Source organism: Neomonachus schauinslandi, chromosome 6 (genome assembly GCF_002201575.2).
Source record: "Neomonachus schauinslandi chromosome 6, ASM220157v2, whole genome shotgun sequence".
Taxonomy (NCBI): Eukaryota; Metazoa; Chordata; class Mammalia; order Carnivora; family Phocidae; genus Neomonachus; species Neomonachus schauinslandi.
In genome coordinates this window covers 3379592-3511825 of record NC_058408.1, presented here as the reverse complement: position 1 = coordinate 3511825, position 132234 = coordinate 3379592, and the positions used below count along the sequence as shown (strand labels likewise).

The 132234-nt window shown below is 41.3% G+C and overlaps 4 protein-coding genes and 1 pseudogene across 4 annotated transcripts; 4 read left to right on the top strand and 1 right to left on the bottom strand.

Annotated features, from left to right (window-relative positions):
* Positions 1 to 4725: 4725 nt before the first annotated feature.
* Positions 4726 to 5693, top strand: LOC110573350 (annotated as a pseudogene).
* A 4598-nt stretch (positions 5694 to 10291) lies between these two features.
* Positions 10292 to 11276, top strand: LOC110573440 (olfactory receptor 6K3). The gene is given in 3 exon segments (XM_021681936.1): positions 10292 to 10382; positions 10385 to 10702; positions 10705 to 11276. Coding segments are annotated over 3 exon segments (942 nt in total). The 5' UTR covers positions 10292 to 10330.
* A 16486-nt stretch (positions 11277 to 27762) lies between these two features.
* On the top strand, positions 27763 to 28726 carry LOC110573441 (olfactory receptor 6K2). The gene is given in 4 exon segments (XM_021681937.2): positions 27763 to 27841; positions 27844 to 28025; positions 28027 to 28295; positions 28297 to 28726. Coding segments are annotated over 4 exon segments (960 nt in total).
* Positions 28727 to 39818: 11092 nt separating this feature from the next.
* On the top strand, positions 39819 to 116086 carry SPTA1 (spectrin alpha, erythrocytic 1). Its single transcript, XM_021681938.1, has 51 exons — positions 39819 to 40055; positions 41084 to 41209; positions 42879 to 43019; positions 43745 to 43891; positions 45778 to 45911; positions 46463 to 46607; positions 48112 to 48266; positions 49224 to 49359; positions 49467 to 49568; positions 51054 to 51191; positions 51826 to 51936; positions 53495 to 53572; positions 53719 to 53874; positions 56115 to 56319; positions 57720 to 57901; positions 59286 to 59529; positions 60767 to 60889; positions 75748 to 75965; positions 76810 to 76902; positions 78818 to 78955; positions 79903 to 80054; positions 80648 to 80834; positions 82185 to 82286; positions 83246 to 83337; positions 84077 to 84221; positions 85013 to 85194; positions 88913 to 89012; positions 89125 to 89322; positions 90095 to 90238; positions 91177 to 91280; positions 91771 to 91933; positions 92191 to 92322; positions 92823 to 92960; positions 93140 to 93244; positions 94310 to 94518; positions 96082 to 96202; positions 96752 to 96873; positions 97685 to 97817; positions 101746 to 101843; positions 102530 to 102702; positions 103254 to 103330; positions 106649 to 106858; positions 108993 to 109289; positions 110220 to 110332; positions 111461 to 111478; positions 111795 to 111846; positions 112901 to 113088; positions 113992 to 114045; positions 114422 to 114568; positions 115235 to 115379; positions 115921 to 116086. The coding sequence occupies exons 1-51, from the start codon at positions 39819 to 39821 to the stop codon at positions 116044 to 116046; spliced, it is 7236 nt and encodes a 2411-aa protein (XP_021537613.1). The 3' UTR covers positions 116047 to 116086.
* Positions 116087 to 120264: 4178 nt separating this feature from the next.
* On the bottom strand, positions 120265 to 122212 carry LOC110573351 (olfactory receptor 10Z1). Its single transcript, XM_021681844.1, has 2 exons — positions 121241 to 122212; positions 120265 to 120306 (listed from the first exon to the last, which is right to left on the bottom strand). The coding sequence occupies exons 1-2, from the start codon at positions 122210 to 122212 to the stop codon at positions 120265 to 120267; spliced, it is 1014 nt and encodes a 337-aa protein (XP_021537519.1).
* Positions 122213 to 132234: the final 10022 nt, after the last annotated feature.

Here is a 132234-nt window from a genome sequence, read left to right as displayed (position 1 = left end):
AGTATTCTTGGCTGCATATTTTTCTCATTTAGTGCTCTGAATATATCCTGCCAGTCCTTTCTGGCCTGCCAGGTCTCTGTGGATAGGTCTGTTGCCAATCTAATGTTTCTACCCTTGTAGGTTACTTATCTCTTCTCCCGAGCTGCTTTCAGGATTTTCTCTTTGTCTCTGAGACTCGTAAGTTTTACTATTAGATGTCGGGGTGTTGACCTATTTTTATTGATTTTGAGAGGGGTTCTTTGTGCTTCCTGGATTTTCATGCCTGTTTCCTTTCCCAAATTAGGGAAGTTCTCTGCTATAATTTGCTCCATTATACCTTCTGCCCCTCTCTCTCTTTCTTCTTCTTCTGGGATCCCAATTATTCTAATGTTGTTTCGTCTTATGGTATCGCTTATCTCTCGAATTCTGCCCTCGTGATCCAGTAGTTGTTTATCTCTCTTTTTCTCAGCTTCTTTATTTTCCATCATTTCATCTTCTATATTACTGATTCTCTCTTCTGCCTCATTTATTCTAGCAGTTAGCGCCCCCATTTTTGATTGCACCTCATTAATAGCCTTTTTGATTTCTACTTGGTTGGATTTTAGTTCTTTTACTTCTCCAGAAAGGGTTTCTCTAATAACTTCCATATTTTTTTTCAAGCCCAGCTAGTATCTTTAAAATGATGATTCTGAACTCTAGATCTGACATCGTACTAATGTCCGTATTGAGTAGGTCCCTGGCAGTCAGTACTACCTCTTGTTCTTTTTGTTGAGGCGATTTTTTCCGTCTTGTCATTTTGTGCAGAGGAGAATAGATTAATGACAGAACAAAATGCTAGCAGAGTAACAACGTCCCCAGAAAATATACTCTAAACAAATCAGAAAAAACCTTCCAGAAAGTGGTCGCTTTTCTGATGAGAGAGTTGTTGCTCTTCTTTTCTTCGATCTCCTGTTGAGTTTGTAGGTGTTCAGAATGGTTTGATCCCTATCCAGCTGAATTCCTGAGACCAGACGAAATCCAGGTCTCCTACTCCTCCGCCATCTTGCTCCCGGATACATTTATTACTTTACTGTGGTGATTATATATGGTGTTTGTGTATGTTCACACTCATCACATTGTATACATTACATATGTTCTTTGTATACAAATTATATCTCAATAAATTTGTTAAAAATGAAATAGACTGGTTCACACTATGCTAAATCATCAGAAATACAATTTTACCAATTAAAATTTTTTCAGGTCCCTCATGTGATGTTTTTCTTTAACTTGAGTATAGTTGACACACAACATTACATTAGTTTCAGGTGTACAATATAGTGATTCAACTTCTCTATATGTCATGCTGTGCTCCCCACAAATGTAGACACCATCTGTCACCACACAACACTATTACAACATCACTGACTATATTCCCTATGCTGTAACTTTTATTCCCATGGCTTATTATTATTTTTGAATTTCAAGGGAAAGTATTATAAGAAGTTAGACAAGGAAAATAGGCCACCAAGTCACAAGAATAAATGTTAGACAAAACTCAAGAGAGAAAGAAAGCATGTTTTCCCATCCAAAATCTGATACTTATTTTCAAGAAGATTCTATAACAAAAGCAACTAGATTATAGAGAAGAAGGGAGAGGAGGAGGAGGAGGAAAATGAGGAGGAGGAGAAGGAGGAGGAAGATGAGGAGGAGGAGGAGGAGGAGGAGAACTTTGGGTTTTCCACAGAGAACAGAGCAGTGGATTGAGCACATAGAGTACAGAATAATCCTGTGAAAAAAGGTGAGATATTGACTGTCAATAGAGAGGTGAGCAGGACCAATGTGAATTGTTCAGGGTAAGAGAGATCCACATGCATTTGTGGCATGAGAAAAAAATGACATTGTCCCCTCACTTCAATATTGGCACAAAACCCCAATGACATGTCTGTTATGAAATGATCTTATTTTCTATTAAATATTTTTTCAAGTTTTTTTTTCTGGTGTCAGTATATTCCTTCAAGACTTTCCACATGTGTGTCTTCATGTGAGAAGAGCAGGACCAACACAAAAGTGCTCTTTGCATGACTCCCTGATAGACACTCATACCTGGGGCAATAGCCATCATGCTGGAGAAAGTAGTTTGCCATGTTCAGAGTGATAAGTACAATCAGGAAAAAATACTTGATGACAACTCTGATCCTAAAATCTAATGGGAGAAGAATATGGTGGGGATCTTTCTGCTAATTAACCCCACGAGTGAAAGTGATGCTCTCCACTGTGGTGCAGGTCAGGAATCCCCTATGACACCCACTTCCCCTTCCTGCTATTCGCTGGGATGCCTGTGAAAATAGTTCTAAGTCCCATTTTGGAGGGTTGGAGGAATATCAAGGATGCAGAGACCCAGACAGGGGAGCCCCTGTGGTTTTTGGTAGAAGTGAGTTCAGAAGGCTGTCTTGAGAAAGAATTCACTCACCATGCAAATAAGAACGTCATAACCTGGGGACTCAGAGGCTTCAAATGTTGGTGGGGTGCAACAGCAAGTGTAGGGGGAGACTATGCCAGGCACAGGTATATATGAAACAGAATACTCCATTATGATGCCATCTTTTGAGAGGTGACTTTTTCCAGACTTGATTAGGACTGTCACTCAAAGTAAATTGTCATACTTCCCTTTCCAAACAGTCCCTAATTTTCTTTGTTCACTTGTCCAAGGCTGTCTCGTGGGCTAAATTATAATTTCACCCAGTAGCTTGGCTCCAAGTTAATTTATTTGACACCAACCATTTTTTACATGCCAACCCTGTTCTAGCTTACTGCCCTGAAGGAAGAGCCTGGCCTAGAGAACGAAAAACAGGTAGTTGATAATTATTTTGAAACATGATACATACACTACAGAAACCCCAGTGTAATAGTGCCCAATATTCTGGAGTGTTTACTACATTCCTGGCACTACTTTAAAGCACTGAAATTATGTTTACACATATTGGTAGGGGCGGTCAAGTGTCTGGGTTGGAGCGTGTCACTAGAGATACAGTGCACGGATTTATATTCTGAGTTCAGCTGAGAATCCCTGGGCAGTGTTTCATCTGCCTGTGCCCAAGTCTTCTCATCTGTAAAATGGGGATAATCTTACCTCATTAGAGCATTAGTAAGAAATATAGCTTGTGCTTGGGGCAGTGCTTGCCTCAGTAAGTGACTCAATACCCCAGCATACTATACAGTGCTGTTATTGTTATTAAAAGTGTCTAGCTATTCTTGAAGCCTTACGTGCCAGTGTTAATATTTTCTTCATCTTACAAAAGAGGAATTAAAGACATAGAAAGGTGAAATAACTTGAGCTAGGCCAGGGGGTTTATAAACAGTGGAGAGGATCTGTTTCTGACATGCAGACTTTTGACCAGGATTACATATTGCTTTTGTGTCAGGAGAGGGGGCAGAGTAAGGAGTGGTGGCTACACCACAGTCAGAAGACATGGTAGACTCAGGAGCCTATGGTGATCCCACAAAGCAGTGTGCACGAGGAGACTCTAGGGGAAGAGCATTGATGCTAGAAGGGGAAGCTGGAGTGAGTTCTGGTCAGATATGTGGGTTTGGAGCTCATGAACCCACTGGGGAAAAACATCTGTAAGTTGTAATAGTTGAGATCTTGTAAGTGGATGAGATCAGCACAGGAGCAAATAGAATTATCGAGAGCAGAGTGGATGAGCAAATAGAGCTATTGAGAGCAGAGAGCCTGAGGGAAATGAGCACCTGGGGAAGAATTTAAGAAAAGCAGCCATGTTAATAAGAGAGAGACGAGGAGAAGTAAGAGTAAGGATGGTAGAATGAATACAACTAAGTGGAACAAAAGAAAAGGCCCAAGCCAGAACCACCTCTGAGAGCCACTGGGAATATATACTGTAACTCCTATTATGTTTATTTTTATTCATGCCTCTTACTCTTAGGGATGGAATCCCAGAAGTGGAGGAGGAAAGCCTCAGGTAACAGTGATGAACTGTGTCCAGTGCCAGAGGACAGCAGAGTCTCCATTAGCATGGGCAGACAGGGCTTCGCGAAGCTTGGTGGGAAGAGCTTCAGTGCAGAAGTGGGGGAGAGAGTAAACACCAGTGTTGTAGGAACATGAGAGGCGCAGGGAGCTGGGTTTTACCACCCTTTCAAGAAGTTGCCTGTTGGGCAATGATTAAGTCCTGTGCAGATATTTACTTAATCTTCAGATTCCCTATTAGATAGGCACTATTTTTAATCTCATTTTTGCAAACAAGTACTTGAGCCTAAAAGATTAAGTAATTTGCCCAAAGACACGTAGATAGTAAGAGGCTCAATTGGGGTTTCAGGGTAGACTCCAGGCCTACTTTCTAATCCCCTAGAACAGAAATCTCCAAAGAGGAATGTGCAAGATGGTCCAATGGGATGGAAAGAAAAAAATAATACAACTTCTAGTGTGTTTCTTTTTATTCGTGCCCCTTACTTCTAAAATTTAATATTATAATATATGCATATATTTTGAATTATTAAATCATAATACAGTAAGTGTGTGCAACTTACAAATGCAAATAGTTGTTATATTACAGGTTAATTGCACCATTAAAAACATTTAGACACCTGTTTCTGTGATTGTGATTGTGAAGGAGTGAGAAAGCATGTCAAATACTAGTCAATATGCACAAGAGTGTGACATTAGGAAAAAATAAAACCTTCAAATTATTTTGTTATTCATTTGAGTTATTTAGCTGTACACCATCCTTTCTTCTCCACCTTCTTGTGAGCTGGTGTGTGCCCTCTCCTTCATTCACAGGGAGCTCTGCTGAGCGTATGGAGAGTGCAAACGTGTCAGCAGTGATGGAATTTATCTTCACTGGCTTCCCCCAGCTCCAGGATGGTCGCCTCCTGTTCTTCTTTCCCTTACTCTTCATCTACACCTTTATTGTCATTGGGAATATATTGATTTTATTTGCTGTGAGGCTGGATGCATGTCTCCACAATCCCGTGTACAATTTCATCAGCATCTTCTCCTTCTACACCACAGCCAGCATTCCCAAGATGCTCTCCAACCTCATCAGTGAGAAGACCATCTCCATTACAGGCTGCCTCTTGCAGATGTACTTCTTCCATTCACTTGGGGATTTGGAGGGGATCTTGTTGATCACCATGGCCATTGACAGGTACGTTGCCATCAGCAACCCTCTCTACTACCAAATGATCATGACCCCGTGGCTGTGTGCTCAGCTCTCTGTGTCTTCAGCTTCTTCATCTTGCTTCTTGAGATTGTAATGATTTCCACATTGCCCTTCTGTGGGCCCAACCAAATCCATCAGAACTTCTGTGAACTGGTCCTCATGCTGAGGCTGGCCTGTATTGACATGTTCATGATTCTGGTTGAAGATGTGATCCATGCTGTGGCCATCATCACTACCGTCCTAATCATTGCCCTGTTCTATATCAGAATTGTCACTGTGATCTTGAGGGTACCCTCTGCTGAGGGTTGGCAAAAGACCTTTCTACCTGTGTCGGCCATCTCACTGTCTTCCTGATTTTCTTTGGCACTGTGTCCCTCATGTACTTGCATTTCAATGCCATCTATCCCCCAGTTTTGGACACAGCTATTGCACTGATGTTTACTATCCTTGCCCCCATTCTTCAATCCCATCATTTATAGTCTGAGAAACAAGGACATGAAAAATGCAATTAGAAAACTCTTCCATCTTTGGAAAGAGTTGAACACATCTAGAGGTTAATTTTGAGCTGCATGTCCCCTTCGACTGTTTTAATGTTTCTCCAACAGATTAAAAAATGAAACTACTCTATACCTATTTCTTGTCACACTGAACTTTCTGTCTGTTCTCCTGATTACTTTCCCTTATATCTAGGAAAACACATTTGTACTCTCTGTCATAGCTATAACACCTGATGTATATACGGTCAAGAATTTTATCATGGGGTTGAAGGCTTTGCTTGCTTTCTTCTGAAGAGCTATAATTAAAAGAAAACTCACTTACCCCTTCAGAAGCTGGCCATGTGCTTCAGGTGATAGATCTCGGGAAAGTTTTCTATTTCATGACAGATCATGGATTACCTGATAAGGTTTGTCGGAAAGCAGATATCATATAAAAAGCAAAAATAATACTTAAGGAAGTAAATTATACTTTTATTTTTAGTTATGTAATTCACTCTCCATTAGAATAATAAGCATATACATTTAGTAAGACTAAATTATTACTACCGTAATAATGGCATGCCAAGTAAAGTTGGGACATGTTTGCTTCGAAAGTCTGAATGCCACCAGGATGCCACCATCAACAGAGAAAAAGTGCACATTAGTGACTACCTCTAATAGACTTGGCCTACACCCATATTTGCCATAAGAATTCTGAGTCCTATCACAGAAACAATGAAAATTAAAGGGCTGCTGATACAGGAGAGGAGGCTTCGGATACAATGAACAAACTTCAGTCCTACACGGCATCCCACGCTGTACCCAGTGATTTTGAACATGAGTCATAGTCATCAAAAATAAAGAAAGCAAACAAAAGTAGATAAGGAAACAAAAAACTATCCAACAAAATCTATACTTGACTAAGGCGTGCACCTCATGGCTTCATGGTACCCTTGCCAGAAAATGTGTTTTCCTGCTCTGTGGGCAACCAGAATTCACATGGTTGTGTCAGCATTCCTAAGTCTGCAGCAGCAGGTGTTGGAAAGACAAATGCACCAGGGGAGCAGGAGAATCCACAGAAAGACCGTGGAGTACGTGTAATGCATTTGAGATATGCTCCCACATGCCAACACTCGTTATTGTCAGTTAAGTATTATATAACTTCCCATACCGAAGGTAAACAAACCAAAAAATTTAGAAATGATTCTGTTAATCTAAAAGTGTACTGATTTCTCCAAGTGTCACAAAGGGTTTGATATAGTTCAACTGTTTATACTTTTCTTGTGGTGCATTTAAAACAAGAGTGGGGAGAAGAAATTTTTTCTTGCTTCTGAAAGCAACAAACTTGTTGGAATTAGAGAATAAAGAGACTGTGCAAATATGTCCTTCTATATTGCTGCCATTGGTGCCCATCTGCCAACAAGAAACTCACTTCAGTTCCACTGGGGCAACTCTTAAGATTCACGCTGACAGAGGAGGCAGGTCTGCTAACAAGGGCACATTATTAAGAAGGGGGCACTATTGTCATTCAACCCTTTCACTCTCTAGACTTCCTAACACCTGGATGAGGACAAATTCAGACTAATGAAGCATTTCTTTTTCCTAAAGCAAATTAAGTCACTCTCATTTCTTGTTAATTTATGCATTTTGTCATAGAAATAATTTTATTTCTGGAAACAGTGAACAGAGGAACCACAGATTATATCTGAAAAGTAAAGTTGCCAAATGTTGCTGATACTAAAAACAGATTAGTTTCTATGGGGGGAAAATAGATAATCTAGATGAAATTGTATATTCAAGGGAGCATATAAAATATTTTTTAGCAATAAATTTCTGTAGTAGTACTACACTTGAGAGAGAAACACAAAGGAAAAAGATCTTCCCTGATTATTTTCAGTGGTTAAAAATAAATGTATTTTATGCAATGGTAATTAATATGAATTTGTTTTTGTAATGTATTCTAAGATGTCACCAACTTCCTTCTTCCTAACACTGCATACCTTTGAGCCACGTTCACTAATCACATTCACAACGAAGGACATGACCCCATTGTTATACTACTGTATCAAGAACCTTCTAAGATATTTTCTATAAGAATGATGAATAGAAAAAAAGTTAATATATATTTGTTGTATTTTACAACATTTGCAACAAACTGTAAATAAGATGGTATACAAGAACTATACACCAATCTTTCATATATTTTGTTGAGAAAAATAGGAAATTTAAAGAGTTCATCAGAATCAATGGGAATAATTTGAAGGAGAGCCCCATGTATGTTGTTGGAAGGAAAAAGTGGACATTCTTCCACTGTCTTCTTTAGTACTGGCTCATTTTTCCAAATGACATGTTTTCACAGAAATTGTTCTATTTTTTCTTCACTAATTTATTCACAATACTTAACATGCCAACAAATCACCTTCAACACTGTCCTATTTCTTGTGTGTTTTTTAAGGATGGGGTCCTACCAAAGTTGTTCTTTGTATGGAACCCTCCCATTCCATACCAAGATGGAGACTGGTTAAATCATAATGAGAATAAGGAAAAGGTGGTAACAATGGTCACCAGGATCTGTGAGTCTTCCTTGGAGCATTGACTCCCCTTTGACCTGGGGATCTAATGAGAAGAAAGTGCAGAAGTATTCTGATAATTGACCCCATGAGAGAAAAGATTGCTTTCTACTTATTAGCAGGAGATAAAGCCTCAGTGGAGCTCATTTCCCCTCTAGTGTGTTCTGTAGGATGTCTATAACAACACTTCCAGAGAGGGTGAAAGGACATTTGGAAATGCAGAGACCCAGGGAAAGACCCATTTGGCAGAGGTGAGTTTAGGGTCACTGGAGTCTGGGGAGAAAGCATCCATTTCCTATACTTGGGATGAAACACAACCTGAAGACTCAGTGAAGATTTGGGGAGGCTTGAATTTGGGCACTGTCCTAAGGCTTCTGAGAAAGTTCTATCTTTGGAGCTCTGGGTTCTGCATATTTTCAATCAGAAATTATACCCAGTTATTTAGACCATATGATGGTCTAAGATATGAATGCTTATACTTTCCTTCCCACCTGCCTTGTTTCTGGATTTTTCTGGTTTTAATGATGTTTGTAGTCTGCTTCAAACCTATTCATTATAAAAGAAGCTACTTTCAAGTGCTTAAGACATGCTAGGAGGTATGAAAGACAAAAAGCTGATCCCACCCTGATCGAAGCTCACCATGTAGTGAAATTAAACAGAAAGAATTACAATGAAAAATGGTAAGGTTTATGGTAGAGGCCCTGTGGAGGACACATAGATGAGAAAGCTCAGATGTGTGTGTATGTGTGTGTGTGTGCATGTGTGCACACGTGTGCATATGTGTGAGCACATGTACACATGTGTGAATGTCAGAAAGGAGATGAGAGAACAGCAACAGTCGTGAGGCTTCTGACAGGACGCAGTGGCTGAGCTGAAACCTGAAGGAAGCCCAGGAATATCCCAGTGAAGAAGAGTGAGTCCAAAGGCCTTCCAAGACAAGGGTTGATATTCACAAAGCCATCCCAGGGAAATGGCGGTGAGCTCTGAAAACTGCCATAGCAGAGCAGGAGAGAGGGGCAGGTGGGGATACAGGATCTGTGGGTCTAAAGTCCAGGAAACACACCTGTGCTGGAGACAGAGGTTTGATAACTATGCGTTGCTTATCAACAGACAGTGCAAAAGGACATGATTTTAGGGGCCACTGCAGGAACTTGCAATATATAGCCATGTACCAAATGGGTAGAGAAGATGGGTCCATAACACATAAAATAAGGAAACAATGACATAACACACACCTGGGAGGAAGCTTCCATATAAAACAGGGCAAACCTGGAGTGGAGTTTCATGAGAGCCATGGGAGAAAATCTTCAAGTAGCAGTGATCAGGAATTTCTTTTTTTTTTTTTTTTAAAGATTTCATTTATTTATTTGACAGAGAGAGAGAGCGAGAGAGGGAACACAAGCAGGGGGACTGGGAGAGGGAGAAGCAGGCTTCCTGCTGAGCAGGGAGCCCAATGTGGGGCTCGATCCCAGGACTTGGGATCATGACCTGAGCCGAAGGCAGACGCTTAACGACTGAGCCACCCAGGCACCCCAGTGATCAGGAATTTCTGGTGCAAAAGTATGGTCATAATATAATAATGGAAACTTTATATTGTTTTTCAGTTATTATGTCACTGACACATAGGACAGAATGGCTTTTGTAAGTGGCAGTAAAGAAAGATTTCACACAGCAAATGGTTGAAGAGAGAACAAATCTGAACAAGATGTTGTTAATATTACTCTTTCAGAAACCTGATCTAGGAAGGAAATGATAACAGATATTGAGCATTAATGCCAGGGACTTTGAGACATTAATTCATTTAATACTCACAACTCTGATCGGACTAATATGTTTTCAACTATAGAAGAAGATGCTGAGTCTCAGAGAGATTACATAACTGGTCCATTATCATCCAAATAACAGGTAGCAGGATGAGAATTCAGGCTTAGTATGTTTGATTGGATCTTATGCTATTAATCATTAATACTGTCTCCCAAATAAAAAGATTACAGATACAGGCAAGTCACTGGCTATTTTGAACCTGGGAAATGTCAAAACATAAAACACCAGGTAACCAAAATAATATTTATGTTTACACTGCATTGATTTCCTTCTCTGTTAGTTGGGTATAACCTCTCCCTCATTCACAGGTAGCTCTTCTGGGGATATGGAGAGTGCAAATCTATCTGCAGTGACTGAATTTCTCTTTACTGGCTTCCCAAACTCCAGGATGGTGGCTTCCTATACTTTTTTCCTTTACTTTTCATCTACAACTTTATTGTGATTAAGAACCTGTTGATCTTCTTTGCTGTGAGACTGGACACCCATCTCCACAATCTCATGCACAATTTCATCAGCATCTTCTCCTTCCTGGAGATCTGGTACACCACAGCCACCATCCCTAAGATGCTCTCCAACCTCATCAGTGAGAAGAAGACCATCTCTTTTATTGGCTGCCTCTTGCAGATGTACTTCTTCCATTCACTTGGAAACACTGAAGGAGGCTTGCTGACTCTCATGGCCATTGACAGGTACCTCACCACTGTAACCCACTCCGCTACCCAACCATCATGACCCCCCAACTATGCGCTCAGCTCTCTGCAGGCTCTTGTGTCTTTGGTTTTCTCATCCTTCTACCTGAGATTATGTGGATTTCTACCTTGCCTTTCTGTGGCCCCAACCAAATCCACCAGATCTTCTGTGATTTCACACCATTATTACATTTACCCTGTAGGGATGCCTCTGTGATCTTAGTGCAAGATATGATTCATGCTCTGGCCATTCTGATAACAGGTCTGATTATTTCTCTTTCTTACATCAGAATTGTCATTGTGATCCTGGGCTTTCCTTCAGTGGAGGGTCGTAAAAAGGCCTTCTCCACCTGTGCTGCCCACATTGCTGTTTTCCTGCTATTTTTTGGCAGTGTGGTCCTCATGTATCTCAGATTCTTTGCCACGTATACCCCATTTTGGGATGCTGCCATCGCTCTAACCTTCTCTGTCCTTGCTCCCTTTTTCAATCCCATAATATACAGCCTGGGAAATAAGGATATGAAAGATGCTATTAAGAAGATCCTTTGCCCTCAAAAGGTATTTAATGTATCTGGTAGGTGATTTAGACAGGAGTCCTCTATACAAATGGAGCTTCTTCACAAAATATTGACCCCACAAACTCTAGAACTTAAAATAATTACACAATTAGTCCAAATTTCTTCTCCAGGAGCTGGTAAGTAGACTGACGATGTTCTCTGAGGACTTACAGAGATGACCAACAGACAAATTCCACTCCTTGTTTTTTAGGATCAGTGGACTGTTTTCTTTCTTGTATCTCCCATTTTGTTTGATTTTAAATATGTTAATATTTATTTATTTATTTATTTATAGAAAGACAGAGAGAGTGGGGGAGGAGCAGAGTGGGGAGAGAGGGAGAGAAGCAGACTTCCTGCTGAACGCAGAGCCCCACGCCGGACTTGATCTCACCACCCCAAGATCATGACCCTAGCTGAAACCAAGAATCAGAGGCTTAACTGACTGAGCCACTCAGGACACCTCATGTTTGTTTGATTTTAATTTATTCTTTTATTTTAAAATGATTAATTGTATAAATATAAATAATACTCACAGGTATTGCCTTTTTTGATACAATCTCTTTACAAAGCTCCCAGTTACCTGATGGAACCCGTCACTCCCCATGACACTAAGGTGACTTGTCCAAGTTCTTTTAGGGAGTTATTGGACATTAAGCAGAAGCAAAGTTCCTGGCACCCAGACCATAGACTTGATCCCCTATCTTTGTTTCCTTTCTAGTCAGCCTTGTTGGTATTTTGAGATCTATGTACTGGTGTGCTTTGCATGTGATGCTGTCATGAACCCAGGCATCACAGACTGTATTTAGTATTATGTTAATTACTATAAAGAGAAGTTGAGTAGATCAGATCCCTACCCATGAGAACTTACCATCTTATGTAGGATCAGTGTGAGAGTATTAAAACATAATAAATGCATATATTTACATTTATAGTCAATGACATTTACTGATGATTTAATTAATCTAATAACTTGTCTGTTTTTCCTACCATATCAGTGCTAAGATATATAATTTGTGTAGTAGTTTTAATATAAAACTATGTGACTTGGTAATAAATATTTTAGAACTCAAAATTCTATGCTAAAATTTATTCATGTTTCTACAAAGTACTTATACCAATTCAGTTTAAATATGGCAAAATATTTCACTGATTGGATATACAAATTATTTCTCTCTTTTGAACCTCTATACTGTTTCCTATAACCATTCTTATAAATATGGCAATTATCATTTTTTGCATAAACTTCTTGCCATTTTCAAAAACTTGTTTCAAGATGAATTTCAAGGAACTGACTTATTAAAGTAAGATGTGCAAATACGTTTATAGCTATTGGTAAAGGTATTGTTTTTGCAAAGGTTGCACTAGTAATGCGTGAATGTGGCACTTTCAACATAACTTTAATAGCAACTGATATGATTAAATAAGAAGTCTTGTTATTCTGTGGAGCTGTCAGTTCTATCACTGACAAGTTGAAACTGCAGTAGGACTATAATAGAGTGATAAATTTCAGTAGTAAATTGAGTTATTAGTCCTGGTTCTTCACATCCCTATAACAGAATTATAACTCCACAAATTTGCAATGAATGGATTCATGGTGGGTAGTGTATACTTCCCTGCCCCACAACTTTGGATCAGCATTTTTCATTATTTGACAATCGGGATGTCAATGGACGTTCCTGAGATCAAATCTGTGCCCTTGTAGTTGGGTTTCCTCCCAGTAGCTGCTTCCCTTGCAGCATTGGACCCATGAGGCCATGTGCCTGAGAGTCCCTGGTTCAGAGAATGAGAGACATGTGGAGCTGACCTGAACCCAACCTGCCTGAAACCTGGCATCTGGAGTCCAGAACCAGAGCACTGAGTCAGGAGTCCAGCGTAACTCATCTTGTTGTAGCTGATGAACAGACCCATGAGTATGAGGCTAAATGATTATTGTTTTAATATCTGCTGTGTATGGGCTTTGTCTGACATTGTACCAGCCTGGGATGGCAGAAATTTAATAACTGTGCTTATTATCTGAATCTTGCTTTTTTTAAAATTTTTTTATTGTTATGTTAATCACCATACATTACATCATTAGTTTTTGATGTAGTGTTCTATGATTCATTGTTTGTGCATATCACCCAGTGCTCCATGCAGAACGTGCCCTCCTCAATACCCATCACCAGGCTAACCCATCCTCTCACCCCCCTCCCCTCTAGAACCCTCAGTTTGTTTTTCAGAGTCCATCGTCTCTCATGGTTTATCTCTCCCTCCGATTCCCCCCCTTCACTCTTCCCCTCCTGCTATCTTCTTCTTCTTCTTTTTTTTTTTAATTTTTCTTAACATACATTGCATTATTTGTTTCAGAGGTACAGATCTGTGATTCAACAGTCTTGCACAATTCACAGTGCTCACCATAGCACATACCCTCCCCAATGTCTATCACCCAGCCACCCCATCTCTCCCACCCCACCCCAGATTCCAGCAACCCTCAGTTTGTTTCCTGAGATTAAGAATTCCTCATATCAGTGAGGTCATATGATACATGTCTTTCTCTGATTGACTTATTTCGCTCAGCATAACACCCTCCAGTTCCATCCACGTCGTTGCAAATGGCAAGATCTCATTCCTTTTGATGGCTGCATAATATTCCACTGTATATATATCCCACATCTTCTTTATCAATTCATCTGTCGATGGACATCTGGGCTCTATCCACAGTTTGGCTATTGTGGACATTACTGCTATAAACATCGGGGTGCACGTACCCCTTCGGATCCCTACATGTGTATCTTTGGGGTAAATGCCCAGTAATGCAACTGCTGGATTGTATGGTAGCTCTATTTTCAACTTTTTGAGGAACCTCCATACTGTTTTCCAGAGTGGTTGCACCAGCTTGCATTCCCACCAACAGTGTAGGAGGGTTCCCCTTTCTCCGCATCCCCGCCAACATCTGTCGTTTCCTGACTTGTTAATTTTAGCCATTCTGACTGGTGTGAGGTGCTATCTCATTGAGGTTTTGATTTGGATTTCCCTGATGCCGAGCGATATTGAGCACTTTTTCATGTGTCTGTTGGCCATTTGGATGTCTTCTTTGGAAAAATGTCTGTTCATGTCCTCTGCCCATTTCTTGATTGGATTCTTTGTTCTTTGGGTGTTGAGTTTGATAAGTTCTTTATAAATTTTGGATACTAGCCCTTTATCTGTTATGTCACTTGCAAATATCTTCTCCCATTCTGTCAGTTGTCTTTTGGTTTTGTTGACTGTTTCTTTTGCTGTGCAGAAGCTTTTTATCTTGATGAAGTCCCAATAGTTCATTTTTGCCCTTGCTTCCCTTGCCTTTGGCAATGTTTCTAGGAAGAAGTTGCTACAGCTGAGGTCGAAGAGGTTGCTGCCTGCATTCTCCTTTAGGATTTTGATGGACTCCTGTCTCACATTGAGGTCTTTCAACCATTTGGAGTCTATTTTTGTGTGTGGTGTAAGGACATGGTCCAGTTTCATTCTTCTGCATGTGGCTGTCCAATTTTCACAACACCATTTGTTGAAGAGACTGTCTTTTTTTTCACTGGACATTTTTTTCCTGATTTGTCAAAGATTAGTTGACCATAGAGTTGAGGGTCCATTTCTGGGCTCTCTATTCTGTTCCATTGATCTATGTGTCTGTTTTTGTGCCAGTACCATACTGTCTTGATGATGACAGCTTTGTAATAGAGCTGGAAGTCCGGAATTGTGATGCCGCCAGCTTTGCTTTTCTTTTTCAACATTCCTCTGGCTATTCGGGGTCTTTTCTGGTTCCATACAAATTTTACGATTGTTTGTTCCAGCTCTGTGAAAAAGTTGATGGTATTTTGATGGGGATTGCGTTGAATGTGTAGATTGCTCTAGGTTGCATTGACATCTTCCCAATATTTGTTCTTCCAATCCATGAGCATGGAACGTTTTTCCATTTCTTTGTGTCTTCCTCAATTTCTTTCATGAGTATTCTATAGTTTTCTGAGTACAGATCCTTTGTCTCTTTGGTTAGATTTATTCCTAGGTATCTTATGGTTTTGGGTGCAATTGTAAATGGGATCGACTCCTTAATTTCTCTTTCTTCTGTCTTGTTGTTGGTGTATAGGAATGCCACTAATTTCTGTGCATTGATTTTATATCCTGCCACTTGACTGAATTCCTGTATGAGTTCTAGCAGTTTTGGGGTGGAGTCTTTTGGGTTTTCCACATAAAGTATCATAACATCTGCAAAGAGTGAGAGTTTGACTTCTTCTTTGCCAATTTGAATGCCTTTGATTTCTTTTTGTTGTCTGATTGCTGTGGTTAGGACTTCTAATACTATGTTGAATAGCAGTGGTGATAGTGGACATCCCTGCCATGTTCCTGACCTTAAGGGGATAGCTTTCAGTTTTTCCCCATTGAGAATGATATTTGCTCTAGGTTTTTCATAGATGGCTTTTATGATATTGAGGTAGGTACCCTCTCTCCCTATACTCTGAAGAGTTTTGATCAAGAAAGGATGCTGTACTTTGTCAAATGCTTTTTCTGCATCTATTGAGAGGATCATATGATTCTTGTTCTTTCTTTTGATAATGTATTGTATCACGTTGATTGATTTGCAGATGTTGAACCAACCTTGCAGCCAAGGGATAAATCCCAGTTGGTCATGGTGAATAATCCTTTTAATATACTGTTGGATCCTATTGGCTAGTAGTTTGGTGAGAATTTTTGCATCCATGTTCATCAAAGATATTGGTCTGTAAGTCTCGTTTTTGATGGGGTCTTTGTTTGGTTTTGGGGATCAAGGTAATGGTGGCCTGATAAAATGAGTTTGGAAGTTTTCCTTCCATTTCTATTTTTTGGAACAGTTTCTGAAGAATAGGTATTAATTCTTCTTGAAATGTTTGGTAGAATTCCCCTGGGAAGCCATCTGGCTCTGGGCTTTTGTTTGTTGGGAGATTTTTGATGACTGCTTCAATTTCCTTAGTGGTTATAGGTCTGTTCAGGTTTTCTATTTCTTCCTGGTTCAGTTTTGGTAGTTGATACATCTCTAGGAATGCCTCCATTTCTTCCAGGTTATCGAATTTGCTGGCATAGAGTTGCTCATAATATGTTCTTATAATTGTTTGTATTTCTTTGGTGTTGGTTGTGATCTCTCCTCTTTCATTCATGATTTTGTTGATTTGGGTCATTTCTCTTTTCTTTTGGATAAGTCTGGCCAGGGGCTTATCAATCTTGTTAATTCTTTCAAAGAACCAGCTCTTAGTTTCATTGATCTGTTCTACTGTTGTGTTTTCATTTTCATTGGTTTCCATGAATTTTTTAAATTCTTCTTTAATTTCCTGGCTGACCCATTCATTCTTTAGTACGATGCTCTTTAGCCTCCATGTATTTGAGTTCTTTCTGACTTTCCTCTTGTGATTGAGTTCTAGTTTCAAAGCATTGTGGTCTGAAAATATGCAGGGAATGATCCCAATCTTTTGGTACCAGTTGAGACCTGATTTGTGACCTAGGATGTGATCTATTCTGGAGAATGTTCCATGGGCACTAGAGAAGAATGTGTATTCCGTTGCTTTGGGATGGAATGTTCTGAATATGTCTGTGGAGTCCATTTGGTCCAGTGTGTCATTTAAAGTCTTTATTTCCTTGTTGATCTTTTGCTTAGACGATCTGTCCATTTCAGTGAGGGGGGTGTTAAAGTCCCCCACTATTATTGTATTGTTGTCAATGTGTTTCTTTGCTTTTGTTATTAATTGCCTTATATAATTGGCCGCTCCCATGTTAGGGGCATAGATATTTACAATTGTTAGATCTTCTTGTTGGATAGACCCTTTAAGTAAGATATAGTGTCCTTCCTCATCTCTTATTACAGTCTTTGGTTTAAAATCTAATTTGTCTGATATAAGGATTGCCACCTCAGCTCTCTTTTGATGTCCATTAGCATGGTAGATGGTTTTCTTCCCCCTCACTTTCAATCTGGGGGTGTCTTTGGGTCTAAAATGAGTCTCTTGCAGACAGCATATCGATGGGTCTTGTTTTTTTATCCAATCTGATAGCCTGTGTCTTTTGATTGGGGCTTTCAGCCCATTTACATTCAAGGTAACTATTGAAAGATAGGAATTTAGTGCCATTATATTGCCTGTAAGGTGACTGTTACTGTATACTGTCTGTGTTCCTTTCTGGTCTATGTTGTTTTTAGGCTCTCTCTTTGCTTAGAGGACCCCTTTCAATATTTCTTGTAGGGCTGGTTTCATGTTTGCAAATTCCTTTAGTTTTTGTTTGTCCTGGAAGATTTTTATCTCCCCTTCTATTTTCAATGACAGCCTAGATGGATATAGTATTCTTGGCTGCATATTTTTCTCGTTTAGTGTGCTGAATACATCATGCCAGTCCTTTCTGGCCTGCCAGGTCTCTGTGGATAGGTCTGTTGCCAATCTAATGTTTCTACCATTGTAGGTTACTTATCTCTTCTCCTGAGCTGCTTTCAGGATTTTCTCTTTGTCTCTGAGACTTGTAAGTTTTACTATTAGATGTTGGGGTGTTGACCTATTTTTTTTTATTTTGAGAGGGATTCTCAGTGCCTCCTGGAGTTTGATGCCTGTTTTCTTCCCCAAATTAGGGAAATTCTCTGCTATAATTTGTTTCAATATACCTTCTGCCCCTCTCTCTCTTTCTTCTTCTTCTGGGATCCCAATTATTCTAATGTTGTTTCATCTTATGGTATTGCTTATCTCTTGAATTCTGCCCTCGTGATCCAGTAGTTGTTTATCTCTCCTCTTCTCAGCTTCTTTATTTTTCATCATTTGGTCTTCTATATCACTGATTCCCTCTTCTGCCTCATTTATCCTAGCAGTTAGTGCCCCCATTTTTGACTGCACCTCATTACTAGCCTTTTTGATTTCAACTTGGTTAGATTTTAGTTATTTTTTTTCTGCAGAAAGGGTTTCTCTAATAACTTCCATGCTTTTTTCAAGCCCAGCTAGTATCTTTAAAGTCATGATTCTGAACTCTAGATCTGGCATCGTACTAATGTCCGTATTGAGTAAGTCCCCGGCAGTCGGTACTACCTCTTGTTTTTTTTGTTGAGGTGATTTTTTCCATCTTGTCATTTTGTCCAGAGGAGAATAGGTGAATGAGAGAACAAAATGGTAACAGGGTAACAACATCCCCAGAAAATATACTCTAAACAAATCAGAAAAGACCTGAAGCTGGGGGAAAGAAAGGGAAAGAAAGGAAAAAGAAAAAGAAGAAAAAGAAAAAGAGAAAGATAAAAACAAACAAAAACAGAATAAAGAAAAAAAAACAGAATATGATCAAATATGATCAGGCTTGTGCATAGATCAGTGCCACACACTAGATTTTGGGTGTATTTTGGTCTGTTAGAAGAAAGTGCCTCCCAAAATTTTAAAGGAAGAAAAACATATATGTACAAAAATAAGGGTTGATATGATGAAGGGATGGAATATGACTGTAAAGATGAAAATTATAAAAAATGTTATAAAAGGAATTGAGAAGAAGTTGTTTGAGAAAAGAAAGAAGAGGATTTAAAAAAAAAGAAAAAAAAAGGGAGAGAATGTGATCAGGCAGGAGACTAGAACAAACCCATACACTAGAGATTTAGGGTATATTTTAATCTGTTAGAAGAAACTGTATCTCAAAATTTTAAAGAGAGAACAACATATATATATGTCAAAAATCAGGGTAACTACTATGAAGGGATAGAATATGACTCTAAAAATGAAAAACAAAAATGTTTTTTAAAAAAGGATTGATAAGATGTTGGCTGAAAAAGGGAAAAAGAAAAATTAAAAGAACAAAAGTTAAAAAAAAATTAACTTTGAAAGACTGAGGAATCATAGTAAAAAAGCCATGGATTCTATGTGCAGTATTCCCCTAGCACTGGAGTTCTGCCATTTTCATTGATCGGTAAACTTGGTCTTGGCTGGCTGTTCTTGCTGATCTTCTGGGGGAGGGGCCTGTTGCCGTGGTTTCCAAAAGTCTTTGCCGGAGGCGGAATTGCCCCGCCCTTGCCCCCTCCGGGCTAAGTAATCTGCTCGGGTTTGCTCTCCCGGGCTTTTGTTCCCTGCAAGCGTTCCCTACAGCTTTGGAGGCGGAGAGTGAAAATGGCGGCCTCCCAATCTCTGTCCCGGAGGAGCCGAGAACTCGGGGCCCGCTTCTCAGTGAGCCCCCAGAGAAAAGCCGCCAGTCACTCCCGTCTCCCCGGTCTCCAGCCGCACTCCGTGCTCACCTGGCCTGTGACCGCGCGTTTCTATCTCTGGCACCCGACCCCGGGTGGAGTCTCCAAACCCAGCAGATCCCTGTGGTGCACTCCTGCGCGGCTCCTCCCGGGGGAGGAAGGTGAGTCTCCCCGGATCTGCCGCTCGTTGGGTCCCTGCTGGAGGAGCAGTGGCCCAACTGTGCCGCGGATCATGGTTTATGGCAACCCTGAGCTGAGAGCCTGCGCCTCGGCTCCATCTCTGCAGCCGGCTTCCCTGCTCCGATACCTGGGAGCTCTGCCACACTCAGGCACCCCCAGTCTTTCTGTGACCCTGAGGGTTCTGAGACCACACTGTCCCACGAGGGTTCTACCCCCCGCTTAGGCACCAGAGTGAAGTCCCTCAGCGGAGCAGACTTTCAAAAGTTCCGATTTTGTGCCCCGCGGCTCTATCACTTGCCAGAAGCGGCCGATGGAGGCCCCTCCCCCACCATCTATCCTCCCGAATATCGACTCGGATTCACTTCTCCGCACGTCCTACCTTCCAGAAAGTGGTTGCCTTTCTGTTCGGAGAGTTGTTGCTATTCTTTTCTTCAATCTCCTGTTGAGTTTGTAAGTATTCAGAATGGTTTGATCCCTATCCAGTTGAATTCCTGAGACCAGACGAAATCTAGGTCTCCTACTCCTCCGTCATCTTGCTCCGCCCCCTCATTATCTGAATCTTAAGATCTTCTTTTGGTTTTAAGTATTTTAGATTGTATTGCTAATTAGTTTTTTAAATAATTCTATCATTTTCAGAAAGATTTCTTGCATCAGATGTGTAGTTACTTAACCATGCTGCCTGGCTGTGTGTGTGTGTGAATGCGTGTGTGTGTGTGTGTGTGTGTGTACGAAAGAAATTTTACACCTGAAAGGGATTTTTGATCATTTAGAAACAGAGCAAGTGCTAAAGACCTGAACCTGTGAAGACAGGGTGTGGGGTAAAGAGATTTAAGAGAGTCATTCTTTGGAAGTTACATTCTCTTTTCTATACATTGTCTTCATCATTTTTGTGGCTTATAGTCATCTTGCACTTGATCAGTGCTTGAAAACAAAGTCATAGCATTAAAAATCTTTTAAGGTTTTTCAATACAGTTTCAAAAAATTTCAATACAAATAAAATTTCAATACAAAAGCTCTTCAAACCATGTGAAAATAAGAAATAATGCACAACATATTGAAGCATTGTAGAGAATCTCCTTTTTTATTCTTATTGCTTGCTGTATGTACATAAGCAATATGCTTTGTGTTAGTCCAAACACAGCACAAAATTCGTAAGAATTCTCTATGATAGTCTCTAACTAGAAACCTCTCTGTTAGGTAAATTGGTGTGTCTTTGTCTGAAGCCATAATGTCATTCCTTATTGCATATTTATTTCATTTATTCTGGGTGAGAAAAATCATTATACTTAAAGAAAAAGAGTTCCCCCCCAAAAAAAAGAAAATAGAAAAAAAGCTTAGAAGAAAATCAACAACTGTTCTAGAGAAGTAATTTAAAAGAAGATAAGGCTCATATTGTAAGGCTCCATAATTACATAAAGAGATGCTTAAACTCTTTATTAAGGCTCAGTGTTGGAGGGGGTGTAGAGACAAAGAAACATACATACCGAGCTGTGAATGTAAACTGGTGTAGCCATTCTTCAGAAAAAAAATTGGTAGAACTTAAACTGAAGTGTATCCTCTCTAGTAATCCTGCTCCTAGGAATATGTCCCAAAGACATTCCACACATGTTAATAAATCCACATGTGTGAAGATGTTGTTTGGGTGTTGGGAAGTTGGAAGCAATCTGTGACCTATTATGGGAAAAAGAGATACTTAAAATATGATGAATGAATACTTTGGAGGATCATATAGGTGTTAGGTACTATAAACTTAATGAACACAGAGAAACATAAGTAACTAAAAAATAATGCTGACTGAAAAAAAACAGCAATGCAATGAAATCAATTCAATACAATTGGTGTAAACAGGAAGTACATGTAGATAAAATACAAATGCATGTTTTCCAAGAAAACATACATACAGAAGATATCTTAGAATTAAAGTTAAATAAATCAAAATAGATGTATATGGAAAAAATAGGAGGAAGAATGAATATAAAGGAAAATAAATAAAAATAAATCCACATTTAGGTGTATTTCTTTCTTTCTTTTTTTTTCAACAAAACAGATCACAGCCATTAGTGTTACATTTTCCAATTTAACAATACATTTGTTTATGTCTCTCCAAGTCACAGCACAGAGATCTATGATTTCCACATAAAATAACTGCAGCATAATATTTTGTATTATGGTCATCCCTTCTGTTACTCATTTAATCCCTACTGCTGCAAATTTGAGTTTATTTCAATCACGTTTAATCATAGACAGGGTCACAGTATAAAACCACATATAAGTTTGCACATTGCAATATTGTTGTAAGATTACTTCCTGGAAATATAGCTGCAATATTCAATAGTATTCAGGATTTAAAAATGAAATAGATAATGCCAAATCACCATTCTAAATATTGTAAAAATTTATACAGCCAGCAACACTGAGGGCTTATATTTCAACACATTACTGCATGCAATGTATATTACTCATTGTATTCTTTGCCAGCCTAAGCAGACAAAACAAAGCAAAATAAATGCAGAAATACATTTATTTGAGAATCACTGGAATAATTTATTTAATAATTTATTAATATTTAATAACCAGAGCAGCTCTTTTCTGTTGCTCTCTTTAACTCTTAATTATTATGTGTTGACAGTTTTTCCATTGAGCCCTTTGTTTTATAAAATTTCATATACTTTCATATTACAATTTCACATAATTTATGAAATAGTGGTTTTTTCAACAAATCTAAAATGACTGGAACTATATAAGTTTCTTAGACATGATGTCATATACTACTTGAAGGCAACCATTATCTGAGTTTGGAATTGATGATACAGAATTAAATGTCATTGTGGGTTTCCAAGTAAATGTGTTTCTATGTAATAATCAATATCTTTCATGGAGTCTCATAAGTACAATGCTTAAAATTATGTAGGGTTTCAAATTCCAGATTAATTTTCAGAGTAATATTTTAAAGTGAGAAGGGATATAGCCAAAACTGTTGGCTCAGTTGTCTAACCCAAGACCCATCGCTAAACCTATTATTCTTTGCCCACCTTGTTAAGGGGGTCTCACCATCGAGATATGGGCAACAATTTGCTAGGATTTCTGGGAGAGCTTTTGTTGATGGACTCTCAGTCACACAGTTTTCTGCCCTGAGTATGCAAATGATACCTGGTACTTAGAGATTTACTTTGCAACCATAAGGAAAAGTCCAAGAGAATGACTTGTCAATTTGGGATCAAATAAGCAAAGAACATTCCTAACTGATACAAGTATGAATTATCGTTTAATTATAAAGTAAGAATCAATAAGCAGTCATCTTCTGAAGTACAATGTTAGCATCAATGTTAGCATTGAACTTTCTAATATGAACATGCAATTTTTAGGAAAATATGTTTTTAGCTGCCAATTCCCATGTAAAATATACTAAAAGGGAAAAAAAAGTAATTTCCTAAAATTCAGATTTGGGTTTCTAATTGTTGTTTTCAGTAACAAAACTAGAACTTTTTAAAGAAGAGCTTATTCCACAACACGGGGAAGGAGAAATTCACAGAGAGAATGGAATATCTTATGGCTTAAAGGCAAGGTTACATTTTCCTAAATTTGGCTTACTGACCTGGAAATAAGTAATCAGGATGTAAGTTCAGATCTCACTTTTCATTGTTCCACCAATTTCCCCCCTCTGTTGTATCAGCTTCCTTCAAATCTGAGTCTTGGATTTTCAGCATTTTTATTCAATTAAAAGCCAATCGAACCAGAAGTACCACAGAAAAAGGAAGCTTATAAAAATACATTTATTCCAATGCCTCAGGCTCCCAGACTATCTCATTTATCTGGGATTGAAGTTCCCCAGAACTGGGGTTCTCCTAACTGCCAGGCTGAACTGTTTTTCCTAATTGAAGCCATTACGGGAATGATTGTTTTCTTATCTTAATTAGTCTATGTAAAATTCCCAAGAGAGTCTATCTTCCCATTCTAGTTACACTCAGAAAAAGCTACACACATACATGCATATGGGAGGGAGGGAGAGAGCTCTACAGGGAGCGTCATATCTACAAATCACTGCCTGGTAAAGGAGATACAGTACAGATGGAGGACTCAGGGTAGGAACATAGCAGAAGAGTGAAGGAAGTTGATGGTTGGCCACATCAGGGCAGGAAAAGAGAGAGTCTTCATCTATGTTTGTCCAACTTTGGAAGCCAATAGCCAATTCACAGCAATAGCAGTGAATTAACTAATTTTGGGGAATTGGAGATATCTAGAGAAGGAACAATCCACCTGCATAAGAACAGATAACCCTAGGGTGCATGCAGATACTGTGAATAACTAACTGTTGAGAAGATTTTGAGCAAGGAGGAATTAGGAAAAAAATTTTATAGGGCAAGTTAGTACAAAGCATAAAAATTTTAAATATTAAAATTTCCCAGGAAATGGGTCCAAGGCTTAAGTGATTACTTTAAAACCACAAATGAACATTGTGATTGATTTCTTAAATGTTTCATAAATCAATGTTTCAGGAATCAAGAGAGATTTCTGGTTAGCTGTTTGACATAAACATCATTAACATTTGCACTAGATCTAAGATTACTAGGTTTTGGATGAAGCTAGAGGAGGGTTCAGTGGGGAAAGTCTAATGGTTTTTCTTTCAGGTTTAGATCTTCCTTATCCTTTTTTTGACTTGACCACATCTCTTCAGGAGATTAGGGAATTAGGTCCAGGTCTGCTCAGAAGCACCTTCTTGAACTAGTAGCTTGGTTCAATTTGTAGAACCCTGCCCTGAGGGCCATAGTTAGAAGATGTGGTGACTACCACTGGGGACATCAAGACTTATGGGAAAGATCAGATATGTAAAAGGAAAAAAATATTTTTAAAGGAATAGATAGATGATAGATAGATGAGATGATAGATGATCGATAAGTATATATATACAGAGAGAGAGATAATAGGTAAATAGACATAGATTGATATAGATGATTGATAGATGGTAGATGATAGGTAGATAGATGGATATAGATGATAGAGAGAGAGATAATAGATACAGATAGATCACAAGGAATAGAAAGAGCGATTCGAGACATGTGGGATTAGCTTGCTGAAACTAGAAAAGACATATGTACAATTCAGCGAGGTTAAAAAAAAAGGCAGAGTTTTGAAGGAAGATGAGGATATTTCAGGTAAGAGAGATTTCCTTTAAGGATGTTTGGAGACCAGAAAATGAAACTGACATGTTTGGAATAATTACATGTTTATTAAACTGGATTGGTGATTAAAAATTTGCCATAGCAACAGGAGATAAGGTGGGTTTTTTTGTATAAATAACAACAAAAAAAATTTCTGTACAGTCTTAAAGGAAGATGATGTAGCAGATGGTGTAGGAATTTGATGGGGCTTAATTACATAATCAGTGAACACATACAACCATAGCTAATATAAGTAAGAAACTATAATAAAGTGCCCTTTCTAATAAATACACAAAGCAAGACACTAATGAATGACAGACAAAAGGAGTTTATGACTTTCTATTCCAGTGATTAGGAAAGTGTCATCCTAGAGGACTTGAATTTGTTACCTTTTTAAAGCAGAGACATCTCAGAAGAAGAGAATGGTGAGAATGCGAAACTCAAGTAGAGCATGGAAGGAGGTCACATACATAAACTGATGTTCTAGCAAGACAAACTTTGAGGGAATGGAAGCTTATATGGAGAAGTAAGACCTCTGGAAACCTGTTATAATAGTGTAAGTGTTATGAGTAGGCATCAAGTTCAGGTAAAGGCAATGGGAATAAAAGATATTGATGATAGAACAAGAAAAAAATAAGTTAAGCAGAACTTGATGTTTAATTGGGTTTGAGAAATGAGGGCACAATGGATATAAAATGAGTAATGTTGGTACCTAGATGAACAAAATTAAGAAATTTAGCAAGGGACTCTGGTGGTGTGGCTGTGGGTGAGGATGGTATGATAGCCTGCTGGGGCTGCAGTGACCAAGTATCACAGACTGAGTGCCTTAAACATCAGGAATTTATTTTCTTATAATTCTGGAAGCTAGAAGTCTGAGTTCCACATTTGGGCAGAGTTGCTTTTTTCTGAGGCTTTTCTCTATGGTTAGTATGACTGCCTTCTCCCTGAGTCTTCCTATGGTCCTCCCTCTGAAACTGTCTGTGTCCACATTTCCTCTCCTTAGATGTTCACTAGTCATATCAGATTAGGGTCCACCCTCGTGTCCTCATTTTGATTTAATTATCTCCTTAAAGACCCTTTCTCCAAATAAGAGTCACATTCTGAGGTACCAGAGGTTAGAACTTCAACATGTGAACTTTGGGAGGACAGAATTCAGCCTGTAACAGGTGGAGATGGCACGTTTGGGTCAAGGTGAGACCTCTAAGTGGGAGGGTTCTGAAGAAAATGTGGGGCTCAGGAGAGAGATCCAAAATAAAGAATTCTGGAGTCACATTAGTTAATGAGAGTAGGAGGTCAATAGGAGTTGATGAGTATTCAAGGAGTCTTGAATAAATAAGATTCTGTGTAAAAAAATATGGAGTTAGAAACAAAGGACAAAGATAGGAATTTGGGAGGTGGAAGACAGAATAGCCAATGAGGGAAACCAGGAAGGTGTGGTGTCAAAAAGACAAAAAAAAAAAAAAAAGACTTTCAAGGATCAGGTGATTGACCTTTGGAGGTTAGTGGCAATGAGGACAGAGGGAGGCCATTGAATTTTTAATCAGAAAGCCACTGATATACTTTAAGAAAAGAGATATGGAGGGCGCCTGGGTGGCTCAGATGGTTAAGCGTCTGCCTTCGGCTCAGGTCATGATCTCAGGGTCCTGGGATCGAGTCCCGCATCGGGCTCCCTGCTCCTTGGGAGCCTGCTTCTCACTCTGCCTCTCTCTCTCTCTCATGAATAAATAAATAAAATCTTTAAAAAAAAAGAGAGAGATATGGAGCATTGAGAGAAGATCATTGATTCAAAGGGATTGAGGAGGGAATGAAGACAATAAATATATATTCATGTATTAGGGGAAAATGATGTTGGTACAAAGGAGAGAAATCGTCTGTGTAGATTCAGTACTTTTCTCAAGACAAGATTTATGCACATTTGATAGCAGAAAAAAGAGAATCAATGAAGAAAATAAAACAAATTATTCTGAAAAGGGAATAAATTAACAGTACCATATCCTGCAGTGTGTTGTTTATATTATGTTCCACAGAGCCTGCAGCCTCTCTCTCCATCCCAGTGCCCCATACAATGCCAGTGGAGCAGCTCTGCATTTATGGCTTCACATAGTCACTTTCCATTAATTATGGCATTTGGCCAAAGCTTTCTGGCACAAAACACATCTGAGATCCATTTCCTAGAAGAGGGAGAAGGGCAGGAACTGGAGAAGGTAGAGTAGCCCATTTTTTTAAAGAAAAATAACATGTAAAAATTGCTATCATTTGTCTCCTCTGAATATTGTCTGAATAATTATTACATATACATATTGTATATATTATACATATATATGGAGATAGAGAAAGAGGATGTGTTAGAGACAGAAAGGGAAGGAAGAGGGTGAAATTCACCAGTGATGGTTTGTCTTTGCCATTATAGTATTCAATTAAAACATATGCCAAGAATCAGATGAGGAACTGGGAGCTTGAGGAAAGAATTTTGAAACCATTGTGGGGAGGTTGTTAGGGAATCAGTAAGACCTGAATACAGGAAAAAAATATCACCTTGCTGTTCCTTTACTGCCTTGTCTTGCTCTTTCTTTGTCTAAACACAATGGTTTTAAAATGGGGTCCCCCTAACCAGTAGGATTAGAATCGCCTAGAAGTGTGTTAGGCATGCGAATTATTTGGCCTTATCCCAGATCTACTGAATTAGAAACTCTCAGGATAGGGACTAGCAATCTGAGTTTTAACAGCCCTCCATATGGTTCTGAAGCATGCAAAAATTAGAGAATCATTGGTCTAAAATATTGACTGTGCTTTCTGACTGGAGATTTTCCCATACTATAACTTTAGTTGTAAACATCTATGGAGTATGGACTACTTCCTTCTTCCTTTGTCTTCCTCCACATCCTCAGTACAAGGATCTACACAGAGTTGGCATTTGGTAATCACATTTACTCTCTGACCAATAGTAGGCATCTCCTACAAGGTTGAGTGCACTGGGAGTTGGAAGTCCTTTTTTCAACTAGAAAATGGAGAGCCTCAATCAAAGCACCACTCAGGAGCTCATCTTCTCTGCTTTCCCTCATTCCTGGGAATGTTCTGTCACCTGTTTGTTTCACTGCTCTTCATTTACACTTTCATTGTCTTTGGAAACCTGGTCATCATCACAGTGGTCCAGCTGAATGTTCACCTCCACACTCCCATGTACTTCTTCATCAGCACCCTTTCTTTCCTGGAGATCTGGTACACCACATCGACCATACCAAAGATGTTCACCAGCCTGCTGAGTGAAAAAAAAGAGCATTTCCTTAAATGGTTGTCTCCTGCAGATGTATTTCTTCCATTCCACTGGCATCAGCGAGGTTTGTCTCTTGACAGCTATGGCATTTGACCGCTACCGGGCCATCTGTAGCCCTCCTCATTATCCCACTATCATGACCCCTAGGCTGTGTGCCCAACTGACTTTCAGTTGCTGTGTTTGTGGTTTCATCACACCCCTCCCTGAGATTGCCTGGATCTCCACACTGCCATTTTGTGGCTCAAATCACCTTGAGTATATCTTCTGACTTCCTCCCTGTGCTACTCTTGGCCTGCACAGACCCACTAGCCATCGTCATGATTCAGGTAGTGGATGTTGTCCATTCAGTGGAGATTATTACAGCCGTGATGCTCATTTTCATGTCCTATGTTAGTATTGTGGCTGTAATTCTACGTATTCGGTCAGCTGAAGGCTGACGCAAGGCATTTTCCACATGCATTTCCCACCTCACTGTTTTTCTGCTCTTCTTCGGCAGTGTGGCCCTCATGTACCTTTGCTTCTCTGCCACCTACTCCTTATTTTGGGATACAGTCATTGCTCTGGCCTTTGCAGTTTTTCCGCCCTTCTTCAACCCCATAATCTATAGTCTGAGGAATAAAGAAATAAAGGAAGCTATAAAAAAACATTGGGGTCAAGCTAAAATCTTTTTTCATAAGACCAAGTACTTCAAGTAAGATCTAATTACTGGAAGTCTACATAGTTGCTGGTGACTTTTCATTCATAACTCTCTGTGATCTGTCTTTTCCCATCAGCCTTTTACTGAAACTGGTCTTCCAGAGGTTACCAAGAAACAAAATTCACTAAATTTAATAGTTTCTTTCACTCTTTATCCAACCTGACATATGGTTGGATCTGACTTTTTTAAATAAGCTTTCTGCCACTCAGCTTAGTCAAGATAAATTCATACTGTGGAAATGATCTGGGTCAACATTTAATTTTAATGTAGTCAAAGTATTTGTTTGTAAGATGGTAATTGAAAAATCATCTTCATAAGACTAAGTTCTCTCCATGGTACCACCAATGGATATAGTTGAAAAATGAAAATCTTAATTCCTAAATTAAGTAATCATTTTTTATTTAAATTCAATTAGTCAACATACAGTACATACTTAGTTTCAGAGGTAGTGTTCAATAATTTATCAGTTGTGAATAACACCCAGTATTCATTATTGATAAATAGCTGTATAGACATATTTCAGCAGGTTCTCTTATGACTCACCTGTTCCATTTGCACATGAGTCCTATGTCTGGGTCAATAATGAGCCCAAGGCCATCCTTGTGTGCTGGTGACCAACTGTAATGTGTGAAGTGAGTGTAGGCCATTGTGCTCAAGACCAAATCAACTTCATTATTATTGGTGATTATAAGAAACTAAGACCATGGGTAGACCCCTGTAAAATTGACAGAGGAGGAAACCTGACAAAGTCATTGGCTGCAATTGTGTGGTAGTTAAAGACTATGGCAAAGAATCTTAGGCCAAGAAGATCATTGAATAATATTGTAAATGCAAAAACAAAATTTAAAACTTGGCCTTAAAAAAATAAAGCAATATAACCATCAGTGAATCAGTATTTTTTTTTCATAATAAATAGAAAAACTTAATCTGTTTTCAATGTAATTAAGGATACTGTGTGAATTAAGCAACAACATCAATAAATCCCCATCAGATGAGTAAACCAATATGGCCACACTGAATTCTGAATGTTTCAGCTGGCTGGTCAACAGTATTGAACAACTCTTCTCTTTTCCCTTGGCTTTGAGGATACTTTACTTTTCTTGTCCTATTTTGTTTGAGGGCTCTTTCTCTTGCTGACTCTTCTTATATATGCTTCATAAAGGGTGATTTTCTCCAGGGCTCACACCCCAGTTAGGACATGATAAAGCTTACTACAATGTAAATGCTAGAAGATTTTCCCCATCCCTAGCCCACCACACAAATCCTATGGTTGTCAGCCTCATTATTCCACGACTGTACCACAGCCATGCCCTCATCCTCATGCCTAAATGTTATGATACCAGATGGAAAGACAGGAGTTAGGGAAAAGGGCTGATAAGAAGAGGCTAATACTATCTAATAAAGATCTTAGAATATGACCTCACTGATATGAGGAATTCTTAATCTCAAGAAACAAACTGAGGGTTGCTGGAGTGGGGGGTGGGGTGGGAGGGATGGGGTGGCTGGGTGATAGACACTGGAGAGGGTATGTGCTATGGTGAGTGCTGTGAATTGTGCAAGACGGTTGAATCACAGACCTGTACCTCTGAAACAAATAATGCAATATATGTTAAGAAAAAAAAAAAGAAGATAGCAGGAGGGGAAGAATGAAGGGGGGGAAATCAGAGGGGGAGACGAACCATGAGAGACGATGGACTCTGAAAAACAAACTGAGGGTTCTAGAGGGGAGGGGGGCGGGAGGATGGGTCAGCCTGGTGATGGGTGTTAAAGAGGGCATGTTCTGCATGGAGCACTGGGTGTTATATGCAAACAATGAATCATGGAACACTACATCAAAAACTAATGATGTAATGTATGGTGATGAACATAACAATAAAAAAATTAAAAAAAAAAAGATCTTAGATAGAGAAGGGAAGGTAAATGAGAGAAAACCCATAGGTTGTGGGTGGAAACATCCTGAGAAGGAAAGTCTTCAACATATACTTGATAGAAGAAAATGAGGGAAAATGAGGGAATAGAGGAAAAGGGAGACCAGTAGTGTTGCTGGGTTTAAGTAGTGCATCTATTTCTCATGTTCTTCCAGAGAAATGAGAAACAGAATTACTTCACTGATTGACTGACTAGTTATTTTAACTGTACCTTCCCAAGTGCAATATTGTTAGAGAACTGATACACATGAATCTCCAGCAGGGGAAAGGGTTACACACTTTTCTTAACTGTTCTCTCCACTTTTTGTATTATATAATCCTTTCCTAGATATTATCAATGTCCCTACAACTTCATATAGCTAAAACTATCTCTCTTACATCCATACTTTTCTACCTTCAAGCTGCTCTCCCAACTGAGGCTGAGTTATTTACTGAAACTTAGATCTGATCACTTTATTACTCTGCTTAAAAACCTATGATTAAACCCACCCTACTTCAGATTGTGAATGGAATTTTACTAGGTAGCCTGTGTGTGTGTGTGTGTGTGTGTGTGTGTGTGTTGACCACAGACAATTCCAGGCTGAGAGAAAAAACAAAAGCAAAGGAAACAGAAAAAAAAATTCACGGTGTGTCGATATTCATACATTACTTTCTAACCATGCCCTTAGTAAATGCATAGGATTAAGGAAATGTGTGGCTTCTGACTTGGTGGGCACAGGAACAGCTAACTCACTCTTCTTAATTTTAGATATATTTCTTTTGTCAACAACTATGATGCATTTATTAATCACAGTTTTGCTTCTAATAATAAAATAACATTTTTATATTCACAGCTGCAATTATATTTATTGATAATAACAATAATACAATTTTCTCCTTATTGGGCATGGACTGTATGTAAGACATTGTAATAAATGTCTCCTGTGTATATGTTACTCGATAACAATCTCAAGCAATAGGTATTATTATCATTCTTATTATATAGTGAGAAAACTGTGACTTACAAGAGTTAAGTGATTTGTCTAAGGACATACATTTAGGAAGAGGCTGGGCTGTGATTTGAACCCCATTCTATTTTACTTCAGAAGCCATGCTCTTAACCACCATGCTATATTCCTAATATTGTGCTGATATTCTTGAGAAAAGAGAGAGGGGAGGAGGACTTGCTGCTCAGCAGCTACAGCAGAGGCCATCCCTGAGGTTCTTGTTAGTGCTATTGAAATAGTTCATCTCTTCCTTCAAGAAGCTTTTAAACTGTATCACTATATGCAGAGGCAAGTGTAAGTGTTGGAAGATACTGGTATAAGGCCCATTCTCTGATGTGCAGAAGCTCACAATCTGAGACCAGAGTTGACATCAGTTGATCCAAGAGCTGGATCCGGGTGGTGGGAGGTCCACACTCCTGCCCCTGTCTTTGCAACGTGGGTTCTGCTTGCCTTTCCCCCTTTGAGGGGCTTCTCCAAGGACACAGTCTTGACATAGTGATGTGGTGCTCACAGCATCTGGGCAGTATACACGACTGAAACCCGTTAATGCCTCTATATAAACTTTTAAGACTGGCAATTGGGTGTGAAGACCCGCCCATCCTGTGGTCACCCAAGACAAACCTTATATACAAGTTTCCTTTGCTTATTAAACCTGCCGTCTACCAATCTGGAGTGGCCTGCCTCTTTTTGGGTCTCTCATTGCCCTCCGAATATGGGGACTGGTTTCAGATTACACCTAGGAAGCTCCAGAAGAGTTTGTAAACCAACACATGGATGCTGTAGACTTTATCCTGAAAATGTACTTTTCCCCCAGTACTTGGAATCTCAGAAGAGCCCACACTGGCCATCTCCCCCATCCTGGGCAACATCCATGACTCCATAGTTCCAATCTGTGCCTGCTACTTCTGTGGATCTGTGGATTTATCATCCACAATTATGAACCAACCTACCACATTGTGGTCCGATAATTTTTACATATCAGGCAATGATAGGTTCTGGAAAAGAGCTTCCACAGGAGAACTGGGGAGAAGCCTATGCAAGTACGATACAAAAGGTAATAACGAAATTCATAAAATCATGGCAGACGTAGTAACTATTTTTGGTGAGTCAAGAAAAATTTCAAAGAGAAATTATATTTTTTCTGAGACTTGAAGAAACTTTAGTGTTTCTTTACGTTGGTTATTTACCCTTAGATCTTCACCCCCATTTAATTTAGGAAGAGTTCTTGATACAAACTAAGGACAGACTGTGGACCACTTTTTTTTTTTTAAGTTTTTATTTATTTATTTGACAGAGAGAGACATAGCAAGAGAGGGAACACAAGCAGGGGGAGTGGGAGAGGGAGAAGCAGGCTTCCCGCCCAGGAGGGAACCCAATATGGGGCTTGATCCCAGGACCCTGGGATCATGACCTGAGCCAAAGGCAGACGCTTAACAACTGAGCCACCCAGGTGCCCCAGTGGACTGCTTTTAAGGAATACCTTACTTTCTTTCATCCCCAATAATGGCAAGATAGAATTTTTGCTGGGAAGAATAATAGCTTCTTCCTATGTAGTGGAAGTACTTACTCCAAGTAAAACCAGGAGCTGATACATCCAGAAAGTAATTTGGGATGAATGAGTTTTAAAAATTGTTTGCAGTTAAACTTTTGACATTTCTAGTAATTTTTGCTCATTCATTCATTCATTCTTTACTTTAGAAAAGATTTATCAAATGTCTATTTATTTGAGAGAGAGAGAGAAAAAGCATGAGTGGGGGGAGGGGCAGAGGGAGAGGGAGAAGCAAACTCCCTGCTGAGCAGGAAGCCCCATGTGGGACTTGATCCCAGGACCCTAAGATCATGACCTGAACCAAAGTCAGATGCTTAACACACTGAGCCACCCAGGAGCCCAGTTGTCTACTAAATATTGGTTCTTGCACCTTGAAGGTAGACATTTATAGCAGGTCTTACCAGGGTGTTGTCCTCTTGATAGTAAGATGATCAGAAAATCATTTCCTTTTGTTTTGAAGACTCTGGCTGTCCTCACATTTCTCCTAATGCCCCAGGTCACTTCCTCTTGCCTACACCCACATGACATTCGCAATGAGAAGGCTCATCTCTGGGCCAGTTTTTGAAAGACCATAAAGCAGTACTAATTTTCTCCTAAGTTACCTCAAAAATAGTTCTGGAATTCTCTTCACTAAAATTCCTCTGAATCCTACAACACTAATTGATCAAAGTGTGGTCTTATCTTTTAATTTGTTTCCAAAAAGGCGAAAAGATGATATAATGGAACTTCCGTTGTAGACTTGAAAATGTCTTATCTTTCAGTGATGGATTTACAAATGTTCTGGTTCAAGTGACTTATAACAAACTATTCTTCCACCTTTTTTGTTAGAAACCATTGTTTTCATGAGAAAATCAAATGTTACATCAGTTTGCTTGTTGCATTTTGCATGCAGCCAACTGTAAACACAGGGACCATTAGCATATTCTTATTATATATGTAATGTGAAAAGTGGGCCCTCTGTTTCGTAACTCCTCGAGAATAGGCATCTTGCTTTGTTCACCTCTTTGTTCCCAGTGACTGTTGGAGTTCTTTGTCCATAGAAATGCTCAATGACAGTTTGCTCAAAGAGTAAAGTTTTAGAATAGAGGTAGTCTATGTTTCTTGACAAATTACAATGATAAAAAAATTAAGTTATAGAAAAAACTCAGCCTATTCCCACATTCACCAGAGAAGCACAGGGGAGGGGAGATAATGGGCAAAGGCAAGATATCTGGTCTATCTGCAGTTGCGTATACAGCCAATTTTAATAGTGGAATGAAGCCAGGTTACAGATAATCCACTTAAATTTCTATGACTGGCATACATGTAGATGTTAAGTAGAACTTTCATTGATATTGTGGGACCCTAGTCCCTTAAATATAAGCATAGTTTAGTCATGGCTATGAAGGAGATAATATGTTCAGTCCTGGCACTTGGCTCCTCCTTTCCTTTATTTTAATGAGAATAATATTTTTTAGTTGAGCTCTTTTTTCCCTGAGGGGCCATGGCACCAAACCTGCTGTTTTTATAAGGTTTATGAGGACTTAGACTTATATAGTTTCCTTCAGCATTGCTGCATTCAAAGAGAATTATTAGTGGATGGGAACATCAAGCAATTTTATGTGAGATTTTTAAATGATGCATTTCAAATCATTCTTTACAAGATACAGCCTTAGCTTTATGAGGAATTAGCCCATAGCAGATCCCTGCCCTTTACATTCTGATTTTCAAAATTAGTGATTCAGAATAAAATGTATGACTTGTAACTGAAATATAAAGTGAGCCATATAACAATTCTCTGAAATAGGTGGATGGGTCACTACTATCCCCATTATATACTTAACAAAATTAAAGCAAATTTCTAATGCTCATCTGGTTGTTAAGTGGAGGAATCAAGCCTTTAAATTAGATGGTTCAGTTTCAAATCCAGTGTACTTACCATTATCCCTACCTCTCCTTCCGCCTCAATCACATGGTTCATTGTATAAAGCAAATGTCATGAGTTTTGGTTTTTCTTATTCAATGCAGTGATACTAAATAAAAAAATAATAAAATAAGTAAGAGAGACTGAGAGAAGATTATAGTAGGGAGAAAAAGAGTTCTATTTTTTAATGACAGGATTGCAAACTTGAATAATATATATTCTTTTTTTCTCTTAAAATTTTTTTTATTATTATGTTATGTTAATCAGCATACATTACATCATTAGTTTTTGATGTAGTGTTCCATGATTCATTGTTTGTATATAACACCCAGTGCTCCATGCAGAACATGCCCTCTTTAATATCCATCAGCAGACTAACCCATCCTCCCACCCCCCTCCCCTCTAGAACCCTCAATTTGTTTTTCAGAGTTCATCATTTCTCATGGTTTGTCTCCCCCTCTGATTTTCCCCCTTCATTCTTCCCCTCCTGCTATCTTCTTTTTTTTTTTGAATAATATATATTCTGAATAGAGTTAAGGCACAAATAACTTTAGAGGATCTGTAGTGATAAGAATTAACATCGATATGGTTAATTGTAAAAAGATCACTTTATGTTTTTGAATTATATTACCTAATATTCTAACCCATTTAAGAGACAAAAATTGGAGACATTTTAAAACGAGAACTAATTCTGGAGAAACAAAAATTTAAAATTTTAAAATAATAAAATAATAATGACCTTTATCCCATGGGAAAGAAATTGTTTTATGTTAAATTTAACAGTTTTCCTTGTTGGTAAATGAGCTGAGAAGGTGGAACTCCAGAAAATCCACAGTAAACGTGATATGAATGTTAATGCTGCCAGTTGGGGTTACTCCAGAATTTGGGGTATAGAGCATCTCTTGGAGTTTCTGGGCCCAGGAAAAGATCTGATAACTGAGGGGAGGCCCCAGGCAAGCTGGACAGAGCTGATTAAACGGGTATGTGAAGCACAGATCTGCCTAGTGCCGATAACCTTGACCCATACAAGAACCCTGCAAATTACTCCCGCCCTTGCAAAAGGGAAGGTAAGACTCCTCTCTGATGAAGTCGGGGGTGCACTCCAGCTTCGTCTGCAGCTGCTCAGCACTCACTCACCTACAGAGCAACATATAATTTAAAAGATAGAGGGCTCTAAATCTCCACTGCATTCGAATCAGAGTCTCTATGTTGTCAGAGCCAATGAGCATTCTTGGAAAACTATAAAAGTAGCAAGAAGGTCAGGGTTCCAAGTGTTAAACCACTAGGATCTAAGATGTTCTCATCATGTCCCTCTGTCAATCCCAAGGGCACCCTGATCCTCGCCCCAACGTGGTGGTCCTCAGGGGACTACAGTGACTTGATCAGCCTAGAAGGACTCAGAAGATGGGGCAGGGCTGAGCCTCAAGGGCAGCTGCCGGACTAGCAGCTAGAGTGCAGCCAGAGAAGTTTGTCCCGTGAGTCTCTTCTGGCTGAAATGGCTGAAAACTCAAAGAACACTGGGTTATGATGCATAAAATCTCTTCCCTGACTCTTGCGCACTTCCACATCGCTCCCTGCTCTAAAGACTATTGTTCTTACCTACTTTTATTTTATTATTTCATGGTGACCAATCCTACTGATGGGGACCTGTTATTTCTTTGGTCATAAGGTTATCACAGGGTTGGCACCATTGGTGAGAAGATTCTGGAATGGGACAACCAGAGATGTTGATGAATTAAGAGAAGCTTAGCTAGAACAGATAAAGAACAGGGTGGCATGATGGTGATACTCACAGGGACCTGACTCTTTGTTTGCATACGTACAAACCAAAAGCCATGGGATGGGATGCCTCTCAGACCCTACCTCTGTTCACAAATAAAAATAGGGATGGTAATACTTGCTTCACAGAATCTTCTAAAGATTAGAAATTAATGTGAATCAATCATGTCAACATAAAAATTATATGTACATTAAGATAATTGATGGTGGTTCTCATCTCTTAAATAAAGATTCTTTTTAAAGATTTTACTTATTTATTTGAGAGAGAGAGAGAGAGAGAGAGCACGATTGGGGGTGGGGGCAGGGGCAGAGGGAGAGGGAGAAGCAAGCTCCCCACTGAGCAGAGAGCTTGACCCCCTGGGCTCTGGGATCATGACCTGAGCCAAAGGCAGATGCTTAACCGACTGAGCCACCCAGGCGCCCCTCTCTTAGATACTAAGATTTTAGAATGTCTTCTCCCCACCCCAATTCCATCAGAGGTTCCTTGGTGCATGTGATATAATTCATTCTCTAAGAGTTGTGTTCCTGCCTTTAATACTCCAGTATATTTGAATATAATGAAATAATATGGAAAAGTAAAGCAATACTAGACTTTCAAGAAAAGAATTTAAAGCTCTCTTAGTTGAAGGAGAGAGAAGAGGGGAACCAGAAATGTAAAACCCAGCTCTACTCTAGTGGAACATGAGGCTGGGGTATATAAGTTGGAATCACACTAGGATGAAGTGTGGGGAGCATATCTAGCTCGGGTAGTCCTCTGCTTTGTAGGAGGGCCCAAAGCCATCCTACTATTTTCTTTTTGTTTGTTTGTTTCATTTTGTAAAGTTGCCAAAAAGAACTATGCCTTTGGAGAAGAATTTCAGCTTCCCTTTCTCTCCATTAAAAGTAATTCATAAAACAGGATGACTTTTATCCAACATTTTAGAACTCTGTCCCATTTTCAAAAATTTTGCGATTTCATTAGTTTGTCAAACAAGGTATCCTAATTTTTGCTTCATGAAATACAAATAAACACACATATATCTTACTTCCTTCATTCCTTCCATTTGAATGATTAAGGGTACAGCTAAATCAGATTTTTAAAAACCCAATCTATAAAGCCAGGAATAAAATTTTCTTCCTATTTTGGCAAAGGCTCTACAGAGAGATTTAGGATATCTTGTTAATTTAAAGGCTGTTAAAAATCTGCAGCTGGGTTTTCATGAAGTTGTTGAGTTGTATTTCCCAGAGATAGGTTGGACAAGAACCAGTGTATGCCCTAAATTCCTGTCATTCTGCAGAGTCCAAAGATTGGGTGATCCAGAGTTCCATCCTGATTTACCATTCTCAGACATGGACTCTAAGACTAATCAAAGAAACACAACAGAATTTTAACACAGCCGGTTTATCTTACATCTATAACTGTGTTTTTCTTTCTAATTTTTCATTTAAAAACCTGACTTTTATGTTTTATGAAGTCCTATTGAGAAACTTTTGGAGCCACGGTCTCTCTGAACTGCTGAATCACCCAGCATCTGTGGAAGTTAGCAGCTCCTTCGGCTGGACCTGTCGTCTCCTGAAGATAACATGTGGACCTGTCTCCTGAAGATAACGCGGACTGTAGCTGGCGGGATTCCGGCCCCAAGGTTCTTTTTTGACTCTTCTACATATGTAATGTTTCTTTCATGTTTATCTGAAGAAGACTAGACAATTTCATGAGAATTGTCTCTCTTTGTCTTCTTCCTCTCTCTTTTGGATACATTTTATCTTGCCAGGTTCTTGACCTTTCCGAAAAGTGAAGCACTTTCCAAAGGAAACTGTGAGTACAGAATTCTTTGTAGTACAATTTGTCACTGATACAATTAGGAAAGCTCTCTCTTTTGAACTTTCTGCACTGTATTTGATAGAATCTATAAGAATTGCTTCTTGGCTTTTAAGAATTAGAGAAGCTTAATTTTAACTCTTTTTGTAATATTTCACTTTAAAGAATGACCTTGAGCTTGTGGCTACACAGCATCAAAATCTAGCAATGACCTGTTTACATGGGTTCATATAGAGAACAAATAGGTAACTTGGAGCAAAATAATACACAAGCAAGATTTGGGCTCCTTAGAATGATTTGATTCTGTAGCCAAACTAATAAAGGCCATCCACAAAGTGGCAATTATATTTGGGGAGGAAGAAGATGAAAATTTGAACTTGGTATTCAGTGTTCTGGCTGAGGTAAGCTAGGGGAAACTGTGCCCATATCCAGATGAATGAAGGTAAGCCCTATGAAGATTTCAGAGGATATTGCCCCAAAAAGGTCAGATTCCACTTATGTCGTTTAACAGTATAACGTTTTACATTGAAAAAGCCAATTATTGGGATGCTAATAATTTGAAATTTATAACAATTGGATAAAGGATGTGCTGAACTTTTTATTTGTAGTGTTTCTGAATAAAGCAAATAAAAAGGGTGAACAATATATGAGCTATATTTTATGTAAAAAAACAAACATTTCCAAATGTTTGTGTATGCCATTCATTAAGTTTATTACAAACCATGTTAGTTATTCATTAGATTAAATTCAGAATGATCAGTGCATGTCAACACTTTTTTAACTTTTGAAAAGAAAAGAAAATTACATCTCTTTTTTATCCTCTGAAATGGGTGATTTTGCTAATTCAAACTTGTCTCTTATCATTCATCCAAATTAATTCTATTTATAGAACTTAGTTAATGTAGTCACACATTTATGTGAAAAGTTGGAAAAATGTTCTGAATGATATAGAATTATTAGCCTAAAGGGTAGCTACATGTGATTGAAGTTATGTAAATGTCCTAGAGCCCTTGTGAGAACAGGCTTTTACAGGCTTCAAGACATACGAATGTAAGTTCAACACGAGTAAATGCCTTGGGACATAGAAAAGGGACATCACAGAGATTTGAGAACCAGCAAGAGATAGAAAATTTTTAACTTTCAGGCTATGGAGAGCGGTGGACCGAAGGTGCTGGAAACAGCGGAGGAGATCCAGGAAAGGCGTCAGGAGGTGTTGACTCGCTACAAGAGGTTCAAGGAGCTGGTTGCTGAGAGGGGTCAGAAGCTTGAAGATTCCTATCACTACCAGGTTTTTAGACGAGATGCAGATGACCTAGAGAAGTGGATCTTGGAGAAACTCAAGATCGCAGATGATAAGAGCTATGAAGACCCAACTAACATACAGGTACTCCGTTCCTGTGACTTCCCCAGAACAGACTCTAAGATCTCCAGGGAGGGAAACATTCTTGTAATGTAAGTGCGTATTTAGTTAAATGTCAGGACATAGTCATAGAAAGGGCAGACTACCTGTTAGGGACCATAATTCTGCCTCTAAATGGCCCGTGTCTTTAACTTCTTAAGCCCATGTCTTATGTACAGAGGAAACTCACTGTGTGACTGTATTCTTAGTCTGAAGTTAAGCTATGGGCATAACAGTGACTGAGAGTTCAAAGAAGTTATGACACACCAGGCAGCTTTAATATTCTGAGGTGAAGAAATGTCAGTGCTTTCACTCTGCTCAGGATAGTAGTTCAGTGGAATTTTTCCTGGGTTTCTTCCAAGGGGCTATCGCGCCCTTGCTCAGTCCACATGACAGGTGTAAGGAGGAGAGCTTGGGTGGAGGCTCCTCTCCTCCTTCTATTACAGCGTGTGACAGAGTCATGACCAGAAGAAAGGGTTACCTGCCTAAAAGGGGTAATTGACTTTGGAGAGGAAGCACCTGGATCAAGAACAAAGTGTTATCTATTAAAAGGATTGATACATATATGACAATAAGAGTATTATCTGATAAGCAGAAACCTCTCAATTAAAAAAAAAAAGCCATTATTGTAATGATCATCTTCATTGTGTTCAACTTGCCATAGCACTTCCTCCTCTCTTCTGAAGAGGAACAAATGTGGGACATCTTTTCATTCCCACCAATGGCAACTGAGACTTAAAAATAACAAGGTATATACCGGAAACTCCCTAAAGTCAATGGGGACAGGACAAAACATTTCTCTGTGGCCCCTGACTTTGAGCCTGGGCTGAAGTGGCCATTTCTTTTAGGATGTGACTTCTCCATCTCTGGTCATGGGTTATCAATTTATCTAGGTTGTGAAACAAGTAGTTCTGCCCCAAAGTAAGAAAAGGAACCGAAAAACCCCTTTATGGTCCAAGGACACTAGGCTTCATTAGTGATAGGCTTCATAACTTCTGATTTCTAAACTTCAGGGCAAGTATCTGAAACATGAATCCTTCGAAGCAGAAGTACAAGCAAAATCAAGGGTCATTCCTGAACTGGAAGAAATCAGGGCAACCCGATTTGCTGAGGGGCATTTTGCCCATGAGGACACCAAGGTAAACGTATGGTAGGACTCTGTAAGAGATGTTTCCGATTGTTGATTATGTTAGCAGAGTTTTAATTGATTATGCCAGGTATAAAGCTAGATGGAGCTGGGGTTCCTGCTTCTTGTCTTCCACTGGGGTTGGGCAGGAAAGATGGTGGGCATCCTCATGTCCCCTAGGGCAAGAAGAAGAGAGCTATGATACAAAACCTATCCTGGCATAGCATCACATTCCTCTCTGGCCACCGCAGGATAACTTGGCTTACGATCAAGCCCTCTTCAACCTAGTTCCATGTGTCCCAGATGAACTGGCTTTCCCAAATGACATTTCTAATGATTTCTTCTGACCTCAAAGTCCTTGTACTTCAGACTCTTCAAACAAGGGATGCTCTGCCATGTGAATCTTCTTTGAAATATCTCTCCCTTGTCTGTGATACCTCCTTCTCTTCACAGCCCACACGCTGTGACTAATATTAAAGTTCTCAAACTCCACTCTTCTTCTCATTTCGAAAAACTCCTAAAATACCTTGTCTTCAGAAAATCTTCCCTGAACACTGAGGACTGAAGACCACCACCACTTTGAAATCCATTACTAATGTATCAACTCTTTCCTGACTTAATTCACACAATTTTCCAACATGTTTGTGTTGATAGCGTCAATTCAGGATCTTTTCTGAATGAGTGGATTTGTTTATTTGTTTTTACTGTTGAAGTATTTTTGAAATTGTCACACCAAATTTTGTGACATATTTAAAAATTGGTTCTGGTCTTTTTACATTTAGCATACAAATTCTAGTCCATTTTACTGTCAACAAAATATGGTCAGAGAACACAGACTTTAACCAGAAGAAAACCTTATTGAAAAGAAGAGTCTGTAACAAGAAAACTCTCAAAATTTATGTATTGATAAAAAATAGAAATTATTTTTGTATTGTTCACAGCTTTTTTTGCCACCAATCCCCTACATTAATTAAAATCGTTGAGAAATATTTGAGACATTGTCACAACTATCAGACTCACTGTGCTCCATCAGACCACAGCCCTGGAGGATTCAGAGAGAAATGTGGTTTATGGGCTACTGTAAACAATGGAGTAGTTGAAAAATACAAGATTCTTTTGGACATGACATAGAGAGTACCTTCAATTTGACAAGCTATGTAATTCATGATCTTCTAAGCTAACCTGGCATAAAAGCCTGCAATTACATACTCTCAAAATTCTCTTATTGCTTTGGTGCCACTAATTTCCATTATAAATTAGCAACATCGTAGCTCTTACTCTTTCCAGCAAACAGTTCATGCTAAATTTCTTCTATGACTTGCCAGTACTTAGAACACCCTCTGCCTGTCATCTACCTGTCAAAATCCTATCTGTTCCTCGAGCTTCAATTCAAACCAAGCACTGTTACATAAATCCTTTCCATCCTGTCTCATTGTTTATAATCATTCATCCTCTAAAACCTCAAAGCATTTTTACATTTTTTTCTCTTATGGCAGATCACGTGTGGCTTGGTTTAACAGCTACTCCCATGCATATCGATTTCCTCCTTTAAATATCTGTTGAGCAATTACTGCACGGGAGAATGCAGTTTTTATCCAGGCCCCTCTCTGCACGCACCTCCACGTCTGTACCTGCTCCACAGCAGGTAGAGTGCCTCAGCAGTTTTGCGTCTCCTCCCAAAGGCCCATCTGGAAGAGCTGCACAAACTATGGGACCTGCTGGTGGAACTGACTCAGGAGAGGGGCGCCCTGCTGCTGCGGGCCCTGAAGCTCCAGCAGTACCTGCAGGAGTGCACTGACATCTTGGAGTGGATCGGAGACAAGGTACGGGACCCCACAGGACACAAGCGGGACTTCCCATCCCTGTCCCAGGCACCCCCCAGCAATCTAACGCAGGCTGCTCGGAAAGCAGTCAGGATGTCTGTTCCTGGACTTTGTTCTTTGAAAGAAGCAATTTTGGCAAAGATTTAGGGGTATCCTGGAGATCATTGACATTGTGTGTGGGGAAAAGTGCCCTAGGCTTGTCCCCATCTACCTTCCGTGACCCTTAGCTCCTCCTCCTAAATTTTTCCTCTTACTCTGGGTTCAGGCTGAGAGTGTTGCCCCGTCTTTTCCTAAAGGCTGCCTCTCAGTACCTGTAACTAAGGAGGTTTCTATTTTTTGAAACACTTAAAGAATAATCCTGTGGTTAAGACTGAAGATACACCCAAGTAAGTACTTAGCATGGTGCTTTTGCAGATACTCAGTGTGTTGAATTGAGTAGAATCAGGATGAATGTATTTTTCATGTTCCAGAACACAAAAGCATGCTTCCAGGAGCTTTGGCCAACAATGTTCCTGTTCTTTCTGAAGGATCACCCCAAAGAGCAATGGCCCCTGGACCAGGGAGCCCCCTCAGGAAATACATTCATGCTTCCGGCTCTTTTCTGAAGGGCTTCTCCTCTCCACCAGCCTCTCCTTCTGAGCTCTCCTGCGAGTGTGGGCAAGGGTTCTGGGCATTTGAACTACAGAAACTTTGCTGGTGACTCAACAGACTTTCCTTGCTCGCAGGAGGCTATAGTGACGTCAGTGGAGCTGGGTGAGGACTGGGAGCGCACGGAGGTTCTGCATAAGAAGTTCGAGGAGTTCCAAACAGACCTGGAAGCTCGACGGGAGAAAGTGGATGGAATAAACCAGTATGCCAATGAGTGCGCTGAGGTGAGGTGGGGAGCAAAGTGTCAGTGCAAGGCAAAGGTTCTGGTATTCAAAACCTTCCAGCCATCAGTAGGCGGGACATGAAGGACATAGGACACTGTGAGAAAACAGGGATGCATGTCCCTGTGGTAACATGCCTGGGGCGGTTTCCTCTCCTGTCTGGGTCATCTCTTGCCAGGCTATGGAAATAGAGGTGTGAGCGGGAGAGACAGTGTATGTGTGTGCACGTAGGTGTGCACATGAATGTGTGCAGAGGAACTAGACCCACAACTTAGTAACTCCCAGACAGAACACCCATCACTCGTGTTTATGCTGCACCCTTTCCTCATGAAGAAGAACCAGAATAAAGTAGCAAAGAATATAAAATAATGGTGGGCTATCGTAATGTATATGATGTCATTATACATGATTTTTTTTGTGAGTGGGGGAAGGGAGGCAGTTTTACCGTCCTTCACTTAAGACGATGTTTAAATAGATTTTCAATTTCACTAGGATATGCGGGAAAAATGCGGAGCCAGTCTGATTTTTTGTGCTGTAAGGGGATTAGAAATTCTGACCATTGGCTGTTGTGCTTTTGGTTTCATCATCACTGCAGCTCTAGTATGGGATGCCCCTCCTGTATTAACGGAACCGAGACTTCGGGATGAATGGGTACTTGATTAGGGGAAGGAAACTCTCTCTCCGCCACCTTTGTCTCATTGTGAAAGTTTCTCGGTTTTTCAGTACTATCTAACACACCATCCCCAAACTTCAAACAACCAAACATGTCATTTTTACTGGATTCAGTGATTCAGCTGCTCAGCTAGGCAATTCTCCTGATCCCACCTTAAGTGGCTGCAGTTATTTGGTGGCTCAGTTGGAGTGGAGGGTCTAAAATGGCCTTGGTCCCATGTCTGGGGTGTTGGCTCTCACTTTCCAGCACAGCATGCTTTTTTATGCGTCAGTGTTCCAAAGCTAAGAAAGCTGAAGGGCATCTTGAGGCCGAGGGGCAGGAGCTCATATCATTTCTGCCGCATTCTATGGTAAGCCAGGCATAGGCCAACCCAGATCCAAAGCCTGAGGAAATGGACTTCCCTTCTTGCAAGGAGCGCTTCATGGCAAAATAACACGGCCATTTTATCTAATCTACCATAGGAAGGATTAATCCAATACAGAGTGTGTCCTCTGCTCTTGTGGGGTGGAACCCACACAGCTACAAATACAAAGGGCCATAAATTCGGCAAAGAGAATGTAGAAAATTCTGTCTGGAGAGGCTTCAGAATGGGAGTGGAAATTCCAAGAGACAGGGACAGAAGGAGTAGAAAGACTTGGATGCATAGGAACTGCTCGAAATTGCCAAGTGTCAAAATAGGCTGATGCCATTAACTTAATCTAGTGTTCATAAATCTCAGTGCTTCAGATGGGTTGCAATGATGTATGAAATTTTCTGCAAAATTAAATGTGTGTGCATGTGTGTATAATTCTGGGAAGAGGGAAACCTCTCTTGTTAGATTCTCAAAGGTGTCAGGACCCCAAAGGAATTAAGAACCACAGTAGTAGAGTTTTGGAAAGTAAAGTCCTATTTCGTAGAGGGAATTTTTTCTTCCTGGGTTTTCAGGGGACTTGGCAGGCATCAACAAGGTGGAATTCTGAAAATAACATCATGGCTGGGCAATCTGTGTTAACAGTCTGCCCCAGTGCTGTGAGCAAAAGATAGATACAGTATCTGGTGGGTTGGCTTCTAGATTTTGGTAATGCTGAGGCACAGGGCTACGGTGAAGATTGGTATCTGGCTAAATGGTCATTCTCCATGCCTGGCAAAGTACGAACCAGTGTGAAATGAGAAGTGTTCAATGATTTTTGGGATAGGCTCACCTTTGCCTAACTCAAGCCCCAGTTTCCTCTTACAGGAGAACCATCCTGAGTTGCCCTTGATCAAGCTGAAGCAGGATGAGGTGAACACCGCCTGGAAGCGTCTCCTCAATCTGGCTCTGCAACGACAGGCAACACTGTCCAGTGCTGCAGACCTCCAGCGATTCAGAAGGTATGAATTTGGCCAACACATTATGGGAAACTCTGCAACAGCACCATGTTTGTACTTGTGCTAGCCTCTGGCTACTGTTAGCAATTAGTGGCCAGTATCTCAGACCAAAGTAAATCATGTGCTGGCACTTCTGGAAGCAAGGGAGAGTGTAGTTAAGGCAGCTGTGACTCACCCATAGCCAAGTGTGTGATGACTGGAGCCCAAAGCAATAAAACTGGCACAGGTGAATTAGTGATGGAAGTGTTGCGGAGAAAAGGAATGCATATTACGAACTGGATGGGGGTGGAAGGTTGAGTGGGAAGAAAAAAGACAGTAAGAGCTGACCCAGATACGGGAAGGATATCTAGAGGCCCAATGACCAGATAATGCCCAGGCCTCTACATCTCAATGGAAACCATTAAAGGCGAGACCGCTTTACATTACTTTTTCTAGTGAGTAGGAATTCAAGGTTATTGTTAGCTGAGTGAACCAGGGTGGTCTTTGCTCTGTACGTTGTTTGCCCTGGAATGCCTGCCATTTTCTTTGTTGGGACTCATATGGCTGTCTGGCAGGGATGTGACTGAAGCCATCCAGTGGATCAAAGAGAAGGAGCCTCAGGTCACCTCTGAGGACTATGGGAAAGACCTTGTTAGCTCTGAGGCCCTGTTTCATAGTCACAAGGGCCTTGAGAGGAGCCTTGCAGTCATGGAGGACAAGGTAAGCCACTGTTGGAAGCCTGGCTGGCCTCTTGGGCTGAAAGAGGCATTTGGTGGGTACCTTGCCTCCAGAGGACACAGTAAATTCACTATTTTGATAAAGGATAAATTCCTTATCCCTGAATATACTTCATCATTCTAGTTCATAACTTATACATGGACATTGGATGTCCTTTATTTTTATTTAAATATACATACATGTTTTATATACTCTTGTGTTTTTTGTAATGTACTTCATGATTTAAAAACAAAAAGGATAACTCCAAGAATAGTTTCCTAATCTCATTCAGTACCTGCAGTCAGAGAATCTTTCCTTTGGTCAAACTACACTTCTGTCAGTTCCAGCTGAATCCTATTTCTTTTTGTCCTTCACTCAGTAGATAAGGGAAGAAATTTCTCCTTCTTCTACTTCTTGCCCTCCTCCTCCTCCTCCTTCCTCTGCTTCTCCCTCTCCCTCTCCTCCTCCTCCTCCTCCTCCTCCTTCTCTCCTTCTTCTTCTTCCGAATAAACTCAGAAACACCTAGAGCATGTTACTACATCCACTTTTGGGTTCTCTTCTGAAAGCTGGAAGACCCTAGTCCCTATCCCTAGAGGAGAAGACATAGGCATGTTTGAACTTGGAGCAAGCCCCTACTCCTGACTGGCTCCCACCCTTGCTTCTTCCCCTTACAACATCACCCATAACCTCAACTAACTCCTCCAGAGTGTGTACAGTGGAGTCAGCCCACTGAAGGTCCCCACGTGCTGTTCCCTGACCATAAGCTTTGTCCCTGGAGCCAGTTTCTGAAAACTATCCCATTATTCTACTTCCTTCATTCTTGCTCCATTTTTGTATTTTGTATTTTTTTCACCTAATAATGAATAATAAAATCCCATAATTTGATGCATAATGATAATGAAATTTTAAATCCTAGACAACACCTGGTTATAGTTAAATATAATGAAAGCACTAATGGTAACATGTGCAAAGTCACCCATATCTACATTTTTTGCCCCAGTGGCCTTGCTCCTTAGGAATTGTTCTCAGAATGGTCTGGCATTGCTGGAATTCTTGGCAGAAATTCTCCTGGGCAAAAGTGTTTCTCTGATTCCCACAACAGTATTTATGGAAACAGTATAGAGGATGGTGAAGGACAGTCTGAGGTCTAAACCTTGCTTCTGACACTTAGTAGCTAAATGACTTTGAACAAATAAAATACTCTACCTCTCAGTTTTCACATAAAGGGGGAAATAAGAATAGTTTCTACCTCTGAGTATTATTTTAAAAAGATGATAAAACAAGTAAATGCATGTGAAGTGCTGAGCAGTAAGCACTCAATAAGAGACAAAAGTGGTCAGTAAATTATTATTGCTGATATAGTATGTTAGCATATTAATATAAAATTATCAATGTAAGTATGTTATCAGTATTAATATGGTTGTTTTGTCAGATCTCTCCCATAAAACTTTGTCAGGATGAATCAGAGTGCTTGGATTTCCCACTAGATTTCTTTTTCATCCCAAAGGTGAAGGAGTTATGTGCCAAAGCGGACAAGCTGAAGCTTTCCCATCCTCCAGAGGCATCTCAGATCCAACAGATGAAAGAGGATCTGGTCTCCAACTGGGAGCACATTCGAGCCTTGGCTACCAACAGATATGCGAAGCTGGAGGCTTCTTGTGGGTGGGGAATCCTTCCTCTCTGTTGCTCTATCTCTACAGGGTTTGGATATAACATCAAAAGCAGAAAGTAAGAGTGAAAAGATCAAATAATGAGGGACTCAGCCCTCCTGCCTACTCGGTGGTAGAGGCAAAAAAAGCTTTATTTGTTAAGGGAAGTTCTCTTCGGGCTGACATAACACCCAGCATGCTACCTCCCCCCCGCACCGCACCCCATTGGTCTTCCTCTACTTAGAAAGTTGTAGAATGCCATCAAGTGGCCCAAGGACCTGGAAAAGCAACTGAAGAAACATCAAAATCCCCGGCCCTAGCTTAGGAACTGAAATAAATTTCCAAGCTGAAGGGTGTAAAATTAAATCTAGAATTATTTCCTGAATGTGGGTTAGCTTGCCAAAAAGCTGGGTATCATTTCAGTAGTTAATGATTATAGTTAGTCATTAAAACACCAGAAAGCAGTGTTTATCTTACTTTTACAATTCCAAATTAACTGGTGAGCATTTAATTATTTGAATAGGTAACTGTTTTAGTGGTTTTGTTTTTAGCAATAGAGTTAGGGGTGACTTAGGCACACGAGGGCTCCTAACCTTAACTCTGGTCCCCTTTCCTGCCAGGTGCTCCCTGTTATTTATATGCCATGTCTTATTTACTGGCCTCGTTGGGAGTACTTTACTCCACTTCAAGTCCCTTTGGGGTGGTGTGACCTTGTGATGTTGGAGAAGCACTGCCCAGGTGCCTCATCACACAATGACACATCCATCCCAAGAGTCAGCAGCCTGGAGTCAAGGACAATCTGCCCAACCTGCCCCACTAAAGGAACCGGAAACCCATCGGGGGATGGAAGGGGTAGGATTAGGGTGAGGAGAACACTGCACATCTTACCCCAACCCAACCCTAACTCTTGGCTCAAAGTCCACTTACACCTGGCTTCTCCTTCCTGTCCTTTACCTTGCCTTCCCTGCAGGTACCAGAGGTTCTTATCTGACTATGAGGAGCTATCAGGCTGGATGAAGGAGAAGACCGCTCTGATCAGTGCTGATGAGCTGCCCACAGATGTGGCTAGTGGGGAGGCCTTGCTGGACCGGCATCGACAACACAAGGTAGACAGGAAGAGCCCCCCCCGCCCCCTGAGGGAGGAAGAGGGAGGGGCCAAGAGTGCCAGAAGTTTTCTTGCTGCATTTTAAGACATTTTTCCTTGTGGCCGTAGCACGAGATTGACTCTTATGATGAGCGATTCCAATCTGCTGATGAGACTGGTCAGGCTCTGCTGGATGCTAGTCACGAAGCCTCTGATGAAGTTCGGGAAAAGGTAATCCAGTTTAACAACGTGTGAAATTTTGATACATATTTAGCCCCACTTAATCTCATAATAATATAATAATCTCTGAATAGGACAAGAAGTCCTATGGACATCTTAATATTAACCCAATTTTCACATATTGCAACCTTCCTTCACATATTGCTTTAGCTAAGTCGAGCTGTCTGCAATTCTCAGGATGTGATGTGTGCTTGCTCACCCCTGAGCCTCTATTTCCTGAACCTATCTGATTTCATCAACCTGCCTTCTACCTAATTTGAAACCTCCATACCATTGTGCCTTATCATACATGCTCTGTTCTATCGCTCTTCCATGCTCACCTCTAGATTGAGGACTGCACCTATTTGAGGACTGCACCTATTCCTCTTTGCATTCCTTGATGCCTGGCACATGGCTGGCTTTGTTCTCTCACATACAACTTCAAATCACACTGATTTTCCTATATCGGTGTTTCTCAAATCTACATTAAATAATAGGAAAGCTTTAAACGTCAGAATCCCACTGACTGAACAATCAGGTTTGCCATCATCCTAATCTCCTGGATCAAAAGGACTCACCTCAACCCCATCACCCCTGAGAGGTTTTACTTCAGTCACAGAGTCACAGGAACTCCTTGGGATGATCATTAAAATAAGATTTGTAGGCTTTTTTGCATCTCATTAGATTCCAAGCATAGCTTCTAGAGATGGTGGATGGATGAGGCTGAGATGGCCATATTTTGAATTCATCCAGAACTCAATGGGAAAAAATATAATAAGATTTTTATTTTTAACAATTTCCTGCCCAAGGAAACCTAAATCCTTGCCCACATACCTATATTTCTGGGATTCTGAGAATCTGTGCTGCCTTTTTGAGGGCGTTAACACAGCGGTGTGCTAATTAGCTGGAATTTCTGGGGCAGACGTGTGAGCAGGAACAAAGGCTCCTACAGGTTTGAGAATGTCACCCTTCCCTTTCCTTGGTGGTTCTTATTTGCTTTCAGAAGAGAATGCGAACTTCTCAGTCTGACCATTTAAGTGCTCTATAAACGTCAATTTCATCAAGCGTCCACCTTTTTTAGACACTGCACTTTTCTCTGGAGTGCTTTGTAAAATCTAACAAGTACTTGGAGTAATTGTGCGCTCGTGGTATGTCCTCTTGGAATCCTGATCCCCCTCCCCACCCTTTAAATCTCTGTTTGGTATGATACTTTCCACACTTCTACTCTCTGTGTCTTCCGATCAGAATTCATCTTCTCTGCTTCATTTATACATATTAAGTGTGTTGTTGTATCTCTGCGATGCATTTAGCCCATTTTCTACTACAGTGTGTGAAATTTTGATACATATTTAGCCCCGCTTTATCTCATAATAATATGATACATGTTACTCACTCAGACCTTGAAGTCAGCAGAGAAACCCGCTTCTTGTTCATTTGTGCATCCTTCCGAAGGCCTTGCATTTATTAGATGCTCACGTCGTCTCTTCCTTTCCAAAGATGACAATACTTGCCAACGACTGGGCGGCCCTGCTGGGGCTGTGGGACCAGCAGCAGCTTCAGTACCTGCAGTGCTTGTACTTGTACCTCTTCTATCGTGACAGTGAGCAAGTGGACAGCTGGATGAGCAGACAAGAGGTAACAGGAGGGGCTCAGCAAGTGTCCAGAAGCCACTTCTCCCACCCCTCATTTATCACATGACTACCACTGGTACCCTTACAACTACTTCTGTGGGCTAGAGATTGTCTTAGGAAGTGGAGAGTGATCTACAAGGAGAAGATGAGATTGGCCTTTTCTGAGGCTCTTACAATTCCCTCATGAACAGATGCCTAGAAGAATATACACAAATATACAGCAGAGAAGAATTAACCTTCACTGAACATAAGGCCAGATGAATATCAATCACATTGCTAAGGGGGTCAGGAATAGAAAGTTGCGACAAGTCGGGCAAGGTTAACCAGAGATTTCCCGGAGGAGGTGAGTGGTCCTCTTGAGGCAGCACTGGGAGGTCAGAATGGAGCCTGGATTGGCCAGGATGATTCTATGTGGACAGAACCAGCGACAAAAGTGATAAAGTTGTGTGAGAGGATTGGGGAGGAGTCTGAAGTTTCTGCTCTTCGAGGTTGGTCCCTACGCACCATCCCACCATATGCTAATCCCTCCTTGCTCTCCACTGTCTCCTCTCTATCCTTAGTCCTTGTCTCAGAGATGTTCCAAAAGCAGTATTTCTCACTGACAAGGAAGAGCTGAGATGTGTCTCTGTCTTCCACAGGACTTCCTAGAGAACGAGGACTTGGGGAACTCCCTGGGCAGCGTGGAAGCCCTTCTTCAGAAGCATGATGACTTTGAGGAGGCCTTCACAGCCCAGGAAGAGAAGATCACAGTGAGCTGTGGGCTCTGGTGTGGGCACTGGCTCCATGGGTGTGTGTGTCACCTCATACAACACCCGTCCTTAGAGAGAACCACTTGTCACTCTCAGACATAACATGAGGGTTCTTTTCAAAAGAGAAAACATCCAGAAAAGTAATCATAGCCATTTTTATCATCACATTTCTTATTCCACAAAGCATACTTAGAAAGTTTTTAAAGATTTTTAGCCATTTACATTTTCCAATAAAGTGCATGATTGTCTTAGTTTCTCTGCAGTGTAAATAAATATTATTGGATCCGTATCTGATACAGAATCATTACTTGGAAGTTTGAAATGTGTTATTTACTTTTTTGGTTTTTTTCCTCTCCAGTAATGTCTCCACTTAGTTTTCTCTAGTAAAATCTAGATGTCCAAACAATATCTGTTCTTTTCCTGTATATCTTCAGCTTTATGTTTTTCATCTAATGCAACCACAGTTTTCCTGTGAACCCTACACTACAATGTCCCAGAAACTGGTCAATGTATAAGCAGGGTTCAGACAAGTGTGGAAGGATTTTATTGGTCCAATGTACTGTATATCTCTGGCTGTCCCCCAGGCTGGTGCTGGGTTTTAACTCACACATACTACCACCGGCAGCAGCAACAACTGTAACAATAGAATTCCAAGTCCTGTCTGTTAATATGGAGATTAATATGGTCCCTTATCCATCCCTATGCTTGCTCTATTGGTTTTCATTGGTAAAAGCTAACAGTATAAAATAAGTTATTGTTTATAAAATGCTATCATGTATTTTAGATTATTTTCCCATTCTCCACCACTTAATCTATCCTGAGTTCTAAAAATCTGAGTTCATGAATGAAAATGAGTAAAAATTTCTGACCCTTCTTCCTATGAGGCTAGAGATATAGATGTAGATATAAATATATATATCTATATATATGTAATAGGGCAAGAAAGGGAGGGAGGGAGAATGAGAGAGAGAAAGTGAGAGAGAGAGAGAGAGAGAGGCTGGCCACTGGACATAACTATATCCACAATGCCTCCTCTTGAAAATTTAAGAATAAGGTGACTGGGTGCCTCAGTTGGTTAAGCTTTTGACTCTTGGTTTCAGCTCAGGTCATGATCTCCTGGTCAAGAGATCAAGCCCGGAGTAGGGCTCTGCACTCAGCATGGAGTTTGCTTGGGATTCTCTCCCTCTCCCTCCCCTCTCCCCCTCCCCCCACATGAGCACATGCTCACTCTCACTCTCTCTAATAAATAAATAAATATAATCTTAAAAAAATTAAGAATAGATCAAATATCCACTTTCAAGTGACGTCAAAATTCATTTACTATAACCTAGATATTAAAAATATTATGGCATAAAAGAGGGTAATTAACTTGTCAAATATACATTTTGAAACAGAATTTGTAATAGAAATCAGAACTAGGTCCCAGATCTCTGATCCTGAAAGTTGTTCTCTTCCCACATTGCCACGCTTCCTTTTTAAACAGCTAGCCAAACAGTGGCCACTTACTCAGGAGCCATTGAGAGAAACCCCTCCAGTTTTTATTGTTTTTGTTTTTCAGACCGTAGACAATAACGCAAAGAAGCTGATTGACAGTGATCATTATGACTCCGAGAACATTGCTGCTCTTCGGGATAGCGTATGTTGGAGGTCCCAGACATGTATCTGCCTGCCCGTGCCCTGGGGTCTGGGGAGGTATTGGGGCTCAGGGACCAAGCTGGACAGCGAATCTCATGTGTCCATATTTGGCTTTGCTGACCATGAGTTTCATCTTGGTTTTTGCAGCTCTTGGCCCGGCGGGATGCCCTACGTAAGAGGGCTGCCACTCGGCGCAAACTCCTGGAGGATTCATGGCTTCTGCAGAAACTGTATGAGGACTCAGATGACCTAAAGAATTGGATCAACAAGAAGAAAAAGTTGACAGATGATGAAGATTACAAGGTAAGCAGGGTTTTCAGACCTTGGGCATACTCATCAGGACTTAATTTCATGGGACTAGAGTCTTAGAGCTGAAAAGACGCTAGTGTTCAACAGGCAAGCTCTACCCTCTGTACAGAAGGGTCATGAGTCCCTCAAGGCAAATGCTTTGTTAAAAGCCAAGAATCTGGTTTCTGGATTTCCTGTGTCCCACTGCCTCTCACTTCTTTTCTCCGGCACAACTTCTTTTCTTTTCTTTTCTTTCTTTCTTTCTTTTTTTTTTCTAAGATTTTACTTTTTATTTGAAAGAGAGAGAGAGAGAGAATGGGGGGGCAGTGGGAGAGGGAGAAGCAGACTCCCCACTGAGCAGGGAGGCCAACTAGGGGGCTCCATCCTAGGATCCTGGGATCATGACCTAAATCAAAGGCAGACTCTTAATTGACTGATCCACCCAGGCACCCCTCTCCAGCACAACTTCCATAATGGAATGGGGGAAGGGAGGGACTGCTACTTATTTAGCTGCTTCTTGTCCCTCCACCAATTCTGCTGCTCCCCTCTGCACCCTTATAATAGGAAAATATTGTGTCTGAACCCAGTGTACGTTCACATTTACTAAAAGCTACTAGGAACCTAAAGGTAACCTCAAGGTATGGCATAATGCAGAATTACACGGTTTTGTAGCCAGAAGGGAACAACCCCTTATTTTTTATTGATGAGGAAACCAAGCATTTGAATTATAAAGTGACTTGCCCAAAGTTATCCATTTATTTAGAAGGGAGTTTAACATAAGCATTTGAGGCATGAATTCTGGAGAAGGTGAACCTGGGCTTGAAGTCTCGTAGTTCTGTCTTATTTATGTGACTTTGGGAAATTTTTTTAAATTTTATTTTATTATAAAATAATAATATGTTAGTCACCATACAATACATCATTAGTTTTTGATGTAGTGATCCATGATTCATTGAAATTCTTGACTTCTCTCTAAGCCATAGATTTCTCTACCTTGGGGTTGTGTAACACATGTATTTTTCACTCACAAGTGTTATGTGAGTTGGGGTATATATTATACCCACCTATATATGCTCATACAATTTCACATTTACAGTCGAGGCTAGAATTAGTCTCTTAATTTCTAGGCCAATACTTATTCACAATATTTACTTTTTTAAACATCATTTAGTCTTAAATGTATACCTTGATCCTTTTGTTCCTATATATTTATAGAACTCTGAGCATGTTATCTGTACCTTTCATTTTGTGAAACTTGGAAATATGTTTGTGTTCTTGGGAGGAGGTGTGGTTCCAGGGTACAGAAGGTGTACAGATCTTCTCCAGATGAGGAAATCATGCATCAGGAAGGAAATGGGAAAAATTTATCATCTTTCATGATTGCTCTCTGATTTTCTTTTCCTTTCTTTTTTTATTTCATTTTTATTTAAATTCTAGTTAGTTAACATATATGGTAAAACTGGTTTCAGGAGTAGAATGCAGTGATTCATCACTTACATACAACACCAAGTGCTCATCACAACAAGTGCACTCTTTAATACCCATCACCCATCTAGCCCCTCCCCCTGTCCACCTCCCTCCATCATCCCTCAGTTTGTTCTCTATCATTAAGGGTCTCTTATGGTTTGCCTCCCTCTTTTTTCCCCCTTCTTTTATGTCCATCTGTTTTGTTTCTTAAATTCTACATATGAGTGAGATCATATGGTATTTGTCTTTCTCTGACTGACTTATTTCTCTTAGCATAATACACTCTAGATCAATCCATGTCATTGCAAATGGCACGATTTCATTCTTTTTGATGGCTGAGTAATATTCCATCATAAATATATATTTATATATGTTATATATAATATATTTATATATTTATATATTTATATATATATAATATATATGCCACATCTTTATCCATTCATCAGTCAATGGACATTTGGGCTCTCTCCATAGTTTGACTATTGCTGATAATGTCTGATTGATTGTTAATTCTTGCATGGCCACCATATTCAAAATGATCTTCAGGAGATATCTAGGCTCTTTAGAATTACATGCATGAATCAATTAGCCATGTGTGCGGTGTGCCTAGAAGGAGGGATTGGCCACATGAGTTTGCTCACATTCTATGCTTCAGTACTTAGACTAGGATAGTTCCCCTGTTTCCTCTCCTTAATGCAGTTGTATTTGTAGTGAGAAGTAATCCCTATCCTCAAAATTTCTGCTCCCCATTCTTCAGATAAGTTTCCTTTATTTTTTGGACTTAGGATATACAGAACTTGAAGAGCCGGGTTCAAAAGCAGGAAGAGTTTAAAAATGAATTGGAAGATTATCAACGCCTGCTCAATACACTAGAGAAAACTGGCCAGGAGATGATTGAGGCTGATCACTATGCCTCGGACAAGGTGGCTGATCGTGTGGGTGAGGTTGTCAGCCTCTGGAAGGAGTTGTTGGCGGCTACAGAGCAGAAAGGTGAGAAGCAGAGGTTTCGGTGAAAGGCTACCTCCTAAGTTCTGAAACCTACCATTTTAATCTCTACCACCTTGAATTTGCCTGGTGACTGCCATGAGAAGGGATGCCACTCATTTCTTCCTGTATTGAACAGAGTTTTTATAACTCAACCTAAGTTTACCACATTATATACATACAACTTTATGTTTTCTTCATGCATGTAGGTTTAAGTGAAATTACTTCTGTTTTCTTCACTTTGCTCCCACTTTTTTTTTCTTTCTCCTGAATAAATATTCCAGAGCCATGAATCCAGTATTGGCTATGTACCTGAAACTGGTGTCCTTAAATTAGGTTTTACCTACTTGGGTTCTATAGATAAGACAAGATATTATGACCCAGGTTATTAAAGTAGACATTAAAAGATTGTCAGCACCACATGTGATGTTCCTACAATATTTTATTCTTATAAATGGGACTTGATGACTTGCCTTTTTTCACCTATCTGTAAGTGTTCAGGCCCTGCTGTAAGCCCTTAAAAAAAAAATTCCCACATGTCTGCTTGAATAATTTCTACTTACAGTTAACCTCACCTCTCTAGAAAATCAGTCAGTTGTGGTAATTAACACAAATAATGAGGTTTTCCTGTCAATATTCTCCTTGTGAGACACAGACTCCATCTGTAGACACCTGCTCTGGTTATAGAAGAGATATACCATGCTGATTCTTTTAGATATCGTCCCAATTTTGGGTTTAGGAAAAAAAAAATCCGACTTTACAGTAACAGTAAGATGTTACTGCTATTCCCCACCATCAGGAGATATAACAATTGCTTTGCAGAAATAATACAAATAATTGTTGTAAGGTCAAAGAATAAAGAATTTAGCTGAGAATGGTGTGGATAACCAAGGCATTTTCTGGAAGAGAGAAGTGTGAGGCATGGCTCACGATGAAGGAAAGGTACCAGGAAGGGCTGGCAAAACTCTGAGAAAGACATTTATAAAAAGACAGTTCAAAATTTCAAAAGGAAACAAGTCCCAATTTTATACTTCTCTTGGGAAATGCAGAGTTTGGGTTTGAATCCCTTTGAAAAGGAGGTCTCAATAGAGAGTAGCACATGACATATGAAAATACCCAAGATGGTTAGGATCTAATACAACAGGACTGTACCTCCTCAGCAGGGAATAAACTGATTGTTTATCTTTGTTTTGAGAATGAAAGCTACTATATTTAAAAACAAATACCATCCAAATTCCACAAATTTAAGGTGATTTTTTTTTTTGTATAATCACATGTGAGATGGATATTTCATTCTCATTAGGATATCAAAATATTATATTTCTCCTTAAGTTTGATGGAAGGTATATTACTATGCAGTAAGAAAGAGTCATGGTATCTGTCGCATCCCTAATGCCTTATTCCAGGGAACCAGTTGTATGAAGCTAACCAGGAGCTGCAATTCAAGAACACTGCAGAAGACTTGGAGCACTGGCTGGGGGACATGGAGCAGCAGGTGGCCTCTGAGGACTACGGGAAAGGCCTGGCCGATGTACAGAACCTACTCAGGAAACACGGCTTCCTGGAGTCTGCTGTGGGCACTCATCAGGTCGGTTGCCAGTTCTCCGGTGATGGTAGACCAGAGCACCCATTCATGCCCTGAGCACACTCATAATAAGTAACTATTGAAAGAGAAAGAGAGCAAGAAACCAAAGGCAAAAATTCCAAAATTTTAGTTGGTCAACTGACCCTTCCTAATACCCTGTCTGGTATAGCCATTGTCCTGGGTGCGGTTGTTAGAACCCCATGGATGGGGTGGCTTTGTGGGCTCCCCTACATATGGCATCATGCTCTCACTCCAGAAACTTGGGCTTTGTATTCAGCTCATCACTCGCTGCGTATGGGACCTTTGGTGCATTTTTTCACCTTCTCATATCTCTCTATGCTCATCTGTACCACAAGGTTTGGACAACATTGCCTCCTCCTGTTCTGGCATTCTATGAGTCAAAGCTTGAAAATATCTTTAATCCTACTGCTTTATTTTTTATTTAATATTGAAGCCTATAGCTATGAAGTGACTTCCACGAGGTCACAGAGAAAATTGGCAACAGGGCGAGGACTAGGATGTGGATGTGTAGGCTCTGAGTGTCAGGGTTATTCCCCTGACATCCCACCAGATTGTCACTTGAATTTATCCAGTAAATTAGAGTGTGGACATTGGGTGATTTTCTGGAGAACCCAGTAGAGAACCCACTTCTAACTGACTCACTTTTGCATCCACAGGGTCCTAGCTTGTACTTAAAAATGACTCTGTTGTTCCCTAGAAAGTCCTACTGATCTGTCCTGTTAAAATACACTTTTATCATGTCTGCTCCTTGGATTAAATGGGAAAGAGAATAATCTACAGGAAACAGAAAACAGGAAATGAACCCAGTCTCTTAGATAGCTCTGGGGATGGCTTGATGGAGGTGGAAACAAGGTAACAAAACAGTGAGATTCCTTTTGGAAACACCGCATTTTATCTCCTGGGCATTGTTCCTGGGATGCCACAAACTTCAGCCTGGGAAGCTTCTGTGTTAGTTACACCTGCAGCTCATTTGCAAGGGAGGAGGGTGGGAGAGGAAGCAGACAGAAAGTCTCCCTCTGTTTTCCTCCGGGCCACGGTTTCTTAACACTCTCTGACAATTAACTACAGTTTATTAACACTCCTGACAGTTAAGACTCTGTATATGTGGTTTCCCTGATTTCCTTGGCACACTCTATATATATTCTGTCTTTCTGAAATGAGCCTTAAGAAGGACTTTCCTGTAAATAGCTCTTGGGTGATGACGTGGTCCTCAATTCAGCATCCCCTGCCACTCTATCTCACGGATGTGATTAGAAGTCGTAACACAGTACTGGGGGGAGCTGATTCTCCCCGAAGCCTTCCCATGCTGAACCCCCACTCCTTTCTACTAAATGATTTCCTGACATCTGTTCTATCTCTCCCTCAGGATCAGGTGGACACCCTCACAGACCTGGCAGCATATTTTGAAAAAATAGACCATCCTGATGCTGGGGACATAAAAGCAAGGCAGGAGTCCCTGGTGTCCCGGTTTGAAGCTCTGAAGGAACCACTGAGCACCCGGAAAAAGAAGCTCATTGACTTTCTCCACCTGCATCAGATCTGCAGGGATACAGAGGATGAGGAAGCCTGGATCCAAGAGACTGAGCCCTCAGTGGCTTCCACCTACCTTGGTTAGACCCTGAGTGTGAGCGGGCTGAGCCATAGGAGAAGACCAGGGTGTACTGACTGTCAGAGAGATCTGGGACAACCTGGGACATGGTCATGGGGGATACAGTTGGCTCTCAGCTCTTCCCCTTCACACTCAGGAACCATTTTCCCATCTTCCATAGAAGATTTTATTAAAACTCATACTGAAGAGTTTATCTCTTAAAGCAAACCATGAATAGTGCCATGAATTGAAGGCCTCTGGGAAGAGGTGGAGGGCTCAGCCTTTTGTTATTTGCTCTAACTTAAGTTACCGCCAAGGCCCTTGGCTGAGCCATCATGGTTGGTGCTTGAGGTCCTAAGTAATTTTGTCCATAGTGTCAGTGCCTCCCTTCTGTGAAGATCTGAATTGCTACAAGGAGAAAAGGGGTGGGACAGCAGAGAAAGTACATACCTTCCTTTCCTTTGGGAGCTATCCATTATTGCCAGTGTTAGGATACATGTGGAATGCAAACTTCATACCCACATACTGGGGACATCTATGAGGAGCTGATGATGGTGACAGTGGAGGGTCAAGTCTAGGAAAACTTCTAGAAGAGAAAAGACTTTTGAAGTGTGGACGGGCATGGAGAGCTTCTGGAAAGTCATAGGGAAGGGAATTTTGAAGGGAAGGGGGGAACACATGGATGGGAGATAGGGAGTTGACGTCTAGAAATGGGGGGCTTAGAAGGTGAAGGAAATTAACAATGAATAGCGTTTAGTTGGTGCTTGTTAATGTTAGCAGCAAGGGAGGCATTTTTTATAAGTTATTTCTAATCTTTACAAAGAAAACTTTAAAACATATAACACACCATTTTCATGGTGAAAAAATACCAAGTTAGAGGATTTAATAACTTTTGACATGCATAGGAAGTAGTAAGTGGAAGATTCTGCTTTTTACACTATAATATGCTGAAACAAAATTGGTTGCATGATATTGAAAGTTCTAGTTGAAGAGTTACTTGCCTTTCTACCTATACAGTGACTTATTTATTATCTCTTATAAAATAATGAATTGAATTTTTTCAATACAAAGAGAAAAAGGGAAGAACAACGCCAAGCAGAGTTAATTCAGACAAATGGTATAAATTTCAGGAAGCCCACTCAGGGATTACAGCCTCAAAGGGAAAAACTTATAGGTTCAAGAGTTATAAAAAGTAGAGTAGCCTCTTCTTATTCCATACACTAGAACAATACCAGCCTTGAAATTATTTTTCTCTGTAGGCAAGGACCTGATTGTCTCCAAGAAGCTTCTGAACAGACACCAGGTCATCCAGGATAACATTGCCAGTCATGAGCCACACATCCAAGCGATAACGGAGAAGGGAAACAAAATGGTAGAGGAAGGTATGTATGGTTCAGGTTGAATTGGTCAATCATCACTATGTTAAACTTAAGGGAAGAAGTTTGTTCAATTTTAGGGCTTCATGAGAATTTAAAGATATCCGATTCATGTTCCCTTTCAATGCAGAAATTCCCCTTCGTCATTTCTGACAGATACAATGGTGATAAAATATTGCTTATGGGGCACCTGGGTGGCTCAGTCGTTAAGCGTCTGCCTTCAGCTCAGGTCATGATCCCAGGGTCCTGGGATCGAGCCCCGCATCGGACTCCCTGCTCGGTGGGAAGCCTGCTTCTCCCTCTCCCTCTGCCTGCCGCTCCCCCTGCTTGTGCTCACTCTCTCTGTCAAATAAATAAATAAAATCTTTAAAAAAAATATTGCTTATATATTCCAATAACAGGAACCTCCCTACCTCATAAACCAGTCATTTGTATTCTTCAGTTAAGGCAAAATTATTAAATAAAATATTTTTATGCTAATAATCAATATGCTTTTCCGTAGAAGTTTTAGAATTTAGAATTGAAGTTATAAAGCCCCAGAAAACAAATCAGGGGGCGCCTGGGTGGCTCAGATGGTTAAGCGTCTGCCTTCGGTTCAGGTCATGATCCCAGGGTCCTGGGATCGAGTCCTGCATCGGGCTCTCTGCTCCTTGGGAGCCTGCTTCTCCCTCTGCCTCTCTCTCTCTCTCTGTGTCTCTCATTAATAAATAAATAAATAAAATCTTTAAAAAAAAAAAAAAAGAGAAAACAAATCAGGTCCTTTTCCCGCATGGGAATTTCCAGATCTGTGAAGACTTGCCTTAGATCATTTACATTTATTTATTTTGATCATTTACATTTAAAGCAATTATATTCTTGATAGTTAATAACACCATTTCTTTTTTTAAATTTTATTATGTTATGTTAATCACCATACATTACATCTTTAGTTTTTGATGTAGTGTTCCATGATTCATTGTTTGCGTATAACACCCAGTGCTCCATTCAATACATGCCCTCTTTAATACCCATCACCAGGCTAACCAATCCCCCCACCCCCCCCCAGAACCCTCAGTTTGTTTCTCAGAGTCCATAGTCTCTCATGGTTCGTCTCCCCCTCCAATTTCCCCCCCTTCATTTTACCCTTCCTACTATCATCTTTTTTTTAAGATTTTTTTTTATTTGTTTCAGAGGTACAGGTCTGTGATTCAACAGTCTTACACAATTCACGGTGCTCACCATAGCACATACCCTCCCCAATGTCTATCATCCAGCCACGCCAACCCTCCCACCCCCCACCATTCCAGCAACGCTCAGGTTGTTTCCTGAGATTAAGAATTCCTCGTATGAGTGAAATCATATGATTCATGTCTTTCTCTGATTGACTGATTTTGCTCAGCACAATACCCTCCAGTTCCATCCACGTCATTGCAAATGGCAAGATCTCATTCCTTTTGATGGCTGCATAATATTCCATTGTATATATATACCACCTCTTCTTTATCCATTCATCTGTTGATGGATGTCTTGGCTCTTTCCACAGTTTGGCTAATGTGGACATTGCTGCTATAAACATTGGGGTGACCGTACCCCTTCAGATCCCTACATTTGTATCTTTGGGGTAAATACCCCAAAGTAGTGCAATTGCTGGGTCTTATGGTAGCTCTATTTTCAACTTTTTGAGGAACCTCCGTACTGTTTTCCAGAGTGGCTGCACCAGCTTGCATTCCCACCAGCAGTGTAGGAGGGTTCCCCTTTCTCTGCATCCCCGCCAACATCTGTCCTTTCCTGACTTGTTAATTTTAGCCATTCTGACTGGTGTGAGGTGGTATCTCATTGAGGTTTTGATTTGGATTTCCCTGATGCCGAGCGACGTTGAGCACTTTTTCAGTGTCTGTTGGCCATTTGGATGTCTTCTTTGGAAAAATGTCTGTTCATGTCTTCTGCCCATTTCTTGATTGGATTCTTTGTTCTTTGGGTGTTGAGTTTGATGAGTTCTTTATAGATTTTGGATACTAGCCCTTTATCTGATATGTCATTTGCAAATATCTTTTCCCATTCTGTCAGTTGTCTTTTGGTTTTTTTGACTGTTTCTTTTGCTGTTCAGAAGCTTTTTATCTTGATGAAGTCCCAATAGTTCATTTTTGCCCTTGCTTCCCTTGCCTTTGGCGATGTTTCTAGGAAGAAGTTGCTTCGGCTGAGGTCGAAGAGGTTGCTGCCTGTGTTCTCCTTTAGGATTTTGATGAACTCCTGTCTCACATTGAGGTCTTTCAACAGTTTTGAGTCTATTTTTGTGTGTGGTGGAAGGAAATGGTCCAGTTTCATTGTTGTGCATGTGGCTGTCCAATTTTCCCAACACCATTTGTTGAAGAGACTGTTTTTTTTTCCATTGGACATTTTTCCTGCTTTGTCAAAGATTAGTTGACCATAGAGTTGAGGGTCCATTTCTGGGCTCTCTATTCTGTTCCATTGATCTATGTGTCTGTTTTTGTGCCAGTACCATGCTGTCTTGATGACAGCTTTGTAATAGAGCTTGAAGTCAGGCATTGTGATGCCACCAGCTTTGCTTTTCTTTTTCAACATTCCTCTGGCTATTCGGGGTCTTTTCTGGTTCCACACAAATTTTAGGATTATTTGTTCCATTTCTTTGAAAAAAGTGGATGGTATTTTGATGGGGATTGCATTGAATGTGTAGATTCCTCTAGGTAGCATTGACATCTTCCCAGTACTTGTTCTTCCAATCCATGAGCATGGAACGTTTTTCCATTTCTTTATGTCTTCCTCAATTTCTTTCATGAGTATTCTATAGTTTTCTGAGTACAGATCCTTTGCCTCTGGTTAGATTTATTCCGAGGTATCTAATGGTTTTGGGTGCAATTGTAAATGGGATCGACTCATTAATTTCTCTTTTGTCTTGTTGTTGGTGTATAGAAATTCTACTGATTTCTGTGCATTGATTTTATATCCTGCCACTTGACTGAATTCCTGTATGAGTTCTAGCAGTTATGGAGTCGAATCCTTTGGGTTTTCCACATAAAGTATCATATCATCTGCAGAGAGTGAGAGTTTGACATCTTCTTTGCCAATTCAGATGCCTTTGATTTCTTTTTGTTGTCTGATTGCTGTGGCTAGGACTTCTAGTACTATGTTGAATAGCAGTGGTGATAGTGGACATCCCTGCCGTGTTCCTGACCTTAGGGGGAAAGCTCTCAGTTTTTCCGCATTGAGAAAGATATTCGCTGTAGGTTTTTCATAGATGGCTTTTATGATATTTAGGTATGTACCATCTATCCCTATACTCTGAAGGGTTTTGATCAAGAAAGGATGCTGTACTTTGTCAAATGTTTTTTCTGCATCTATTGAGAAGTTTATATGGTTCTTGTTCTTTCTTTTATTAATGTATTGTATCACATTGATTGATTTGTTGATGTTAAACCAACCTTGCAGCCCAGGAATAAATCCCACTTGGTTGTGTGAATAATCCTTTTAATGTACTGTTGGATCCCATTGGCTAATATTTTGGTGAGAATTTTTGCATCCATGTTCATCAGGGATATTGGTCTGTAATTCTCCTTTTTGATGGGGTCTTTGTCTGGTTTTGGGATAATGGTGGTGTCATAAAACGAGTTTGGAAGTTTTCCTTCCATTTCTATTTTTTGGAACAGTTTCTGAAGAACAGGTATTAATTCTTCTTTAAATGTTTGGTAGAATTCTCCTGGGAAGCAAACTGGCCCTGGGCTTTTGCTTGTTGGGAGATTTTGATTACGGCTTCAATTTCCTTAGTGGTTATAGATCTGTTCAGGTTTTCTATTTCTTCCTGGTTCAGTTTTGGTAGTTGATATATCTCTAGGAATGCATCCATTTCTTCCAGATTGTCTGATTTGCTGGCATATAGTTGCTTGTAATGTGTTCTTATAATTGTATTTCTTTGGTGTTGGTTGTGATCTCTCCTCTTTCATTCATGATTTTATTTATTTGGGTCATTTCTCTTTTCTTTTGATAAGTCTGGCCAAGGGGTTATCAATCTTATTAATTCTTTCAAAGAACCAGCTCCTAGTTTGTTGATCTGTTCTACTGTTCTTTTGGTTTCTATTTCATTGATTTCTGCTCTGATCTTTATTATTTCCCTTCTCCTGCTGGGTTTAGGCTTTATTTGCTGTTCTCTCTCCAGCCCTTTAGGTGTAGGGTTAGGTTGTGTATTTGAGACCTTTCTTGTTTCTTGAGAAAGGCTTGTATTGCTATATATTTTCCTCTTAGGACTGCCTTTGCTGTATCCCAAAGATTTTGAACAGTTGTGTTTTCATTTTCATTGGTTTCTATGAATTTTTTTAAATTCTTCTTTAATTTGCTGGTTGACCCATTCATTCTTTAGTAGGATGCTCTTTGGCCTCCATGTATTTGAGTTCTTTCTGACTTTCCTCTTGTGATTGAGCTCTAGTTTCAAAGCATTGTGGTCTGAAAATATGCAGGGAATGATCCCAATCTTTTGGTACCAGTTGAGACCTGATTTGGGACCTAGGATGTGATCTATTCTGGAAAATGTTCCATGGGCACTAGAGAAGAATGTGTATTCTGTAATAGCACCATTTCTTTAAATTCCTTATTTATGTAGTCTCAGTATCTCTCCTCTTGGCTTCTCATCTTCAGAAACCCCTACTGCTTAAATATGATGTTCAAAACCAAACATCAAATTCCTGGTATGCTATAAGCAACATAGATTACACCAGATCATCCCTTCCTGATTCAAGAATAATATGTTGCCAAAAAAAATAAAAGAAGAAGAAGAAGAAGAAGAAATTTTTGCCCACCAGCTTCCAGCTATCAAAAGTATAGTTTAAAATTCACATTGCTGAGCAAAAATTCAGTTCTCAACTTAGGGATTCAAACCTAAAAATGTTTATTGTACTATAACTAGTTGCTATTTTACTATAGTGATTCATCTTATTTTTTTCTTGAAATCTTTAATTGTAATTGTGGATTTCATCTATTTCTTTCAATTCTATCAGTTTTTGTTTCATGTATTTTGAAACTATGTTATTGTGTGCGTATATATTTAGGTTTGTTGTGTCTTCTTAATGAATTAAAATTTTAACATTATGATGTATATTCCTCTTTATCCCTGGTCATACCCTGAAGGCTACTTGGTGCAACTTTAATACAGCCACAACAGCTGTCTTTGATTCATGTTTGCACAATATATGTTTCTCCATCTTTTTGCTTGTACTCTGTTTCTTTATGTTTAAAGCAGATTTCTTATAGAAAGCATATAGTTAGGCTTTGCTTTTATGTTAGGCAGTCGGGTAATCTCTCCCTTTTAATGGGATTGTTTAGACCATTTACATTTAAAGCAATTATCAATATGGTTAAGCTTAAATCTAGCATCTTGCTATTCATTTTTCTTTCTCTATCAGTTTCCACTTTCTTTGGATTATGTATTTATTATGATTCCATTTTATCTCCATATTTGTTAGCTATAGTTCTGTGGGGTACATGTGTGTGGGAGATGTGTGCGTATGTGTTTATTCTAGAGTAGTAATTCTCTATCGTTTTGTGGGTTTCATATTGATGCTAAGACATTATTTGCCTTTTTCATATTCATTCTTTTGTAAGTGCACAGTGAAATTTTCTGCATGATGTTTGATAATGCCTTTGCTCTAGTGGTTAATAGAATATATACTTAGATATTCTTTTGTTTTAAAATTTTGTTTTGATTTCTGATATGGTGATTATTAATAGATATCACCATATGAGCACAAGCTCTTAAGGGTCCCCAATAATTTTTAAAATTATAAGGGGATTCTTAACTATAGAAAACAAACTAAGGGTTGATGGAGAGAAGTGGGTGGGGGATGGGCTAGATGGGTGATGTGTATTAAGGAGGGCACTTGTGATGAGCACTAAGTGTTATATGTAAGTGATGAACCACTAAATTCTACACGTGAAACCAATTTTACCATGTGTGTTAACTAACTGGAATTTAAATAAAAACTTGAAATGAATAAAAAAGTTATAAGGGGATTCTGGGAGCAAAAATTTAAGAGCCACTGTTCTAGGATTTAAGTATACATCTTTAATGCATCACATTCTGACTTTATAAAATCATACTATTTCATGTGTAGAATAAGTTCCTTAAGCAGTATGTTTCCATTTCTCCTATTTTCTCCTTTGTGTATTGATGTCTCACATTTTAATTTTACATATGTTATAAACCCCACTGTGCATTGCTACTAATTTTGCCTTACCAGTCAATTAGCTTTGAGATTAAGAATGGAGGAAAAAACCCTTTTATATTTATTCACATATATTCACGTATTTCTCTTCTTTGTCCCTTTGACTACATTGATATTTTGACCTCATAATTTTTCTTCTACATGGAGAGTTTTCCCTAATAGCTCTTGTAGTGCAGGTCTGCTAACCATAAATCCTCTAAGTGTTGTTGGTCTAAAGACTTCATTTTTGAAACACATTTTTAGTAGACGTAAATTTTTGATTGATAGTTTCTCTCTTTCTGGACATTAAAAATGCTGTTACATTGTCTCTTGACTTGTGGGGTTTCTGATGTGAAGTCTGCTCTCACTCCTATCTCTGCTCCTCCATGTGTAATGTATCTCTTTCCTCTGTTACTCTTTTAAGCTTTTTTTTTTATTCTTATGTTAATCCCCATACATTACATCATTAGTTTTAGATTAAATGTTCCATGATTCATTGTTTGTGCATAACACCCAGTGCTCCATGCAGAATGTGCCCTCCTCAATACCCACCACCAGGCTAACCCATCCTCCCACCCCCCTCCCCTCTAGAATCCTGTTTGTTTTTCAGAATCCATTATCTCTCATGGTTCGTGTCCCCCTCTGATTTCCCCCCCTTCATTCTTCCCCTCCTGCTATCTTCTCCTTCTTTTTTTTTTTCCTTAACATATATTGCATTATTTGTTTCAGAGGTACAGATCTGAGATTCAACAGTCTTGCACAATTCACAGCGCTTACCAGAGCACATACCCTCCCCAGTGTCTATCACCCACTCACCCCCTCCCTCCCACCCCACCCCCCACTCCAGCAACCCTCAGTTTGTTTCCTGAGATTAAGAATTCCTCATATCAGTGAGATCATATGATACATGTCTTTCTCTGTTTGACTTATTTCACTCAACATAATACCCTCCAGTTCCATCCACGTCGTTGCAAATGGCAAGATCTCATTCCTTTTGATGGCTGCATAATATTCCATTGTATATATATACCACCTCTTCTTTATCCATTCATCTGTCGATGGACAACTTGACTCTTTCCACAGTTTGGCTATTGTGGACATTGCTGCTATAAACATCGGGGTGCACGTACCCCTTCGGATCCCTACATTTGTATCTTTGGGGTAAATACCCAGTAGTGCAATTGCTGGGTCTTATGGTAGCTCTATTTTCAACTTTTTGAGGAACCTCCATATAGTTTTCCAGAGTGGCTGCACCAGCTTGCATTCCCACCAACAGTGTAGGAGGGTTCCCCTTTCTCCGCATCCCCGCCAACATCTGTCCTTTCCTGACTTGTTAATATTAGCCATTCTGACTGGTGTGAGGTGGTATCTCATTGAGGTTTTGATTTGGATTTCCCTGATGCCGAGCGATATTGAGCACTTTTTCATGTGTCTGCTGGCCATTTGGATGTCTTCTTTGGAAAAATGTCTGTTCATGTCTTCTGCCCATTTCTTGATTGGATTCTTTGTTCTTTGGGTGTTGAGTTTGATGAGTTCTTTATAGATTTTGGATACTAGCCCTTTATCTGATATGTCATTTGCAAATATCTTCTCCCATTCTGTCAGTTGTCTTTTGGTTTTGTTGACTGTTTCCTTTGCTTTGCAAAAGCTTTTTATCTTGATGAAGTCCCAATAGTTCATTTTTGCCCTTGCTTCCCTTGCCTTTGGCGATGTTTCTAGGAAGAAGTTGCTTCGGCTGAGGTCGAAGAGGTTGCTGTCTGTGTTCTCCTTTAGGATTTTGATGGACTCCTGTCTCACATTGAGGTCTTTCAACCATTTGGAGTCTATTTTTGTGTGTGGTGGAAGGAAATGGTCCAGTTTCATTCTTCTGCATGTGGCTGTCCAATTTTCCCAACACCATTTGTTGAAGAGACTGTCTTTGTTCCATTGGACATTCTTTCCTGCTTTGTCAAAGATGAGTTGACCATAGAGTTGAGGGTCCATTTCTGGGCTCTCTATTCTGTTCCATTGATCTATGTGTCTGTTTTTGTGCCAGTACCATGCTGTCTTGATGATGACAGCTTTGTAATAGAGCTTGAAGTCAGGCATTGTGATGCCACTGGCTTTGCTTTTCTTTTTCAACATTCCTCTGGCTATGCGGGGTCTTTTCTGGTTCCATACAAATTTTAGGATTATTTGGTCCATTTCTTTGAAAAAAAGTGGATGGTATTTTGATGGGGATTGCATTGAATGTGTAGATTGCTCTAGGTAGCATTGACATCTTCACAATATTTGTTCTTCCAATCCATGAGCATGGAACGTTTTTCCATTTCTTTGTGTCTTCCTCAATTTCTTTCATGAGTATTCTATAGTTTTCTGAATAAAGATCCTTTGTCTCTTTGGTTAGATTTATTCCTAGGTATCTTATGGTTTTGGGTGCAATTGTAAATGGGATCGACTCCTTAATTTCTCTTTCTTCTGTCTTGTTGTTGGTGTATAGGAATGCCACTGACTTCTGTGCATTGATTTTCTATCCTGCCACTTTACTGAATTCCTGTATGAGTTCTAGCAGTTTTGGGGTGGAGTCTTTTGGGTTTTCCACATAAAGTATCATATCATCTGCAAAGAGTGAGAGTTTGACTTCTTCTTTGCCAATTTGAATGCCTTTGATTTCTTTTTGTTGTCTGATTGCTGTGGCTAGGACTTCTAGTACTATGTTGAATAGCAGTGGTGATAGTGGACATCCCTGCCGTGTTCCTGACCTTAGGGGGAAAGCTCTCGGTTTTTCCCCATTGAGAATGATATTCGCTGTAGGTTTTTCAGAGATGGCTTTTATGATATTGAGGTATGTACCCTCGATTCCTATACTCTGAAGAGTTTTGATCAAGAAAGGATGCTGTACTTTGTCAAAAGCTTTTTCTGCATCTATTGAGAGGATCATATGATTCTTGTTCTTTCTTTTGTTAATGTATTGTATCACATTGATTGATTTGCAGATGTTGAACCAACCTTACAGCCCAGGGATAAATCCCACTTGGTCATGGTGAATAATCCTTTTAATGTACTGTTGGATCCTATTGGCTAGTATTTTTGTGAGAATTTTTGCATCCATGTTCATCAGGGATATTGGTCTGTAATTCTCCTTTTAGATGGTGTCTTTGTCTGGTTTTGAGATCAAGGTAATGGTGGCCTCATAAAACGAGTTTGGAAGTTTTCCTTCCATTTCTATTTTTTGGAACAGTTTCAGAAGAATAGGTATTAATTCTTCTTGAAATGTTTGGTAGAATTCCCCTGGGAAGCCATCTGGCCCTGGGCTTTTGTTTTTTGGGAGATTTTTGATGACTGCTTCCATTTCCTTAGTGGTTATAGGTCTGTTCAGGTTTTCTATTTCTTCCTGGTTCAGTTTTGGTAGTTGATACATCTCTAGGAATGCCTCCATTTCTTCCAGGTTATCGAATTTGCTGGCATAGAGTTGCTCATAATATATTCTTATAATTGTTTGTATTTCTTTGGTGTTGGTTGTGATCTCTCCTCTTTCATTCATGATTTTGTTGATTTGGGTCATTTCTCTTTTCTTTTGGATAAGTCTGGCCAGGGGTTTATCAATCTTGTTAATTCTTTCAAAGAACCAGCTCCTAGTTTCGTTGATCTGTTCTACTGTTCTTTTAGTTTCTATTTCATTGATTTCTGCTCTGATCTTTATGATTTCTCTTCTCCTGCTGGGTTTAGGCTTTATTTGCTGTTCTTTCTCCAGCTCCTTTAGGTGTAGGGTTAAGTAGTGTACTTGAGACCTTTCTTGCTTCTTGAGAAAGGCTTGTATTGCTATATACTTTCCTCTTAGGACTGCCTTTGCTGCATCCCAAAGATTTTGAACAGTTGTGTTTTCATTTTCATTGGTTTCCATGTATTTTTTAAATTCTTCTTTAATTTCCTGGTTGACCCATTCATTCTTCAGTAGGATGCTCATTAGCCTCCATGTATTTGAGTTCTTTCCGACTTTCCTCTTGTGATTGAGTTCTAGTTTCAAAGCACTGTGGTCTGAAAATAGGCAGGGAATGATCCCAATCTTTTGGTACTGGTTGAGACCTGATTTGTGACCTAGGATGTGATCTATTCTGGAGAATGTTCCATGGGCACTAGAGAAGAATGTGTATTCCGTTGCTTTGGGATGGAATGTTCTGAATATGTCTGTGGAGTCCATTTGGTCCAGTGTGTCATTTAAAGTCTTTATTTCCTTGTTGATCTTTTGCTTAGATGATCTGTCCATTTCAGTGAGGGGGGTGTTAAAGTCCCCCACTATTATTGTATTGTTGTCGATGTGTTTCTTTGCTTTTGTTATTAATTGCCTTATATAATTGGCCGCTCCCATGTTAGGGGCATAGATATTTACAATTGTTAGATCTTCTTGTTGGATAGATCCTTTAAGTAGGATATAATGTCCTTCCTCATCTCTTATTACAGTCTTTCATTTAAAATCTAATTTGTCTGATATAAGGATTGCCACCCCAGCTTTCTTTTGGTGTCCATTAGCATGGTAAATGGTTTTCCACCCCCTCACTTTCAATCTGGGGCTGTCTTTGGGTCGAAAATGAGTCTCTTGCAGACAGCATATCGATGGGTCTTGTTTTTTAATCCAGTCTGATAGCCTGTGTCTTTTGATTGGGGCATTGAGCCCATTTACATTCAGGGTAACTATTGAAAGATAGGAATTTAGTGCCATTGTATTGCCTGTAAGGTGACTGTTACCGTATATTGTCTGTGTTCCTTTCTGGTCTATGTTGCTTTTAGGCTCTCTCTTTGCTTAGAGGACCCCTTTCAATATTTCTTGTAGGGCTGGTTTTGTGTTTGCAAATTCCTTTAGTTTTTGTTTGTCCTGGAAGCTTTTTATCTCTCCTTCAATTTTCAATGACAGCCTAGCTGGATATAGTATTCTTGGCTGCATATTTTTCTCATTTAGTGCTCTGAATATATCCTGCCAGTCCTTTCTGGCCTGCCAGGTCTCTGTGGATAGGTCTGTTGCCAATCTAATGTTTCTACCCTTGTAGGTTACATATCTCTTCTCCCGAGCTGCTTTCAGGATTTTCTCTTTGTCTATGAGACTCGTAAGTTCTACTATTAGATGTCGGGGTGTTGACCTATTTTTATTGATTTTGAGAGGGGTTCTCTGTGCTTCCTGGATTTTCATGCCTGTTTCCTTCCCCAAATTAGGGAAGTTCTCTGCTATAATTTGCTCCATTATACCTTCTGCCCCTCTCTCTCTTTCTTCTTCTTCTGGGATCCCAATTATTCTAATGTTGTTTCGTCTTATGGTATCGCTTATCTCTCGAATTCTGCCCTCGTGATCCAGTAGTTGTTTATCTCTCTTTTTCTTAGCTTCTTTATTTTCCATCATTTCATCTTCTATATTACTGATTCTCTCTTCTGCCTCATTTATTCTAGCAGTTAGCACCCCCATTTTTGATTGCACCTCATTAATAGCCTTTTTGATTTCTACTTGGTTGGATTTTAGTTCTTTTACTTCTCCAGAAAGGGTTTCTCTAATAACTTCCATATTTTTTTCAAGCCCAGCTAGTATCTTTAAAGTGATGATTCTGAACTCTAGATCTGACATCGTACTAATGTCCGTATTGAGTAGGTCCCTGGCAGTCAGTACTACCTCTTGTTCTTTTTGTTGAGGTGATTTTTTCCGTCTTGTCATTTTGTGCAGAGGAGAATAGATTAATGACAGAACAAAATGCTAGCAGAGTAACAACGTCCCCAGAAAATATACTTTAAACAAATCAGAAAAGCCCTGAAGCAGTGGGAAAAGAAAGGGAAAGAGAGAAAAAAGAGAAAGAAAAAAAAGAAAAAGATAAAGATAAAAACAAAAACAAACAAAACAAAACAACAACAACAACAAAAAACCAGAATGTGATCAAATATGATCAGGCTGGTATATAGATCGGTGCCACACACTAGATTTGGGGTGTATTTTGGTCTTTTAGAAGAAAGTGCCTCCCAAAATTTTAAAGAAAGAAAAACTTATATTTGTACAAAAATAAGGGTTGATATGATGAAGGGATGGAATATGACTGTAAAGATGGAAATTATAAAAAATTTTATAAAAGGAATTGATAAGAAGTTGTTTGAAAAAAGAAAGAAAAGGATTTAAAAAAAGAAAAAAAAAGGGAGAGGATGTGATCAGGCAGGGGAATAGAAAACACCACATACTAGAGATTTAGGGTATATTTTAATCTGTTAGAAGAAACTATCTCAAAATTTTAAAGAGAGAACAACTTATATATATAAGCCAAAAATACGGGTAACTACTATGAAGGGATAGAATATGACTCTAAAAATGAAAAATAAAAATTTTTTTTTAAAAAAAGGGATTGATAAGATGTTGGTTGAAAAAGGGAAAAAGAAAAATTCAAAAAAAAAGAAAAAGTTAAAAAAAATTACCTTTGAAAGACTACAGAATCATGGTAAAAAAGCCAAGAATTCTATGTGCAGTATTCCCCTAGCGCTGGAGTTCTGCCGTTCTCATTGATCAGTAAACTTGGTCTTGGCTGGCTGTTCTCGCTGATCTTCTGGGGGAGGGGCCTGTTGCCGTGGTTTCCAAATGTCTCTGCTGGAGGCGGAATTGCCCCACCCTTGCCGGTCCAGGCTAAGTAATCTGCTCGGGTTTGCTCTCGGGAGCTTTTGTTCCCTGCAAGCTTTCCGTGCAGCTTTGGAGGCCGAGTGAAAATGGCGGCCTCCCAATATCCGCCCCGGAGGAGCCGAGAACTCGGGGCCCCGCTCCTCAGTGAGCCCCCAGAGAAAAGCCCTCAGTCACTCCCGTCTCCCCGGTCTCCAGCCGCACTCCGTGCTCACCCGGCCTGTGACCGCGCGTTTCTATCTCTGGCACCGGACCCCGGGTGGAGTCTCCAAACCCAGCAGATCCCTGTGGTGCACTCCCGCGTGGCTCCTCCCAGGGGAGGAAGGTGAGTCTCCCCGGATCTGCCGCTTGTTGGGTCCCTGCTGGAGGAGCAGTGGCCCGACTGTGCCCCGGATCACGGTTTATGGCCACCCCGAGCTGAGAGCCCGCGCCTGGGCTCCGCCTCTGCAGCCGGCTTCCTTGCTCCGTTACCTGGGAGCTCTGCCGCCCTCAGGCACCCCCGGTCTTCCTGTGACCCCGAGGGTCCTGAGACCACACTGTCCCGGAGGGTTCCACCCCCCGCTTAGCCACCAGAGTGACGTCCCTCAGTGGAGCAGACTTTTTTTTTTTTTTTAAAGATTTTTTTATTTATTTATTTGAGACAGAGAGAATGAGATACAGAGAGCATGAGAGGGAGGAGGGTCAGAGGGAGAAGCAGACTCCCTGCCGAGCAGGGAGCCCGATGCGGGACTCGATCCCGGGACTCCAGGATCATGACCTGAGCCGAAGGCAGTCGCTTAACCAACTGAGCCACCCAGGCGCCCAGTGGAGCAGACTTTTAAAAGTTCCGATTTTGTGCTCCGCGGCTCTATCACTTGCCAGAAGCGGCCGACGGAGGCCCCTCCCCCGCCGTCTATCCTCCCGAATATCACCTCGGATTCACTTCTCTGCATGTCCTACCTTCCAGAAAGTGGTCGCTTTTCTGTTCAGAGAGTTGTTGCTATTCCTTTCTTCGATCTCCTGTTGGGTTTGTAGGTGTTCGAATGGTTTGATCCCTATCCAGCTGAATTCCTGAGAAGAGATGAAATCCAGGTCTCCTACTCCTCCGCCATCTTGCTCCACCCCCCTCTTTTAAGCTTTTTATCACTGGTTTTCAGAAATTTTATTACAATATTACTTGGTGCAGTTTTCTTTGTGTGTTGAGCTTGGCGAACCTCTTGGAACCTCCAGGGAACACTCTTAAGCCGGAACTGATTTAGTGATGGGTTCAATACTGAGGTGTAATTCTTCTGGTCCACTTTGGTGGGAGCTGATGTTAACTACCCACAGCCCTATGTGAGTCTTAGGATTTGGGCCTCCAGCTTTTCCATCCCCTTGTCCTCACCTCGAGGAGTCTCCTGACATGTGCGTGCAAGTCTCAAACATATGAGGGCACCCCCCACACATCTCTGAGGCTCTGTGTGTGGTGCGCTTCCTCAGCCCCCTGCTCCTCGAGCTCGGGTGTTCCTACCTGCCCTGGCTCACTCTGCCTGCTCAGCTCAGTGTGACAGCCGGTTCTGTGTGACATCACCCCCAGCCCTATAGTCCAGAGACTGCCCTGCACATGGGGGCACATCTCATTTCTTTCCCTTCTCTGAGGAGTCACAATCCTCTGCCTGTGGTCTGAACATTGTCATATGTTGCAGTCTGTCCTGTTTTCTAGGACCTGTGAGAACAGGTCCTGTGGTGATAAATCCCTTCTGGGCGGAATTGGCGATCAGCTGGATTTTCTGTTTACTCTAGAGAATACATGTTTTTGGAATCCTGGGCAGGACCCGCACCTAGGTATTCTGTTTTCAAGTCAGTTTACCACAGACTATACCACCCCCTTCACCACCACACATACACACTCATCCTCTGTGAGCACCTACCGATGTTCCATCTCATGACATTCTAACTCCCAGGAATTTAGGTAAATTGCTACACTGACAACATAAAGCAGCAGCCTCATACCTCCCTTTCTCTCTCCCAGGTCACCAGAGGATTAAAAGATAGTGATGTTAATGAGGGTAATACTCACCCTTTCTATAACTCCTCCATAGGGCACTTTGCTGCAGAAGATGTGGCCTCTAGAGTCAAGAGTTTGAATGACAATATGGAGTCTCTCCAGGCTCGGGCTGCCAGACGGCAGAATGATCTTGAAGCCAATGTCCAGTTCCAGCAGTATCTGGCTGACCTGCATGAAGCAGAAGCATGGATTCAAGAGAAGGAACCTATTGTAGACAACACTAACTATGGGGCTGATGAAGAAGCAGCTGGGGTAAGGTGGGCTTGGGGGTAAACATTGTCTAGTACTCACCAAATGGTATCAAATTAGACTGTGGGACAGCTATAGGCTTTGTGAGATTATTTGGGTGTTTCCAGAGTGATAACCTTTGGCCTTTCCTTGGTTGGGATAACCTCAGAGTTGACACAAATCCTAAAAGACACACTACATTTTCCTGATCCCACAGAGATTCATAGATTCCTTAAAGATTATCTAAACCCAAAAAAGCATGACCAGAGATCCATGCCTGTCTTGGTCCCATCCTAAATTTCCCAGAATAACCTTGGGATTTCACAGACCAACCACGGTTCTAAGATGTATACAGTTTAATTACTTTATTGACATAAAATTAGGCAGACATGTTGGAACAAGAACCTCAAAGGTCATAGTTACCCTCTATGTCCACTTCTTGTTTTGTTCATTGTGTCGTGATAAGCTGGCATAGTATTTAACAAACCTTCAGCGCTAAAAATAATTGCAGTGGGAATCTAAAGTTATGCTAGTGTTTAATACCACAAAATACATCATTAACAACATCCTCTTCTAGCTGTGGTGTGTGTCGATAAAACACTTGTGCAATTGTGACTTCATTTTAATTAAAGCAAATGTATTGAATATATTGAAATTGTTGATCATTTAACTCCTATTTTCCTGATACTTGCAAATTTAGAGTTAAACAACAACAACAACAACAAACCCTCTTTATTATAGATGGAAATTGTCTCTTACCCAGAATAAGGACAATTGATATAACCCAAAATAATAGCTGAATGACCCCCAGGAATGCTTAGTGCTCTTCCTGTATTCAATTCTAATGATCCTTCATCAACAAATCCAGGCTCTTCTGAAGAAGCATGAGGCCTTCCTGGTGGACCTGAGTGCGTTTGGGAACAGCATGCAAGCCCTGCGGGACCAGGCAGTGGCTTGCCAGGTGAGAAGGCGTAGAGATGCCAGGAGCCACACTCCTCGCCAGAAGAAATGGGATTGTCTTTACTACTGGCTTTTACTTCTAATAACCCAGGAAACAATTGCAAAGGAAATATTAAGTTCTACGGGCCTTATAAGCAGGAATGGTAGCTTCTTTTTAGCATTTACCGAGATTTAGTTCACAGGCGGTTCTTGGTGAGTGCGATCACGTGCTCATTGATATGCTCTCACTTTCCATCTTCCTTCCTTTTATATTTCCATTTCTATTTCTTTTTTTTTTTTAAAAGATTTTATTTATTTGACAGAGACACAGCGAGAGAAGGAACACAAGCAGGGGGAGTGGGAGAGTGAGAAGCAGGCTTCCCGCAGAGCCAGGAGCCCGACGTGGGGCTTGATCCCAGGACCCTGTGATAATGACCTGAGCCGAAGGCAAATGCTTAACGACTGAGCCACCCAGGCGCCCCCATTCCTATTTCTTTCTAGACCCCTCTATATACACCTCTCCTTCTTATAGTCCTTCCTGATTCCTTGTCTTCCTTCTTGGTCTTTTTTTATATACTTATTAAATGTCGACCTTACGCAACCTTGAATAAAAAATAATCCTGACTGCAGGAAAATTCCAGTCTACTAGAGATCAGAAAGTTCAGCAAATAGGTGCATATGATAGATATATGGACAGGAGAAAGGGTCTCAGGGGAAGGAGTGTTCCCCTCACCTGAAATAAGAATGTTGGAAAGTAGGAAGATTCTCACAGCTAAGGTGAACCACTTTATCTGAGTTATTTTTTTTTAAAGTGGTTTACTGTGTAGACAAGGAGAAGGGCTTTTCTAATCAATAACCTATGAGAGCAAAGGCACCAAAGCACAGAATAATCAGGTGTATTTGGGAAATGGGTAATGCAAATGCTGGAGAAGGTGAGGATGGCCGGGAGCCTGAGCCCACGCTGAGAGCTTGTCCTGAATTGGGGCAAAGCTGGGACCCCCTAAATGACGTGGGCGCCCCCTTGCGGTAGCAGAGGGAAAAAGAGAGACAGCTGGTACAGCCTTTCTAAGGAGAAGCTCTTTCACACCTGGGAGTAGACAGCAGACGTGGGCGGGATGTTGCAGGTCACCATGTGTGTGTGGAGCCTGTGTGCCGTGCCTTCCTCAGCCTGCACGGTGGAGCCTAAACAAGAACAGATGGTGTTTGCATTGTGCGTGTTGAGGAAACAGATACTCAAAGGATATAACATCAGAAGGGTCTGTAACGGGAGGCACACATCTTCCAATCTGATCCGAAACAGCGGTGGGCCACCACTTACAAAGTCGTGTTGTATTCTGTTCATTCTCTCAGAAGTATGATATTTGCAGAAAGCATAAATCAGAGAAGGCTACACCTTGGAGAGCAGGTTGCTTGTTAAAGAGAGAGTCAAGATCTTTGATCTCAGTTTACAGTGTCAGTTTTTACAATTCTGTGGCCTTTCCTGTGCTCTAGGTCACCCATCTCTAAAAAAAAAAAAAGGCCCACATTTTGTTGACGTAATAATTTAAGGGTGAAGGGGTTGGAAGGGTTGTCAGTGGAGGCCTGGGAAATACAGAAGGTGATGAGAGATAGTGGGTCTTTCACTTTCTCGAACAGTCTTCTGAAATGTTGGTGCGTATAATCCTCTATTACCTGCTTTACAAACTGGTGGCTTAGCGCACTCACTATGTTTCTGACCAACTACATCCTCCCTTGCTCATTCTGTGCTCCTGTTTCCTGGCCTGCATGTGCCCTCGAGGGTCAGGGTGGAGCGGTGTGTCTGAGAATGGCATACTGCAATCTCCCCCTTGCCGCAGCCGTGTGGGAGGGTCCAGCCCGAGGCTCTCCCCACTCTGGGGTTGAATAGAGACGTGTTTCCAGCGGGTGACTGACATGATCTGCTTCCTGCTCTTGTTCAGCAACAACAGGCTGTGCCAGTGGAGGGAGCTGCTCGAGAACAGAGGGTTGTGGCTTTATATGACTTCCAGGCCCGCAGCAATCGAGAAGTCACCATGAAGAAAGATGATGTCTTAACTCTGCTCAGTTCCATCAACAAGGTGACTTTCCCTTCTAACCTTCTTCCCATCAGTAAGACAGCTCCTCCACGGTCAACTCTCTCAGCCCTGCCAGATATCCACATTTTGGCCAAACGACATTTTTCTATCACTGTCTCTCTTAAATAACCATAATTTATTGAGTAGTATCTTTCCTTCAGGTATTGTGTAAGATCCTGTATATATCTTTGGGGTTATAATCCCAATGACAGTTAACAAAATGAAGACTCAAAGAGCCTAAGTAAGTTGCCCAAAGACATAGAAACTATGAATGACAGTTTCATGATACTAAATTATCCCTTTCTCTTCATCTCTGTTTGTCCCTGTTCCGTGCCAATGGTCCCAGTGCTGGAACAGCAATGGCTGGGGAGAGGAGGAACCTGAAAAAAGAGAAGTCTTTTATCAACTTGGTTTTCTTTAATGTGTGAGAAACAGGTCTGTGAAAGAGCCTGTGAGAATAGGGACAAGATATTGGCTCTTTTCATAAGAGCTCAAATGATGTTTTTACATTCTAATAATTTCCAAAAATTATTGGGAAGAAAAGAAGAGAGTTTGGGATATTGTTGCCCTGAGGCAAGTGGATTTTAGAGAGGCAGGATGGATGGTCTGTGATCAAATAGGCTATGTGCCAGTCCCACTTTGCTCAGGCTTCTCCTTGTTATCATGTCGTGCTCCGAGGATATTGACTCCAAAGTGTTAGTTCAGTAACACCCCCAAGTTGCTCTGTGGGGCCCAGGGTGATACTTAAACACAAAGCATCCACATAAGTGAGTTTCAGGGCCATGCACAATTTTTAGGAACTCTGGGAAAGCGATGGGGAGGACATGCCCGTGTCCCCATAGCCTGAGCCTGCGCCTACAGACTTAGTTAGTTCTGAGAGTTGAAGCCTCTCTTATTTGTGTTTTTTCAAGAACTAAGGAAGGAGTGAGGATCTCTCTCTCTCTTTTCAGGACTGGTGGAAGGTGGAATCTGGCGACCACCAAGGTTTTGTGCCTGCTGTCTATGTCAGGAAACTGGCTCAGGATGAGCTTCCTACTCCCGTGCAGCGGCAGCAAGGAGAACCAAGCAGCATTGCCCAGCGCCAGGAACAGATTGAGAACCAGTACGTTTTAGAGGCAGGAGAACTGGACAGTACTTGGCTAAACATTTCTTACTGGCAAAGACACTTCTCATGACTCTGCAGCTGTTCAATTAGAGATGCCATTGTAAATTCTCAGATTTTAAGAGCTAAAAGTAAACTTCGAGTCCTTGAAACACTTCAGTTTTTCTATGAAAATGATTAAGTCAGTTGCCTGAGGTCAGGCACTTCATAGAGCCACTCCTTCCGGTTCCCTGCCCAATGTTCTGAGGGTTATTGAACATCTGACGTCCACATGAACTTTGTTTTCTCTACCAGGCTGTTTCTCACCCAGCTGTCGGCAGGCATGTGAACATCTCATGTCTATAGAATAGGGGAGGGGTGATGCCAGTCACTATTGGAATATTGATATTTGTATTATTTTTAATGGAATCCTGTGTGTTTGTCTCTCTGCTCTCAGTGCTGTTTTCCTCCCAGTTTTATTTCCTCCCCTCCTCTGTTCTTCTTTTGATTTTCCCTCTCTCTCCTTCTGGCCCCTTTCACTCTCCCTGCTTCCACTCTTCAGTGTTTCCTCCATGTTTCACGACACCATTCCCATTCTCTGTTTTTGCACGCAGGTACCACTCCCTCCTTGATAGGGCAGAAGAGCGGAGGCGTCGTCTACTGCAACGCTACAATGAGTTTTTGCTGGCCTATGAGGCTGGCGACATGCTAGAGTGGATCCAAGAGAAGAAGGCAGAGAATACCGGGGTGGAACTAGATGATGTCTGGGAGCTGCAGAAAAAGTTTGATGAGTTCCAAACGGTGAGAATGAGCAAGCTTCTCCTCCAGATGGCTTTCAGATGGTGACCCTGTTTCTGTTTATCTCAGACCTCTTCCTAAGTGGTTCCTCAACTTCACATTTGCTAAATATCCTTCCCAGAGCTGCTGAGAGTCCCACGTTTCAGATCTCCCTCTGGGTATGAGAGATGGGAGGAAAATACAGAGGAATCAGTGGCCTTGGTTCTTCAGCCTGTGGTCCCTGCCACTCCCAGACCCTCCTGGGAGTGCTGGTCTCCCTGAGTACTTCAGCACTAGCTCCACACTGTGCTGCATTCTGGGATCCCATGTTGAGGTGGGAGGCTGTGGGACTCTTCAGAAGCTCTACCTATGGGGCAGAAGCTGGGGTGGAAGGTGGGAAGAAAAACTTGACTTTACAGCTAGTTTCTAAGATTCTACCCACCTAAAACCATCCATCCTCAGTTCTCACAGATTCATTCCATATGTTAGCTAGAAGTGAATATAAACCTCTTCCTTCCTTTCTTTTTCTTATGATGTCTTCCACATAGAATTCAAGGCAACACATAGATAGATGATACATGGGATAGATGATGATAGATAGATGATAGATAGGATAGATAGATAGATAGATGATAGCTAAATGGATAGGGAGATGATAGATGATTGTTAGATGGATAGATAGATGGATAGATGGATGGATGGATAGATAGATGATAGATACATAGATAGATGATGGATGGATAGGTAGATGATGGATAGATGATGGATGGATAGATAATGGATAGATAGATGATAGATAAATAGATAAATAGGGATTGTATATACACATATGGAATATATAAGGAAAGAGGAGAGTGAAAGGAAGGGAAGCAAGGACAAAATTATAAAAGAACACCAAGAATGACACTCCCACAAGGAAGCTCATTTAGAGGCCTTTGTACAATGTAATGGATGATATCATCCCCATAGGCATTGCGATGAGCTCCTCAGAGCTATTTCTTACAATACACCTTAACACAAGCAGATTGCAACTTAGTCCGTGAAATTCTATAGAAGGCAAAGGAGTTTGTATTGGTAGGTAAGCACAGGATGCGGCTCAGGTAATCTGGGAGAGATTTTTAAGAAATCTCGGAAATTGGTTGTGCTCCACACTCCAGAAAAATGGCGGCTCTCTTGCCAAGTTCTCGATAGCCAGTGGGGTCAGGGAGTTTAAAGCTACTCTTCTTAGTGGCAGATTGGAGCGCAGCTTCTTGTGCATTGCAAGTAAGGTTAGTGATATTAATATTTAGTCAAAGTGGAGCAGAGATGAGCAGGCAGGTGTGAAGATTCCTGAGAAGGGAATTTATACTGCTTTGGACAAATTTTCCCACCCAGGATTTGAAGGCCAATGAGCCTCGGCTGAGGGATATCAACAAGGTGGCAGATGATCTTCTATTTGAAAAGCTTCTAACACCAGAAGGAGCTCAAATACGGCAGGTAAGTAAACTTCCATGTTTCCTCACTGCCAGACCGAGCTCTGGGGGTCTTACCTTTCCCTTAAATACACTCAACGTCATATTCCACAGATCAGCTAGGACAGGCAGAAGGTATAAAGCTGGCTTCAGGAAAGGTCAAAGATGATAGTTCAAGCAGTCCAGCCACGTATATATTTAAACTGATCTGAAATCTATAAATTGCAACACATGCCTCCCTCCTACCCCCAACTTCACTTACAGACACAGAAAATTCATGCTCAGATACATGAATATGAAGAAAATGTAGGTAAAAAGCTATGACAGTGGAAAGGGGCTAGTCTGGAAAGCTGACTGGAAGAGACAGGCTCTGATAAAATCTGAGAAAAGAAGGAGAAAATCATAGGTCAGTACAGACAGGAAGTTGGGCATTCTAGACCTGATTTAGATTGGGACCCATGGTTCCATAAAAGATCGAATGAACATGAGTTCAGCTCTCTGGGTTGTCCTAAACCAGGGAAGATGAGTTCTCTGCCTCTTTTCTGGTGGTTAACGTGGGGTAGGAGGGAGAAGGGATGTGCATAGGAATAATTCACTTACTCTCTGCAGAAAGTAGAGCTCTAAGCGGCAGTTTGGTTTGGTCAATTCAGGATGCAGAAATATAATAGCTGCTAACTACCAAGGCAACATGTCCCACTCATCTTCTGGAGATTGGGATGTAGTCTCTGAAGCAGCCAAAACATCAGTTGCCCCTCTAGGGCTGGGGGTTCCATCCTGGAACATCATTTGGGGAAGGAAATTTATCCCTTTCTCAACTGCATGAATGAAGGCCAAGCACAAGTTCTCCAGAGAGGGAAGAAACCTACGTAGTTTCCAAAAGACATCCCTTGACAACCATGATTCAAACCTCATTGGGTGTTTGGACAACACTGAACTACCTGAGTTAGTTTTCTAGCTAACACCTACTGTGTCTGCCTCTTTTAGGAGTTGAATACTCGCTGGGACTCCTTGCAGAGTCTTGCGGAGGAGCAGCGGCAGCTCCTCGGCAGCGCCCATGCTGTCCAGGTGTTTCAAAGGTGAGAAGGTAACCCTGAGAGGCAATGCTGCTCTAGAACCCACTCAAAACCCCAGTCTGATTGCTGCAGGAGAGGCCCAGCTATTAGTAGAACACGCCTGAGACAGAGATTAGAGGGGGTCAGGTGATTCTGTAGCAGATTCCTTACTCAGCACATGGGGTCCTCCCAGACAACCAGCTCAAATTTTCTAGTGCCTGGGCTTGGATCCTGGCACATAATTAGCAGTTTTCATGATAGGTAATGAAGTCGGAGTAGAGACAAGAGGTTTACATAATTACATTTCTGAACTAGCCATAGACAGCATCGAGCCACAGATACCACATCGTCTCTAACTGTTGATTTCAACCATTTATTACAACTGATTCCAAATCTGTGTCTATGCACATAGCTAAGTAAGCAAGCAAACAAGCCAAATGGTAACCAAACACCTTCGCCGGGTATAATTGCATTTTTGAGTATTCGGAGAAGGGAAACAGACGTGCAGAGGGCGGCTCTGCAGTCAGGCCCCCTGGTGGTCTAACCTTGAGAAAATAGCCTCCTTACGGCTCTGTTCTGGCCTATGGAAAGTGGGAATAGTAACAGTAGCTATGCTTCAAGTAGTTGTTGGGAGGATGAAGCCAGCCTATGTTCTAGCACATCAGGAATGGGGGCGGGGGTGAGTAGAAGGGACTTCCCTGGAGCCGGCTGGGCTGCCTGTGGAATACACTGTCGATCTAAGTCCTTTACTGTCGTGAGCCAGAGAAGCAGATGAGATGAAGGAGCAGATTGAGAAGAAGTACCAGGCCCTCTGTGCTGCTGATCCCGGCTCAGACCTGTTCAGCGTTCAGGCCCTTCAGCGGCAGCATGAGATCTTTGAGAGAGACCTCGTGCCTCTGGGAGAAAAGGTGAGACATTCGCTCCCACGCTGTTCCAACACGTCCCTCTTTGCATTGACGTGTTTCCATGGCCTCTTCTTTGCTTCTATTCCCCAGTCCCTTACTCTCACATTTCTCCTTCTCTTACTCCATACTTGCTCTTGCACCTGTCCCTAAGACAAGGGCACCAAAAGGACAAGGCCAGGACCTCTAATATGGAGGGAAAACACCCTGAAATGACCTCTTCTGTCCAAGTACCTCTTCAGTGGCTTCCAAGTGCCTAGACCGTGCAGAAGGCCTGCAGTCTCAGACCAGGAGGGACTGGCCACCCCCAGGATGGCCCAGGCCAGGCGTGTTGCAGTTTCCTTCATAAGGAACTGACAATGCTTAATCCTCCTCGGCCTACAAGTAAGCACTGGAACTTGCCAGATGCACTCTGGGATAAATCAGAGGCATCATGCAGCTTGGCCTTATCATGCAGAGTGAAAAGAGCACAGAAGATGTCTATATTGAAAAGATCTTCACATTAAAACTCAGGACCCTTGGGCTCATAATTGATGCTGCCACTAATTAGCAGAGTCACTTAACCATCTGCCCGACACCCTCTTTTAAAGAAGTATGGTAATGTCAAGTTTGACTACTTCAAGGTGTTATCATGGGTACCAAAAGGGTTGGCATTATTTTATTAAGTAGCAAGATGTTCTCATACCTCCCTGACGTCTATTTGAGGAGTGCGAATTGCAGGGCTCAGAAGTGGTATTTTGCTAAGATTCAGGTATGGCTCTACTTGGCTGATTCTCAGAGCTCTTGCACCTCCCCAGGTGACCATGCTGGGGGAGACAGCAGAGCGGCTCAGTGAGTCCCACCCAGATGCCGCTGATGACCTGAGGAGGCAGGGGACGGAGCTGAAGGAGGCATGGGACAACCTGCTGAAGTCTTCAGAGGATCGCAAGGAGAACTTAAATGAGGCCCAGAAATTCTACACGTTCCTTATGCAAGCCAGGTAAAGCTCCAAAGGCAAGCTCCGCCAGGTGGGGTGGGCAATTTCCACGTCTGGCCCCTGCATAGACCTTCTAGGAGCAGCCTGAATATAGGTGCTCTTCACTGCTGGTTTGGAGGGTACGTCCACATCCAGATCGTACCTCTAGCGAGGCTCAAAAAGCTCAGGCTTGGTGGTTCAAGCCATAGAATACCCAAGTTTGAACGAATGTGACACTGTCTAGGCCAATCAAGGCAGCCTAGAGCATGCACCATACACGGGGTGCTAGGTCAGGAGTTGTAGAATATGGACTTCTCTTTGTACTGGAAAGAGAAGAGCACAGATAACCATGGTCGAACACAATGCAGCCCCAATATGCATCCTAACAAATGCATGGAACTAGCACACACAGGTCCAAGGGTAAGAAAGGTGTGGTGTGTTCAGGAAGTGGGGGCAGCAAGAGCACGTGTTTGCATGTCAGAGGGCTCAAGACAAGGATCGGGGCATGAGCTTAGACACGGAGAGAGAAAATCCTGGAGAACTTCCGCTGCCTTGCCAGAAGGTCTACACATCATCACAGTGGAGCAAGCAGACACTTTGTGAAACAATTGCCACTTTCTGCCCCATCACCTCCATGTGCTGGGAGGAGCATTTGGAATTGAGGATCCAGGAAGTAATGCCTCACAATGTAATACTTTTGGGGAAAAAAAAAAGAAAAGGACTTTTGGTAAATAATTGCAGTTGCTCGTGGCAGCCCCCTCCCCACTTCGGCGTCTCTGGAAAGCTATAGTTTTTCATACAATATAAATAAATAGCATCCACAGCCATCCCCCAAATCATATCTGCTCATAGCTCTCTGTACGTACAGATTCTGCTCTGACTTCAGATTCCAAGTCAAATGCTGCCTCCTTCCCTTTATGAAATACTTTATGAATAAGTAACACTCCCCCCTTCCGAACAAGTCTGACACAGGCTTTTACCGCTTTATGACCCTTTTACGACCCTCCTCAATACCCATCACCAGGCTAACCCATCCCCCCACCCCCCTCCCCTCTAGAACCCTCAGTTTGTTTCTCAGAGTCCATCGTCTCTCATGGTTCAATTCCCCCTCCGATTTCCACCCTCTTTATTTTTCCCTTCCTGTTATCTTCTTCTTCTTCTTCTTCTTTTTTTTTTTACATATAATGTATTATTGTTTCAGAGGTACAGATTTGAGATTCAACAGTCTTGCACAATTCACAGCGCTTACCAGAGCACATACCCTCCCCAGTGTCTATCACCCAGCCGCCCCATCCCTCGCACCCCAGCCCCCACTCCAGCAACCCTCAGTTTGTTTCCTGAGATTAAGAATTCCTCATATCCGTGAGGTCATATGATACGTCTTTCTCTGTTTGACTTATTTCGCTCAGCATAATACCCCCAGTTCCATCCACGTCATTGCAAATGGCAAGATCTCATTCCTTTTGATGGCTGCATAATATTCCATTGTATATATATATACCACATCTTCTTTATCCATTCATCTGTCGATGGACATCTTGGCTCTTTTCACAGTTTGGCTATTGTGGACATTGCTGCTATAAACATCGGGGTGCACATACCCCTTTGGATCCCTACATTTGTATCTTTGGGGTAAATACCCAGTAGTGCAATTGCTGGGTCTTATGGTAGCTCTATCTTCAACTTTTGAGGAACCTCCGTACTGTTTTCCAGAGTGGCTGCACCAGCTTGCATTCCCACCAACAGTGTAAGAGGGTTCCCCTTTCTCCACATCCCCGCCAACATCTGTCGTTTCCTGACTTGTTAATTTTAGCCATTCTGACTGGTGTGAGGTGGTGTCTCATTGAGGTTTTGATTTGGATTTCCCTGATGCCAAGCGATGTTGAGCACTTTTTCATGTGTCTGTTGGTTCAGGCTGTTTTTGAAACAATAGGTATTAACCTCTTGTGTTCTGTTTGCCTTTTTTTTTTTCTTTTAATCTAAAGTATGAACTCCTCTTTTGCTATGTTACATACTTAGTAAGCAACCAATGAAACTTAGGTGTTTGAATAAGTGAATACATGAGTTTTCAAAAGAAAAGACCCTTCTGCCCTAGATCGGATATCTGTTGTTTCTCCAACAAGAGAAAGGACTCTCTGTTTGTGATGCTTCACTTGGGCATCACACAGAATTGCAAATGAGTACATTGTTACTTGACATTTACTCTCTGGGACACGGACCTTAGCTTTCCTTGTCATATCCCTTGACTGCTAACAGTCATAAGTGGGCCCTGGTCTCATCAACAGTATGGAGAGTGTGTGTGTGTGTGTGTGTGTGTACATGCGTAAATGTATGTGTGTGTGCATGCGTGAATGTGTGTGCATGTGTGAATGTGTGTATGCATGAATGTGTGTGTGTGCATGAATGTGTGTGTATATGTGTGAAAGTATGTGCATGCGTGAATGTGTGTGTGTGTGCGCACGCATACATGCTGGGAATAAAAGAATAAAGACATACCTTCCCTGAAATCCCATATAAAATAAATCCTTAAACCCAAGAAACTACTCTTTATGTACAAGAATCATTAAGAGTAATGGTATATGGATTGGTCCAGGATTTGAGTGTCCAGGTTCTTTCCAGATGTCTGTTTTTACTTATATTACATGGGCAAGCCACTTACATTCTCTAGTCTGACCTCCTCATCTCCAAACCAAAAACAAAAGAGTTCCCAGAATTCTATACAGGATTATTACAAGAACTGAAAGAGATAATATATGTGAAGACATTTTCAAACATAAGGGATGTCATTATTAAGTCAAACAGTGTAAACAACAGAATTCAGTGACTCATCACTTAGATATAACACCCAGTGTTCATCACAAGTGCCCTCCTTATTGCCCATCCTCCATCTAGTCCATCCCCCACCCACCTCCCTCCATCAACCCTCAGTTTTTTCTTTATAGTTATGAGTCTTTTATGGTTTGCTTCCCTCTCTCTTTTTTTCTTTATCTGCCCCCTCTCCCAGTGTTCATTTGTTTTGTTTCTTAAATTCCACATATGAGTGAAATACGGTATTTGTTTTTCTCTGACTTATTTCACTTAGCATAATACACTCTAGCTCCAGCCACATTATTGAGAAGGGCAAGATTTCATTCTTTTTGATGGCTGAGTAACATTCCCTTGTATATACATCCCATCTTCTTTATCCGTTCATCAGTCAATGGACATTTGGGCTCTCTCCATAGTTTGGCTATTGTTGATAATGCTGCTCTAAACACTGGGGAGCAGGTACCCCTTCTAATGTTAACTAACTAGAATTTAAATAAAAAATTGAAAAAAATAAAAGCTTAGCAAAATAAAAAAAGGAAACATTTCCAAGTGGTTTCTAGTAAATCATCTTTATCACACTTGTCTTTTTCCTGTATCTTCCTTTTACTTGGAATCTTTCTTAAGCACTGTTACCAAATTCTAGAAAGTGTCTGTCTGTCTTCATGTCTATAATTTTATATTTTTGATCTATTTCCTTTTTAAAGATTATTTTCATTCTTTATACACAAGCAGATTCATGTGTAATGAATTTACAATAATAAATTTCCTTTTTAAAACAAACAAACAAACAAAAACCAGTGTGAACAACAAACCCAAGATCTGTGAAGCATATAAGGTCAGATGGAAGGTGTTAATCTAGAAATAGCCAAGGACAGGTAGCCCTGTTGCAAGCTGCAAGGTTTTCTTGTCAATCCCAGTATGTCTGTTTCTCTAGGGACCTAGAGAACTGGATCAGTAGCATGGGAGGCATGGTATCATCAGAGGAGCTGGCTGAGGATTTAATTGGCACGGAGATCCTGCTGGAGCGACACCAGGTATGGCTACCAAATCCACAGCCACTGATCACATGACCCCCAACCTTCCCTCATTTTTTGACATTGTTGAGAAGCCATTGGTGCCACCAGTCTCTTCCTATTTCCAACACAGGAGCATCGTGCTGACCTGGAGGCTGAAGCTCCTACCTTCCAGGCCTTGGAAGACTTTGGTGCAGAACTTATAAGCAGTGGGCACCGTTCCAGTCCTGAAATTGAAGAAAAGCTTGAAGTGGTCAGGCTAAAGAAAGATGACTTGGAGAAAGCATGGAAACAACGCAAGAGGATGCTGGATCAGTGTCTGGAGTTGCAGGTAAAACACCTTTGAGCCCGTTAAAAAGGATTAGGCTCAGTCTGTTCCTTCTGTGCAAGTTTGCACAGTTCCTGCAGGTGCTCATTTCACTGGGCTTGCCATCCCGTAGGCACAAGGGCATTTCTTGGCTCTCTGCCATTGTGCTCTCATCATTGTGGTGTTCTCTGCTCGTATTCCTGTTAGAAGAGCCAAACAAAGTGGGGATCAGCTCTTGGCACGAGATGAGGGTGATTATAATGTATTTATTGATTGAGAGTTTGGTTGATTGATTCCCGTTGAGAACATGCTGGTTGTGGAGCCCTGGAAACACAAAGATTAGTAAGATAACATCTCTTTTCTGAAGTAGTGAAATTAGACATGTAGACAGACCATTCTAGCACAGCAGGTGATTATTAATAAAACAAACTGTATGAAAGTTTTGAGGCTAAAGAAGAGGGAGTAATTAGTGCCAGTGAGGGAAGGGATGAGCAGATCACTGGTGACCCTGAGGGTCGTGGTTATGAGGGTCCTAAAGAAATGACCAGCCAGCATCTGCCAGGTGCAGCATATGGGAAACACACCCTGGGAATGGAGTACAGCTTAAACAAAAACGTAAAATGTGTTTTCAGGGAAGAGTAAAAGCTCCAGAATAGCTAAGATTCATGGTATGAATGTTTCTTGGAAGAACATAAGCAACCCTTATGGAATCCCTTATATCAGTGTTGTAGGAAAGGGATGGGTCATTTCCTCTGTCCCCTGGATTGGATATAACCTCTGCCTTCATTCCCCATAGTTGTTCCACGGGAATTGTGATCAGGCTGAGAGCTGGATGCTGGCACGTGAGAATTTCCTGAGGTCAGAGAGCCACAGTTCCTTAGACACTCTGGTGGCCTTGATGAAGAAACGGGATGATTTGGACAAAGCAATCACTGCCCAGGTAATAACAACTAATATAAGAGTTCCAATAATAAATATTAGTAATAATAACAGAGATTCTATACATGTATATAGTTCCGTGATTTACAAGTATTTTAATTCCCATTTGCTTCTTACAGAAAACTGAGTTAGACAGGGCAGTTGACATGGTGGCTTAGTCTTACTCAAGTCACCCGCGGCATTGGACTGACTTACTATAAGCCCAGCCTTTTACAACCTACCTTTTAGAATTGGAAGTGACTTTATATACTGCTTATGCCAACATCCCACCCAATGCAGGAGTCACCCTCTGCCATGGCCATGGGAGGAGTCTGTTTTTAGGGAGTTCAGTACCACAGGAGTCCATACCACAGGAGCTCAGTACCACTGGAGTCAGTACCACAAGAGCTCAGTACCACTGGAGTCAGTACCACAGGAGCTCAGTACCACTGGAGTCAGTACCACAGGAGCTCAGTATCACTGGAGTCAGTACCACAGGAGTCAGTGCCACAGGAGCTCAGTACACAGGAGTCAGTGCCATAGGAGTCAGTGCCACAGGAGTCAGTGCCACAGGAGCTCAGTACACAGGAGTCAGTACCACAGGAGCTCAGTACCACTGGAGTCAGTACCACAAGAGCTCAGTATCACAGGAATCCATACCACAGGAGCTCAGTACCACAAGAGTCAGTACCACAGGAGCTCAGTACCACAGGAGTCAGTGCCACAGGAGCTCAGTACCACAGGAGTCAGTACCACAGGAGCCCATCTTAGTGTCATTATTAAAGTTTCTCCTCCTGTTGAATTAAAAGCCACTTCCGTGGCATTTACCCTCTGGCCCTGGTTTTGTTCCCCTTTGTGAAGCCATAAAGGGTGTCTCTGTTCTTTTCTAGGAGAGAGTCTGGGATTGCACTGAAGGCCTAATCTCCAGGCATCTGAGCTTTTTTCTTTTCCTCTATCTAGGAAAATAAGATCACTGAGTTGGACCATGTTGCGGAGCGGCTCATAGCTGATGACCACTATGCCAAGGAGGAGATTGCTGCTCGGTTCCAACGGGTGCTAGATAGGTCAGGCCTGAGCAGGTGTTTTGTGAGCTAAGGAAGATGCAGCAAAGTGACCTCTTTGCTAGCATGGAGGATGGGGGTCACACTCTGAGTTCTTTTCATTTCTAAATGCCTAAAACTATGTTGACACTTGGAAACATTTCTGATCTAGACTCACAGAATGAAAGGCATGGAATACAACTTAATTATTACTGACTTAACCACTGTATTTTATATTTGAAAATAACAAGACTATGCAACAACTAAATCTATTAATATAATATGTAATATTAGATATAATATACATGTAATATAATATGTATATGAGCATTATTTGTAATATTATAATATACAATATATAGCTAAATAATATATAGCTATGTTACATATAACATATAAATCCATAAATAACGAGAGGAGAAGGGACAAGTTGGCAAATGAGAAGACTGCAGATATGGCATCAGACCTTGGTGGAAGGGTCGAGGGCAGAGAGTGATCTAGCTTCCTCCTCCAGATGGAATGCTCTAAAAGAACTGCTGATTGCTGAGCGGACAAAACTTGGTGACTATGCTGACCTCAAAAAATTCCACCATGACCTTGAGGACCTGGAGGAATGGATCAGTGAGATGCTGCCCATAGCCTGCGATGAATCCTACAAAGATCCCACCAACATTCAGGCAAGTTCAAAACAGGAATCTTGGAAAACTCTGGCATACCCAGACTGTTGGATGAAGGGTTGTCTCCCTACACAGAATGCTTCCTCACTGTTGAGACCATTGTCTGCCCTCAGGGGCTTCTGAGTCTAATGTGAAGGTGTGGGTCCTTCAGAAGTCACCATTGGTTATGACAGAACATTAACTTTTTCTTTGAAACAGAATTTATCTATCTTGCTTCCTTAGATTACAGGGTAATTTAGTCTCTGCTTTCCCTTCAGAGAAAATACCTGAAGCACCAGGCTTTTGAAAATGAGGTCCAGGGCCGAGCTGAGGAGGTGGAAGGAGTCCTCAACTTGGGGAACTCTCTGATTGAGCGGGAGGCATGTGACGGCAATGAAGAGACCATGAAGGTAGGGGTTCTGCTCAGGATGGCTTGGGCTAAAGGCGCATGAGGAGAAGCCTCTTCTTCCTTCAGAGTTTCCATGGGTGGGGATATGGAGTGTGTTCTGTGGTTAGCGATCTTCCCTCTGACTGTCACACAAAGAAAGCAGGCAACCGTGTTGCTCAGACCTTATCACTTCTCTCAAACTCAGTACCTAGGACTCTGAGAAAGCTTTAGACCTAATTCTTAAGCGTTGTCATGCTTGTTTGACATTTTCTATCCCTACTGCCAAGAGCTTTGGCTCTTAGGCACCAGTCTCTGTAAGCAGCCCAGGACCCTTTCCTCAAACTTTGTTCCAACACCTCCTGTTGTTTCCCAGATTAAGCATAACTTTAAAAATGTATGGCATTCAAGGGTTGGCAGATTTTGGCTAGTCCCTAACTCCTAGGCCCCTACAGTATCTCTTCAAGTTGTCACAGGACTCAGGATCCTAAAGATCATAGTGATCCCCAAATTTCTTTGGGTTAGGGTCAGCTGGAAGAGCTGGACAAACACTGGAACTACCTGCTTGAGAAAACAATTGACAAAGGACAGAAGCTCAACGAGGCGAGTCGCCAACAGAGGTTCAACACAGGCATCCAGGACTTTAAGTTCTGGCTCTCAGAGGTAATTGCACCCGGAATGATGGGGGCATGGGATCTTAATAACTAATTGCTAGGTAAATGGATTTATGCATGAACAATTTCCTTGACTTTCTTGGGAAAAGTTGGGGGATATGGTTGCTAATGTTCTCCTTAAAGACAGTTTTCATCTGGCAGCTTCATTGCATATTTCTTTATTCGCAGGCAGAGACCCTGCTGGCCATGAAAGATCAGGCCAGGGACTTGGCTTCAGCAGGAAACTTGCTCAAGAAACATCAGCTGTTGGAAACAGAGATGTTGGCCCGAGAGGTAAGCAGTGTTGGAGTCTCACTCCTCCGGGCAGAATGGAAATGCCTCTGACTTTCCTCTCTCATCTTAGGACGCCATTTGAGAACACTTTCTTGCAAAACTGACCTTAGCGTTCTCAGCCAGCAGTCATTATACCAGGTCAAATCCATGAGCTGCAGAGCTGTGGCAATGGTCACTGCTAACCAATTATCATGAAACTGCAGATTCTGAGGAAGAGGATCCAGGAAGAGGATCCTAAAGCTATCTTGTCTACCTTTTAATGAGGCATACATCTAAACTCACTATCTTCCAAAGCTCATATTTGATCTGGCCTTTGAAAGAAAGTTTATTTTACATAATTACAGAGAGCAAAAAATATCAGAGGGGGATATCATGTGCAACGAAGTTGAACTATATATACACTCTGGAAATTCTATGGAGAATTCCAGTTGCATTCCAATATCAAGGTGAAATGTGTTTTGGGAGCAGTGATAAACATGTTGGCAGGTATTGATTTCATCCTGGAGAATTTTATATTATCAGTTTTATTTTGTGGCAGAAATAGGCACAGAAAGGACAAGAAGTCAAAGGCTTTCTAAGTTCCAGAGCTTTAGGACCTGATGACATTCCCCACGACAATACTAGAAGGACAGAGTTAGAGTGAAAACAGACAGAAGAGTCTGGGTGTGTTCTGGACACGGTCAGCCTAGGAATGTTATGGTAGAGTAGCTCTTCTTGAATACTTCTATCTATCAATCTGTGTCAGACTCAGGACTGTGAGGAAGACAGTCGTGTTTGGAGACACACACTTACTCACACTCATTTTCCAGTTGGGAAGAGGAGGAAAAAACAAGGGAGAATACCAGAAGGCGAATGGACAGTTTGAGTATTGTAGTCATGTTACTCACATTGCTCTCTGATCTTGCCCCCATCTGAGCTGAGTTAAAAGAGCTTATCATCAGTTTGACTATCTTCAAAAACAGTCTATTTGACCCAGACTTTGGACCTGCACCAGTGGTGGTTAAAGTCCAGGGTCTACTTAATGCTTGTATCGTTCTGTTCACTGAGACCACCTCGGCTTTCTAGGATGCACTCAAGGACCTGAATGAGTTAGCTGCTGATCTGTTCTCCAGCGGGACTTTCAATGTTGACCAGATTGTGGAGGAAAGGGATAATGTCAACGAGCGCTTCCTGAATGTCCAGGACTTGGCAGCCACACACCATGAGAAACTCAAAGAGGCTTATGCCTTGTTCCAGTTCTTCCAGGACCTAGATGATGAGGAATCATGGATAGAGTATGTACGGCCAGCTCACACTGCACCAATAACCAAAGAGAATAGATGATCCACCAAACATGTTCCCATTTGGTGCTGAAATGAAATATGTAATTGTTTCTTACAGTTGGTATTACTTCTTAACCATGCTTGCCTTAGCCTAAAGTTAACATTGGTTTTATTTTTCTCAAATTACCTCACTGTATGCAGGCAGAAGGGGACAGGCTTGGAGAAGTGGGGAGCAATTCACATACCTTCTGGGAATAAAATTAAGAAACCACATATGCTTGCTTGTTCTAGATAGTTCATAGAATGTGTAATGTCTGGATGAGACAGCTGGGCCTTTACAACTTACTCAACTGCTGAGATCCTTGTCATTTTTTTAAAAAAATATTGAAATTCTAGTTGGTTAACATACAAAAAAGAAACATACAGTGCAACATTAGTTTCAGAAGTTGAATTCAGTGATTCATCACTTACATATAATACCCAGTGCTCATCGCAACAGGTGCCCTCCTTAATCCCCATCACCCACCTAGCCCATCCCCCACCCACCTCCCTCCATCAACCCTCAGTGTGTTCTCTATCTTTAAGAGTCTCTTATGGTTTGCTTCCTTCTTTTTCTTTTTTTCCCCTTCTGCTGTGTTGATCTGTTTTGTTTCTTAAATTCCACATTTGAGTGAAATCATATGGTGTTTGCCCTTCTTTGTCTGACTTATTTTGCTCAGCACAATACACTCTAGCTCCATCCTGGGAATCTAAGGTGCCACCGAACTGGACACAGGCCAGCATTACCCAGTACCTGCCAGGCTTTCATTACTAATTCTGTTTTTGTTGTAAAAAGTATGATTGGGAAAATCTTGGTAAATCAAATTATTTTCCCGACTTCCCATTTAACCTGCCTCACCGCGTTCCTCTTCTATAAGCCTGCTGATTCTCGCTGGTAATCAATGAATTAGAGGGAAGCCTTGTGCACCAGGCAGCAAGGAGGACATCTAGGAATGTCAGAAACAATGAGATAATATAATCTTGTCTGTGTAGTCTTTTACTATGCTTTGTGGTGGCGGTCAAACATTTTACGCTTGGAACTGATCCAACAGCCATGACTCCTGCAGTATCAGCTTTTTTTAAACCCATTCTACCTAAATTCATTATTGATACTAATAGACAAAAATAATGAAGGCCATGAAGGCCATATATGTACATAGGGTCACTTATATGTGTGTGCATATAATTTTCACATTTTTTGAAAGAGAAACATTAGTGCCTGTTTTTGAGCAAAGAAGAAAAGATACACAGGTAGGCAGATAAGGGAATGAATGGAATTCATTTAAACATATTTTAACAAATAACATTTGTCACAGCTGTGGGCATAGTGGGGACCAGTAGGTAATTTTCATTTGTATTGTCAGGAGTTTTGCAGAAAGCCTCTGGCACTAATTGTCTTTGTGGGTACTGACCCCCGAGTGTTCCAGAATTTACCACCTCCCCACCCCCAGCCACACACCCATTCTTAGAAAACCCTTGCTCTAGGGTGACCTGGAATATCTAAACTACGTTCTCTGTTTCCTTCCTTGGTCCCAGGGAGAAGTTGTTACACGTGAGCTCCCAGGACTATGGGAGGGACCTTCAGGGGGTGCAGAACTTGCTGAAGAAGCACAAGCGCTTAGAGGGGGAGCTGGTGGCCCACGAACCCACCATTCAGGTAGGAAGAGTTGAGATCTGTGGATCAGTAGGGTGATGCTGCCTACCTACCACAATGGGGAGGTGGCATGCAGAGCCACAGGGAGCTAGGCACAGAGCCTACAGGCATTCTTCCGTCCTCTGCATGTTGTCTTCTATGAATAGAAGGAATCTGCTCAGGGACTATGCTTTTCCCCGGAAGGGACACTTTCAATACCGCAGACACAATTGTTGGTGATTAGGGTGCAGTCTGGGACATCTGGAAAAGCTGTACTTGAGCTGAGTCGCAGGGGAAGGAGACAGCTCTGCATTACGCTATGACCATGAATAATCCAGAAAGCAGATCATGGAGCATAGCCTGGTAGAAGCCCTGAAGTTGCACAAGGGGACATTTAGTGTGATGGGCCTGACTGCAGGTGTCTTCATTCTCCCAAGATTTTCAAGACCACCCCAAGTACCATGGGGTTTATAAATGATGTGGAGGGTGGGAAGGGCTGGATACCTTGCCAGGGAACTCTGACTAAATGGGGAGAGTCTGTGGGGTAAGGTGACATGGGTGTGTGTTCTTCAGAGTGTGCTGGATGCGGCAGACAGGCTGGGAGACAGGGCTGCTGTGGGGCAAGAGGAGATCCAGGAACGGCTGACTCATTTTTTTCAACACTGGGAGGAGCTCAAAGAGTTGGCGGCAGCTCGGTGAGTCGGGGACAGGAAGCCCAGCTATCTTCCTGGGTTGTTGGTATTCGGCTTAGCGTTGGCTGCTCTCCCCAACTCCCCATCTCTATTTATCATCGAAGTCCCTGCTCAGATGCCAGTCTGCCACGCAGCTTGCCCCCACTGACCCCAGGGAGAGGTGAGGAGGCTGCCACCTCTGTGGTCTGAACACACCTCTGCTCCCATGCTTTCTTGCAACCGTCCTTTATCATTGTTGGCCTCATGCGCCAATGCTTCACACCAGGTCGTGCCCCTAGGTCTGTTTTACTTTGTACGAACCCCCAGGCTTAGTGCTGTGAGCAGCCCCTAGGAATGAATGAACGAGGGGATATATTTTCTCCCTGATAGCCATACAGCCAATGAGAACCCTGCAGCCAGATAGCCAAACAGAATAATTTCTGCCTGTGATTCCATACCTGTTGGTGGTAGGAAGACATGTCTTTCTGGGGAATACTAGGAAACTTCTAGCACTGCAGGTGTCTTCACTGTATAAGAGGAACCACGGTGCTCTGAGTAGAAGGAGCCATACTTCACCGATGCTGTCCTCCAACTCTGATGTCTGGGCCCTCGTGTTCGGACAAGGCTCCCTTCCCCCAGCAAAGAGTCCCAGAGAGCAGATGATGCCACAAAACGGAACTCCTGGGGCCAGGGCCTCCCCGGTTCACAGGAGCTCAGGTCGGATTGGTCCGTGGCCCAGTCCCACTGCGGCTGCCTCGTGCGGCCGAGCTATGTGCGGGGCTCCCCTGGGTCCTGCTGTCTTCTCATCTTCACTGGGGCTCACCGCCTGTTGCAGAGGGCGTCACCTGGAGGAATCCCTGGAGTACTTGGAATTCATGCAGAATGCGGAGGAGGAGGAAGCTTGGATCAGTGAAAAGGAAGCTATGGTTGCCCGAGGGGGCTCTGGAGACACGCTGGCCATGACTCAGGTGAGCCACAGGCTGAATGACTGAGATCTCCCCTTTGATTTGAATCTTTTCTTATGTAGTCAACACTTTCGTCTATGAAAAGAATCTTTCTACTCGTGGGAGAAAGAGATGATGGAAATATGGATACTCCTGCCAGTTTTAAATATGAAAAATCAAGGTCCAATGATGTAACTTGCCCAAGATCATGGGATCAATCAGGTGTGAAGGTGGGACTCAAAGCTCAATCTCATGATTTGTAGTCTGTCTGTGACTTCAAGTCATCATGGTTACAGGCCTTGCCTCGTAGGGTTAGGTTTTCTAAAGATTCCCTCAAATCAGTTACACTGAATTGGAAAGATTGTTATGCTCGGGCATTGGTTATGGTTTCTAGAAAATATAATTTTAGCAGGGCTACCTGGCAGGTGGACCAGTTCCACAATTTACAGACGTACTTTTTTTTTTTTTTTTTTTTTTAAGATTTTATTTATTTGCGAGAGAGAGAATGAGAGACAGAGAGCATGAGAGGGAGGAGGGTCAGAGGGAGAAGCAGACTCCCTGCCGAGCAGGGAGCCCGATGCGGGACTCGATCCCGGGACTCCAGGATCATGACCTGAGCCGAAGGCAGTCGCTTAACCGACTGAGCCACCCAGGCGCCCCAGACGTACTTTTAAATACAGTATAGAGTTTACCAATAAAGAAATGAACAAGTGGTCCATGTAATCTCTAGTTAATATGGACTTTTAGAGGTTTTGAGAGAGTGATCATAAGAAAATAATGTTCTTGGGACCTTGAGATGTGTGCCTACTACTAGCCTTAAAACTTAGGGATTTACCAAGAATTCTCTGTGGAGATTAATTGACTCTTAGGTGATGAAATAAGGAAAGGCTCACATGGGCAAGAGAAAGTTTAAGATCCGCATAGCGTACAATTCACGCTACCAACCCCTTTCCTTTGAAAAGCCTTTTGGGACATGTGCACACATGGGACACATTTAAGTGGTTTAAGGTTTCATCTCAAACACTCCCAAAAGCTTCCCTTTTTTAAATGAAACCTTGGGTTTTGAGAATTGTGGATACACATGCAGTTGTAAGAATGTAGGGAGGTCCCATGTACCACCTACCCAGGTTCCTCTAGTGGTGACACTGAGCCCAATGCAGTCAGGATGCAGTATATCGCCGCCAACCCGTTTACAGAACACCATCTTCCCTTCGGCCCCCACCCCCTCCTTAGTCCCAGGCAACCACCAATCTGTTCCACGCCTCTACAATTTTTGACATTTCGAGAATGATGTATAAATGAGCTCATACAGTATGTCCCTTTTGGGGGTTGGCTTCTCACTCAGCATATAGTTGTCTGGTGATTCATTCAGGTTGTGTGCATGTCGTTGTTACTGCTGGGTAGTATTTCATGGGATGGATGTGTCAGTTTAATCACTCACCTGTTGAAGAGTATCTGGGTTGGTTCCACGTTTGAGCCGTTATGAGTAAAGCTGCATTTAATATTCATGCAGAGGCTTTCACGTAAACATGAGTCTTCATTCCTCAGGAATAAATGTCCAGGAGTCCAAGAGCTGGGCCATAGGATAACGGCATATTTGGTTTTGTAAAATCAGTTAAATAGATAAAAATGTAAAAGTGCCAAACTGTTCCCAGAGTGGCTCTACCATGTTACACACTTGCCAGCCAGGTGTGAGTGATCCCGACTTTCTCCCCATCCTTGCCAGGATTTGGTGCCATCACCATCTTTATTTTAGGCAGTCTGATAGGAGTGCAGGATATCTCATAGTGGTTTTAATGTGTATCTCCCTTATGGCTGATTTTTTATGTGCTTATTTGCCGTCTGTATATTTTCTTCAGTGAAATGTCTCTTCACCTCTTTTGCCCATTTTTCTGATAAGAATGTTTGATTGTTTGCTTTAACTGTTTTAACTGTAAAAATACATTTTTATGTATTTAACTTTCTGTGCTTTGTGTCAAATCTAAAAACATTTTGCCTAGCCCTGAATCCTGAAGATCTTCTCCTATGTCTTCTTCCAAAAGTTTAGAGCTTTACATTTTAATTTTAAGTCCACAATCCATGTAGAGCTCACTGTTGTCTAGAGCTACAGTGTGGTTCATCTTTTTGCGCGCGAAGGTCCAGTGGCTCCAACGCTTTGTTCCGCAGCGCCCCCTACGGTCAGCGCGCCGCTTTCACACCTGCCCACACGGCTATAACTGATGGGTGGTTTTTGTAGAAACATGGAGTTGGGTCCGATTTTTAAGCCCATTTGCCAATCCTAATCTTTCAATAGGAATTTGTAGACCATCACATTCAAAGGTTCATTTTAGTGAGAAGTTCTTGCACTAACATATAAATTCCAGGGAAAGATGTTATGAGCTTTATTGCTAATACTCCTCACTATTACCTTAAGATATCTATCTACCTAGCCCTTCTATGTCATCTTTCATGAAGAAAAAATTGACTTTCTGAGTTTTTGGTTTCCTGATCCCATATGGATTGGCTAATATAAGAAAAGAGAGTTGTTTACCTATTGTTGAATTTCAATTTTCTTCCTGTGATCTCATCTTTTCCCTTTGTTTAATATGTAAGAAGAGATGATTCTGATCAACTTCTTGCAATTATGAGATACATTAGATGTATTTAAAATATGTTTTAAGCTTTTGGCCTTACCAACTTTTAATACAACATGAAGGAGGCTAGTTAGGAATATATTTGAAAAAGGGATACCTAGATTTTATTTAAAGGAAACTTGTGTTTGATGAGCTTCTGAGGTATCCAAGGGGAAGCACAGAAAAGAGATTGGAAACAGAAGGTGACAATGTTGAAGAGACTTTATTTCATGCGTTATGTGTATGTGAAAACACGGCTAAATCAGTCTATTTTATATGGTGGATCATGTGTCCAATCTCCATGTAAGGTTTCTGCATCAAGATGAAATACAATACAGTCATACAAGATCATGTAGCCCATCTTGTATTTAAAGAAATAATCATCTTATTTTAATGCCTAAGAACACGATGTATCAGTAGTTCTTATATTTTCAAAATGTGGTGGTTAAAAGTATGATAGTCGCACAAAATCTGTTTCTTCCTTGGCCCGGGTTAGTAAGCAATGTAAAAGGAAAAGTGGATGGGGTGCCTTTGTGACGAGAGGAGGCAAGGACAGCAGAGGCAGCCCAGGCCCTTGAGGTTGGGGGTGGCGGCGGGCAGAGCTGCCTGGTCTCCAGAACACTCAGGAGAATATAGAGAAGGAGGAGACACACTGCTCCCGGGCTTCATCCTCACTCCATTCTCCATCCTTCCAGCAGCAGGTAGGCACAGAGAAGTTTAAGACTGAGATTCAAAACAGCTCAGTGTTCTCTTTAGCTGCCTTTAGGTCAGTTCTTTAAAAAAAAAAAAAAAAAAGATTTTATTTATTTATTTGAGAGAGAGAGCATGAGTAGGGGGAGGGGCAGAGGGAGAAGCAGACCCCCTGCTGAGCAGGGAGAGGACCCTGGGATCATGACCTGAGCCAAAGGCAGACGCTCAACCGACTGAGCCACCCAGGTGTCCCTAGGTCAGTTCTTAGTATAAGATGATACTTATTATCTTTCTGTTAGATACAATGTTTCATGGAACTATATAAATTTCAAAATGGAGGAATTCTTATATTTTACCTTGACCAACACTCTCATTCTAAAGTCCAGAAAAGCTTAAGTTCACATAGTAAGTTAGGAAGAATATCACTGTATTCCTTTGTCTCTTTCTTTTCTGGTAAGATTTCCCTTTTTGGCAAATGAAGAGCTTCAGGAGAGGCATTTAGTGGCTCTGTGCAGGAAGAAGTGGACGCTCCCCTACTCTGCCAGTGTAGCTGAATCATCCTTGTGGGTAGCATCAGTGGGAGTCAGAATGGGGGTGGGATAGATTGTCCAGGCTTGGATGTGTTGATTCTCACTGACTCATTTATGTAGAGCTTGCTAAAGAAGCATGAAACATTGGAAAATGACTTTGCTGTCCATGAGACCCGAGTGCAAGATATATGTGCTCAAGGAGAAGACATCTTGAATAAGGTGAGCAACTCAGGGATTCCAGGCCAAGCTCATTTTCCAAAAGGAATTGGTTCAAATATAGAATCATGAGCAGTGCTAAAATTCACACATTGAATTTTCATACTCTCTGACTAGCTATGTTGTTTTTGTTCTGAGTAAATAATTATTTGTTCAGTTGCTGCTTTTTATAAATTCTTTTTTTCAGGTTCTTATAGATATACCCTGCAGATTTCCTTAAATCCTTTGCTGACCCTCCTACTCATTGTGTGCAGAACATGGCATTTATAAAGATGTTATGGCATGCTTTGGTTATAGAGTATTGTAAAAATGTAAATAAATTTCTTTGTATGCCTCTAGGGAGGAGGATCAGACTGAAACCTCTTTGTGACTTGAAAATCATTCTTTTATTTAAATGCTTGTTTTTACAAATCCTCACTGATTAAGTGCTATACAAAGAGCCTTGAACAGAGGGGACTTCAACTATGAAGGCCTTACGTGGACAAACGCGAGAAGATCTTCCAAATGGTAGAGTGGAAATAACCATCCCAGGCATGGATGAAAAATAAGATAAATGCACTAGACCCAGAGGAGAGTAGTTACTTATTTGGAATGAGAGAGATGACTCCTTTTTATCATACTAAAGAATTTCAACTTCTAGTTCTGGACATCCACCCATGTATCTGTCTCTTCTTCTCCCCTTTACCTTGGTGTTGCAGGAGAAAATTCAGCCCAAGGAGAAGATTTCTGCCAAGATAGAGTCTCTGAAAGAAAAGATCCCTTCTCTTTCCAGCACGATAAATGCTTGGAAGTCACAACTGGAAGAGGATTATGCCTTTCAGCAGTTTAACTGGAAGGCTGATGTGGTGGAGGCCTGGATAGGTATGACGTGTGAAGGCCAGGGGAAATACTGGTAAATTCCATTGATAGAAAGGTTCTGGGATTTTCTCACTTCCCATGGAAGAGAGATACTCCCTCCTCATCCACTCTTACCCTTTCTGGACACAATTACACACACATGCCCCAGAAAACATGCTGATGGGTGACTGAGAACCAGAATTCCAGAAAACACATTTTAGGGGAATTGGTGGTTTCATCGGTGATATTTAAAAGGGCAGAGCCATGGCAAAACATTCTAAAAAATAAACAGTGTGTTCGATTACTTCTAAATTATGTCTCATCTGCAATTTTACTCTGTTTTCCAAAACACTCACAAGTTCCCTTGGCCCTAGCTCTGTTCCAGTCATTTCTATGCTGCATAAGTCCAGAGAAACCATCCATCACCCCTACTGCTCCTATATTCCAATAAATGATCCACTCCCAGAGTCAGGAGGCTCTCTTGTGCCATAGAGTAAATATTTCTTTTTTTCCTTATCAAGGCCGATTCAAGAGCAACTACTTTTCCCCTCTAATCAATCATCTTTGCTCTCTAGCTGAAAAAGAAGAAAGTCTGAAGACCAATGGCAATTGTACAGACCTCGCTGCCTCCCTCACTCTCCTGGCAAAGCAGGTGAGAACAGGACTGCCCCTGGGCAGGTGCCAGGCACGTCCATGGCCCACATACACAGAAGCTGAACACTAGGATTATCCCATTCCCCAATTCTGTGGTTTTCTTGTCTGTAGGATCTGCTTTTTTCCCTTCCCATTTGGTAACTTGCTAGTTTTTTCTCCCTCTCCCTCCCACCAGTCTTGCTGCTGCTAAGTGAGCATCATTTTTATTAGAGAACCAACTTTGGGTTTTTATTTTTCTTTGTATTTCTTATAATCTTTCTATTATATCCCATTAATATCTTTTTATATCTTTATCATTTTATTTTACTTGGGATTAACTTATTTTTTAAAACATTTCATAGGGTAAATATTTAGATCATCAAATATTTAGACATTCTCCTTTTTTTAGCATTTTGATGTAAGGATATAAATTTCCCTCTAAGCAGAGCTTTAGCTGCACCTCACAATTTCATATGTTACTTCTGTTAGTATCACTCAAATAAAATGTTTCTGTTGTTTCTAATTTCTTATTTAACCTATTTGTTATTCCATAGTGTATTTTGCTGAATTTCCAAACACTTGGGAGTTTTCTCATTATCCTTTTTGATATTTATAGCTAGTTTAATTCCACTTTGTTTTAAAAACACATTCTATATTATTCTAGAAGCTTGATTTACATCCAGCAAATGGTACGTTTTGGTGAATAGTCCATTTACAGTTGAAAAGAATGTGCATTTTTTTAAAAGATTTTATTTATTTATTTGAGAGAGAAAGTAAGAGAGCACAAGCAGGGGGAATGGCTGAGGAAGAGGGAGAAACAGGCTTCCCACTGAGCAGGGATCCCGATCCAAGGACTCTGGGATCATGACCTGAACTGAAGGCAGACGCTTAACCAACTGAGCCACCCAGGTGCCCCAAAAAGAATGTGTATTTTACAGTGGTTTATATTACCTGTCAGATTTGGGTTGTTAATCATGTTGTTTAAATACTTTGTAATTTTTATATATTTTGAAGTTAGGTTCAAAGGTGTGTTGACATTTAGAATTATAAATCATCTTGATGAATTGATACTTTTAATTATGAAATGTTCTTTCTACTAACATTTCTTGATTTAAAGTCTTCTTTTTCATATACTAGAGTACCAGGTTTTTTGTTTGTTTGTTTTGTTTTGTGTTTCAAGTGTATATCTATTTCCATCCTTTAATTTTTTTCTTTCTTTACATTTACGTCTTTATATTTTATATTTTTGTTGTTGATTTGATATATTTATACACTGCAAAATGATTACCATTGTAGAACTATCTGACACCTCCATCCTATAATGTAATTACCACTTCTTTTTTGTGTTGAGAACATTTCAGATCTACTCTCTTAAAAAGTTTCAAGTATATAATACAGTATTATTAGTTGTAATCATCTTGCTGTCCATTAGTGTCCCAGAATCAGTCATTCTTTTAGTTGGAAGTTTGTATCCTTCGACCACTTTCTCCTCATTTCCCCCACCCTCCAGCCCTTAGCAACCACCAGTCTACTGTGTTTCTCTGTTTGACTCTTCTAGATTCCACTTGTGAGTGATAGCAAATGGCATTTGTCTTTCTCCGTCTGACTTACTTCGTTTAACATATGCTCTCAAGTTTCATACAAATTGTCACAAATGGCAGGATTTCCTTCTATTTCATGGCTGAATAATACTCCATTTTACACACACACACACACACACACACACATGCATCACATCTTCATCTGTTCATTTGTTGATGGACACTCAAGTTGTTTCCATAACTTGGCTAATGTGAATGATGTTGCAATGAATATGGAAATGTGGAGTGTCTTTATGTTTTAGATTATGTCTCCTAAAATTTCACAGTTGAGTATTGTTTATTTATCTAATTAGATCATTTTGTTGCAATAGTGAGTCCACTTACATTTAAAATAATGTAACTCGTGAATTTTGATTTAAAGTTATAATTTAACACTTCCACCCCCCCTCCCCCATCCAACCCCTACTTTTGGCCAGGGACTGAAATGATTCAAGACATAATCTTTTTTTTTTTTTTTTTTTTTTGAGGACTTGCCTTTTTCAGTTGGCTTTTACTCCTAGGGCCTTTCAAGGGTTCAACTAAATCCCTTTCGTTGGAGCTACTCCTCTTTGTGTCCTCAACTCAGCACTGTGAGGCTATTGAGGAGTCTACTTAGCATCTCTATTTGCTACTGTTTTTCTGCTTGGCTTCTAGGACTCCTGTCCTATAGAGTTTAGGAACCCATAGATGCCTTGAGGGGAAAGCAGGTAGATGATTGAACGAACTTTTCTGCAGTTCTTTTTCCACAGCTGCTCAAATCCTGGCTGCCTGGTTTCCCAGAAACTGTCTCTTTGATTTCATGAGATTATCAAGAGCTCTGAGCAGCTGCTTTCCCCTCAGTCTCTTAGCCTGTGCAGCCCACATGTCATAGGGAAAGGTGACAGAGAATATTACTCTGATTTTACTACTATTTCACCTCTCTAGAGTTTTGATTCTTGAGGTGTAGTGACCTGAGTTGCATTCTGATCTCTTTCAAACAGCTGATATTTTGTACTTTTATCCAGCAATTAAAGTTGTTCTCAAAGGCAGAATTGGTCAAATACAAGCCACCCTGTAAAGCTGGAAGTGTAGTATCCAGAATTTTGTGATTTTGGTATCAACAACACACACACACACTGTGTAACTGTCCCTGTTGTTAGTGAGTGTACTTCCAAGATCTCTAGTAGTGCGCTGCTGCTAATCAGTACACAAAATATAACAGGGGATGTAAAAGAGTCTTAGAAAGGATGTGAGCTGTAGGAAGCATTTAGTCTTGACTCAAAAAATGAAGATCATATCATGCTCCAATATTCCCTTAATATTAATTATATACCTAACTTAAGCTCTGATTATGAAACATGCATCCACCAGAACTTAGCCATAATTCCAACCACAAATATTCACTTAAATCTCTAAGTTATGGGCGCCTGGGTGGCTCAGTTGGTTAAGCGACTGCCTTCGGCTCAGGTCATGATCCTGGAGTCCCCGGATCGAGTCCCGCATCGGGCTCCCTGCTGTCAGCAGGGAGTCTGCTTCTCCCTCTGACCCTCCCCCCCTCATGCTCTCTCTCTCTATCTCATTCTCTCTCTCAAATAAATAAATAAAATCTTTAAAAAAAAAAATCTCTAAGTTATGTTTCCTTTTGCTTGGTCCTCACTCTATTTCTTTCCTAGACCTTATCTTGTCCATGATACAAATGTGGTGGAACCCAGGTGTGAATGGTCCCTGGGAACCTACATTGTTTTTCTGTTCACAGCTTCTCTTTGGGTCTTCCCCAGGACACTCTGGATGCCAGTCTGCAGAGCTTCCGGCAAGACAGACTGTCAGAGATAACTGACCTAAAGGACCAACTGGTGGCTGCTCAGCACAGACAGACCAAAGCCATTGAGGAGCGCCATGATGCTCTGCTGAGGCTCTGGGAACAGCTGCTGGAAGCTTCTGCAGCCCACAGAGAGAAGTTGCTAGAGAAGCAGCTGCCCCTACAGCAGGTAAAAGAAAAAAGCCACGATTAGGCCTCAATTATCTGTATATTAGTCATGGAATCCAGAAATGGATTCCACTGGAACTCCTGTTTGGATAAACTATAGACATTAGAATAAGTGCATGGAAAGGAGCAGGAGGGCATTCTTATTGAACAGGAAGTAATCAGGGTTTTTTAAGACTGATTTGTCAGTTATGCGGCGGACTTGAGGTGGATGCCAGGCACAAGTAATAAAAGGACAAAAAGGCAGATGGTCCTGGTGGATGGAAAAACTAAGCTGGCAGGACTTACACTTTTCTCTAACCAAATAAAAGGAGCACTTGCTAAGAAACACTCGAGTTCTCATCCTGTGTTGACCTTACCTAGCTGAGAGATGTCACTTCACATCTCTGAGCCTTGATTCTTTCATTTATGAAATACGATCATGTTACCACTGTCTCCTGCTGGTCTGCATTATGACGATTGAGAGAGATAATGGATCTGAAAATGCGGTGCACGCCACTAAGTTCTATATAGGCTTAAGTGATGAAAATGTTCTTTCTAGTGGTGGCTGTGAAGGTACTGGATGTTGATCATAAAAAATATCAATAATAAAAGGAAATCAGGATGCTGAGTGAAGACTATAAGAAGTATTATACCAGGCAGCAAGTGAAGGTGGGCAATTAGGGGAATTAGGAGACAAACACACAGATAAAAATCAGTCAGTCTGGACGCTTAGCTAATTACTGAAGGGCTTGGTACCTACAGAAATAGTCTTAAGTGAAAAATTAGATCAATTTATGGGCAACTTTACACACATATATGCATTCTACATAGAAAGACACTTTACCTTCTGATTCTGTTTTGCTTAACTTTCAAACTGCAAAGAGGTTTGTTATTTGATTTCCTGATTATAAAATCTTTGTAAAATACTCAGATGATCCATAATGTTACAAAAGTAATATGAAGTACTTTGCAGGTTTTTGTGTCTTTCCTGTGTGGGAGCCATATCAACTTTCTCTATACTGGTCTATTTTAGCAAAAAGATTGCTGAAGTGAGTACAGGGTAAGATGTAATGGTGTAATACCTTTGTAGTCCCTCTTCCATTTGAGCCAATTTTCTCCTCTTTAATCTCCACCTTTGGGAACAAAAACTCATTTTTATATTTGCCTCAGATAAATCTCTTGGGAAATACAAACTGCTTACCCTAAATCTATGATGTGTTTTAAATCTAAAACTATTTTTGGGGGTGCCTGGGTGGCTCAGTCATTAGGCGTCTGCCTTTGGCTCAAGTCATGGTCCCAGGGTCATGGGATCGAGCCCCACATCGGGCTCCCTGCTCGGCGGGAAGCCTGCTTCTCCCTCTCCCACTCACCCCTGCTTGTGTTCCCTCTCTCACTGTGTCTCTATCTGTCAGATAAGTAAATAAAATCTTAAAAAAAATAAAAAATAAAACTATTTTTGCTCACCTACTGTTTGGAACCATCCATACTATTTTTCTTGTTCAGAAATTCTGACAATTCAGTCATTCAGAGCATCTGGGTAACTCCAGACAGTAACATAGGGATAAGGCTACAGATTAGAGGGTAGGAACTGGGTTGAGCCCTGAACACATTTTAGAAGGAAGGCAGAAAAAGGACTCGGTACAGACAAAGACACCAGAGAGGCGTGGTCTGCAAAAGAGCAGAGGAGAGAAAGAAGGAGCAAACAGAGAATGGGAGAGACGGGCCTATCCCACCAATGATCTGTGGATTCAGTGATTCATGCATTCATTCACTTAACACCTACTTTTGTATGTTTACCAGGTGCCCGGAAGAACTAGGGCTCCAACTTCAGAATAAGAAATCATGAAATCTTATCACTGAAAATGGCCCTTGCTTCATTTGGACTCTTAGCACTAAAAAAACCCTAGGAGTCCTTCAGCCTCTTTGTAGATGACAGATTTGACTAGTTTCACACCAGGGGGCCAGGACCTGGGCTGGTGCCTCAAATGCACCTGCCTGCCCACTGATTTCATGTCCTCGGTGGTTTCAGTTCTGCCCTCTTGGAGTGCTGACCCTGAAAATATTTGAATATGGTCTTTTTCTTTTTTTAATCCTCAGTCTTCTCTTTTGCTGAGGGGCTTTATCGGGAAAGATGGAGGTGACTTTTTTCTCTGTAGGCTGAAGAGCTGTTCATGGAATTTGCACACAAGGCTTCCGCTTTCAACCACTGGTGTGAGAACACCGAGGAGGACCTGTCGGAGCCTGTGCACTGTGTCTCCCTGAACGAGATCCGGCAGCTGCAGAAGGACCACGAGGCCTTCTTGGCCTCCTTGGCCGGGGCCCAATCTGACTTCAATGATCTCCTGGAGCTAGACCAGCAGATTAAGGCCTTAAACGTGCCCTCCAGCCCTTACACCTGGTTAACGATGGAGGTGCTAGAGAAGTTCTGGAAGCACCTGTCTGATGTCATCAAGGTAATGGCACATAACGAAGGCTTCCTTCCACGGTGGTGAGCATGGCCACCTAACTTATCATACAAGTTGGGGGGACTTTTGAGAAAGAAAGGACACAGTTAATAACTATGTTGGGACAGCAGTCATGAACCGGAGCTGGCTAAGGAAATGTTAGAAATATAGTCACAGTGGGTATAGCCCTACGCCCCGGAGTTCAGACCCTCTCATGCCTCTGGGTGTTGAGCAATGATTCAAGGAAGCAAACACGGGCTCCAGGAGGTGGCTCTAAACATGAGATTTGAAAGTTCATGAGGTTTGTATATAAGTTCACAGTCTATAGATTTCCCCCCCATTTTATACCTACCTCCAAAGTGCCTTTTTAATGTGTTTGTGTATAATTTTTATCTGTCTATAATGATATTCATCATAGAAACTATGGAAAATATTAAAAAGGTTCACAAAGAAGAATTTCACCAAAATATCACCAATTTTATTTTATTTTTAAAAAAATATTCTATTTATTTATTTATTTATTTATTTATTTATTATTCTTTATTTATTTGTCAGAGAAAGAGAGAGCGAGCAAGCACAAGCAGGGGGAGCGGCAGCTCGTTACTGCTTTTCCTTTTAAGGCTGCTTTTATGTTCATTTAAGTGAAGATTTCACCTAGAAAAAATGAGAAGAGGATGATTTGCCTTTATTACTAGCTTATTTGTCACTGGGCTTGGTCTTAGAGACACCTGCAAGTACTTTCAGGCGTGACGGGAGCTTCCTTCCCCTTTGGAGGCAGGAGAGGTGGGCAGGAGGAAGTAGAAGCACGTAGCACATGCTTCCGGAAAATAGGTTAGACTGGGAGGAGGGGAGCTGCGCAGCTGAGCCCCAGAACCAGCTATTTTACTGCAAAGAAAGGTCTTCAGTGTTCACTCCACTATCTGTGATTTGGGGTTTTAGGAACGGGAGCAGGAGCAACAAAGGGAAGAGGCGAGACAGGTCAAGAACTTTGAGATGCGCCAGGAGTTTGAGCAGAATGCCAGTGCCTTCCTTCAGTGGATCTTGGAGACCAGGTACGCAGCGCTTCCTCCAAACCCATGATCCCTGCATCCCCACAGGGATGAAATACATATCTGAAGGGAGCAGGAGGGGGCCCTACAGCATTTATGTTGTTCTAAAATCACCATATCCTGTCTGTGCTTTTCATCTGGAATTGATGGTTTTCTAAATCAATCCTTGCAAAATCAAGAAACGAGAATGTCACACCACTGCCCATTGTCTACATGTCCATATTCTCTCCTAGGTAACTCTCATTTTTTCTCCTGTTGCCTGTAATTAAAGTCTAAAATAACACAGTCCCTTATGTTTGCACTTTACAAAGTGCTTCTATACCCACTACCTCCCTTACCTCTTCCTGCGACCTTGAAAAGTGTACAGAGCCGATGTGATTACTCTGTCTCCAAGTGTGGAATGAAGCTCAGTAGACAAATGGACTTGCTCAAGGTCACATGGGTATTTATTGTCATGACCAAAGGCAGAGCCTACTGTGAAACTAGGAAGCTGTCACGCTGCCTGACCATGAAGCTGTGGTGAGAATCGGTGAGATACTCCATGCTAATTGCTTTTGTTAAAGGCAGAATGTCTTATACATGAAAATAGCATTTGTCACATCTTCCAGGGCAAATGACCTGGAAAAGGAGACCTGGAGGGTTGTAATCCATTAGAATAAATGTCAAAGTCAGCAGACAGTATCCAGTAGATGGGTCAGAAGTGTGGGCTTTTGAGAGTTAAAGGGGTGGTTTAGACAATCTGTGATATATACTGTTTCTACAAACCCAACAAGGAAAACCAGACAACGAGCAAAAGGAAATCCTGTGTCACAGCTAAAAGTTATCTGGCAGAAGGCAGAGGAAGCACAGTTCATCCTCCTCTGCCTCTGGTTTTGTCCCTCATCCCCTGGCAGGGTGTGCCCAACACTGAGCTCGTCACCTGACACCCGAGCTCTTCGTCCTAAGACAGCAGGTGTACACAGTATCTGAGCTCCTCCAAGAGGGAGAGACTCTGGGAGCAGTGTGAAACGGTTCCTGTTAGATTTGGAATATTCCATAAATCTAGGGAAAGACGATCATTGAAGTAATTTGTATTAATGTGTGATTTCTCTTTTCTCTCGTCTGATTCCTGTTCTGGAACTGCATGCCCAGGGCTTATTTTCTGGACGGGTCAGTATTTTATGTTATTATGTTTGTTTTGTTTTTAGGTTAAGGGTATATTTGAGAGTAAGAACCAGGAGGAAGGTACAGAAGCCTTCTCGTAGATATAGAAGAATGAGGGCAGACCTTCCTTCTCTTCTTATCTGTCTAGCAACTTGCCAATTGACAGAAGGGTTTGGTTTCATGAAACTCTAGTGTGAAAATTCGTTTCAGAGAACCCATATAATAGACATAGAAGCAGAGAAATGTAGGGTGTTGAAATCAGTCTGGATGAAATATTGACCTCTGATATTATGAATAACATTTCTCTCTGGTTCTTAACTAGGTCTTTGCTCAAAGAAACAGGAACTCTGGAATCCCAGCTGGAAGCAAATAAAGTAAGTAATGTTTGCTTATTAGCTGAGGATATTGCCAGAATTACGAGGAGTGCAAGGAAAACGCCTTAAAGGCAACCCTAGTAGTACTTTTAAGTAAACTCCCCAGCCTGAAGGTCAAGAGCTTCAGGGTCTAGTCCCAACCCTGCCAGCAACTTGCATTCTAGCTGTTGACCGCCGCTCCATGGGCACAGCCATCAGTTTACTTCAGTAACCTCAATTTCTGTGTCATTACAATAGAGCTCATAATACCTGCATCACAGAGTCGCTGTGATAATTAAGAAAGAAAACAGGTGCAGAAGCCATCATCATTTGAAATCATTTGCTAATATACTTAAATCCAGATGATCTTTCAACAGTTGAGTGAAGCAATGGGCTAGAACAGTGTTTCTTAACCTTATTTTCATTATTGCCCCACCTCAAGGAGAACATTTAATTAATTAAATCTAATTAGTCCCTAATGAAAGAACTTCAGTAATAAAGAGGAAGATGTTGTCAGGTGGGACTGATCTCTGGAAGGTCACAGGCATTTGTACCTTGTAATACATTTAGTGTCTCAGCCCACCCCCATCCTCAGAACCCATTCACTCCTCCCTTACTCAGGAGAAAGCATGGCCTGGATGCAGGCGGTTGGCATCGAATGTGCCTGGAGGACAGGTGCATCCTGTGGAAGTCTGCTGGCGTGGCCGCAGGGGAGCCGGCTGGAGCTCAGCCACAATCCCCAGCGTGGCTAACTCGTGGTGCCGATCTCTGGGAGCCAGCCATGCAGGCATCCTGGGAATGCTCCTCCTCTCCTCTGCAGCATGTAACTACTAACTCTTGACCAGAATGACCAAGGTCACATCACCTAACCTTCCCACCATCACATAAATGAGGAATACAGAAGTGGATTTCCTGAACAGTTCATTTTTCATAGAGGACAAGAGGAGTCCTGAGAATAATTAAAAAGGAGCAATTAGGGGAAATACAAACTCATCAGCTTCTTATCTTCTCTACCATCCCTTGGTTTGGAGCTGGTACCCTGCATGACTGCTTCTCTCCTTCTTGCCTTTTCTAGCGGAAGCAGAAGGAGATCCAGGCCATGAAGCGCCAGCTGACCAAGATCGAGGATCTGGGAGACAGCTTGGAAGAGGCTCTGGTCCTGGACATCAAGTATAGCACCATCGGGCTGGCCCAGCAGTGGGACCAACTTCACCAGCTGGGGATGCGGATGCAGCACAACCTGGAACAACAGATCCAAGCCAAGTACTGCAGACCCATGACCAGGGCTGGGCAGGGTGTGCGTGGGATTAGGTGTCAGAACTTAGCCCCAGGGGCTAGAGTTTGGGTTACTGGATAAAAGAGCTGCTTCAGAGGTAGTACACACATCATCTCTGGAATCAAAATTCTCTTTCTCTCTCTTTTCTGTTCCACATAATGACTATTCCTTTTTATTTGGGAGTCTATTATGAAACAGGAGACCATGCTCCCATCCCCATGAAGCTATTCACCACCCAGTTCTCAGGGTCCCTTCACCATCGTATGCAATCTCTTCAGGAAGTCATCCCTTTTGTAAAAGTTCCTCTCAAATGTCTAGAATGCAAGAAATATTCAAGGTGTAGAGCCAGAAGAACAGAATTCACTTGTTTTTTTCTAAATAAATTAATTATATCAAAGCAGCTTTAGGTCTTGCTAATAATGGCAGCATTATTGTCTAGATGGGGGATTGGCAAACTTTTCCTATAAAGAGACTGATCATAAATGTGTCAGCCGTGGTGAGTCATGTGGCCTCTGTTGTAACTACTCACTCGCTGTCATAGAGAGAATGGGCAATTGACAGCCCACAAATTCATGAGTGTGTCCATGTTTCAATAAAATTCTATTTATGAACACCGGAATTTGAATTTCATGCAATTTTTATGTTTAAGGAAACACTTCTTCTTTTGATTATTTTCAACCACATAAAGAGGTAAAAGCCGTTCCTAGCCCATTAAACTGTACAAAAGCAAGTGGCAGACTAGAATTGGCCCATGGGCTATAGTTTGCCAACCCCTGAATCAGATGACCTGAGCAGCATAACATCCACTAACATCCCTCTTTATTCCACATGGCATGTCTTCCGCTATTTTCCTGTTTTATTTCATGGGCTAATCATGTTTTCCTTTTCAGAGACACCATAGGTGTGAGTGAAGAGACACTAAAGGAGTTTAGCACAACCTATAAGTGAGTATGACTTCATAGTTGATCGGTTCTTTGTTTTCCAACCCATTCAGAATGAATCTCCAAATAGCTAATTTTTTCCCCTCAGTGTTGGCATGGTAGGATCTTAAATGAAGATCTAGATCTGTTAATTAGCTTCAAGGCACGGCTTTTAATATGTCTATGAGCTTCCTGAAAATACATTTCTCTCATGCTCAACATTTTACTGTCTTTGCTCCATTCACTGGGTTAAAAATAGTTCAGAAACAGAGGCAAGCTCCCCACTTGGTTTTCTGATGACCTGTGACATGTTAAAGCCTCAGTTGACCCAACAAGAACTGTTCTTTTCTGTTCTAATCTGGTTCTGTATTGAACTTGACAAAATGTTTTTGTTCTTCAGACATTTTGATGAGAATCTGACAGGGCGCTTGAGCCACAAAGATTTCCGGTCCTGCTTGAGAGGGCTCAATTATTACTTGCCCATGGTGGAGGAGGATGAACGTGAGCCCAAGTTTGAGAAGTTCCTGGATGTCGTTGATCCGGGGAGGTAGGAAGAAGACCAAGAGCCAGACCATCGTAGGGAATGGGGTTTAGAGAAACAGGCACAGAGAGTAAAATGATCCATAAAACATGAAACCAATTCCTCTTGAGAATAGGAAGATACAGACTACCGTAAGTGAATCGGGCAGGTTTTGGTGCCCTTGCAGGATTAGCTCAGAAGTTCATGGCACCAACTCCAACTCAGGCACAGTCCCTGTAATTTGCTCAATTCCTGGTTTCTGTCTGACCTATGAATCTCAGCTCGTCCTGAGAATGGACCTTGAAAGAAGAATCCTTCCATGTGTATAAGGTCCTAAGGGGACCTGGATGATTTGGAGGCCGACTGATGGGAGTGGGGTTGTATGCTTGTGGGGATGGAGTACAGTCATGGAGGGATCCCGTCACTGTTAGGGACGAAATCTTTCTAATGCCAAGGATGACAGAAGACCAGAAACAGAGGTCTTCAACTCAACTTGAAAAGCTTGAAGTGCCTGGGGACAGGTGCTGATGGAGACTCCCAGACTGTGTGGAGAGTCCGGCCAGAGGGCTCATGTGGGCAGGGAGGCTGGGGCTTGGGAAGCAGCGTTTACTTCGCTGCAAGGGCGTGAGGAGTGGGGTCAATGTAGAGGTCACAGCCCACAGTCTCAGAGAGGGGAGCCCATTTCTCCCACAGGAAGGGCTATATCTCCCTGGAGGACTACACCTCATTCCTGATCGACAAGGAGTCAGAGAACATCAAGTCCAGTGACGAAATCGAGAATGCTTTCCAAGCCCTGGCAGAGGGCAAGGCCTATATTACCAAAGAGGACATGAAGCAGGTCGGATTCCAGTTGCGTCTAGTGTCGCTGTGCTCTCATGGCAATCCACAGTGTGCTTGTCTCGGGCCTGGCTGCCCACCATTGGCAACTACCCTTCCCACCCACCTTTTTTTTTTTTTTTTTGCTCAGACATTGTCCTGCACAAGTTACCACTTGCTTTGCTTGCCACTTCATTTTGTGTTGTCCCAGCTTGAAAATTATAGTCATTCTCTAATGACCATACGGGTCAATTCCAAATCTGAAAATCAATTTTTAAGGCTATTTCTTTTCCCATTTCTTGAAGAACCCAAATTTAGGGAATGGGATAAAGTGTGTAGTCCAAGTGAGATGAGACTCCTCAGGTAAGGACTGAGTTGAAAAGATGAGCTGGTCTTACTCATTAGAAATTACAAACTTCTGAGAAGGTCTATGATGGGAACAGGGCTGGCTGCTGCTTCCCCATTTCTCTGCCCCCTGGGTCCCGGGTTCGGGGCCTACTGCCAGCCCCAAGGAGCCGCTATTTTTAAGCCCTGTGACTGTATCTCTCTCTGTCGTGTTTCAGGCCCTAACCCCAGAACAGGTGCAGTTCTGTGCCTCACACATGCAGCAGTATGTGGACCCACGCGGCCGAAGTCACCTCGCTGGCTATGACTATGTGGGTTTCACCAACTCCTTCTTTGGCAACTGATAAGCAGCTCTTCCTGGATCATAGAAAATCTTGGTGTGGTGGGAAGGTACTGGGGGAGGAAGGGGACAGCAAGTATGGGGGAGGGGGGAGATAGTTGTGTGTGTGTGTGTGTTTATTACACTTAATTAGAGCACCTGGAAAAGTCTCAGGCTTGGGGGATATAAGGCATTCACAGAACTGGGGGAAAGGAAGCATCACAGGCTTATTTTGTATGCAACCTGTCACTACCCAGGGGCCAAGCTCTCTATTTTTTATTTGTTGGATTCTACACATCTATATTACTTTGTTTTGCTTTGATTTTAGAATAAAATATTTCCTTTTTTTTAAAAAAGTTCATTTTTTAAGTATTTTTTTTAAGATTTTATTTATTTGAGAGAGAGAATGAGAGAGGGAGAGAGCACATGAGAGGGGGGAGGGTCAGAGGGAGAAGCAGACTCCCTGCTGAGGAGGGAGCCCGATGCGGGACTCAATCCAGGGACTCCAGGATCATGACCTGAGCCGAAGGCAGCCGCTTAACCAACTGAGCCACCCAGGCACCCTAAGTATTTCTTTTTAATAGGGCAATGTGAAGTCAAATGTTACTGACTCACATGAGCTTCTGTATTTCTGAGAATCATTCTGTTCTCTAAACATGGGCAGCTAATCACACCACAAACAAGGGTCGTGGCAGGATGGATAAAGTCCAAGATGAGTTACAAATGGTTTCTCTTGAGTTTTGAAATGGTTGTAAATTCTTACATTTGAAAATGAAGATACTTGACATTCTGGAGAACCCCAGTATTTTATCTATAGAAGAAGAAGAAGACCAATCCTGTGTTCTTCTCAATCTGCCCCTTCTCCATACTTCTCCATCAGGGAGGACGCCATTAGTCTCAGAACTGCGAGACTACGGCAGGGCAGAGCTTCCTCTGTCCTCCGTGGCCCCACATTCACGCTTACATTTTAATGTGATGAAAAGGATGTTTTGATTTCCTTCTGCCTCCTACAAGACTATGAGTTAATTATTTACAAAATGAAGAATTAAGAAAAGAACAAGAAGAGGGGTGCTGTCTCCTAATGCCGACGTTCTGCCAGGACTTGTAAGTCAACGGTGTCGTTTGCTGGGGAGAATCCTTTGGTCACATCTCCTCCTTGTGTGGGACTGCTGGTATCCTGCACCATTTCCACTACCAGCCCATGGATATTACCACCTGTTTACCACCTTGTCTCAATCTCGTCCTTTGCACAAAAGGTAGTCCTTCCGCAGTCAGGGACAAATTCTGTCCCAGGAGCCAATTAAATCAATCTTGGTTAAAACTAAAAAGCTATCTTTACTGCTAATAATGTAGGAGTGTTTTTTACTGATTTTTGCTTAAACAGTTGGATCCTATTGAACATGACAATCAAAAGTATTTAAAAAAAAAACTTGATTATGAGTTACCAAGAATGGTTGCAGTTGAAAAAAAAAAAAAACATAGCCCAGTAGACCATCAAAAATCAGTATAATTGATATCACACTTATCAAGAAGTATGGAGAATCTAACAAATGTATGCTTGTAATAACCAAAGGCAAAGGTGAATATGGTTGCATTCTCCTTCCAACCCCCTCCAAGTATCTACAAGGCCTAAATCAGATTTTTAGGCATGTGATGAGCCAAGAAACGCTCTTTAAGGCAAAGAACCATTAGCATCTTATGAAAGAGACTGAATAACACAGAGACCAGAGAAGATAATATTTATCTGAAGAATCAACAAAATGCCATAAGAAGATGAGACTGTTGGTGTCAAATACAGCTCCCTCTGAAGTCACATCCTGACCACCTAGGCACACAAGCAAAAATGGAAATGCAGAAGCAGCATACATAATTTTGTTGGGTCTATAAATGTTCAACTTTTAACAATTAGAACTCTTATCAAATGTCCCTCGTGATCTGTGGCTAAGTTCTTCCTAACTGATACTCACCTTTTCTTGACCTTCTGTTCACTTACTTTAAACTGGAACCCCTGACTTATTCTTACTAATTCTTTTTCTTTACAATCTATAGATTGGAACCTGTTTCTGAGCCCCAGCCCTATGGCTACATCCCTGAGTTTTTTCATGATCCCTACTGCTTGATTGTGTCTCCAAAACTCTTCCGCTCCTAAAAGAACACTCCCCTTTACTTTTAATGGACCTCTCTGACCCCAGACATTTGCGGGGAAGCCGTCGGATTTCTGTTTCCTGTATCCAGGCCAGTTTCCCAGTATGGAATCCACTCAAGGCCCAGGAACTAGACCCACTTTCCCGCTTTCTCCAGGCAGATGCTGTGCCAGACACCAGCCCTTTACTCTGCCTGTCCAGTGAAATCAGGAAATGCAAGATGCTGGACGCTGCTGGCCCTAGCTTCCACCAACATCAACGGGGCCACAAATAGGGCAGCCCCAAGTGTCTCTGTCTAGAAACTCCAAACAACACCGGATGGCTATACTGAGCACTCTGTGTGGGGCATTCTCTGCTCTGAAGACTATATTAATCTTCACCTAAAAAGCCCTGTAAAACAGATGCCACTCTCGTTCCATTCTGCATCTGAGAAATGGAGCCGCAGAAAGGTGAAGAAACTCACTCTAGGTCACATGTCTAAAAGGTGGCAAGACTTTAACCTCAGGAAATTGGACTCCAGAGCCTCCCATCTTAATGGGCTGTCCAAGGGCCATGAGTTGGGCACATGTGGTCCTGTTCACATTGGAGGAGCCTCTGCTGTGTGTGTGTGTGTGTGAGACGCGCATGCATGGATGTGCGCCTAGGAGGACAGGTTGTTCCTTGTAAGCACATGGTCACTTTTTTTTTTTTTAAAGATTTTATTTATTTATTTGAGAGAGAGAGAGAGCACATGAGAGGGGGGAGGGTCAGAGGGAGAAGCAGACTCCCTGCCGAGCAGGGAGCCCGATGCGGGACTCGATCCAGGGACTCCAGGATCATGACCTGAGCCGAAGGCAGTCGCTTAACCAACTGAGCCACCCAGGCGCCCCACATGGTCACTTTTTTAACCAAGGGAGGGAATTTGAATCACCTAGTGAGATTTTGTAAACTATTTCTTCCTGTCCCCACCCCAGATCAATTGTGGCTAGGTCTGTAGGAATGGCTCCCAGGAACACTTGCTCTGAAAATCACCCCCATGTGATTTTTATGCCCTTTCAAACTTAAGACTACTACATTTGGAAGTTAGAAGCACCTTTGAGTATTACTTAGCAATTCTTGGAACATCTTTACCCACTGCTGCTCAGTGTGCATTTAGGGAATGTTATGCTGGGTGGACGGAATCGATTTTGGAACTGAATTTGCTCAGACAGCCTCAGTGCAAAAGGGAGATTGCTCCCAGTCTGTACAGTGACAAGGATCCGAGAGTGCACAGCATTTCTCTGAGACCCAGGCCATTTCTGCCATCTGACTAACTGTCCTACCTCTCCCCAGCCTGTTCTCTTCTCTTGGTTCTGGCTTCCTTCCTCCCAAATTTAGTTTCCACCAAGTTCTAACTAGAGGCTGTGTTTCTTCCCTGAAAGCGTGGAAAAATATGGATTCCTATTTGAAAAAATTATCCCCCCAATATAAGTTCTTTCTCTCAAATTGTGCCCCACTGCTCACTCATTGCTGAATTATGTGAATCCTGCATTTTCAGAACCTCTTCCGTTTGTAATTTTCTTCAGCTTCCAGGCCCACTATCCATGTTCTGGTCTCCATGTCTTTGTTTAGGATGACGGCAATGCATCCCTTACTGATCCCTTGCCTCTATTTTCTCTCTGCTAAGCTCTGTCATCCTCTCTGCTGCTGGATTAATCTTCCGAAATCGGTTCCCAGATGCTACTCTGCTCTCTGCTCAAAGGTTTACTCTCCCTACTGAAGGGATCAAGTCTGAAGCAAGGTATTGAAACTGCTGTCTGCAAAGAAGTCTTCACCCAAACTAACTTAGCATCATTTGGGACACATTTTCAGTCCCTCTGGACAACTCACTGCACTCGGAAACGGGCCTAGATTGCCTTGCCACTGAAGCTTCGGTTATTCTGTTCTCTCTGTCAGAATATACTTTCTTCCCACTTAACTGCATTCAAGACTTACCCATCATGAGTAACAAATTCAAGTACTACCTTAGACATGAAGCCTCTGATTCTCCGCTGAGATTAACCTCTCCCGAAACTAAAAACCAGGTATCACTCTGCTTAGCACGTTAACAATAAAATCAGCTGGCATACATTGGAAGATCATTATGATCCAGGTATTGTGCTAAATTCTTTGCACTCATGGTCCTGTTTAGTAAGCAACGCAAAACTGCAAAGTTACAGCCATTTTACAGATGAGGACATGGGGGTTGAGACCTAGCATCACACAGTAAGTTACAGGGCCTCTGTTCAAACTCCTGACAGCCACGTGGGTTCATTACACTTTTACTTGTCCCTAAGAATGCCTGTGCTGTGCTTGACATACTGCAGGGGGAAAGTGTACTACACAGGAGGGCGTGTCCACAGCAGATCCCACAGGACAGTATCCATGCTAGGGAGTGAGACAAACAAGGAGGCTCTCAACTCCCAAGATTATGAGGCCATCATAGAGCAATGGCGAGTATCAAAGAAAATAGGAAACCTATGTCTTTTCTGAGATACAATCTACCAACCGGGAGAGCCGATGACAAGAGCACAAAGTGACAATGAGTCAGAGATAGAGAGGACAACGATATTAAAAAAAAATAAAGATGAAAGACACCCCGTAGAGGAGAGAAAACAACCTACCTTTTCCTTGAACAGAGCATTCACACTAATCCATCAAATGGATTCCCACTGAGTTTCAGATCTTGGAAGAGCATTATAGGTAGGATAGTCTAATTATGCAGTAATTTAAAAATCTCTACCATATCCCTGATAGGGCTCCAGCCAGGCCTGCTTTGAACTTGAGCAGGCCAAACTGCTCTCAACTTGTTCAGCAGAGCTGGAAAATTCTGAATGAACTGGGCTTCTGTAGTGGTGGCATCCCTGAGGCTGAAAGTGGAAATTCAGATTCTGAGCCCAGTGTGAGTTAAGCACAGTGAGCAGAGCGGGAAAGCCTGCTCCATATTTCCCAGCAGCCCCAGGGAAGTGCAGGCAGTAGGATGGGGCTCTCCCAAGGGGTTGGGGTGGGACAGCTTTGAATCTGAAATCCCGAGTCGCTGGCCCATTGGCCTGGGTTCCTGGTCTCAGTCCAGCTTACGCGGAAGAGACTGTCCCACTGGGGGAGCCTTCGTCTTCTACGAAGCAGTCTCCCTTGGAAGGCACTTCTCAGGGCTGTCTGCACGGCCCGATTCCTTAGACTGTAAACAGTAGGGTTGAGGAGAGGGGTCACCACAATATCGGTGACAGCAATAAGCTGATCCCGCTCAAGAGAGTAACTGGCTTTGGGCCTCAAGTACATGAAGGAGGCACAGCCGTAGTGGACCATGACCACTGTGAGGTGCGAGGCGCAGGTGGAGAAGGCCTTCTTCCGGCCCTCAGTGGAGGGGATCCGCAGGACTGCTGTCAGAATGTAGGCGTAGGAGATGGTGATGAAGGAGAAAGACACCAGGAGGACCAGCAGGCTAAGGATGAGGATGCCCAGCTCACTCGGGCCTGTGTCCCCACATGCCAGGCTCAGCACTGGAGGCGTGTCACAGAAAAAGTGCTGGATCTCATGGGAGCCACAGAATAGGAGGTGGAAAATGACCGGGGTCATTCCCAGCCCAAAGAGGTACCCACTCAGGAAGGAGGTGCCAACCAGCTGGGCACAGGAGGTAGGATTCATGCGGCTGGCATAGTGCAGTGGGGCACAGATGGCCACATATCTGTCAAAGCCCATGACGGCCAGAAGGAAGCAGTTGGTGCAGGCCCACGAAGCAGAGAAGAACATCTGGACAGCACAGCCCTCGTAGGAGATGGCCTGGCCCCCCATGACCAGGCTGGAGAGCATCTGAGGGATGATGCCCAGTGTGTAACAGGTCTCAGAGAAAGACAGGAAGGAAAGGAAGAGGTACATGGGGGTGTGCAGGTGGCTGTCCAGCCTGATGACTACAGTAATGAAGATATTGCTGGTCAGGGTGACAAGATACAGAGAGAGGAAGAGTACAAACAGCAGGAGCTGCAGTTTCCCAACGCTGGAGAAGCCCAGGAACACAAAACCCTTCCAGGTGGTTGCATTGGCCTGGCCCATCCTGAGGACACCCCGATAGATGTGTTGGTCCCTTCCACCTTGCCAGTAGATGCCTAGCTTCTTTAGAAAGCAGGATGAGGTGGATTCTCATTTCTTTGTGCCTGTTGTAACTCCAAAAGAAAGCTCTAATGTAGACAGCAACCTCAGAAAGGTATTCATAGCATTAGACACACAGACGTATGGATCCATTCTCACACGCATGTGGGTACATGTACAAAGACACACAGTGTGCACATGTGCCCACAAACACACACGACTATGCCAATAGACATGCATACCACATATAAAGTGCTCATACAGAATCATGCACATTTCCCACATCCAAAACTCTATGGACTGCACATTTGCCGCTGATGACCGTATCTACAAATACATCAGGCATGTTATAAATGCATATCTTTTGAGACAGCACATAAATAAGTAGATTGTGCACCACACATCTATTATACCAACATCATACATACGCCCACATGTGGACACATACTCATTGCCTGTTAGAACATGACGTGGGGTGGCTTGTTGGATATTATTTTACAGGTCAGGTGACAGCCAAGACTAGAGAAAAAGTGCCTGAGTCCTAACCCAACATTCTTTCCCCTAAACAATGACGACTCTTCTTGGACACTTTGGGACACGCATTCCCGTGAACACGGAACTCTGTAACAATCCCTTGTCGGTGCTGCCCTCCCCAAAGTCTCTTCCATGTGAGTCCATGCCGAGCACGGACGGAAGCATTAGACTCAGGGAAGTGGCGGACCCCTCAGTGCACAGATCCGCTGTCAGGCCGTGCTGCGGCTGGAAGACTGGGCAAGGAGGGCTCTCCACTCACCCAAAAAGGCTCAAAGGGAGGAGAGCTCTGCTTCTCAGCAACCATGCTCCAGATGCCTCCCCACCACCCTGCCTGCAGAAGAAGAGACCTGAGATCCATCTCAGACATGTCTCTGAGCGAAAGGTGATGCTCCCAAGTGATACCAGGACAGCTTCTACACCTGTGGCCCCAGGGGCTGAGTCATCTCTGCTTCCATCAAAACAGCTTCTCTCTCTGAGGGGCCCCAGTCCCCATGGGTGCTGTTTCAAGAAGCACCTCCAACTGTACCTATCATTAGCTGTAAATATTCTTTTGGGGAAAGCAGAGGAGGAAATGTGAATGAAGAGATGCTAGGATCATGTTTTAAACAATAATTCGATTATGTGCTAAATAATTATATTTATTATTTTCACATGTTAAATCTCTTTTAAAACTTAAAATGACCTGGTTAGCCTGGTGATGGGTATTAAAGAGGGCATGTACTGAATGGAGCACTGGGTGTTATACGCAAACAATGAATCGTGGAACACTACATCGAAAACTAATGATGTATGGTGACTAACAACATAATAAAATAAAATAAAATAAAAAACTTAAAAAAAAATCTTAAAATGACCTGGTAAAAAAGGGTTGACAATTACATTTTATAGAAGAGGAAACCAAGCCTGATAGAGTTTAAGTGACCCATCCAAGATCACAGAACTCAGATTCATGCTTTTAAAGTCTCCCTGTAAGATGTATAGTAAGAGCACAGGAATTCACCTTCCCCTGCTGTTGTCTCAGGAGCTGGAGATGACCGTTTCCAGAGTGCACCCAGTTTCAAAGGCACACACACACTCACAGTCACATACTGAGAGCACCCTCATTCCCCAGCCTTACCTTCTTCCCACCTCCTCATCTGTCCACTCCACTTCTTTCAGACACATCTTTTTATTTTATTTTTTAAAGATTTATTTATTTATTTTGGAGAGAGAGAGAGAGAGAATGAGAGAGCGAGCACAGCAGGGAGGGGTATGGGGAGAGGGAGAGTCTCAAGCAGACTCCCCGCTGAGTGCAGAGCTCAAGCTCCATCTCACCACCCTGAGATCATGACCTGAGTGGTAATCGAGAGTAGGACACTTAACTGACTGAGCCACCCAGGCACCCCAGGCACATCTTTTTAAAAGCAACTTTACCTTTATCTTCTTTCCATAATATTGTAATAGCTGTATCTGTATCTTTTCAATCCATCACTCAGATTGTCCTGAAACTTGAAAATGTCCAGAAAGTCCAGGGTTAATCATGCTTTCTAACTCTTCACTCAATGTGCACTTTCCCCTAGTACGCTAGCAGTGTGAATCTACACCTCCAATACACATTTTCACCACCCATCCGCTGATTCAGTAGAAACAGTAATGATAATTGTTAACATGTATTCAATGCCAGACTTTTTGCTGACCTCATTAGATGAATTGAACGCTTACAATATTTAAAGATTTTTATGATTATACTTTCTTTTCAGATGAGAAGACTAAAGCATGGAAAAATAAAATAACTTACTGAAGATAACACAGCCAGGTGGCAACAGAGTAAGAAGTGGACTCAGGAACGCTTCTCTTAACTATCATGCCTTTTATGGTAAACTACATCAGTCAGAAGATGAGCAGAGATGTGGAAATTAGAGTCACATTAGTACAACTATTGGCTTTCTAGCAATTTTTCTTGTGCTACTGTTTTATCTGTTGATCTAGAGATGATAGGATGCATTTTTAACTTAACCCGCTCTACTTAAACTAAATATTGAATTATTTCCAGTAAAATATAGAAAAGTTGCGATGACATAGTTGCATTTACTTAAATCCACTAACAACGTTGTTACAATTTTTAAACGGACTTTTGCCTTTTTTAGAGAAATTTAGAGAATACGTGTATATGTGTATATAATCTTTTCTATTTAACCTCACATTCAGCATGTTCTTCATTCTCTCCTGTGTATCCAAGTTACCATGGGTTTCATTTTCCGTCAGCTTTCTTAGTGTTTCTTAAGGTGCATACTTGCTAGCAACTATCTTCATGTTTCTTTATCTGAAAATGTCTTCATTTTGCCTTTATTTGTGAAGCATAGTTTTGCTGGATAAAAAATTCCTAGTCAAGAGGGTACTTTGTTTCATCTTCCCATATGCCATTTGCGGGGTCTCTGTCCTCCCTAGTTTCTGATACCAATACTGCCATCAATGACATCATCTTTTTACTGCAGGTAATGACGTGTCAAATTCCTCTTCTTGTTTCAGTGTGTTCTCTTTACCTTTGGCTTTCACCAGTTTGAGAATGACGTGTTTACACGTGTGTTTGTGTGTTTCTTACTTGTGATTTGCTGAACATCTTGACTTTGTACGTTACTGTCTTCCACCACATTTAGGAAATTTCCAGCTATTATTTCTTAAAATATTTTCTCCCTCTTTATCTTTTCATTTCCTTCTGTATTCCAAACATTGAACTACTTGCTATTGTCTTGAAAATCTCACAGAATTGATTCATTTTAATTTTATTTTTTTCTTCTTCAGATCAACTTATTTCTATTGATTTATTTTCCAATTCACCAGTCCTTTCTTCTATCATCTCCAAAATGCTGTTGAGCCTATTTCATGAAAAATCTATATTCCAGCAATATGTAAAAAGAATAATTATTCAAGACAAAAGGGATTTATTCCAAGAATGCAGGACTGCTTTCTATTTGAAAATGTTAACATAATTCACCAAATTAGTCAAATAAATGAAAAAAGTAATCTACTCATCTCAATATTTGTACAAAAATTATTTGTAAAAATCAATATCCACTGATGGTTTTTTTTTTTAAAACTCTGTTTCTATTTACAACTAAAGCCACTATCCTAACTTTTTGTGAAATATTGCTCTTTTCCCTAGGCTGAACACTTTGGCCATTCTATACAACATCATACTGGAGGTCCAAACCAGTGTAATAATGTAAGAAAAAGATATAAAAGACAGTGATTTGAAAGGGATGATAAAACCCTTCATTTGCAAATGACATGACTGAGTACCTAGAAGATCTTACTAAATCTACAGAAGGACTACAAACCTAATAAGTATATTTAGCAAGTTCTCAAATCAATTGTTTTTCTTTATATTAAAAATAAGAAATTACATTTTTAGATGTCAATTTTAATAGCATCAAAACATAGATGCTTAGAATCAACACAGAATTAAATTTAAGACAAGAGAGGAAGTACTCTATACTTTAAAATTCTAAACATTAATGAGATAAGATTAAAGTAAATCTAAATAAATGAAGATACATAAAATTTCATGGATAAAAAGATTCAATATTGTAATTTTGATTTCCCAAATTTATCTATAGAATCAATGTATCTCAGTAAATAAACTCAAACAGGGTTTGTGTAGAAATTGGCAAACTAATTCTAAACATTATCTGGAAATGAAAAGATCTAAACAATCATATGAGAGATTTGGGTGAATTAAACACCTGAGCTCAAAATTACTATAAAGTAACAATAATGAAAACAGTGCTACTGGCAAAAAGGTAGGTATATAGATCAACAAAAAATATGAAGTCCAGAAACAGTCACATCTATATCCAGTACCATCAATTTCCATAAAGGTGGTCTGTACAAATCAATGAGGAAAGTCTTTCCAACCGATGGTACTGGAATGACTGCATTTCAGTATAAGAAAAACAAAACAAAAATAAAAACAATCCTCACTTCATTCCGTACACACAAATTATCCCAGATGAGGTGTAGACCTAAATGTCTAAAAGGAGAGAACAACTTAAAGAATACACAGAAGAGTATCTTCATTACCTTGGGGTAGGCAAAGAATTTTTTTAGGCAGGAGACAAAAATGCATAGGCATAAAGAATTGATCAATCAAACCACAAAAATTAAGCTTCTGCTTATCAAAGAGCAGATGGCAGAGCAAAAGGGCAGAATAATTTTATAAGAAAAGCCAATTTGTACTAAGCTAAACAGAGAGCGAGTAAGCATATGGCCACGCAAAGACTTGTATAAATGTTTTAGCTGCTTAATTCGTAATTTGAAAAACTTAGAAACAGCCCAAATGACCACAAACGTGAATACATAAACAAGTTGTGGAATATTCATGCAATGAAACAATAGCAGAAATATAAAGGAATAAACATGTAACACCACAGGAAATCTCAACAGCATTCCTTTGAGTAAAAGAAGCCACAAGCAACGAAGTTCATACAATTTGTTTCCATTTATGCATTTAAAGAACAAGAAAGTTTTATAATGGTTGTGGAAATCACCTCACTCGGGGCCCTGCAGCTCTGATTGGATAAAAGCAGGAAAGAACCTCCTGAAATGACGGAAATGTTTTAGGTCTTGAACTCAGACTTGATTAGTTATGAAAATACAAATTAAAAAACACACTCCTGAATAACCAATGGGTCAGAAAAGAACTCAAAAGAGAAATAAAAAAAAATCTTGCCACAGACGACGTGACAAAACTTAGGAGATGCATCAAAAGCACTTCTAAGAGGAAAGTTGAAAGTTGATATTGATAAGTAACCTACATTCAGGAGAAAGAAAGATCTCAAATAGATAACTAACTTCACACCTGACAGAACTAGAAAAAGAACACATTAAACCCAAAGATAGCAGGAAGAAGGAAATAAGGAAGATGGGAGCAGAAACAAAGACTAGAAAAACAATACAAAAGGTCAATGAAATCAGCAGTAGGGGTGTTCGTTGTTTGTTTCTTTGGGCTTTTTTGCGGGGGAGGGGTTCTGATTTGTGTTTCCAGGTGACTTCAACTCTAAGACTGGGAAATATAAGAAAACCCAGGGAAATTGTCACCATACTGTTCTTTGGGCCCCAAAGTCCCTAGCTGTTCTTGTCCTTTCCAGCGTTCAGATATTCTTCTGTGTGTTTTATGAATAATGCCCAGAGTTTTCAGTTGTATGAGGTGGGAGGGGTGGGGAAGGCCTTTGTACTCTGGCGTCTGGAAGTAGAAGTCCTATTGCTGTCAGCTAAGTTTTATCACAGAGTTTCCTAAATGGAATGAATGAATAAAATAAGACAAAATCAGAGGGGGAGACAAACCATAAGAGACTCTTACCCATAGGAAACAAACAGATTTGCTGGAGGGGGTGGGGTCGGGGGATGGAGTAACTGGGTGATGGGCATTAAGGAGGGCATGTGATGTAATGATACTGAGTGTTATATGCAAGTGATGAATCACTGAACTCTACCTCTGAAACTAATGATGCACAATATGTTAACTAATTGAATTTAAATAAAATAAGTAAATCAAATGAATGAAATCTGTAACCCCAACCTTTTCAAAGTTAGGTAAATAGAGGGATAAATAGATAGACAGCTAAAACATGTAGGAGGCTAAGAGGATTTTAATAAAAATCTACTGACCAAGGTGATTGAAATCCATAGTGTTTTTATTTTCCCTAAACTTCTGAATATATGACCTTTTCTATTAGGCAATGTGGTTGAAAGTTATAGATAAACAATCATAGCTGACAATCGTTTTCTATAACAACTGGAAAACCCTATTATGATAAACTTTCAGAAACTGAAAAATTGCATGTTAATGGTAGACAATGAATATTTTTCCAAGTCAAATAGATTCCATATCATCATTTTTGAGAAAGTAGGAAAAAAGAACTGATAAAATTATCCTCCAATATAATATTAAACATAACTTTTGATGATAGACCATTCAGCTATTAATGAACTATAACTTAAAAGAAATTTTTTAAAAATTGAGTAGCTCTGCTTTTCTTAAAAAAACTTTTTTTGGAACAAAATTAATCCTGAACTGTCTTATTTTAGCAAAAAGAAATATTATTCATTGATATATAAGGTAACTTTTAAAGCACTACTTTCATTCAGGGATAATTTTACATTAAAATTTTAATTTTCACATTTAATCAGATTTTCTCTTGTATATAAAATATGATAAAAACATTTAAAAAATCAACCTTTAAACACTTTTGTTACAGAGAAGTATGATAAGGCTTTTTTTATCAGCTTGCCCAGCTGTGTGGCGGAAGGGGAAGAAGGAGGAGCTGAAAGGTTTAAATTTAAAAGCTGTCAGAAAACCACAAAGCAGAGTCAGGCTCTTTAATAGCTTCTGCCAGTATCATGCTGTCTTGATTAATGCAGCTATATGGTAGGTGTTTCTACTGGATGGAATGATTTCCACTTGATTCTTCTTTTTCAAGAGTGTTATAGGTATTCCAGAACTGGTTACTTTCCATATAAATTAGAATGTGTTTGTCATTCTCTACAAAAACAAACAAAAAAGTCTTTCTGGGATTTTGAAAGGATTGCATTAAGCCTCTAAATCAACTTGGGGATCAATTTTGTTATTTTTTTCTAGGTTCTTGAGATAGGAATTTACATCATTATTAGAGACCTTTCCTCCTCTCTAATAGATGCTTTAGCTGCATCCCACACATGGGATATGTTGTAGTATCATTTTGATTCAGTTATATGAATTATTTTTATTTCCTTTGAGATTTCCCCAATGACCATGGATTGCTTAATATTGTTTAATTTCCAAGTGTTTATAGATTTTCCTGTCATCTTTCTGTTCTTGATTTCTAACTTGATTCCATTATGGTTAGAGAACCATATGTCCTCTGTATGATTTCCATCCCTTGAAATTTCTTGCAGTTGAAGAGGTGATGGGGATTAAGGCATGCACTTGTGATGAGCATCAGGTAATGTATGGAAGTGTAGAATCACTATATTGAACACCTGAAACTAATATAATACTGTATATTAGCTAACTGGAATTAAAGTAAAAACTTAAAAAAAAATTCTTGTGGTTTGTCTTGTGGCTCAGGATATGATTTTTCTTGGTGTCATGTGGAGGGTAGGTTACCCCGAGGCTCAGCTGGTGATGCTCCTGTAGGTGGATGGTGTGAGGGGGAGGGGTCTGACACTGCGGGTGCAGGCAGATTAGGGTCCCCACTGCCATTAGTTTTAGGTCTCCCTACTAAGTCCCTGCTGGGCTTCCCCTTTCTTGGTTCTTTGCCTGAGAGAACAGCCTTAGCTTGCATTTATTTATTTATTTATCTATCTGTTATTTATCTATTTATTTATTTATCTATTTATTTATTTTTGTTTTGTTTCTGCCTTTGCCTGTGGGCATTTTCAGATTGCATGTTGCAGGGCTCTCCACACCCCGATCCAGAACACACTGGGCATAAACAGAAATCCTTGCAAGCTGGCTGTGGTAATGTTCAAGTGCTGAGGTCCTGGGCCAGCCCATTGTCTCTGTTTCATCTTTACAAGTCATGCTTAGGATTGTTGAGTTATTTCCAGGTTTTTTAGTTGTATTGAGAGGGGCGTACTGAGAAACGTGAATATAGACCATTTTGCCTGGAACTTGAATAGGTCAAAGTTTCTAAGAAATTGGTAAACTACTTTCCAAAATTGTGAAATATTTTATAGCTTTTACATTCGCAAAAATAGCGTATGAGTTACACTTCTTCCAATCCTCACCCACACTGGTGTAGCCAATCTTCTTTTTTTAAAGACATTCAGATAGTTGTGTAGTGGAATCAAATTGTGTTTCTATTTTGTATTTCCTAATGACTGATCATGGTGAGCACCTTTTCAAGTGCTTATTTCCCATTTGTATATATTCTTCAAATGTTTTTAAGATCTCATTGCTGGGGTGCCTGGGTGGCTCAGTGGATTAAGCGTCTCCTTCAGCTCAGGTCAAGATCTCGGGGTCCTGGGATGGAGTCTCGTCTCGGGCTCCCTGCTCAGCGGGGGGCCTGCTTCTCCCTCTCCCTCTGCTGCTCCCCCCCCATTTGTGTTCAATCTCTCTCTCTGAAATAAATAAACTTAAAAAAAATCTCATTGCCATTATATTTATACATACGTACATATACATGCCTATGATTCTTCTGAAATATATTTATTTAATCAATTTTGTGTCATTACATAGTTAGTTGCAAGTGCTGGACTACAACACATTATATTCTTCCAGCAACTGGAATCCCAGCCTTCTTATTTTGTGGTCTTTCCCAACACTCCTCCATGGCCCCTCCTCTGGCCACTCTGCTCCAGTTTGTCCTGTCTTGTCTGAGCAGTTTCAGCCCTCGGCACACAACAGTGCCGTTCACTTTTCATTGGCTCTATCTTCTTTCCTCCATCAAGGTACAAATTCCTTGTAAGAAAGGCCCATTCCTTCTCAGAGTAGTCTTCAAACATTGTTGAGCCCTTCCCCAATACCCAGGAGGGGAGCTGGTGATGAGAGGGTGAAAGTGTCGGGGAGGGGAGGCATTGGGATGCACCTCCCTTCCCTCTCTGCCAAAACAAAACTTGCGAATTAGCACAGACAAAATATGAGCTCTGCAAGTTTTAAATCCCCAGAGATTCCCAGCAGAGTTTTACTAGTCACGGGTTACACATAGCCCTGTAACTAATGAGAGAAAATTACAAAGTTGAGTGAGAAAGTTCTCTTGCTCCCTCTGATGAAAGGAGAGAGGAATCCCTGAGGGTCTCATAACCAGAGCCAAACCTCCAGAGCGGAGGAAACTCAGGCCCTCATCATGATCAGACAATATCTCTGAACTGGTAGAAGAAAAGGCTCTCTTTTTTTTTTAAATTTTTTATTGTTATGTTAATCACCATACATTACATCATTAGTTTTTGATGTGGTGTTCCATGATTCGTAGAAGAAAAGGTTCTTAAGCACTGTGGTTTAGCGAGTGGTAGAAACAGACCATAGCTCATGTGGCCCAGGCTCACAACTCGAGTCGGAAGCTCTAGGCCACAGGAAGCTGAAGCTTGCACAAAATCAGGGCCCTTTCCTCACTCTCCGGCTAGGGAAACTTAGACTCAGAAGGTTCACAGACTTCCCAAGGTCACTAAACTAGCAGTGATAAAGTTAAAAATGCAGACTGTTAGACCGATGACTTTTATAGTAAGTGGATCTCTGTCTCTTCTGAGTGAAGAACAAAGCATGCTTCCAACAATGTGAAGACCATCGTGGAAGAATATAAGCCTAACACTGAATTGGCTTGGGGCCCTGATAAAATACACAAGGTAGGAAACTCTTGTAGATGATTTGACTCTGATTTCCTCACAATTAATTGTCCCTGCATTTTCTTCAAATTACCATTTCTCTGTGACTTTGGAAAGGGTGTGTATTTCTTTTGCCAGTGGATCCATATTCCAAACTAAATTTGATACAAGTT

Coding starts and splice junctions, on each gene's coding strand:
- SPTA1 (XM_021681938.1), top strand. CDS start 39,819: ATGGAGAGCGGTGGACCGAAGGTGCTGGAAACAGCGGAGGAGATCCAG. Junction 49,569..51,053: donor CTGATGAAGTTCGGGAAAAG/GTAATCCAGTTT, acceptor TCCTTTCCAAAG/ATGACAATACTTGCCAACGA. Junction 89,323..90,094: donor ATCAGTGTCTGGAGTTGCAG/GTAAAACACCTT, acceptor CATTCCCCATAG/TTGTTCCACGGGAATTGTGA.
- LOC110573351 (XM_021681844.1), bottom strand. CDS start 122,212: ATGGGCCAGGCCAATGCAACCACCTGGAAGGGTTTTGTGTTCCTGGGC. Junction 120,307..121,240: donor AGTGGGACAGTCTCTTCCGC/GTAAGCTGGACT, acceptor CTTACTAAACAG/GACCATGAGTGCAAAGAATT.